Below are 121,896 nucleotides of genomic sequence, written 5' to 3'. Positions count from 1 at the left end.
ATTTGTCATAGACGCTTGCTAAAAACTTTAATGAGCAAGCCTTCCTTCATGAACTGGCCTCTGGAAAATGGTATAGAATCAGCTTGATCCCCTATGTCGAAGACGCTTGGACCTTCTTTTTTGATATTTTCAGTGGTATTGTTAACAAAAACGCCCCCATAAAGAAAATGAGAATTAAAAACAGGTTCAGCCCCTGGTTCAACCGTGATCTTGCAGAGTTACTCCACCTCAAGAATTGCATTTGGCGAAAGGCTCGGCACACGCATACTCAGGCTGACTGGCTTTCATTCAGGAAAATAAGAAATAAGTGCACTCAGGCTATCTGGAAGGCCAAAGTTAGTTACTTTAAGGAGCAGTTCTCGCTCTGTGGGTCTAACCCCAAGAAGTACTGGAAAACGGTTAAAGACCTGGAGAATAAATCCTCCTCCTCACAGCTACCCATGTCCGTTAATGTTGATGATGTGGTTGTTACTGACAAGAAGCACATGGCTGAGCTCTTTAATCACCACTTCATTAAGTCAGGATTCCTATTTGACTCAGCCGTCCAACATTTCCTCATCTCCCACCCCTTCTAATGCGACTATCCCCGATGCTTCTCCCTCTTTATCCCCTGCCCCGCTACAAAGTTTGTCCCTGCAGGCAGTCACTGAGTCTGAGGTGCTAAAGGAGCTGCTTAAACTAGACCCCCAAAAAACATCTGGGTCAGACGGTTTAGACCTTTTCTTCTTTAAGGTTGCTGCCCCTATCATCGCCAAGCCTATCTCCAACCTTTTTAACCTGTTTCTCCTTTCTGGGTAGGTTTCCATTGCTTGGAAGGCAGTGATGGTTCGTCCTTTATTTAAAGGGGGAGATCAAGCTGATTCTAACTGTTATAGGCCTATTTCTATTTTGCCCCTTTTATCAAAGGTGTTGGAAAAACCTGTCAATAATCAACTGACTGGCTTTCTTGATGTCTATAGTATTCTCTCGGGTATGCAATCTGGTTTCCGCTCAGGTTATGGATGTGTCACTGCAACCTTAAAGGTCCTCAATGATGTCACCATTGCCCTTGATTCTAAGCAATGTTGTTCTGCTATTTTTGTTGACTTGGCCAAAACTTTGATACGGTAGACCATTCCATTCTTGTGGGCCGGCTAAGGAGTATTGGTGTCTCTGAGGTATCTTTGGGCTGGTTTGCTAACTACCTCTCTCAAAGAGTGCAGTGTATAAAGTCAGAAAATCTGCTGTCAGCCACTGCCTGTAACCAAGGGAGTACCCCAAGGCTCGATCCTAGGCCCCACACACTTCTCAATTTACATCAACAACATAGCTCAGGCAGTAGGAAGCTCTCTCATCCCTTTATATGCTGATGATACAGTCTTATACTCAGCTGGCCCCTCAGTGGATTTTGTGTTAAATGCGCTACAACAAAGATTTCTTAGTGTCCAACAAGCTTTCTCTACCCTTAACCTTGTTCTCAACACCTTCAAAACAAATGTAATGTGGTTTGGTAAGAAGAATGCCCCTCCTCCCACAGGTGTTATTACTATCTCTGAGGACTTAGAGCTTGAGGTAGTCACCTCATACAAGTACTTGGGAATATGGCTAGACGGTGCACTGTCCTTCTCTCAGCACATATCAAAGCTGCAGGCTAAAGTTAAATCTAGACTTGGTTTCCTCTATCGTAATCCTTCCTCTTTCACCCCAGCTGCCAAACTAACCCTGATTCAGATGACTATCCTACCCAGGCTAGATTACGGAGACATGATTTATAGATTGGCAGGTAAGGGTGCTCTCGAGCGACTAGAAGTTCTTTACCATTCGGCCATCAGATTTGCCACCAATGCTCCTTATAGGACACATCACTGTACTCTATACTCCTCTGTAAACTGGTCATCTCTGTATACCCGTCGCAAGACCCACTGGTTGATGCGTATTTATAAAACCCTCTTAGGCCTCACTCCCCCCTATCTGAGATATCTACTGCAGCCCTCATCCTCCACATAATAATACCCATTCTGCCAGTCACATTCTGTTAAAGGTCCCCAAAGCACAAACATCCCTGGGTCGCTCCTCTTTTCAGTTCACTGCAGCTAGCGACTGGAACGAGCTGCAACAAACACTCAAACTGGACAGTTTTATCTCAAACTCTTCATTCAAAGACTCAATCATGGACACTCTTACTGTTGTGGCTGCTTGTGTGTTGTATTGTTGTCTCTACCTTCTTGCCCTTTGTGCTGTTGTCTGTGCCCAATAATGTTTATACCATGTTTTGTGCGACTACCATGTTGTGTTGCTACCATGTTATTGTTATGTTGTGTTGTTATGTGTTGCTGCCTTGCTATGTTGTTGTCTTAGGTTTCTCTTTATGTAGTGTTGTGTTGTCTCTCTTGTTGTGATGTGTGTTTTGTCCTATATTTATATTGCATTTTTTATTTTTATCCCAGGCCCCGTCCCTGCTGGAGGCCTTTTACATTTTGGTAGGTCGTCATTGTAAATGAGAATTTGTTCTTAACTGACTTGCCTAGTTAAATAAAGGTTAAATAAAAAATAAATGCATAGTGCCAACTGTAACGTTTGGTGGAGGAGGAATAATAGTCTGGGGCTGTTTTTCATGGTTCGGGTTAAGCCCCTTAGTTCCGGTGAAGGGAAATCTTAATGCTGCAATGACATTCTAGATAATTCTGTGCTTCCAACTTTGTGGCAACACTTTGGGGAAGACCCTTTCCTGTTTCAGCATGACAATGCCTCTTTGCAGAAAGCGAGGTCCATACAGAAATGGTTTGTCGAGATCGGTGTGGAATAACTTGACTGGTCTGCACAGAGCCCTGACCTCAACCCCATCGAACACCTTTGGGATTAATCGCCCAACATCAATCAATCAATCAATCAAATGTATTTAGAAATCCATTTTGACATCAGCAGATGTCACAAAGTGCTATACAGAAATTCAGCCTAAAACCCCAAACAGCAAGCAATGCAGATGTAGAAGCACGGTGACTAGGAAAAACTCCCTAAAAAGGCAAGAACCTAGGAAGAAACCTAGAAAGGAACAAGGCTCTGAGTGGTGGCCAGTCCTCTTCTGGCTGTGCCTGGTGGAGATAATGAGTACATGGCCATTTAAGGCCAGATTTTTATTCAAGATGTTCAAACGTTCATAGATGACCAGCAGGGTCAAATAATAATCACAGTGGTTGTAGAGGGTGCAACAGGTCAGTACCTCAGGAGTAAATGTCAGTTGGATTTTCATAGCCGAGCATTCAGAGGTCAAGACAGCAGGTGCGGTATAGAGAGAGAGGGAGAGTTGAAAACAGCAGGTCCGTGACAAGGTAACACGTCCGGTGAAGAGGTCAGGGTTCCCTAGCCGCAGCCATTGCAGCATAGATACTGGAGACTGAGACAGGAGTGGGTCTGGGGACACTGTGGCCCCGTCCGACGATACCCCCGGACAGGGTCAACCAGGCAGAATATAACCCCACCCACTTTGCCAAAGCACAGCCCCTACACCACTCGAGGTATATCAACAGACCACCAACTTACTACCCTGAGACATAGCCCACGAAGATCTCCTCCACCGCACGAGCCCAAGGGGGCGTAAAACTGGATAGAAAGATCACGTCTGTGACTCAACCCACTCAAGTGACGCACCCCTCCTAGGGACGGCATGGAAGAGCACGAGTAAGCCAGTGACTCAGCCCCCGTAATAGGGTCAGCGCACAACCTCACTAATGCTCTTGTGGCTGAATGGAAGCAAGTCACCACAGTAATGTCCGAACATCTAGTGTAAAGCCTTCCCAAAAGAGTGGAGGCTGTTATAGCAGCAAAGAGGGGACCAACTCCATATTAATGCCCATGATTTTGGAATGAGATGTTCGACGAGCAGGTGTCCACATACCTTTGGTAAAGTAGTATATATATATTTATCTCGGAAGAAACCTAGAGAGGAACCAGGCTCTGAGGGGTGGCCAGTCCTCTTAGGGGCTCGTAAGTAAGCATTTCACTGGAGACAAGGAGTATCAAAATGTATATTTATTAAATAAAGTAACTAATTAATTAACAATGGTGTGTGTAATCAGTAATCAGTAGTGTAAGTGAGTGTTTTGCATACCTGAATGTAATAATGCAGGGTGTTGAAAGGTGCCTAAGCAAATAACCAAAAAGCCACAAAACTACACAACCAAAATCAACAACGTGTCTGCGTGGAGAGAGTCTCCTCAATGAAAGTGGAAGAGGTGCCTTTATCCTGGGACACACCCGGACCCAGGTGTTTCCCATGTAGCTGACGACCCTCCCAGCTCCGCCCACCGGCATCCCAACAAGGAAACAAGAACAAAAAGAGAGAATACGGCAGACAGAGTGGGAGGGTCGTCACACTAATACAATTTGATTTGATTTGAACTAAATGTGTGCATAGAAGATGGCTTGATCTTTCATTTTCAAACATACAGTGCATTCGGAAAGTATTCAGACACCTTGACTTTTTCCACACTTTTTCCACATGTTACGTTGCAGTCTTATTCCAATATTGAATGAACATAAGTATTCAGACCCTTTGCTATGTGACTCGAAATTGAGCTCAGGTGTATCCTGTTTCCATTGATCATCCTTGAGATGTTTCTAAAATTTGATTGGAGTCCACCTGTGGTAAATTCAATTAATTGGACATGATTTGGAAGGCGCACACCTGTCTATAAAAGATCTGACAGTTTACAGTGCAAAAACCAAGTCATGAGGCGAAGGAATTGTCGTAGAGCTCCGAGACAGGATTGTGTTGAGGCACAGATCTGGGGAAGGGTACCAAAACATTTCTGCAGCATTGAAGGTTCCCAAGAACACAATGGCATCCATCATTCTTAAATGGAAGAAGTTTAGAACCACCAAGACTCTTCCTAAAGCTGGTCGCCCAGCCAAACTGAGCAATCGGGGGAGAAGGGCCTTGGTCAGGGAGGTGACTAAGAACCTGATGGTCACTCTGACAGAGCTCCAGAGTTAATCTGTGGCGATGGGAGAACCTTCCAGAAGGACAACCATCTCTGCAGAACTCCACCAATCAGGCCTTTATGGTAGAGTGGTCAGACAGAAGCCACTCCTCAGTAAAACGCACATGACAGCCCGCTTGGAGTTTGTCAAAAGGCACCTAAAGACTCTCAGACCATGAGAAACAAGATTCTCTGGTTTGATGAAACCAAGATTGAACTCTTTGGCCTGAATGCCAAGCGTTACGTCTGGAGGAAACCTAGCATCATTCCTACGGTGAAGCATGGTGGTGGCAGCATCATGTTGTGGGGATGTTTTTCAGCGGCAGGGACAGGGAGACTAGTCAGGATCGAAGGAAAGACGAACGGTGCAAAGTACAGAGAGATTCTTGATGAAAACCTGCTCCAGAGTGCTCAGGTCCTCAGACTGGGGCGAAGGTTCACCTTCCAACAGGACAACAACCCTAAGCACACAGCCAAAACAACGCAGGAGTGGCTTTGGCACAAGTCTCTGAATGTCCTTGTGAGGCACAGCCAGAGCCTGGACTTGAACCTGATTGAACATCTCTGGAGAGACCTGAAAATAGCTGGAGAGACCTGAAAATAGCTGTGCAGCAACACTCCCCATCCAACCTGACAGAGCTTGAGAGGATCTGTAGAGAAGAATGGGAGAAACTCCCCAAATACAGATGTGCCAAGCTTGTAGCGTCATACCCAAGAAGACTCAAGGCTGTAATCTCTGCCAAAGGTGCTTCAACAAAGTACTGAGTAAAAAGGTCTGAATACTTATGGAAATGTCATATTTCAGTTTTTTTGTTTTTTTGGTGTTGCTAAAATAAAAAATAAAACAGTTTTTGCTTTGTCATTATGTGGTATTGTGTGTAGTTTGATGAGGAAAAAAATCAGTTTGATCAATTCTAGAATAAGGCTGTATCGTAACAGAATGTGGAAAAAGTCAAGGGGTCTGAATACTTTCCGAATGCACTGTATAGCAACACTTTGGTGTCAGTATAAAAAAGACACAAACATTGAGCTTAGTAAAGATTTAGGACTTTTATTTTTCTAATACAACCCAATGCCAGTTGTAGAACTTAGTTTACTAAGAATTATGTATGTCCTTCAATCATCTATAATATGCATTATCATACAGCTTTCAGATTTTAATATCAGCATACACAAATCACTGTAAACGTGTGGTCTTTCCTGGTCAAAGGTAAATACTAATACTGCTAATTAAATCATTTTAAAGTAGTGACAGAGGCAGCCAAATGTGTCCCTGCCCACAACCACCTGCAAAAGTAGAAATAGCGTGTGATAGAAGTTCATTTATATTGAGCTCAAACCATTTAGGTTAGATTGTAAAATAATTAAGGGAATTGTATGTCTCTCTTTAAGGTATTGGTAACATTACACATTTCAGCTTGATGATTATAACATTGTGAGCGTCACCCTTTTATGTTAAATCAGTCAAATCAAAATTCAAAGTCATTTTGCACCAAAGTGGATTTTTCCATGAAGACAGGCACATTTCATTAAAAACGTTGCTGACATAATGCTTGACAGTTTTGAGAGTGGTAGGATGACATCACTGCACAACAACTTCCACATAATTGGCAGGGTAGAAGCCGTCATTCCCTCCGTCCAGCATCCCCCTGCACCACCCCTGGTCGTCCTCCTCCTCAACCTTCAGGAACACCTCACCTGGAATAATACAGGTATGGAAACAGGCATGATTCTGGATGACACACTTGAGACATTGCACTGGCAAAAGGAACTGTAGTCTTTCAATGCTTTAGACATAATGCTGAATTTAACTGTGTTTTAAACGGTCATGTCACCTGCTTTAAAGGACAGCTCATCACTTTCCTCTCCCACATAATTATACAGAGCTCGCACCTTCACTCCTCCAATCATCACACTAGAGGATGGAGGAATGATAGAATGAATAAGGGAGTTCATCTAGAAATGTATTACCATAAAACTTCAATTAATTGCCCAGGCATTTATTTCCTTAAATCAATAAACACAATAGGCTCTTATTAGAGGCATCAATTTGAGCCAGGCGTCTATTTCGCAGTGGTGTAAAGTACGCAAGTAAAAATACCTTAAAGTACTACTTAAGTATTTTTTTTGGGGGGGGGGGTATCTGTACTTTACTTTACTATTCATATATATTTTTTTACTTTTACTTTTTTTATTTAAAAAAAATTATTTCACCTTTATTTAACCAGGTAGGCAAGTTGAGAACAAGTTTTCATTTACAATTGCGACCTGGCCAAGATAAAGCAAGCAGTTTGACACATACAACAACACAGAGTTACACATGGAGTAAAACAAACATACAGTCAATAATATAGTAGAAAAATAAGTCTATATAAAAAGTGAGCAATTGAGGTGAGATAAGGGAGGTAAAGGCAAAAAAGGCCATGGTGGCAAAGTAAATACAATATAGCAAGTAAAACACTGGAATGGTAGATTTGCAGTGGAAGAAAGCCCAAAGTACAAATAGAAATAATGGGGTGCAAAGGAGCAAAATAAATAAATAAATACAGTTGGGGAAGAGGTAGTTGTTTGGGCTAAATTATAGATGGGCTATGTACAGGTGCAGTAATCTGTGAGCTGCTCTGACAGCTGGTGCTTAATTAAAGCTAGTGAGGGAGATAAGTGTTTCCAGTTTTAGAAATTTTTGTAGTTCGTTCCAGTCATTGGCAGCAGAGAACTGGAAGGAGAGGTGGCCGAAGGAGGAATTGGCTTTGGGGGTGACCAGAGAGCTATACCTGCTGGAGCCCGTGCTACAGGTGGGTGCTGCTATGGTGACCAGTGAGCTGAGATAAGGGGGAACTTTACTTTACTTCACTACATTCCTAAAGAAAATCATGTACTTTTTACTCCATACATTTTCCATGAATGCTTAGCAGGACAGGAAAATTGTCTAATTCACGAGCTTATCAAGAGAACTCCCTTGGTCATCCCTACTGCCTCTCATCTAGCGGACTTACTAAACACAAATGCTTCATTTGTAAATGATGTCTGAGTGTTGGCGTGTGCCCCTGGCTATCCGGGAAATATAAAAAACAAGAAGATTGTGCCATCTGGTTTGCTTAATGTAAGGAATTAGAAATTATTTACACTTTAGCTTTTATTTTTTATACTTAAGTATATTTTAGCAATTACATATACTTTTGATACTTAAGTATATTTATAACCAAATATTTGTAGACTTCTACTGAAGTAGGAAAAGTACACAATTGTCATACTTGAGTAAAAGTAAAGATACCTTAATAGAAAATGACTCAAGTAAAAGTGAAAGTCACCCAGTAAAATAGTACTTGAGTAAAAGTCTAAAAGTATTTGGTTTTAAATATACTTAAGTATCAAAAGTAAATGTAATTATTAAAACATGCTTAAGTATTAAAAGTAAAAGTATTAATCATTTCAAATACCTTATATTAAGAAAACCAGATGGCACTATTCTTGTTTTTTATTTATTTATGGGTAGCCAGGGGCACACTCCAACACTCAGACATCATTTACAAATTAAGCATTTGTGTTTAGTGAGTCCGCCAGATCAGGGGCAGTAGGGATGACCAGGGATGTTCTCTTGATAAGTGCGTGAATTGGACCATTTCTTGTCATGCTAAGCATTCAAAATGTAACGAGTACTTTTGGGTGTCAGGGAAAATGTATGGATTAAAGAGTACATTATATTCTTTAGGATTGTAGTGAAGTAAAAGTAAAAGTTGTCAAAAAGATAAATAGTAAGGTAAAGCACAGATACCCCCAAAAAACTACTTAATTAGTACTTTAAAGTATTTTTACTTAAGTACTTTACACCACTCGCTAGAAGTTCTGTTAGCAGCCAATGGCTAGCAGTTTCTTACTGGGGATGAAAAGGAATGCTTGCCATAATGTTTTCTAGTCTTTACTGAATTATTTTATTTAACAAATCAAACATTAAACCTTGTAAACAATTCATGGTAATTCATGGTAACTTTGTAAACAATTCATTTAGACCAAGCGTATATTTGTTGAAATGTATTTGAGACTGAACGTTTAATTGCCATTTTACAGTAATCAATTGTAATGGACATTGTAATATGTTGGATACAAATACACACACACACACACACACACACACACACACACACACACACACACACACACACACACACACACACACACACACACACACACACACAGCTTACGGTTTATCCTTCTGGCCTTTCTTGTCTCTTTTTTTATTCTTCGGCTTCTTTACAGGTGGGATCCATTCCTGATGATACAGATAAGCGTTGGTTCTTCCTTCTCATTAAACTCTCTCCATATCATTTGATTTCACACAACACATGGTATGTATACAGTAGTAATCAGAGCTCTCGCTCTATATGGCTGGTGGGAATATGCCTATCAACACTAGCAAAGTTCAAAGGTCAATATAATGAGTAACAGTTGTTTACCTCAATCGTTGGCCAGTCAGTGGGCATGCCTGGGCCGTGGTTGTTCTTCCACCACCTTAGATCGTCCGCCTCACTGATGGACGTGAGGGTGTGGTGGAGCTCACTGTACACGGTCTTCACACTGACAGACAGCGACAGACGGAACGGGAGAGGATGTTCGTATAATGAACACATAGATCATCACAGACCTTTCACACACACACACACACACACACACACACACACACACACACACACACACACACACACACACACACACACACACACACACATGACTCTATGCACACTCACACTGACACTCCAACACACACACAAACTCACACACTTCATTTGCTCACACACACACAAAACAAGCACACACATTCATGCTGACGCACGCACACACACTCACATACAATCATTATATATGCTGCTGCTACTCTGTTTATCATGTATATCCCGATGCATAGTCACCTTACCCCTATGCATATCTACCCCTACCACTCCAGTGTCCCTGAACATTGTAAATCTGGTATTGGTACTGATTCTGACTCTGTATATAGGTTACTTACTTTCTTGTGTTTAAAAAAATAAATAAATGTAATGCTGGGAAAGAGCTTGCAAGAAAAGCATTTCACTGTACTTGTGCATGTGACAATAAAACTAGAAATGCACGCACGCACCCATACGAGTGAGGAGAGAGACAGAAGGAGGAGGCTCCTGTACCTTTCATTGTTGGTGATGTCCAGGTGTCTGTGGATGGACAGGAAGGCCTGTTTGAGGAAGCTGATCCTCTTCCTCTCCTCCTCCTGCGATTGGTCAAAAATGGCCTCCATCTCCTCCATGTAGCGAGGCGCATAGGACGTTACATCCTCCAACACCTTCTCATATTTCTCGCGGATCTGTCACAACATCAGAGTAGTGATGTCATACCATCAAAACACATCTTGCCAACAAAGACTGTGTAAGCCTGACAACAAAGACTGTGTAAGCTTGCCAACAAAGACTGTGTAAGCCTGACAACAAAGACTGTGTAAGCTTGCCAACAAAGACTGTGTAAGCCTGACAACAAAGACTGTGTAAGCTTGCCAACAAAGACTGTGTAAGCCTGACAACAAAGACTGTGTAAGCTTGCCAACAAAGACTGTGTAAGCCTGACAACAAAGACTGTGTAAGCTTGCCAACAAAGACTGTGTAAGCTTGCCAACAAAGACTGTGTAAGCTTGCCACCAAAGATTGTGTAAGCTTGCCAACAAAGACTGTGTAAGCCTGACAACAAAGATTGTGTAAGCTTGCCACCAAAGACTGTGTAAGCTTGCCACCAAAGACTGTGTAAGCTTGCCACCAAAGACTGTGTAAGCTTGCCACCAAAGACTGTGTAAGCTTGCCACCAAAGACTGTGAAAGCTTGCCAACAAAGACAGTGTAAGCTTGCCAACAAAGACTGTGTAAGCTTGCCACCAAATACTGTGTAAGCTTGCCACCAAAGACAGTGTAAGCTTGCCAACAAAGACTGTAAGCTTGCCAACAAAGACTGTAAGCTTGCCACACACAGTCCCATTGTTTTTAACGTAATTTGTCAATGTATTGTGACGTGGAATCTATGTGGAAAAGACATTGGATTTGAAAAAAGTAAACAACTGTTGTTTTGAGGTTGACATTTCATCATGGATATCAAATTGCAATACAGATAAACCTTGTATGAAATATGTTGAATTTGTACATTTAAAACAACGTCAGATCTTCAAGGTTATATCCACTATCAGAAGAAAATAACAACAGGCTGGGCAGCATCTTCTACTGGATAATTGATCTATCTACAGCTACCCTTCGGTCTCTCATCCAAGGTTTTAACCAAGCCAAGCCCAGCCCATCTTCTACTGGATAATTGATCTATCTACAGCTACCCTTCGGTCTTTCATCCAAGGTTTTAACCAAGCCAAGCCCAGCCCATCTTCTACTGGATAATTGATCTATCTACAGCTACCCTTCGGTCTCTCATCCAAGGTTTTAACCAAGCCAAGCCCAGCCCATCTTCTACTGGATAATTGATCTATCTACAGCTACCCTTCGGTCTCTCATCCAAGGTTTTAACCAAGCCAAGCCCAGCCCATCTTCTACTGGATAATTGATCTATCTACAGCTACCCTTCGGTCTCTCATCCAAGGTTTTAACCAAGCCAAGCCCAGCCCTTCTGAGCTATGATATTTCTCACTGACTATTTCCAAAGTGCTTGTTGAGAGATCTCCACTTAAATTCTAAATATACTCACTGTTGCTATTGAAGTCATTCCAAAGGGTAGGTTTAACAGAGCAATTGAAATGTGACCATACTTTATCACTCATGTATCATCAATGCTGCTACTTAGGCCTATATAGCATTTGCAAAGTCATCAACAGCTATTGTTTCAATTCACCCCAGAATTGAACTAAAAATAGACAATACAATAGGCCTAGGTTTTCAAGCCCTGGTTGATTTCAAATTGAATGATATTTTGTGATATTGAATTGTGTTTGGATATCAACACAACCAAATATCAGTATTTGAAGGATATATATCTTCTGTTTGTATAGTTACATCTGTGCCAATGACTTAGTCTAGCTTTAATTCCAGTTTGTCTACAAATTCAGAATTTAATAAATAATTAATATGTTGTATTCGTGTCTCCATCTCAACCAGAAGTTAAAGTTAAAGAACAGTTTAAAGTGCATTTAAAGTTTGATTTGATTTAGTCCTATTCTTTAAATGAGATTTTTGGTTGAGATGGATACATCAATCCAACATATTAATTATTCATTTGTAAACAAACTGGAATTAAAGCCAGACTAAATCAGTGGCATAGATGGAACTATCCAAGTGGAAGATACATCTCCTTCAAATGCTGATATTTGGTTGCATTGGAAACCAAACACTCCTCAATATCACTTTTATCATACAATAAATAGCTTATTAACTTGTCGACAAGATAACAAATGATATGTTGGATTCACGTCTCCAACTCAACCAAAAATAAAAGTTAAAGAATGGCATTAAGCCAGTGGCTCAGATGAAACTATCCAGGCTATAGATACATCTCATTTAAATGTTGATATTGTCAACCAAGCACAATTCCATATTACTATGTAATACAGTAAACATTAAACGTTAAAATGAGTAACACATCCATGGCCACATTTCGAGGTTACTGAAACTATACATTTCTTCTTATGTAATGCTATATAAAGCGTGCATGTTCAAGATAGCAAGCAAGTGAATCAGGCTTTCATGGTCGAATTGCTGCAAAGAAAGCACTACTAAAGGACACCAATAAGAAGAAGAGACTTGCTGGGGCCAAGAAACACGAGCAATGGACATTAGACCGGTGGAAATCTGTCCTTTGGTCTGATGAGTCCAAATTTGAGATTTTTGGTTCCAACCACCATGTCTTTGTAAGATGCAGAGTAAGTGAATGGATTATCTCTGCATGTGTGGTTCCCACCATGAAGCATGGAGGAGGTGTGATGGTGTGGTGGTGCTTTGCTGGTGACACTGTCAGTGATTTATTTAGAATTCAAGGCACACTTAACCAGCATGGTTAACCACAGCATTCTGCAGCGATACACCATCCCATCTGGTTTGGGCTTAGTAGGACTATAATGACCCAAAACACACCTCCAGGCTGTGTAAGGGCTTTTTGACCAAGAAGGAGGGTGATGGAGTGCTGCATCAAATGACCTGGCCTCCACAATCACCCGACCTCAACCCAATTGAGATGGTTTGAGATGAGTTGGACTGCAGAGGGAAGGAAAAGCAGCCAACAAGTGCACAGCATATGTGGGAACTCCTTCAAGACTATTGGAAAAGCATTCCAGGTGAAGCTGGTTGAGAGAATGTCAACAAAGGCAAAGGGTGGCTACTTTGAAGAATCTCAAATATAAAATATATTTAGATTTGTTTAACACTTTTTTGGCTACTATATGATTCCATATGTGCTATTTCATAGTTTTTATGTCTTCACTATTATCCTACAATGTAGGAAATAGAAAAATAAAGAAAAACTCTTGAATGAATAGGTGTGTCCAAACTTTTGACTGGTACTGTATATGAATGTATATGAATGGGCCCTTCTGGTTTAGCCAGTGTCCCTATATACTGTACACTACATGAAAAAAAGTATGTGGACACCTGCTCGTTGAACATCTCATTCCAAAATAATGGGCATTAACATGGAGTTGGTCCCCCCTTTGCTGCAATAACAGCCTCCACTCTTCTGGGAAGGCTTTAAACTAAATGTTGGGCGATTACGCCTGGCTCACAGTCAGCGTCCCAATTCATCACAAAGGTGTTCGATGAGGTTGAGGTCAGGGCTCTGTGCAGGCAAGTCAAGTTCTTCCACACCGATCTTGACAAACCATTTCTTTATGGACATCGCTTTGTGGACTGGGGCATTGTCATGCCGAAACAGGAAAGGGCCTTCCCCAAACTGTTGCCACAAAGTTGGAAGCACAGAATCGTCTAGAATGTCATTGTATGCTGTGCTGTTAAGATTTATCTTCACTGGAACTAAGGGGCCTACCCGAACCATGAAAAACAGCCCCAGGCCATTATACCTCCTCCATCAAACTTTATGGTTGGCACTATGCATTGGGGCAGGTAATGTTCTCCTGGCATCCGCCAAACCCAGATTCTTCCGTCGGACTGATAGATGGTGAAGTGTGATTCATCACTCCAGAGAATGCGTTTCCACTGCTCCAGAGTCCAATGGCGGCAAGCTTTACACTACTCCAGTTGACGCTTGGCATTGTGATCTTAGACTTGCGTGTGAATGCTCGGCCATGCAAACCCATTTCATGAAGCTCCCGAAGAATGGTTATTGTGCTTATGTTGCTTCCAGAGGCAGTTTGAACTCGGTCGTGAGTGTTTCAACCAAGGACATTTTTATGCGCTACGCGCTTCAGCTCTCAGCAGTCCCGTTCTGTGAGCTTGTGTGACCTAACACTTTGCAGCTGAGCCGTTGTTGCTCCTAGATGTTTCCACTTCACAATAACAGCACTTACAGTTGACCGGGGCAGCTCTAGCAGGACAGAAATTTGACAAACTGACTTGTTGGAAAGGTGGCATTCTATGACTGTGTCATGTTGAAAGTCACTGAGCTCTTCAGTACCGGCCAATCTACTGCAAATGTTTGTCTATGGAGATTGCATGGCTGTGTGCTGTATTTTATACATCTGTCAGTAATGGGTATGGCTGAAATAGCCGAATCCACTCATTTGAAGGGGTGTCCACATACTTTTGTATATATAGTGTAAGTTAAAATAATTTACTGCTGGATAAACAAAGATGGTGCCTAACAATAACATGGAAGGTGGTTACTATGGTGGTTACAATAACACATTTTTGCCCCTGCCATAAAAGGAAACTGTATGTGGGAAAAATTCCTTAAAATAGTCTACCAGATGGGGGCATGGGCTAGGGAAGTGCAACATTTCCATATCTGGCTAGTTGAGCATCCCACACTCTCAGATTAATGAATATAAATTGAGCAGTTGTGAGTTAGTAGCCTTTCAGTTTTTCTCACTTTGTCTTTCTCCACACTGGCCTTCTCTCGAGCGTCTTGGATCTTTTTCAGTTTCTCAGGACTCAGCTCTGTGTTCTCCTTGGCCTGCGTCTCTCTGTCTATGGCTATCTGTTCCTTATGGCAAGCCTTATGGTATGCACCACGGGCTTTCTCCAGCTACGACATACGGGTAAAAATATGCAAAACAAAGTTAAAACATTGTATGCCCTGCTTCCATGAACATGCCACTCACTACTCATCAGATCTGGGTTCAAATACTACTTTAATCCTTTCAAATACTTTGAGTGTTTGCTTTAGCCTGCCTTGGAGTGCCAAGTAGTGGGTGGGGTTTGCACATTTGGGACTTTTTAATTGGTTTCAATGCAAAAGACTTCTCAATCAAGCACAGCTAAAGTATTTAATAAAAAAAGATTGTATTTGAACCCAGTTCTACTACACATGTCCTACTACTCGTAGGCTAAAATAACACCTCCCTTGGGAGTAATTCAATCACTATAATAGGGTGTGCCGCATACAGTAGGATACATAAAATATATTTTGAGGGTTCAGGAATTTATGACCTAGCTTCTAATCTTACCAGCAAAGGGTAAGCCTTGCATGCTACTAGCCTTGGAGATGTAAATATAATGGTGCCCAAACTTAGACTACCGTAAAACTAAAGTACTGTAGAGAAACAGTTAGGCATAAAGTTGACTTCCTCGTAATCAAGCAATAGGGATGTGAAGTACAATCCCCCCAACGCACACAAATGCGGGCCCATTTGGTCAGTTCATGAAGACACCTAACATATGGGTTTTGTAACCTTTCCCAGCCTCTTGGCCCAGGGTTTCTGAGCACGTGCAAACCCTGTCTCGTTTTCGTGGGTCTCACGGAATCCACAGAATATCTTCTTAGGGAAGGTATCCTTCTGCCAGCTCTTTACTCTGTCCCCCTCCTCTGTAACGAGGGACTGGGAGATAGAGGAATGGAGAATGGATAGACGCTCAGCGGAGGAGAAGAAACACTGCCACGCCCTCATGAGAGAGCCATAGAGCGGCCCTAGGGTGATAGAGAAGAGAAAGGGAAAGATAAAAAGAGAGATAAGACTTTTAACTGATTAGGGAATGATAACTAATTAGATTGATGCAACCTGGACTCAGGGGTAAATGTAACATAGCAAACAAAAATCCAGAGACACTCAATTTACTGTGATATGTTACGTTTGGTATGGTATGCATTCATTTGTGGAGGTCCATCAACCATTTCTTATGATATGTTACGAATTACAATTCGTATGATGTGTTACAAATTGCAATTTGTACAATATGTCATGCATTTGCTATACATATGATATGCTATGAATTTCAATTTGTTGTGACTAACATTAGCTAGGTTGCTAGGTCGCTAACGGTAATTTTAGCCAGGCTAGTGGTAAGGTTAATGTTAGGTTTAGGGTTAAGAGTTAGGTTAAAGGGTTAAGGTTAGGGTTAGGGTTAGGGTTAGCTAGCATGCTAAGTAGATGCAAAGTAGCTAAAAAGTAATAAGGAGTTGCAAAGTTGCTATTTATCTAAAATGCAAAAGTTGTTTGTGATGAGATTCGAACACAACCTTTAGATTGCTAGACGTTTGCGTTAGGAGTTACTGTAGGTTAAGGTTAGCATTAGGGGAAGGGCTAGCTAACATGCTAAGTAGTTGCAAAGTAGCTAAAAAGTAGTAAGTAGTTGCAAAGTTGCTAATTATCTAAAATGAAAAAGTTGTCTGTGATGAAATTTGAACACGCATCCTTTGGGTTGCTAGACATTTGTGTTATTTTGCAAACTTCTGTCTTATGTATCCATACCAAACGTACCATACTGTATATATATATTTTTTTTTTTACATTTTAGTCATTTTTAGCAGACGCTCTTATCCAGAGCGACTTACAGTAGTGAATGCATACATTTCATACAAATCATACATTTTTTTTCTGTGCTGGCCCCCCGTGGGAATCAAACCCACAACCCTGGTGTTGCAAACACCATGCTCTACCAACTGAGCTACAGGGAAGGCTACTGTATCATACTAATTTGAGTGTCCCGGATTTCGTTTAATATGTTACATCTAGTCTATGAGAACAGCCTGATTGATAATACAAAGACCAGGTGGGAGGATTTGGCATAGTGTATTTGTTCATAATTTTGACAGTTTATAATGAGTGCCATAGTATAGAAGTCCAGTCCTGAAGTCCTCCTTGGTTCTCCTTCACTTACGGGCGTCTACTATGGCCTTCCACTTGCTGCCCCACTCACTGAGCTGCTGGGCGTACTGCTTCTCTACTTTGGCCCTCTCATTGAAACAGGCCATGATATCTTTACATGCATGGAAGGACTGGTCAGTGCGTCGAACGGTTCGCTCATAGTTCCCTGGCTGGGGAGGAAGAGGGGGAGAGAGGGATGGCGGAGAGAAGAGTTGATCAGGATCAGGAGGAACTGCAGAAAGAGGCATTGCTATAGAATCGACTCTCCTGTTATAAGAACACAGAGAAAATCAGTTAATGGTAGTCATGAACTGTTGTAAAGGGTTCATGTTTATATTCATATCTGTAACTTCCTCCTCACCATCCAGAAGCTCTGCATCCTGGAGTCCTCATTGGGTTCTCTAGGGAGCGTCGACATTTTTGGGTATGTCTTTGAAGAGCAGAGGAAAAGATCATAAACAACCTTCAGTACTTTCACAGAGATTTCATCATTATATGAAGTACTGTGCCGTGTTACAATTCCAACCAAGTGGGTTAACCCTATTGGCGCGATGTGTAGGGTGTTTGCCATTCATACCAGCAACCCGGGTTTGCATCCCTGCACCGTAGTTCCATACATTGTTGTCAGAAGTGGGATGGCGGCCGTGGGCAGTAGTGTAAAGGTACTTAAAGTACTACTTAAGTAATTTTTTGGGCATTTGTAATTTACCTTATTATTTATATTTTGACAACTTTTACTTTTACTTCACTCCACTCCTGAAGAAAATAATGTACTTTTTACTCTATACATTTTCCATGACACCCAAAAGTACTCGTTACATGTTGACAGGAAAATAGTCAAATTCACGCACTTATCAAGAGAACACCCCTGGTCATCCCTACTGCCTCTGATCTGGCGGACTACCTAAACATAAATACTTAATTTGTAAATTAATGTCTGAGTGTTGGAGTGTGCCCCTGGCAATCTGTAAATAAAAAATATATATACAAATTGTGCCGTCTGGTTTGCATAATATATGGAATTTGAAATTATTAATACCTTCACTTTGATACTTAAGCATATTTTAGCAAGTCCATTTACTTTCTATACTTAAGTATATTTAAAACCAAATGCTTTTAGACTTTTACTCAAGTAGGATTTTACTGGGTGACTTTCACTTTTACTTGAGACATTTTCTATTAAGGTATCTTTACTTTTACTCATGTATGACAATTGGGTACTTTTTCCACCACGAGCCGTGGGGCCATCGGAACACACGGCCCGGGACATGTGAGGGGGCTGAGCAGTCGAAGCACGGGGATTTGCCTCTCTGTTAGGAAGGGGCAGTGCAGCTATATGAGCCACATTACAATTTTTACCAAGTGGGTTATACCTATTGGCTTGATGCGTAGGGTGTTTACCTTTTACGCCTGCAACCCGTGTTCGCTTCCCTGCCGTTCACTACAATATCAACAGATATACATCTATCTTTTAAATATAAGCATTTGGCTCTTGAATCTGAAATGTACATGCCAGTGATCAAACTTAATGGCTTGATGACAAAGAAATACAAGTAATATGATTATTGTGGCAGATGTTTGTGTTGATAGTACATTTATGTTTAGGTTTTCAATTTATCCCAAGCTGTTTCTGCGTATTGGTTTTGTACAGTTTAGTACAGATTTGTACAGAATCTACTCAAATTAAATATGAAATATGATATGATTTGGAATATACAGAATCTCATTGAAATCGATAATGCAACAAACAACGACAAACAACTCCTACACTGAGCCTTCGGAACTGGAACCAGCTGCAACATTCTATATACATTACATTGCTTACATCTATGATATACTAGCTGAACCAGAGGAGGCTGGTGGGAGGAGCTATAGGAGGACGGGCTCATTGTAATGGCTGGGATGGCATAAATGGAACGGTATCAAACACATCAAACGCATAGAAACCACGTGTTTGACTCCGTTCCATGAATTCCATTCCAGCCTTTACAATGAGCCCACCCTTCTATAGTGCCTCACATCAGCCTCCTCTGCTCTGAACCCATCGTGAGTAAGGGGAGTGTCATTCCGAGACTGGAATTTATAGACTGGAATCTAACAGCAGGAATAGAACACCCGCTCCGACATTCTTCCTGCTGCTGTCCCAAAATAAACAGGGAGGGAAAGGTCATATTTCCCTGGCTCTGACTAACGGCCTCCCTCACTATTAGCCGAGCCATCTTCTACTCTCACACGTCCCTTCCACGCTCATGGAAAACATGACAACAAAGTGCGAGGAGAGAGTTTGGGTTTAGCAAATCAGATAATATGCCTACTGTAGTTCTAAGTCAAAGCTTTGTTTGAAATAATTAACACAGCTTTGTTATAACCCAACTGAGGAAAAGATATGAGGCTGTGTCAGTATAGGAGGTACTTTGAACAGTACAAGATAAAAACAGATTCATGCACAAACACACAAGCACTCAGACACTTACAGGCTTATTTATCTCCCTAACACATTGGCACTTTGTTGGCTGAGTGATAATTTCCTCTGTGTGAAACTGACTAACCACACCTCATCACAAGACTAACGCAGAGGGAAGAGAAGAACCAAGGTTTTGTCTCTGAAAAGTTCTCCCCCTTGCTGCTGTGCTTATCTACCATCTCCCTCTTACAGCTGGTCTTCTATGACATGATATAACAGTACAGAAGGCCTACTGTTGATAAATGTCACAGGATTGTTGTTAGGTTTTAAATACAGTCCCACTATAGAAACTTTGTTTTATTACATGTCCGTCTCTACCCATCTCTTCTTCAGCATGCCGAGGTAAGGTGGGTAGGGGACTGGGGTTTTTAAGTATCAATTGGCTAGTTTGTATTGGCTCAGTTTCACAACACTGAACAGTATCATAGACTATAATTCAAATAAAAATAAATTCAAGTTGCAATCAATCATTACAAGGATCAAGTCCTCATTCAAACATGACAAAATAAAAACCATGCCGGGGAGAATCCATCACTTACATGTCTCCCTCTGAATCACCAGTGACTACTCAAGAGGCCACTTGCTAGTTCTAGGGCCGTTCCGACTTTCTCTCCCTTTCTCTCCGTCTCTCTTTTCTCTCCGAATGCCTCTCCCACAACACATGTTCCTCACTCCTCACTCACTGACCCAATTTTCCCTGGCACTTAAAGTTACACACACCAGTGTGATCTGAAAGACTGAGTCACCAAGGCAGATCCAACGAAAGTAAGACAGAGACAGTTCATTTGCATGAAAATCACATAATGATTGATGGGCAAGAGGAAAAAAACATTCTTACCTTTCTCTCCTCTTATGTTAGCAGGGCTGTTCCATCCTAATACTCATTCCACTGTTGGTCAAATTTCTCTTGCTCTTTTCTGCTGTTGCTATCCAAGTCTCCCCATCCCTTCTTTACTCTCCTCGTAGTTTCCTCAATACTCAATGTGTAAGAAGATTCGTTTCGCCTACCCCTTCTTGCTCGCTCATTATTTCCCTCTCTCTCTACAACTCTTACAACTCTTAGTCTATTAGAAAAACAGCTGGAAGAAACTTCATCCTCCTCCTCCTCTCCTTCCCTCCCTCCCTTACTCTCCTTCCCTCACCTCTCTCAATATGGTGCTAATGAATTGTAGAAGTTCATTTCGACCCTCTACTGGTCACAGCGTTGTGTCAATGTGGCACGGCATCATGGGAACTTATTAGTGTGTGAGTGAGGGTTTGGCCCCGTGAACTGTCACGTTCACCCTGTGCACTTTTGCAACACTCCATTCTCTGATGAGACTTGGGATTTGTCTGTTTTAAGAGACTATGCCGCCATACTCTCAGACCACATAGTGCACACGCTGCCACACTACTTGGGTGCAAAGTGGGAGTCGGAGTTCCCCTGATGCAGTGGGTCCTGGCAACCCACTGCAGAAGAACCCATCCAAGTGTGTCAGGGAACGACTTCTCGTTTACCCATATCGAGTTTCTCTCTTTTTCTCCTCTGACTACCCACTTCTTAAAGACCCACCCTACCTCCTACACTGTATGACCACAACAGATGAATCCAAGTACTTAATGTGGCCGCTTTTCCTCATTCCGCCAGATCTGAATTAATCCTGAACATAGGAACAATATGGCATAAGGCCCCTGGTGGGCTGGGAGAAGGAGACGCTGCTAAATGAGTCAATCATAACAGGCCAGTCTAGATTGGATCTTTATGTGAACCTAGAAACCTTGGATTCAGAGAGGGAAAGAATATCAATAGAGTTCAATAGTTTATTCAGCGTTTATTTCAACACCTTAGTTATAACTCTATCATATCGGTATATTTCTGTGTTTCATTTTGAACATAACTTCATAAATACCTCTTATCGCTGCATACATTTGCTCATACTGTAAATAGTCATCATGTGTATATATTACTAGTCCTAAAATACTCTTTAAATCATAGAACGTAATGCTTCCTACACTACCGCTCAATCCTTTCCGTCGGAAGGTTGTTGAAAGGCAACAACCCTAAAGAAGTAAAGGGTGTGTGTTGATGTGTAGGAGTTTCACTGGGAGGATGAAGTAGGTAATGGTAGAACAAGTCGAGCAGTATAGAAAGCATTTACCGGAAATAATACATAAAGAGAAAACAAAACAAGTAGCTTCAAATCATTTCTCACACTATTTGGAAGACAGCGATTCTGTAGTGTTATTTCTTTTTTTACATATACCTAATGATTAATATAATAATTGTTTTAAAATTATACTTGAATTGATGTTATTATTGTCGTCGTTATCATACTCGTCATTATCACTATATTATATAGGCCTATAAAGGATGTGTACAGGTTTTGAGTGTATTCCTCACCTTACAGTGCATTTCACTGAAGGCAAGAGCCAAAAGGAACCTAAAAGAGCCTGTGTGTGTATCTGTGTGTGTTTGAATGTGTTTTTCTGAAATATGTGGATCTGAAAAAGATTTCTCTTGAGATATTGGAGAGGAGTTTATGAAATAGGGCAAAGTTAGGATTGTCATCTGGTGCAAAATATACATCTCTACATTTTCGAACCATTAGAAAACTGGCGTTGAGTTGTGGAGAAGGCATATGAGAGAGGGACAGAGGGTGGGGAAAGGATCATGGGTAACCAGGCAAGCTGACAAACAGATCGACACAAACAGACACACACGCACAGAGGAAGAAGGCCTAGGGAACCATACATACCGTTTAGACTGACAGACGCACAGTAAAAGCCCTTTTTTTTGTTGATCGCTGCACCTGTGTGTGTGAAAGTCGACATGGGACAAAAGACGCTCACATCCCTGGTATGGTCGTAAACATCATCATCATGAATGAATGACAAACAGCTTTTGTAGTGTAAAATGACATGAGTTCATAGCAAACCCTGAGTCATGGCTGTGGACTCCAATACAGTCATGTCTCAGGGAAAAACAAACCAACATTTGAATCTCCTCTGCCCCTCTCCTACATACTCCGGACGGCCTTTCTAAAGATAATAACTATCATAGTAAAAATGACATATTACGACTATATGTTTTGAATATTTTTCGAGTATTCGTCGTTACACACAAATCTGGATGATTAAATATCAGTAATACTCTGACCCGTTTGAAATGAATGATTGCAATCAGCACTTGGTACGAAACAAATTCATGATTTGGATCTGTGAATCCATTTTTACATGTAAGCTATATTGTTACTCAGAGTTAGTAAAATACGTAGAAAGCTTGTTGGGAAATCACTAGGGAATTAGGGCATAAACTGACCTCAGTATAAAAAGTCCACTGTTTTACTTTTTTTTTGTTACTGTTTACTTTAACTTAAAATGTCATGTACTTTTCCATTTTTGGACCATATTCAAACTTTTAGACATTCCAACAAAAGCTTCCAATCCCATGCTCTAATGCGCGTCAGAGTTTGCGCATGAATTCCAGGATAAGAATATGGCCTGTATTGTTTATTAGAGGTACCCAACTACCACCTTTAGTATATCCATGGGCTTACCCTCTCTGTATGGGTAGCAGCATTACAATCTCAAGATTCTTGTTAGCATTTCTCCCAGTACTGCAACCGCCAGGCAGCAGATGGAGTGTGAGAATCACCAGTCAAATGTCTGTGTGTGTGTGTGTGTGTGTGTGTGTGTGTGTGTGTGTGTGTGTGTCTGTGTGTGTGTCTGTGTGTGTCCATGTGTTAATTAAAAGCCTATTTATCAGTAGTTGTACAGTGGGTGTAAATAGACAATTGTCCTCCACTCATAACAAATCTCTCCTGGTGTGATTAAGCCTTTTCCGTCGTGATCCTTTACACCATTTGTCCAGCTCACAGTCTGTGTCCAATGGTCTTCTATAGAACTCATCTCGGTCCGTGTGTTTCTCTGTCTTTCTCTGAGCCCTGAGTCACCTCATCTTTCACTCTCTGCCTGTGGCTCAGGGGAGGGGCTAGGGTCATGCATGGGAGAGAACAGCCTGAGGAAAGAGGGAGGGGGGTAAATCAAGAAATAAGAATAAATAGAAAATGAAAAGTAGTGAAGGTAGTCAATTAAATGATAGAGAGAAATACATGTAGAGAGAGAGAGAGAGAGAAAGGGGGAGAGAGGGAGAGAGAGAGGGGGAGAGAGAGGGAGAGAGAGGGGGGAGAGAGAGGGAGAGAGATGGAATAACTTAGCAAATGAACTCTAAGGATAAATGCTTAATGACTAAAAAGGGAAGGGGGATGGACTCATCTGGCTCGCAGGGAAGGAAAGAGGCACTTGTCTTTCCTTCTCCATTCGGTCCTTCCTTCTCCCTCTTTATTTCCACTTGCCCCCTGGCTGACATGTTGCCTCTGTCTGTGCATTGACTCTGCCGTTCTTCCCTCACCTGTCAGTCAGTTTCTTCAGCGCTCTCTCGATGTTCATGCGGTGGCCGACGCGCGTCACCCCCAGGTCCAGGAAGTCGTCCTTGGTGAGGGAAGGCAAGTGGGAGCCGTCGATCTCGTTATCCAGGAAACGTTCCCTGTGCTCCCCCAGGTTCAGGTAGGAAAGCCAGTCGGCCACGTCCCACTTGGTCCAGTAGGACAGGGGCTTGATGGCGAAGGGCTTGGCCGGGGGAGGAGGGGTGAGGTGGGGGTAGTTGAGGCAGGATGGAGAAGGGGGCAGGTGCATGGAGGGTGAGGATGCGCCGGAGAGGAACTGGGTGGGGGAGAGGGAGCGGGAGACCAGGAGGGCGCGGGGAGGTTGTGGGGATGTGGGAAAAAGAGGAGAGGTGGAGGGGTTGTAGGGGTCTCCTAGGGTGTGACCTGGGGATGAGGGAGTTAGGGGAACGGGGAACTCAAATGGGGTGTTGTAGACAGGGGTGCTGGGGAGGATGGGGAGGGAGGAGGGTCTGGGAGGGGCGGGGCTGGGGCGGTTTGTGGAGTAGATGAGGGGGCTGGGGGCGCGCCGGCGAGACATAGACGACCTCAGCTCTGGACCAGGGGTACACTGGAAGTCAAAAATCTTGGCTCCACGGTACTTAGTGCGATGTTTGGGGGATGTGGGATAGGGTGAGTACGTGGGGGATAGAGGAGGGTGGGATTGAGAGGGGGAGTAAGTGGGGGAGAGAGGAGGGTGGGAGGAGTGAGAGGGGGAGGTGGGCATCTGGGGAGAGGGGGAGTGGATCCAGTTAGGCTGGAGTGGGGGCTGGTGGGAGGGCGAGCCGGAGGGGGTGGCAGTGAGATTGGGGGTGAAGATTGACGGGCGATGCTGCGGGGAGGAGGTGGGTAAGGGGGAAGTGGAGTGGCCTGTGGGGGGGCTCTGAAACGAGGCAGAGAAATCCCCTGAATATCTGAAAGAGAAGAAAAAAGGGATTACTGTACTCAGTAGGCAGTGCCATGGAGTCACTGAGTGAAACCCTTAGAATTGACTAAACAACAACAGCCTCACCTTTGCATTGTGGGCGACCTCGGATTAATGGGACTCGGACCTCGCATCTCAGACTGACTCCAGTCCTCCGTGCTCTTATTGCTCATCTGTTGCAGCTTGGAGCTCAGCTCGTTGATGATGCTGGCCTTTACTCCCGATAGGGGTGAGTGCAGCCTGCGCCCCTCCACAGACATCCCACCCCCGCCTCGCTCAAGGCCTTGCCCCGGGTCAACCCCCTCGCTCCAGGACAAGGGTCTTGGCTCCAGGGTGTTGGGCCGCTCAAGACAGGCAGCCAAGGTGGAACCGAAGCTGTCCTCCATCTTGGGTCGACTCTGTCTGCGTTGTTTCCTCTCGTCCGCTGCTCCTTCCTCTCCTCTCCTGGCCTCCTCCTCTGGGTTGGCCTGTCTCTGGGGGTGTGGTGGGACACTCTGGCAGGGCGGATTGGTGCTTGCCTGTCGACGCAATGCTTCCCTTGTGTCCTTGATGCCCCCCTCTTTGTACTGCATCGTCTTTGGATACACAGGGGGGTTGGCCGTGTGTTTGGCATGGTGCGCTTCAAATGTTTGCCCACCTGAGTAAGTCAAGTAAGGATCCGGGTGCTCGCCACCCACTCTCTCCCCTTCCGCTCCTCCTCCTCCTCCTCTCTCTCCCCTCAGTCTGCTCACTCCCAGTGTTTCCAGATGGTGGTCACTGCTACTGTCCAGCTCCTCAATCCCAGAGTCCACCACCGTCTCTGTCTGCCAGTCTCCAGTCTTCATCCTGGAGGGTTGGTGGTCGCCTGCCTTGCCAACAGCACTGATGGCGGTTCTGGGGGCGGTCCCAGCTACATTGCAGTCTGAAGACGGCGCAGAGGCGGTGGTACTGGTGGCGGCGGCGGTCACTGTCATCGTGGTGGCGTAGGTCACAGTCGTAGTGAGGGTGGCCGTGCCTCGGTCCTGTGCTAAGGTCATCAGGGAAACAGGAGCCCCCATATTAGCGGGGTTAACCGGTACGCTGGGGCCACCGGAGAAGGGGTGTGCATGGGACACGGGCTGGGGTCTGTGGAGTGAGGGGGCGGGTAAAATGGAGCCGACTGTGGCGGCGGAGGAACGGGGGAATATTTGGGGCGAGGTGAGGGAGGGAGACAGAGCTGACTGGGTGAGGTTGGCCACCTCGCTGTCGTAGGACGTGAGGCTGGAGGCAGCAGAGTCCCCGATCTGGGGGGAAGGGAGGGGGGCGTTGGAGGCGAAGCCTCCTTGTGGAGGTACTTTAGGGGAGGGGAGGGGGGGCGGTGGGGGTGGCAAGGCGAGAGGGGCGCGTTGAGCTGAGTGTTGATGCTGTTGAGAGTATCCCCTCTGCAGTTCTCGCTGGCCTTGGCCGTTGGCGAACTGCAAGGGAGGGGGTAGGGGGTCAACAAAGACAAACTCATCATCTATGTCTATGGAGGGGGTGGGCGGTGGAAGCACCATGAGCCCCAGTCCCACTCCTCCTCCTCCCTCTCCCCCATCTTCATGTGGGTGGGCTGGGGCTGTGGGTAGGCGGTATTGGGGGATGTAGCTAGAGTTTGCACTGCTCTCCATCTGTAGGAACGAGGGTCTGCGGGGTGCAGGCTGAGGCGGTGGGCCAGGCAGCTGCATGGGCGGGCCAGGTGGCTCCCTGTCTCTAGGACTCTGTTGATAATACTGGGTCTGGTACTGGTTGGTTCTGTCCTCTGAAAAGCGAACTCTGAGGCCCTCTCTGGCTCCGGCTGCCTGGTCCCTCTCCACTCTCTCCCCTCCCACTTCACCTCCCAAGCGTAATATCCTGGGTGACAGCGGGCGGCTCAGAGAGGCAGGGGAGGTAGTGGCGGGGAACAGGGACGGCGTGGGGGACGGGAGAGAGGTAGGAAATGTCCCCACGCTGGACATCTGCCGGCCAAAGTGCCGCTCCTCCCGCCGGGTCCTCCGGTCGTCCTTGAGGGCCCTTTCCCGTGCAGCCAGCGCCAGGCCCAGGGGGGACGAGGGGTCAAGGACCTTCCCAGTCAGAGGGTGGATGAAGGTGGTGGCTGGAGAGCCTGGGCCATAGTTGGAGGGAGCGGACTTGGGCTGGCCGTCCTGGCCCATCACAGGGGAGTGGTACTCAGGCAGTCCGAAGGCAGGGGGCATGCTGCTGGCGTAGTGGACGTAATTGTCCCCAGAGAACATGCCCTCGTCGATGGACTTGGAGGGGCGGAGGCGGGGGGTGGGGGCATCCATCCCCATCCCCTGTAGAGGCTGGGTCCATACCCCTCCACCTCCCCCCGCCTCCCCTTGGACGTCCTCTTCGGAGGAGAGGAAGAAGGAAGCACTCTTCCTCCTCATGTCACGGAAACGTTCCCGGTCCCGGCGCGCTGCCCCGACGAAGGCCCCCCTGAACTGGTTGGTGAAGTCCAGATTCTCCAGGTTAGGGGGCAGCTGGGGGGCAACAGTCGAAGGGGGCATGGCGGAAGAGACAGGGGGCTGGGGTGGTAAGGGGGACACAGGAGAAGGCAGGCCGGGAGTGATGGGGGTGTCGGGGGAGGCGGATGGGGAGGTAGGGTCGTCTATGTCGGGAGGCGGATGCTCGGCATCTACGCTGCTGCCCTGGCTGCTGCGGCCACTGCCGCTGCTGGTGGAGGGGGCCTTGACGATGATGGTGGGGATGGGGATGGAGCTCTTCTCTTTGGCCCCTGAGCGCTTACCCCCCTGGCCTTGCCCCCCTCGGTGGTGCCTGCTGAGCCCACCTTCCACTGTGGTTTGCTTTACTAGAGGGCCCCTCCCACCCTTCCTGCCTCCCCCACCCCTGCCTGCCCCTCCGCCCCTCTCCCGGGTCGCCACTTGCTGCTGGGGCTGCTGCTGCTGGGGCTGCTGCTGCTGGGGCTGCTGTTGAGTTTTGGGAGCTGCGCTTGTGGGTGGAGTAGCACTACTGTAGCCCCTCCTCAACGGCCCCATTTTGCCCCCACCTCTCTTCATCCCCTCCGAGGGCTCCCCTGTGTATTGTCCTCCTCCTCTCCGGAGCGTCGGGGCCATGCCGTGCTGTTGATTGGCCCCGCCAGGGCCTCCCCTGTCCCAGCCTGCCTGGGTGGCGTGGGCTGCCTGCTGCTGGGTGAGGAGGGTCTGGGCCTGGGAGGACGGGGGCTGGGGGGCAGACTGCTCCCCCCTCCAAACAGTATGGGGGTCAGAAGATAAGGGGGGTTCTGGGGCGGATGTGTTGGGGGGAGGGGGGATGTCCTCTGACAGACTACGGGCCAGTTTCATGGCCGGGTTGTGGAGGTACTGCCTGTCCTCCTCCATCACACCTGAAACAGGGACACACAGAGATAAACAGACTATCTGATTGGAAAACAGTTAACAAACAGTCAGAATGTAGCTTTTTGACAGTCATAGCAATAATATCTGTAGGACTTACCAATAGATTTCTGTCGCAGCATTACTCCATGAGGCTGGCCGGGGGGATATTGACCCTGGCTGTAACCAAACCCAGGCGGCATCACACCAACCAACTGGTCATGACTTGGCTTTATGTGTTGCAAGACACACAATGGAGAAAGACGCACAGGGAGAGATGCCCGAGAACGGGAGGAAGTGATGCTGCATTAAAAGTGCATTGGCAGTAAAAGGGATATATAGTGCAATATGGAGGAAGCAATAAGTTCATATCCTGTTCTGTGAGGTTTCTTTCACATCCAGCGTTACAGACACAAGCTGAATTGAGGGTAAGATCGCCAGGGCCAGTAGGACCTGCAGGTACAGTCATGGTAGGGTAATGTCAAGAATGATGCACTACCTCATTGGGGGCGATGCTCTTGGTTCGGTCTCTCTTCCCTCCGTGACCCCGCTGTCCCTGTCCGTCTGATGTGATTGTGTGCTGAGCTGCCGCCAGGATCTCATCCAGTTTATCTGAAAGACGGAGGGCGATAGAGCGACAGAGCGAGGAGAGCGAGAGAAATAAAATATAGAAGAGAAGGAAGAGAGAGATCAAAAGCGTAAGACGATTGAAAGCGGCGGCACATTATTGTCACCCAGTTCAAAGATGGCCCTTTTTGGAAACACAAAGGGGGGGACAGGGGTCAGATCTTACTCAGTGCCATTTGATAGACTGTCCTCTTCTTATCAGGCACCTGGGAGGACTCGTACTCTGAAAAACAGAGGTGATGTATTCTTAGGACCCGAGCAGACTGATTTTGAATGGAGGCTTAAGGGCTGATTAAGGTAATGATAAGAGAGATATTCACCTGCTTTCTTTTTCCATGGAGAGGCAGCTGCAGCGTAATTAGAGAAAAGAAGGTTATCATATTATGCTATAACAGTATACTGAGACTGCTATTGTAGGCATCTCTGTAGTATCACAAAATAACATGAATAAAGTACAGTAGATTTTCTACATTAACACTGATGATGACTCTGATGACGTGATGGTGATAATGATGGTGAGGAGGAAGACGACGACCATGACAATGACGTCACACAACTCAACCTTTTCCCACCTTTCTCCACTGTTAGTCGTCCATTTGATTTAGCAGAAAAAGAAGACATTGAGCAGAGGTTAAGTGCATAACGTAGAGCTTCCACAATGTGAATGACTTCACTGTATCTACATCTTACCTAGTGTTTATACATTCACTTGAAAGAGGACATGTATCCCCACAGTCCTCCTCATTAAGCCATTGGTAATTAAAACATGAAATCTTACCTATACCCCGAAACATCCAAGCTTCCCTGCATCAACTCACTTAATATTTAATGGACTTTTTCAATTAACGTCGTTTTCTATGGGTCAGAATTCTAATGTGAACAATCCTTTTCTTCTCCTTTTCTCCCTGCATTTTATGCTTCCCAGACCCTTCTTCTTCCATTGTCTTACCCATGTCTTCCAGCTCTGATGTCATTGATTTAGAGCGCAGGGCAATGGCAGGAGGAGTCAGCCTCTTAGCCTGCTGGGGGACTGCCAAGGGACAAGGACCAAACAAACTTACTGCTTACTGCTGTATTATAAACATACAGAGTAGCTGTTACGGTATTGCGAACAAGCATTATTATTACAAAGTTATAAACATGAATTGTGTACATTACACAGAACAAGCTAAAAAGTATACCTTTCTTCCTGGGGTTGGTCTCCTCCATCTCCGGGTTGCGGGCCACCATGACAACCTTGACCATTAGAGCGTTGCCACCTTGTCTGATCATGTTGACCACCTGCCTGTGGCCCACCTTCACTACATTCTGACCATTAACCTACGCACACACGCACACACACACACGCACACACAACACACACACACACACACACACACACACACACACACACGCACACACACGCACACGCACACGCACACACACACGCACACACACACGCACACACACACACGCACACGCGCATGCGCACACACACTCATGCACACGCACAGAGAGATAACACTGGCTGTCAACAACACTAAACTGTCACACTGCACTCAACACGATACAAGTTCAAACTCTTAACAAATCAACAAATGTACAATTTGATAGTGATCACAAAAGTTGGACCCACGTTACCAGGCCTGCATAAACTGTCAGGGTGACAAGCTTTTCCAGGGATCCATACCTCAATAAGGAAGTCCCCCATCCTTAAACCAGCCCTCCAGGCCACCCCCCCCTCATCCACAGACTCCAGGTACTGCAGCGCGGGGAATGCTGGGGTCGGACTGAACTCCTCTATAGGAGTCTGGGCTGCGGAGAGAACAAGTCAAGAACAAGAGGATGAGGGGGAGAAGGGAGGCCGAGAGATACGATGGAAGAATTGGGTGAGAGAGGAAGTGCAAGGAGGGAAAGTGAAATAACAGAAGAGTAGAGGACTGCGGAAGCCGGAGATTGTAGACATCCAGGGGTATTTCGGGGGGGGGGGGGGGGGGGGGGAGAGGCTCGCACTCACCTTTGGCTCCCCGAAGCACAAAGCCAAAGCCCTCATTATCTTTCTTCTGCAGGAGCACTGTCTTCTCCTTAATGATGTAGTCACTGAGAGATAATAATAAGGGGGGGGGGGGGGTGAGAGAGCGCAAGCTACATGACTTCTTTAGCAGCAGAAAGTCTAATTGTCATGCAAATAAAGCTTTTCTGAATCTGGGAGACAGCTATACTGCATCGCATTATGAAATCACACTGCACCAAAAGATGGGAGGGGGGGTTGAGGCATGTCATACCAAGACCACCACCGTACGAAGACACCCGACAACCAGGGTAGAGTCGATGTCATGACGGGCAAGGATGAGTGCACTGGAGAGACCTCTACATAATCCAGCATAATCCTGACGAGCACCAGGAAGCACGTGGGAATGTACATGAAAAAGGGTGCCTAGACTCTTCACTGTTAATAATTAGAACTTATAAATGCACCTGTAATGCTGCACTAGCTTTCCTCAAGCGTTCACTGCACTAGATATCTTGGCTAGCACTCATCGCCACATGAGGATGTTTTTTTCTCTCAATTGATGATTGACATGGCCGTCTTGTTATGAGATGGTAGGAGTAGTGTTATGGCGCGGCAGCCAGAGTTGTCCATGCTGTTTCATTGCTCCATTACCATGTCTGGAACTCCTATTCATTGTCAGATTTACAGATGCATTACAGCAGTTTTGCCTCATGCAGAGAGCTCAATGTGTACTGTAGCCTCACACTCCACAGTACCCATATAATGTACTGTGCAATAACAACAGTGTCTCCAGTTCATTTGAGGTCGCCATCCTAGACAGCCCGGGCCGGGTCTCAATTCGCACTGTTTTCCGAGGTCAGCTCATACTGTAGACTCCGGCTTCACAGCTGTATACAACAACAGGGTCTCCATCTCCGTTCATTTAAGGTCTCAATTCTACGCAGCCGGCCTCAATTCACGCTGTTTTGTAGCTCCGTTAGGATGTCTGGCTCTTTGGTCGCTGTATGACCTGTGGTTGAATCCATTGGTTTGAAATCCCAGCAACTAATTCCGGGTTCTGCTTTTTTCTGCATTTAGCTGCTCGAATAAACTCAAACTGACGGCCGACCGACTACTGACTGTGCAAATCCACCCAGGTACAACGTGACTGGGGACGAGAGTCTTTGCTTTATTGGGAGTTGCTGAACTTGGTGTGAGCAGGCAGTGCCCGGAAGCCATTGCAAAGCTGAAGATTCAACTTTTAACTTCTCGTGCAAGAGGTCTACAGTTTGCACCGTCCCTTTTCATCCGTCGCTTGTGCTCTGTCATACTGTCAACGTTAGTGTTTCGCCAACGCAAAAAAAGCCGCCTTCCATCCATCTGCTGTTCACGCCTCATTCCTTTTTTCTCACCCTGACTCCTTCGCGCGTTCCCTCTCAAAGGATCAAATCTACATGCAGCAGTGTGTTCAAACGGCTGGTTGCAATCCACTACTGTCTGAGAACGGTATCGTTCTATCCCCGAGGCAATAGAGGTGTAGCTATGATGCTGTGGATCTTTGAAATAGTCCACCATTTAACCCTCTCGCTCCTGTTTGCTCTGTCCCTGCTGTTCAGGAAAGGATCTTAAATGTGCATGAGTGTTTTTATGTAACATGAATTCCCCATTGGCCAGTATGACACTCAGTGCTCACAGTAGGACACTCACATATTACAGTAGCCTAAAGTATTACAGTAGGCAACATTATTACAGTAGACTAGAGTATTACAGTAGTCTACATTATTACAGTAGCCTACAGTATTACAGTAGCCTACATTATTACAGTAGCCTACATTATTACAGTAGCCTATAGTATTACAGTAGCCTACATTATTACAGTAGCCTACAGTATTACAGTAGTCTACATTATTACAGTAGCCTACAGTATTACAGTAGCCTACATTATTACAGTAGCCTACATTATTACAGTAGCCTATAGTATTACAGGAGTCTACAGTATTACAGTAGCCTACATTATTACAGTAGGCAACATTATTACAGTAGCCTACATTATTACAGGAGTCTACAGTATTACAGGAGTCTACATTATTACAGGAGTCTACAGTATTACAGTAGCCTACATTATTACAGTAGCCTACAGTATTACAGTAGCCTACAGTATTACAGTAGCCTACAGTATTACAGTAGGCAACATTATTACAGTAGCCTAGAGTATTACAGAAGTCTACATTATTACAGTAGCCTACAGTATTACAGTAGCCTACAGTATTACAGTAGTCTACATTATTACAGTAGCCTACAGTATTACAGTAGGCAACATTATTACAGTAGCCTACAGTATTACAGTAGCCTACATTATTACAGTAGCCTACAGTATTACAGTAGTCTACATTATTACAGTAGCCTACAGTATTACAGAAGGCTACATTATTACAGGAGTCTACATTATTACAGTAGTCTACAATATTACAGGAGTCTACAGTATTACAGTAGCCTACATTATTACAGGAGTCTACAGTATTACAGGAGTCTACATTATTACAGGAGTCTACAGTATTACAGTAGCCTACATTATTACAGTAGCCTACAGTATTACAGTAGCCTACAGTATTACAGTAGGCAACATTATTACAGTAGCCTACAGTATTACAGTAACCTACAGTATTACAGTAGTCTACATTATTACAGTAGCCTACAGTATTACAGTAGCCTAAAGTGTTATCATGTACCCTCCCTCCTGACTCATCCTCTGTAGCCTCCACAATTATACAGACGAAGCAGCATGTTAGTCATACACACTCATCTTCTACCTTTACCACAGGAGGTTGGTGGCACCTTAATTGGGGAGGACGGGCTCATGGTAACTGCTGGAGCGAAATGAGTGGAACTGTATCAAATACAGCAAACACATGGTTTTCAGGTGTTTCATGCCATTCCATTCGCTCCATTCCAGCCATTATTATGAGCCGTCCTCCCCTCAGCAGCCTCCACTGACATTTCCATACATGCAATGAAACCACGAGACACAATGACACATACATGCAGCCACAACCCAGGGACAGAGACACAGATGAACTGGTCCCAAGACGACCCTCAACCACACTGTGACTACGCTCACACCAGTTTACACAGTCAAATGAAGGAAACCACAAACAAACCACTGTGTCCTCTGTCCCTTTCTATACAAGACTTTCATCCTATATGTCAGTGGTACCAACACAGATGCACATTTATGAAACACAAAATGAATGTCACACACAATACATGAGATATGGCAATATATACTGTAGCTATAAAAATCCACCTACCTAACCAGAATCAATGATGCCATGAACAAAATAAATCATTTGAAATGGTGATAGAAAATGAAACACACACCGGCTGACATTACAAGAAATGCATTTACAAAATGCTCTCAGATTACATTCAGAAATACATGAGAGGAGAGACAGAGATAAACACGCTGCAGTCAGAGCCTACAGTACATTCAATAGCCACTTCCATCACACACAAACGTTCTCACACACAGGAAAAAGACGATTCAACACACACACGCACATATATACACAAGCACACATGCACAAACGCAATACATAGCTCATTAATCTGCCTTTCAAATCCACGGCCTTTCTGTTGCATCTACCTCTCCCCTCTCTCCATTGTCCTCTCCTCACATCCATAGCCAGGCAATGAATGAGGAAACAGCCTCTACCTGTAAATGAACCACACGCTTCTGTTTCTGGGGCCCAGTGACGGCCACGAAGAAGAGAGGGAGAGAGAGCGAGACAGATCTCTCTCTCTGCATCCCCCCATTGCCCCCCCCCCCGCTTCTCTCCTCCACCCCCTCCTCTTCCCTCCGCCTCCCGGTCTTCCAGCGAGAGTACAGCCAGAGAGAGCCGCGAGAGTGGAGGAGAGGTGGAGAGAGAGATGGGAAGAGCGAGAGGAGAGAAAGAGAGCGAGTGAGTGCTGGCCTAGCATGTCTACACCCTGCCTGTTTGAGATAGAGCGAAAGAGGGGGAGAGAGAGAGAGGGTGGGAAAGAGGGAGGGTGAGTGAAAGGGAGAGCGACAGAGATGGTTCTCCGCGACAGGGAGAGACAGCGCAAGAGAGTGGAGGGAGTGAACTATAGATGTGAGAGTGGTGGTTTAGCATGAAAGAGAGAGAAAAGAGGTGATTTTGCAGTTGGGGGAAGTGGGGGGTGGATATAATGTGAGGGGAGATGGGGTAACAGGAAGCAGGGATGGTGTGTTTATTTGAACGTCCACTGATTCCCAAACAGCTGATTTCCGCTCCAGAGAGATTTCCTCATCGGCCAAAATACACAATACCCTATGAACAGAACAGCACTCACAACATTCACATTCAAACCAAACCCACTCAAAATTCTCATTGACATTATCCCAAGCACAGAAAATACAGTGGGTAGCAACGGCCATACATACATCTGCAGCTGGATCCGGCTCAAAATGCCACTGTATTACAATAGGCCACATAATCACTACCACTGTACTACACACATTCCTACATGCACTCTCCGTCTCCCTCTTCACACAGACGTCATTCATCGTCTGAGTCACTGGCCATTGTTCACATTGCCAAATAACAGTAAACCTTTATTAAGCTGATTGACTTTGTGACTGATAATGAGAGCTTCTTAGCGCGCGGCTAATGTCAGCTACACACTGTAAACCCAAAAACGCCGGGGGCGTGGAGTCCCTCCTCACACTTGCCGATGGACCGAACGAACGCTCATCACCTCCAAATCCCCATGACTCATCATCAGGACGTCGTGCCGCACGCTCACACGCGTAGAAACACACAGACAAACACACATACACACAGAGCACTGTTAGCTCTCATGATGTACAGCACAACTACAGCTTCCTAGGGCTGGGCTGCAGTTTGACGCTAGTGGAGTAGACAGATGCAATAGAAGGGTTGGCTGACAACGTCAAGAAAATTATGCGCGCGCATCAATGTGGCCAGAAGGCGTGCGTTGTAACAATTCTGAACGATCAAATTGCTAGCAACAAGCTGCCTTGTGGGGAATCGTAGTTGGTTCTTTTCAGCTCGTTGTATCTTGTTTTGAGGTGTTTTGACTGATGTCATGTCTATGCTAATATGGCAAACATTTGCTAGTTAACAACAAGTGCTCATTGTGCAAATTTATTAAAGTTTTAAAGAACATTTGGAGACAAAATTTAGTTTACATATTGTTAACAGTCTAAGCCAACCTCGTCTGTTTTGACTCATAGCTTTGCACGCGTCGGGTTTGTTGCTAAACAACTAACCCGTCTATGGGGGAGAAGGGAAACCATTGTCAACATTTCGCCATTATTTTTTACAGGAAAAATAAACAGGGGACTGGAAGGGCAAATTCGGAGGGGTGATGAGTCATGTGAGCGAGGACAACACAAGTTGGGCTCCTCGTGGCAAAGATGATCAAGGAAGTGTCAAGGAAGAGCCAGGGAAGGGTCGAGGGAGAGCCAAGGAAGAGTCTAGGGAGAGCCAAGGAAGAGTCTAGGGAGAGCCAAGGAAGGGCCAAGGAAGGGTCGAGGGAGAGCCAAGGAAGAGTCGAGGGAGAGCCAAGGAAGAGTCGAGGGAGAGCCCAGGAAGGGCCAAGGAAGGGTCGAGGGAGAGCCAAGGAGGGGTCGAGGGAGAGCCAAGGAGGAGTCGAGGGAGAGCCAAGGAAGCGCCAAGGAAGAGTTGAGGGAGAGCCAAGGAAGAGCTAAGGAAGAGTCGAGGGAGAGCCAAGGAAGGGCCAAGGAAGGGTCGAGGGAGAGCCAAGGAAAAGTCGAGGGAGAGCCAAGGAAGAGCCAAGGAAGAGTCAAGGGAGAGCCAAGGAAGAGTCGAGGGGGAGCCAAGGAAGAACCAAGGAAGAGTCGAGGGAGAGCCAAGGAAGAGTCGAGGGAGAGCCAAGGAAAAGTCGAGGAAGTGCCGAGCGAGAGCCAAGGAAGAGTCGATGGAGAGCCAAGGAAGAGTCGAAGGAGAGTCAAGCGACTGTCTGCTAGATCAGTGTTTCTCAACCTCAGTCCTCGAGTACCCCTAACAGCACACATTTTTGTTGTAGCCTCAGACAAGCACACCTGATTCAATCATCAAGCCCTCAATGAGTTAAATCAGGTGAGTTTGTCCAGGGCTACAACATAATGTGTGCTGCTGGGGGTACTAGAGGACTGAGGTTGAGAAACACTGATCTAGCAGACAGTCGCTTGACTCTCCTTCGACTCTTCCTGGAGTTGGGAAACACTGTGTTGGATGTACATATTACTGCACTGTTGGAGTTAGGCACACAAGCATTTTGCTACACCGCAATAACATCTGCTAAATATGTGTATGCGGCCAATAAAATTTGATTTAAAGAAATAGAATTGACCCGACGAGTTTAGTTCAGTGCCTTTAGCACTAGCATGTTCTAAATACAGCTGATACACGCACACAAACACACTCGCACACACTACACACTACACACACACACACACACACACACACACACACACACACACACACACACACACACACACACACACTCACACACATACACACACACACACACACACACTCACACACATCCTCGTCCAATTCTCAACCCAGAAACACACACCTCAGAAACACGAACAAATTAGCTGATTCCATCAACAACATTGTAGTTACTCCACAATACTAACCTAAATGACAGAGTGAAAAGATGAACGCCTGTACAGAATAAAACTATTCAAAGCATGTATCCTGTTTGCAACAAGGCACTAAAGTAAAACTGCAAATAATATGGCAAAGAAAGAAACTTTATGTCCTGTATAGAAAGCGTTATGTTTGGGGCAAATCCAACAACACATCAATGAGTACCACTCTTCATATTTTCAAGCATGGTGGAGGCTGCATCATGTTATGGGTATGCTTGTCATCGGCAAGGGCTATGGAGTTTTTTGGAGTTAAAAATAAATGGAATAGAGCTAAGTGCAGGCAAAATCTTAGAGGAAAACCTGGTTCAGTCTGCTTACAATCAGACACTGGGAGACAAATGTACCTTTCAGCAGGACAATAATCTAAAATACAAGGCCACATATACACTGGAGTTGCTTACCAAGACAACATTGAATGTTCCTGAGTGGCCTAGTTACATTTTTGACTTAAATCAGCTTGAAAATCTATGGCAAGACTTGAAAATGACTGTGTAGCAATGATCAACAACCAACTTGATCATTGAATTTTACAGCCGTAATTGCTGCCAAAGGTGATTCTAACATGTATTGACTCAGGGGTGTGAATACTTATGTTAAGGAGATATTTCTGTACTTAATTTTCAATAAATTAGCAAAAATTTCGAAAAACATGTTTTCACTTTGTCATTATGGGGTATTGTATGTAGATGGGTGAGATATATACTTTTTCTTTATCAATTTTGAAATTAGGCTGTAACACAACAAAATGTGGAATAAGTTAAGTGGTATGAATACTTTCTGAAGGCACTGTAACTTGGTGACCATGATGACCATGCTTCCCAGGGGTCAAAATGAGGTCATTCATCCCTACATCTAATCTTTGAGGAGCAACACATGACAAGCTTTTATCAATTCCAGTCTTACCTGGGGCCATCCACACCATCATATGCTCCCACGGTAACATTCCGAAACAGCTTCCTCTTGGCTTTCTCACTGCGCGTCTCTGGAACACAAAAAGTTAATGTGTCACAATTATATTCATGTGGGTTTTGTGTGTCTTTGTGTTCCACTATTTGTTTATTCCGGTTGTCTTTGTATACTTTGTATTCCAGTACATCTCTGAAGCACACTATGATCAAGTCGGTTGTGGTGGTGTCATAACTGTTACTGGGTGGGTGTGATACATGGCCTACTGCTTGTAGCATTGTGAGGACGTCCTGCAGTCGATAGAACGCTGGGAACTGAATGAAGGGAAAACGAGTCATTCAGTAAATGCGGGGCTAGCATCTGTAGATGGATTTTGGTTGGTGTTCGTCTGAGCTGATGTAATGCGAGTGGAGATAGTGACTTTGTCTGAACACACATATTATTTGGTTTCTATAAGGTTGGTAATGTTGTCTCACCTGATCGATTGTCCTTAATGGGAGGACCCACCTCCTCCACATAGTCTGAGGGGAACCAGCCTGTACGACCCTTCACTGTGCCCTCCCAAAACCCCCCCTCTCCCACACTCAACACTGAGGGAGAGTGAGAAAAGAGAAGAGAGGTGAATCAAAACTTTATAATCAACACAATGCATTCCAAAAAACCCACTCCTCTCTGAATCTCTCTTACCTTTGACTTTGTCTCCTTTGCTGATGCTAAGCTCTTTGTCTCCGTGGGCATTGTAGGCCCTCGTGGCCACGTACACTCGCCCTGGGACCGCACTGTACATACGCCTCATCTGACCCCCAGCTGACCCCCCACCACCACCCGTTGTTGAGGTCGCACTGCAAGAGGAAAGACAGAGCGGGACAGAGTAAGAATTTGTGTTAGTGTGTAGCGGAACAACACCTGGTGATACCAGTAGCCGAGAGGGAAATAAAATAGGCTTAGGAGTCATGCCAGTGGTTTACATTATTAAAATAAAGCGTTTTGAAGCTTCAAAGTTGGTAAAAGCCTATTTGCTGTAGACAACCGAGAAGGATGTAAAAACACAATATTTAGCATTTTCACATTATTTCATAAATACATTTACATACAGTTGAAGTCGGAAGTTTATATACACCTTAGCCAAATGCATTTAAACTCAGTTTTTCACAATTCCTGACATTTAATCCTAGTAAAGATTCCCTGTTTTAGGTCAGTTATTTTATCCCCACTTTATTTTAAGAATGTGAAATGTCAGAATAATAGTAGAGAGAATGATTTATTTCAGCTTTTATTTCTTTCATCACATTCCCAGTGGGTCAGAAGTTTACATACACTCAATTAGTACTTGATAGCATTTCATTTAAATTGTTTATCTTGGGTCAAACGCTTTGGGTAGCCTTCCCACAATAAGTTGGGTGAATATTGGCCCATTCCTCCTGACAGAGCTGGTGTAACTGAGTCAGGTTTGTAGGCCTCCTTGCTGACACGCGCTTTTTCAGTTCTGCCCACAAATTTTCTATAGGATTGAGGTCAGGGCTTTGTGATGGCCACTCCAATACCTTGACTTTGTTGTCCTTAAGCCATTTTGCCACAACTTTGGAAGTATGCTTGGGGTCATTGTCCATTTGGAAGAGGCATTTGCGACCAAGCTTTAACTTCCTGACTGATGTCTTGAGATGTTGCTTCAATATATCCACGTAATTTTCCTCCCTCATGATGCCATGTATTTTGTGAAGTGCACCAGTCCCTCCTGCAGCAAAGCACCCCCACAACATGATGCTGCCACCCCGTGCTTCACGGTTGGGATGGTGTTCTTCGGCTTGCAAGCCTCCCCCTTTTTCCTCCATATATAACAATGGTCATCATGGCCAAACAGTTCTATTTTTCTTTTATCAGACCAGAGGACATTTCTCCAAAAAGTACGATCTCTGTCCCCATGTGCAGTTGCAAACCGTTGTCTGTTTTTTTTTATGGCAGTTTTGGAGCAGTGGCTTCTTCCTTGCTGAGCGGTCTTTCAGGTTATGTCAATATAGGACTCGTTTTACTGTGGATATAGATACTTTTGTACCTGTTTCCTCCAGCATCTTCACAAGTCCTTTGCTGTTGTTCTGGGATTGATTTGCACTTTTCGCATCAAAGTACGTTCATCTCTAGGAGACAGAACGTGTCTCCTTCCTGAGCGGTATGATGGCTGCGTGGTCCCATGGTGTTTATACTTGCATATTATTGTTTGTACAGATGAATGTGGTACCTTCAGGCATTTGGAAATTGCTCCCAAGGATGAACCAGACTTGTGGAGGTCTACAATTATTTTCTGAGGTCTTGGCTGATTTCTTTTCATTTTCCCATGATGTCAAGCAAAGAGGCACTGAGTTTGAAGGTAGGCCTTGAAATACATCCACAGGTAAACCTCCAATTGACACAAATGATGTCAATTAGCCTATCAGAAGTTTCTAAAGCCATGACATAATTTTCTGGAATTTTCCAAGCTGTTTAAAGGCACAGTCAACTTAGTGTATGTAAACTTCTGAGCCACTGGAATTGTGATACAGTGAATTATAAATTAAATAATCTGTCTGTAAACAATTGTTGGAAAATTGCTTGTGTCATGCACAAAGTAGATGTCCTAACCGACTTGCCAAAACTATAGTTTGTTAACAAGAAATTTGTGGAGTGGTTGAAAAATGAGTTTTAATGACTCCAATCTAAGTGTATGTAAACTTCCCGACTTCAACTCTATGCACGGTCACTCCCTCCACTATGTCCTCACCCCTGTCTGCCGCGCTGTGGTTTGCTGTGATGTCTCTCCTCTGTGTCACTCTGTCCTCCTCCTCTTCCTCGTGATGGGGAGCGGGTACGGGCCCTGGGACTGCTGGAGCTCCTCACACCTACAGAGGCCCTGCGACCCTAGAGAGAGAGGGGAACAAACAAGTACACAAACATACACACTGATTATATAAATACATAGGCTGAATGATATAATTTTGTTGACACTTACACAAACCCAAACTCACAAATTGTTAACTAAAAGTAGCTTAAAGCATAGCTCCCCAATAAACATTTTCCCACTGCATCTCCATACTGTGCCTCTCAGTACCTGTCCAGGGATGGGATTGGATCTAGCAGCCTTGTTGGGCAGGGCCATGGTATCAGGCAGGGTCATGCTGTTATCACTGTTAGCACGCAGGAGGGGGTGGGGGTGAGCCATGAGGAGAGGGAGCGTGCGTGCACTCTCTCCTCTTTTGGGAGCATACTTTGGGAATTCCAGAAAGGGCACTGAGAAAAGAGAGTGACAGGTAGGTGGGAGAGCAGTAAGGTTAGTGCAAGAGGGGGAGAGAAAGAAGGAGGGAATATTGTGAGAGTGTGAACGATTATCAACCAGACCCAAGTGATTCGGATGGAAAGACAATACACAAGCAACACCGATGGACTTGAACACCACACACACAACCCTGAAACTGGGCAAGCAATCATCAAAAGGATAACTTGAGGTAAAAGGGATACTTCGGGATTTTGGCAATGAAGCCCTTTATGTACTTCCCCTCAGTCAGATGAGCTCATGGCTATCGTTTTTTTTTTCTCTGCATCCATTATGAAGGAAGTTAGAGGTAGTTTTGCGGGCCAATGCTAACTAGTACAATAACTGGAAGTCTATAGTCTATGGTAACAGCTAGCTGTTGGGGCAGCAGGTGGTTAGAGCGTTGGGCCAGTAACTGAAAGGCTGCTAGATCGAATCCCCAAGCTGACAAGTTAAAAATCTGACGTTCTGCCTCTGAACAAGGCAGTTAACCCAATGTTCAATGGTAGGCTGTCATTGTAAATAAGAATTTATTCTTAACTGACATGCCAAGTTAAAAAAAAAAAAAAACTGTTACCATAGACTCCCAGTCATTCAGCTAACGCCAGTTAGCAACTTCCTTTGAAACTGCACATAAATGGTATCCACAAGTTCAGGCCACCTCTGAACCAACACAGTGCTTTCAGAAACAAAATAGTTTGCAAAATGTCTAGGGATTAGCCTCTACTCTGATCCAATGCACCACATCAAATACTATCTATCAGTGTGATCAAACAACTTAATAAGATGACAAAAGACAGCATATATTGTGAGTCAAAGGTTGATTGATGAAGCAGAACATTCATTCCAAATGATGCACTGAAAGGTGTTTTATAGCAGACAGAACAAAATAAATATAGTAGACACTCGTGCATCAAAACACACTATCAATCACTCCCGAATCTGAAGAATACCCAAGTGGAGGACCAAAACTTACCTACATCTGCATCTCTGTGGTTTTTGATGATTTCCCCGATTTCAAAATGGCCTGACATTACTGCTACCTTCAAAACACAAACACACGTAGACACACAATTACATGCAACTGTGCAACACTCCCCCTAATACATGCACCAGGTACAGGAACAATTCTACAAAAACACAGAATTTAATAAATGCTTTGCAAATAATACATTTAAAACAAGCAACTGATTTTTAACTCAATGGTTTATTTACCTATTTATTTTATTTTTTAATTTCACCTTTATTTAACCAGGTAGGCCAGTTGAGAACAAGTTCTCATTTACAACTGCGACCTGGCCAAGATAAAGCAAAGCAGTGCGACACAAACAACAACACAGAGTTGCACACGGAATAAACAAACATCCAGTCAATAACACAATAGAAGAAGTCTATATACAGTGTGTGCAAATGGCGTAAGGAGGTAAAGGCAATAAATAGAGCGTCTGCTAAATTACTAAAATGTAAATGTAAATGTAAATAGGCCATAGTAGCGAAGTAATTACAATTTAGCAAATTAACACTGGATTGATAGATGTGCAGATGATGATGTGCAAGTAGAAATGCTTGTGTTTAATTAAAAGAGCAAAAAAGTAAAAAAAACAATATGGGGATGAGGTAGATAGTTGGATGGGCTATATACAGATGGGCTGCGTACAGCTGCAGCGATCGGTAAGCTGCTCAGCGATCGGTAAGCTGCTCAGATGCTTAAAGATAGTGAGGGAGATATGTCTCCAACTTCAGCGATTTTTGCAATTCGTTCCAGTCATTGGCAGCAGAGAACTGGAAGGAAAGGCGGCCAAAGCAGGTGTTGGATTTGGGGATGACCAGTGAGATATACCTGCTGGAGCGCGTGCTACGGGTGGGTGTTGTTATGGTGACCAGTGAGCTGAGATAAGGCGGAGCTTTACCTAGCACTTATAGATGACCTGGAGCCAGTGGGTCTGGCAACGAATATGTAGTGAGGGCCAGCTGACGAGAGCATACAGGTCGCAGTGGTGGGTGGTATTTGGTGCTTTGGTGACAAAACAGATGGCACTGTGATAGACTGCATTCAGTTTGCTGAGTAGAGTGTTGGAGGCTATTTTGTAAATGACATCGCCGAAGTCGAGGATCGGTAGAATAGTCAGTTATACGAGGGTATGTTTGGCAGCGTGAGGGAAGGTGGCTTTGTTGCGATATAGGAAGCCGATTGTAGATTTAATTTTGGATTGGAGATGTTTAATATGAGTCTGGAAGGAGAGTTTACAGTCTGCCAGACACATAGGTATTTGTAGTTGTCCACATATTCTAAGTCAGAACCGTCCAGAGTAGTGATGCCAGTCGGGCGGGAGGGTGCGGGCAGCGATCGGTTGAAAAGCATGCATTTAGTTTTACTTGCATTTAAGAGCAGTTGGAGTCCACGGAAGGAGTGTTGTATGGCATTGAAGCTCGTTTGGAGGTTTGTGAAAACAGTGTCCAAAGAAGGGGCAGATGTATACAGAATGGTGTCGTCTGCGTAGAGGTGGATCAAGGAATCACCAGCAGCAAGAGCGACATCGTTGATATATACAGAGAAAAGAGTCGGCCCGAGAATTGAACCCTGTGGCACACCCATAGAGACTGCCAGAGGTCCGGACAACAGGCCCTCGGATTTGACACACTGAACTCTATCTGAGAAGTAGTTGGTGATCAAGGCTAGGCAGTCATTTGAGAAACCAAGGCTGTTGAGTCTGCCGATAAGAATACGGTGATTGACAGAGTTGAAAGCCTTGGCAAGGTCAATGAAGATGGCTGCACAGTGCTGTCTTTTAGCGATGGCAGTCATGATATCGTTTAGTACCTTGAGCGTGGCCCAGGTGCACCCGTGACCAGCTCTGAAACCGGATTGCACAGCGGAGAAGGTACGGTGGGATTCGAAATGGTCAGTGATCTGTTTGTTAACTTGGCTTTCGAAGACTTTAGAAAGGCAGGGCAGGATGGATATAGGTCTGTAACAGTTTGGGTCTAGAGTGTCACCCCCTTTGAAGAGGGGGGTGACACAGGAGGAAAGCATGGCCAGCCGTAGAGAAATGCTTATTGAAATTCTCAATTATCGTGGATTTATCGGTGGTGACAGTGTTTCCTAGCCTCAGTGCAGTGGGCAGCTGGGAGGAGGTGCTCTTATTCTCCATGGACTTTACCGTGTCCCAAAACCTTTTGGAGTTAGAGCTACAGGATGCAAATTTCTGTTCTGTCCTGACTTCCCTGAAAAGTTGCATATCACGGGGACTATTCGATGCTAGTGCAGTCCGCCACAGGATGTTTTTGTGCTGGTCTGGAGAGAACCAAGGGCTATATATGTTCTTAGTTCTACATTTTTTGAAAGGGGCATGCTTATTTAAGATGGTGAGGAAATTACTTTTAAAGAATGACCAGGCATCCTCTATTGATGGGATGAGGTCAATATCCTTCCAGGATACCCGGGCCAGGTCAATTAGAAAGGCTTGCTCGCAGAAGTGTTTTAGGGAGCGTTTGACAGTGATGAGGGGTGGTTGTTTGACCGCGGACCCATAGCGGATGCAGGCAATGAGGCAGTGATCGATGAGATCCTGATTGAAAGAGCAGAGGTGTATTTGGAGGGCAAGTTGTTCATGATAATATCTATGAGGGTGCCCATGTTTACAGATTTAGGGTTGTACCTGGTGGGTTCTTTGATAATTTGTGTGAGATTGCGGGCATCTAGCTTAGACTGTAGGACTGCTGGGGTGTTAAGCATATCCCAGTTTAGGTCACCTAACAGAACAAACTCTGAAGATAGATGGGGGGCAATCAATTCACATATGGTGTCCAGTGTATAGCTGGGAGCTGAGGGGGGTCTATAACAGGTGGCAACAGTGAGAAACTTAATTCTGGAGAGATTAATTTTTAAAATTAGAAGCTCGAAATGTTTGGGCATAGACCTGAAAGGTATGACAGAACTTTGCAGGCTATCTCTGCAGTAGATTGCAACTCCTCCCCCTTTGGCAGTTCTATCTTGACGGAAAATGTTGTAGTTGGGGGTGGAAATCTCCGAATTTTTGGTGGCCTTCCTAAACCAGGATTCAGACACGGAAAGGACATAAGGGTTGGCGGAGTGTGCTAAAGCAGTGAGTAAAACAAACTTAGGGAGGAGGCTTCTGATGTTAACATGCATGAAACCAAGGCTTTTACGCTTACAGAAGTCAACAAATGAGAGCGCCTGGGGACACACAGGGCCTGGGTTAACCTCTACATCACCGTGGCACAGAGGAGGCGTAGGATGAGGGTACGGCTAAAGGATATCAAAACTGGTCGTCTAGTACCGTCTAGTACCTATAACAACCCTGAAACCATGACGTTGTTATTGATACCTGAAAGGGGGTTTGTCCATGCTTGTTCTTCATTTCCTTATTGGCACCTCTGTAGAGCAGAACACGAACACAGCTTTCCTGATAGGCCAGAAAGAAAGTCACTGTTTTAAGGCCCAGTGCAGTCAAAAATGTAATTTCCTGTGTTTTATTTCTATTTCCACACTTTGAGGTTGGAATAATTCTGTGAAATTGTGAAAGTGATGATAATGCCCTTTTAGTTTAAGAGATGTTTTTAAAGGCCTTAAATTTCAGCCTGTTTTTGGTGGGAGGGAGTTTAGGTAAATTAGTTAATAGACCAATAAGAAAGAGATTTACAAGCCTCTCTGCCAATAACAGCAAATGTAATGTTTTCCCCTCCACTCAAACCACTCCCAGACAGTTCGAGCAACATACTTGCTTGAGAAATTGCTCTTTGCTAAGAAACGATTTGTTTATTTTTTTACCATTTTAATTGTAAAGGTACTTCATTGTTATCCAGAAATGATTTGAATTTCGGGTGAAAATGGCTGCATTGGACCTTAACTTGATTCAGGACTAAAGTATCATACAGTAGTTTTGGAACTCACATACCAGTTTCTTTAAGTTCAACTTTGAATGGACACACACACAAACTCTTTATTGCGTATTTTAAATTATACTTACCTTATTATACAGGGCACAAATGTGAAGTGCAGTGTTCCCTGAGGCATTCTGAGAAGTGGTATCTGCCCCATAGAACAGAAGGTGCTCCAGGTGCTGGGCAAAACCATTCTGGCAGGCCTTGGGGGAGGGTGTGTAAAGAAAGTATAAATCTAAATATCTAAATATGACAATTATTAGCAACAGAAAATCTCAGGGGTTGTAGAAGGATCATCACGTCACAATCAATTTCAAACAAATGAAATATACTGTATGTAGCAACATTTGTGACAACATGAAAGATAAACAGAATAGAAAGATATAGAGTTGATGAATACCTGAACCATTGCAAAATAAAATTATATAAATAAGCTTTGACTTCCCCTTCTGCTTAAAGGTTTTCTCTTTCTTTTTTGCACTTGAAATAACACAAGAAACCAAATTAAAGAAGTACCACAGGACACTACACAAGCTAATGTGGAGAAAAGTAAAATAGCATGACACCACACTGGTGAACAGCACAGCACAGAAAAATTGAGGAAATGATGCAGAGATAGAAGATGTCAGCACGAGATGGTATCTAATGTCTATTCGCATTGGACTCAACAGTTACATTAAATGAATGTACGGATTTGGCACTTGGGAAGGATCACTGTTTCAGGAAGAAATGACCAAATCTCCTCTTTCTTTCTTTCTTTCTTTCTTTCTTTCTTTCTTTCTTTCTTTCTTTCTTTCTTTCTTTCTTTCTTTCTTTCTTTCTTTCTTTCTTTCTATCTTTCTATCTTTCTTTCTATCTTTCTTTCTTTCTTTCTATCTTTCTTTCTTTCTTTCTTTCTTTCTTTCTATCTTTCTTTCTTTCTTTCTTTCTTTCTTTCTTTCTTTCTATCTTTCTATCTTTCTTTCTATCTTTCTTTCTTTCTTTCTTTCTTTCTTAACCACTTTGAGACCATGGAAGGTCATGTAAGGTCATGACACTAAGTGTTACTCTTCCCCCAACTTCATGACTTAAATCGAAGTATTAATGGATTACATGATGAGTACCTTGTGTATTTCTTGCATTCCAAATTCCTCTTCATCCCTGAGCTGTGGAGAGAAAGGAAGAGCGGAGGAAAGGGAATGAATGGAAAGAGATGAGTGAGAGTGTTTCTCAATGGAGGAGAAAGGAGAGTAGAGAAAGAGGGATGAAATGTTTAAGACATGGACAGGACAGGAGACTGAAAGTAAAGTAAAACCTAATGTACGTATGATAATACACAGAAGACAAAAATATGAATAGACAAAAAAACAACAGTATACATGTCACCTTCCACAAATGATCCAGTTATTGTGTGTGACTAACAAATTTCAGTTCATTACTATAGCTACCGCCTTGGTCCAGTCAGTGTAATTTTGTAGATATCATATCTCTATGGCAAGACACATCCCTCAGACAATTTTTGTCAAAATAGGGCCAGTGCTGTCTGAGACATTGTTTGTGACAATCATACGGATGGAGACGATTCTTTTTTTATTTTTTAGGGAAATTGATCTGCTTTAGACAGCCAGACGGATACCTGGTGAGATTCCTCCCAGCCGTTTTCATCTCTCACTCCCAGTCTGGCCCTGTAGTAGAGTAGGGTCTCGCAGCAGGAGGTGTCACCACCTATCAGCACTGAATGGTACAGCGGGGTCAGGCAACATCTGTCTTTGTAATCAGGAGACGCTCCCATGGACAGTAGAGCCTTGCAAGGATGGAGAAAATATATGCTTATTAAACCCATGATGTGTGTGTGTGTGTGTGTGTGTGTGTGTGTGTGTGTGTGTGTGTGTGTGTGTGTGTGTGTGTGTGTAGTCCTAGTTACCAGCAGCGCAACATGATTGTGTGCCCTGACAGCCTTGTGTACAGCTGTCAGTCCATCTCTGGTTCTGAAGTCGACATGGGCCCCACCTTGAACGAGCGCCCTGATCCCCTCCACTGTCATACCAGATTGCACCGCCACAGACAGGGGAGACTCTGAAGAGGAGGGAGCGAGAGAAAGGAGGGAGGGGGAAATGGAGGATCAAGAAGAGAGGGAGGAGCAGGGAAAGAGTTTGAGATTAAGGGGGTTGTTAATATCGGTAATGATCATTTGACATTTGACTGAAAACAGTGTCAGAGTCATGCAGTAGTAACCCTATCAAGCTAGTTTTCAACTCACCTCCATTGTCAGGGTCATGGTAGTTTGGGTCGAGACCTTTGTCCAGGACCTTTGATATCTTATCTAATGATCCACTCACAATGTAATCCATGAACTTTTTCAGACTCGCCTGCAATGGAAGATGTTGACTGGACATTAAAAATATTGGTCTGCCATAAACTTTCATTTCCATAGCTGTACAAATATGTTTCACCTAAAAAAAGGGACATAGGAAGTACCTTGGTGTGCAGTTTAGTAAGTAGTTTTTCATCCAGGTTTGTTTGTTTGTATACCCTGGTCTTGTACCTAAACTGTGGAACAGAAAATATTTTAAGTAGAATCAAATCTTTAAAACCATCTGAAGGATGAAAACACGTTATTTTCATACCCCTGGCTTCAACCTTGCCTAATCTAAACACTGTAGTCCTTCTGGAACCAACTCTAGCCCTGACCTCTTACATATTTGGAACCTCACCCAGGTCATAAACACCCGCAACAGACACACCACCAGAGGGCATCATAATATCAGTGCATGGGTATCACTGTACTGTGTATTGCTTTCACAATAAGTGGAGCTCCGCAGTGAAAAATCGAAGCACTGCAAACCCACTAAAAAACAAATGTATATAAATACATCTATCCAAATCTGTTTTGACCTACAAGCTGGTTGTGTTTAAGGTTGAGGTCAAATCAATGCATATCAAGTCAGTTAAAGAAAATGCAATGAAAATCTGACTTGGGGGCAGCCCGTTAGTCTTAGTGAGTTTTTAAATGCACTCCCTGAAAAATCTCAAGCTAAATAGCATACAAATACACTACCGTTCAAAAGTTTGGGGTCACTTAGAAATGTCCTTGTTTTTGAAAGAAAATAAAAAAAATGTCCATTAAAATAACATAAAATTAATCAGAAATACAGTGAAGACATTGTTAATGTTGTAAATGACTATTGTAGCTGGAAACGGCTGATTTTTAATGGAATATCTACAGTTGAAGCCAGAAGTTTACATACACCTTAGCGAAGTACATTTAAACTCAGTTTTTCACAATTCCTGACATTTAATCCTAGTAAAAATTCCCTGTCTTAGGTCAGTTAGGATCACCACTTTATTTTAAGAATGTGAAATGTCAGAATAATAGGAGAGAATGATTTATTTCAACTTTTATTTCTTTCACCACATTCCCAGTGGGTCAGAAGTTTACATACACTCAATTAGTATTGGGTAGCATTGCCTTTAAATTGTTTAACTTGGGTCAAATGTTTTGAGTAGCCTTCCACAAGCTTCCCACAATAAGTTGGGTGAATTTTGGCACATTCTTCCTGACAGAGCTGGTATAACTGAGTCAGGTTTGTAATCTGTCTGTAAACAATTGTTGGAAAAATTACTTGTGTCATGCACAAAGTAGATGTCCTAACCGACTTGCCAAAACTATAGTTTGTTAACAAGACATTTGTGGAGTGGTTGAAAAATGAGTTTTAATGACTCCAACCTAAGTGTATGTAAACTTCCGACTTCAACTGTACATAGGCGTACAGAGGCCCATTATCAGCAACCATCACTCCAGTGTTCCAATGGCACGTTGTGTTAGCTAATCCAAGTTTATTATTTTGAAAGGCTAATTGATCATTAGAAAACCTTTTGCAATTATTTTAGCCAGCTGCTAGCACAGTTAGCACACATAGTACCTGCAAAACACCAGTCTCAACGTCAACAGTGAAGAGGCGACACCGAGATGCTGGCCTTCTAGGCAGAGTTCTCCTGTCCAGTGTCTGTGTTCTTTTGCCCATCTTAATCTTTTATTTTTATTGGCCAGTCTGAGATATGGCTTTTTTTTTGGTCGTTGAGACTGGTGTTTGCGGGTACTATTTAGTGAAGCTGCCAGTTAAGGACTTGTGAGGCGTCTGTTTCTCAAACTAGACACTCTAATGTACTTGTCCTCTTGCTCAGTTGTGCACCGGGGCCTCCCACTCCTCTTTCTATTCTGGTTAGAGCCTGTTTGCGCTGTTCTGTGAAGGGAGTAGTACACAGCGTTGTACGAAATCTTCAGTTTCTTGGCAATTTCTCGCATGGAATAGCCTTCATTTCTCAGAACAAGAATAGACTGACGAGTTTCAGAAGAAAGTACTTTGTTTCTGGCCATTTTGAGCCTGTAATCGAACCCATACATGCTGATGCTCCAGATACTCAATTAGTCTAAAGAAGGTCAGTTTTATTGCTTATTTCATTCAGAACAACAGTTTTCAACTGTGCTAACAATTGCGAAAGGGTTTTCTAATGATAAATTAGCCTTTTAAAATGATAAACTTGGATTAGCTAACACAACGTGGCATTGGAACACAGGAGTGATGGTTGCTGATAATGGGCCTCTGTAAGCCTATGTAGATATTCCATTAAAAAAATCAGCCATTTCCAGCTACAAGAGTCATTTACAACATTAACAATGTCTACACTGTATTTCAGATCAATTTGATGTTATTTAATGGACAAAAAAAGTAGCTTTTCTTTAAAAAACAAGGACATTTCTAAGTGACCCCAAACTTTTGAACGGTAGTGTATTATTATTGCATCACTCTCTAACATCCAGTGTCTCCCATCAAAATACCTCCAGGTAAGGCACCCCTTTCTCAAAGGACTGTGGGTAGTCTCGGAGGCAGCGCTCCTCCTCCAGGAACATGGCATCTCGTCCCTCTCCGGCGGGTTGGAAGAGGCCATAGTTGTAGATGTCCCACAGTGGCTCGCTCAGCGAACAGACGACCTGCTGCTTGGCACTCCACACCGTGAAGTCAGGGTCAAACTGCAGACACCTCTGACAGAGGGAGGAGATGAGAGACGAGAAAGCACAGTGGACAGTTAATAGGTATGAAAATCATGAGTGTATTATTTTCAAGGTGGTGTGTGTGTGTGTGCGTGCATGCGTGTGTGAGTGTTGGGTGGAAGCAAGGATTGGGGCAAAGGTGAGTTCTACATTTTAAATGCCATTTGATTTGACTGGAAGGTGTATAATTAGCTTGACATACAATTTGTGATCCAAATCTAAAGCATCATGGCAGTTAATTATTTATAACATGGTGACATTTTAGCGACAAGGCTGTATTATCGGCTCGTGATTGACAAGAGTTTGTTTTAAAAGTAGACATAGAAAGTACTTTATGGAAATTAGTTTCACCTTTCTATCATTGGCCTTTTACTGGTCTCATTGAAAACTGACAATAATCATGTTTACTCTACTTGAAATAAACAAATAATCTAACTAATCTAGCATACTAACTATTGAGCGTCAACTGTGCTCATTCGCTGCAAAGCTACTGATTCGGCTATCCCCATTCTGACTCATTTGAATACAAATGAAATGTGTGTAAATTATTAATCAGTTGCCATGTCTATTAACTATCTAACAAGACTCAAGACACACAATGAGACTCAATAATTACAAGGACCCAGAGTACAACACTCACTCTGTGAACTAAACCAGTTATCTGCCTTAGCCATAACCTTAGACCTGCATTGCAATCAATGGAAGACAGAGATTTTCTTCATAGACTTCTTTGGAGGATAAAGCGCTTTCCCCCCACGTATGTCTGTGTTTGATACACTAGAGGCTTTCTGGTCACAATGGACAATGCCTTTGATGTTTTTATATGCATCTGGTAACTTTGCATTAATATAATTTTATGCTGATGTTTATGGAGTATATTTCCATATTATTGTTTTATTTTTAGGGGGACAACATTTTCAATAGTTTTCTCCCCCTCTGTCTATCCGTTTGATACTGTAGCCAACAACACATGGCGAGATCATTAGAGGAGCAATGTACCCGTTGCCATAGCAATGCCGTCCCTTGGAGGAAATACCTGAGTGTGTATGTGTGTGTGTGTGTGTGTGTGTGTGTGTGTGTGTGTGTGTGTGTGTGTGTGTGTGTGTGTGTGTGTGTGTGTGTGTGTGTGTCTGTGCGTCTGTGTGTGAGAGAGACGTGTGTATGCAAGACGTATGGTGTGTGTGTTTGTGTGTGATTCCTGGGAGAGAGCGGAACTTCAGAAAGTACTCACACCCCTTGACTTTTTCCAAATGTTGTTGTGTTACAGCCTGGATTTCAAATGGATCAAATTGAGATGTTTTGTCACTGGCTTACACACAATACCACATAATGTCAAAGTGGAATTACTGTTATTCAAAATGTTTACGAATTAATTCAAAACGAAAAGCTAAATTGTCAATAAGTATTCAAGCCCACTGTTATGGCAAGCCTACATCATTTCAGGAGTAAAAATATGCTTAACAAGTCACATAATAAATTGCATGCACTCACTCCGTGTGCAATGACAGTGTGTACCCTCTTAAAGGGGGACGGGGACGGGGACAGGGGGAAGGGGTGGAGGGTGGGGAGGGGATGCATTGAATAACACATTCATTAATGGCATAACAAGACAGTCCAACAATACATCATAAGGAATAAGGTTTTGAAGTGTCTGTCCTGTATCTAATGTAGTAGATATAGACTACCAGTCAAAAGTTTGGACACACCCTACTCAAGGGGTTTTCTTTATTTTTACTATTTTCTACATTGTACAATAATAGTAGAGACATCAAAACTATGAAATAACACATATGGAATCATGTAGTAACCAAACAAGTGTTAAACAAATCAACATATATGTTATATTTCAGATTCTTCAAAATAGCCACCCTTTGCCTTGATGACAGCTTTGCACACTCTTGGCATGCTCTCAACCAGCTTCATGAGGAATACTTGTCACGACTACTGCCGAGGGCGGTTCCTCTCCTTGTTCGGGTGGCGCTCGGCGGTTGTCGTCACCGGCCTACTAGCTGCCATCGATCCCTTTTTCGTTTTTCTGTTAGTTATGTCTTTATGAGTTACACCTGTTTCCCATTAGTAATTCGTTTTATTATTTAAGCCCGCCTCTCCACCTTTTCTGTATGCGGGCTTGTTACGTGTCGTCACTTTGTATGTTTTGTGGTACATGTATTTTGGACTTCGGGGTTATTGTTTCGCCCTGTTGTGTTTGGACATATTTCCTCGGTTTTCAGTACTTATTAAATTACATATTGTACCAAACATTTTCCTGCTTCCTGCGCCTGACTCCACACCCACGAAGCCCAAAGTGCACGAAAGCCCGCACCATAGAAATGGAGTCAGCAGAAGCAGCCACCACCCCTCTACCATCGATGGAGGAACGGGTCCTCCATCACACCACCGTTCTCCATCGGATTGGGTCAGCCATGGACCAGATGATGGAGAGAATGGATCGATGGGAGAGGAGTGGTCTCCTCCCTTCACCTCCGGTTCACCCGACGAGCTCACCTCCTCCACTCCCTTCCCCGTCTGGATCTGGGGCACTACGTCTTATGCCTCCGAGGGAGTATGATGGAGCAGCGGCAAGGTGCCAGGGATTCCTATTACAACTTGAATTATACCTGTCGACCATGAGGCCGACTCCCTCGGGGGAGGAGAGCGTGAGCCTCCTCATCTCCTGCTTGACGGGCCGAGCATTGGAGTGGGCCAACGCTGTGTGGAATGGACCCGATTCCGCACGAAACAACTACCCTGAGTTCACCCGCCGTTTCAGGGCCATCTTCGATCATCCCCCGGAAGGAAGAGTGGTGGGTGAATGACTGTTTCACCTTAGGCAGGAGATGAGGAGCGCGCAAGATTTTGCCCTAGAATTCCGGACTTTGGCGGCTGGAGCTGGGTGGAACGACAGGGCCCTAATAGATCACTACCGGTGTAGCCTCAGGGAGGACGTCCGCAGGGAGCTAGCGTGTCGGGACTCTACACTCTCCCTAGATGAACTGATCGACATGTCTATACGACTGGACAATCTGCTGGCTGCCCGCGAGCGTTCAGAGAGGGTCCTGTCAGTTCCAGCTCCTAGCCTGCCTGCACCCATTCCTATGGAGCTCGGGGGAACTGCGTCAAGGGGAACCGGAGGAGGGCGCCCCTCCTGCACCAATTGTGGTTGACGAGGACACACGGCCGACGGTGCTGGGGGGGTCCCTCTGGGAGTCGAGAGGGCAGGCAGAACACTCCTCGTTCATCCCAGGTGAGTCAGCACCACACTCACCCAGAATCCTCTGTTGGTCACGTGTTTGTCTTAATTTTTTTCCTTGATTTTGCTCCCTTTTCCCAGCATAAGGCGCTAGTTGATTCAGGCGCAGCTGGGAACTTTATGGATAGCGGACTAGCCCTTAAGTTGGGAATTCCGCTGGTACCGTTAGATTTCCCTTTCCCCGTGCACTCCTTAGATAGCCGACCATTAGGGTCAGGGCTGATCAGGGAGACCACTGTGCCACTGGACATGGTAACGCAGGGGAATCATAAGGAACAAATTAGTTTCTTTATTATCGACTCACCTGCGTTTCCAGTGGTGCTGGGGGTGCCCTGGTTAGCTAGTCACAATCCTAAGATTTTGTGGAAACAGGGGATTCTCCAGGGATGGTCAGAGGAGTGTTCAGGTAGATGTCTAGGTGTTTCCATTGGTGCCACGTTGGTGGAGAGTTCAGACCAGGTTTCCACTGTGCGCATTCCCCCTGAGTATGCCGATTTGGCTCTCGCCTTCTGTAAAAAGAAGGCGGCTAAATTACCACCTCATCGACCGGGGGATTGTGCAATAGACCTCCAGGATAACGCTGCGCTTCCTAAGAATCACGTGAACCCATTGTCCCAGGAGGAGACGTTGGCTATGGAGACATATGTCACGGAAGCTCTGGGGCAAGGGTACATTCAGCCCTCCATTTCACCTGTCTCCTCGAGTTTCTTTTTTGTGAAAAAAAGGGGGGAGGTTTGCGTCCGTGCATTGATTATAGAGGTCTCAATTCTATCACAGTGGGGTTCAGTTACCCGCTACCTCTCATTGCTACCGCAGTGGAATCATTTAACGGGAGCGCCATTTTTTCACGAAACTGGATCTCAGGAGCGCTGATAATCTGGTGCGTATTCGGAAGGGAGACGAGTGAAAAAACGCATTTAGTACCACATCGGGCCACTATGAGTACCTCGTCATGCCATATGGGTTGAAGAATGCTCCAGCCGTCTTTCAATCTTTTGTGGATGAGATTCTTAGGGACCTGCAGAGGCAGGGAGTGATTGTGTATATCGATGATATCCTTATTTACTCCTCCATACGCACCGAGCATGTGTCTCTAGTGCGCAAAGTGCTTGGTAGACTGCTGAAGCATGATCTATACGTCAAGGCTGAGAAATGTGAGTTCTTCAAAAAAGCCGTTTCCTTCCTGGGTTTCCACCTCAGGGATGGTCATGGAGTGCGATCGTGTTAATGCCGTGCGTAATTGGCCGACTCCCACCACGGTGAAGGAGGTGCAGCGGTTTTTTGGTTTTGCCAATTACTACCGGAGGTTTATCCGGGGTTTTGGCCAAGTTGCGGCTCCCGTTACCTCACTTTTGTAGGGGGGACCGGTGCGTTTGCGGTGGTCAGCTGAAGCGGACAGAGCCTTCAACCAGTTGAAGGCGCTGTTCACTGATGCGCCCGTGTTGGCGCACCCGGACCCCTCTTTGCCGTTCATAGTGGAAGTGGATGCATCCGAGGCTGGGGTGGGTGCCGTTCTATCACAGCGCTCGGGTGCGCCACCAAAACTCCACCCCTGCGCTTTCTTTTCTAAGAAGCTCAGTCCGGCGGAGCGTAACTATGATGTGGGGGACCATGAGTTGTTAGCTGTGGTTAAGGCTCTGACTGTGTGGAGACATTGGCTTGAGGGGGCTAGACACCCTTTTCTCATCTGGACTGACAACCGGAACCTGGAGTATATCCGGGCAGCCCGGAGACTGAATCCGCGTCAGGCAAGGTGGGCCATGTTTTTCACCCGAATTCAGTTCAGGATGTCATATAGACCAGGCTCTATGAACACTAAGGCTGACGCGCTGTCCCGCCTCTATGACACTGAGGATAGGCCCATCGATCCTACTCCCATCCTTCCAGCCTCTAAGCTGGTAGCACCAGTAGTATGGGAGGTGGACGGGGACATTGAGTGGGCGTTGCAAATGGAGCCTGCGCCTTCAAATTGTCCTACCGGTCGTAAATACGTTCCGCTTGGTGTTCGTGATCGATTGATTCGATGCGCTCATACGCTACCTTTGTCGGGTCATCCTGGGGTGGCGAGGACAGTGCAAGGCCTTAGGGGGAAGTACTGGTGGCCCACCTTAGCTAAGGACGTGAAGTTTTATGTCTCTTCCTGTTCGGTATGCGCCCAGAGCAAGGCTCCTAGGCACCTTCCTAGAGGGAAGTTACAACCCCTCCCCGTTCCACAACGGCCGTGGTCTCACCTGTCGGTGGACTTTCTTACCGATCTTCCCCCGTCTCAGGGGAATACCACGGTTCTGGTAGTTGTGGATCGGTTTTCTAAGTCCTGCCGTCTCCTCCCGTTGCCCGGTCTCCCTACGGCCCTACAGACTGCGGAGGCTCTATTCACCCATGTCTTCCGGCATTACGGGGTGCCAGAGGACATCGTCTCTGATCGGGGTCCCCAGGTCACGTCCCATGTATGGAGGGCGTTATTGGAGCGTCTGGGGGTCTCGGTTAGCTTGACCTCCGATTATCACCCCGAGAGCAATGGGCAGGTGGAGAGAGTGAACCAGGAGGTGGGTAGGTTTCTGCGGTCGTACTGCCAGGACCGGCCAGGTGAGTGGTCAAGGTATTTACCCTGGGCTGAGGTGTCGCAAAATTCACTCCGCCACTCATCCACTAACATGTCGCCTTTCCAGTGTGTGTTAGGCTACCAGCCGGTCCTGGCACCATGGCATCAGAGTCAGACCGAGGCTCCTGCGGTGGAGGATTGGGTACAGCGCTCCAAGGACACCTGGAGAGCTGTGGAGGAATCCCTTAAACAAGCAGGAGAAAGGCAAAAGAGGAGCGCTGACCTCCACCGCAGTGAGGCTCCCATATTCGCACCGGGAGACAGGGTCTGGCTCTCGACCCGAAACCTGCCCCTCCGCTTGCCCTGCCGGAAGCTGGGTCCGCAGCGTGTAGGGCCCTTCAAAGTCCTGAGGAGAATAAACGAGGTGTGTTATAGTGTCACGACTGCTGCCGAGGGCGGTTCCTCTCCTTGTTCGGGTGGCGCTCGGCGGTCGTCGTCACTGGCCTACTAGCTGCTAGTACTTATTTCCCTCATTAAAATGCAAATCATTTTATAAAATTTTTGACATGCGTTTTTCTGGATTTTTTTGTTGTTATTCTGTCTCTCACTGTTCAAATAAACCTACCATTAAAATTATAGACTGATCATTTCTTTGTAAGTGGGCAAACGTACAAAATCAGCAGGGGATCAAATACTTTTTCCCCCCACTGTATATACCTCCTTCTGCACCCAGCTGTGCCCTCAATACCATATGTGAATTGATTGCCCCCATCTATCTTCTGAGCTCGGGACATGCTTAACACCCCGGCCATCCTACAATCTAAGCTTGATGCCCTCAATCTCACACAAATTATCAATGAGCCTACCAGGTACAACCCCAAATCTGTAAACACGGGCACCCTCATAGATGTCACCCTAACTAACTCGCCCTCCAAATACACCTCTGCTGTTTTCAATCAAGATCTCAGCGATCACTGCCTCATTGCCTGCATCCGTAATGGGTCTGCGACCAAATGACCACCCCTCATCACTGTCAAACGCTCCCTAAAACACTTCTGCGAGCAGGCCTTTCTAATCGACCTGGCCGGGGTATCCTGGAATGACATTAACCTCATCCCGTCAGTAGATGATGCCTGGCTATTCTTTAAAAGTGCCTTCCTCACCATCTTAAATAAGCATGTCCCACTCAAAAAATTTAGAACTAGGAATAGATATAGTCCTTGGTTCACTCCAGACCTGTCTGCCCTTGACCAGCACAAAAACATCCTGTGGCGTTCTGCATTAGCATCGAATAGCCCCCGTGATATGCAACTTTTCAGGGAAGTTAGGAAAAAAATATACACAGGCAGTCAGAAAAGCTAAGGCTAGCTTTTTCAAACAGAAATTTGCATCCTGTAGTACTAACTCAAAAAAGTTCTGGGACACTGTAAAGTCCATGGAGAATAAGAGCACGTCCTCCCAGCTGCCCAATGCTAGGAAACACTGTTACCACTGATAAATCCACTCTAATTAAGAATTTCAATAAGCATTTCTCTACGGCTGGCCATCCTTTCCACCTGGCTACCCCTACCCCGGTCAACTGCCCGGCACCCTCCCCAGCAATCCGCCAATGCCCCCACCATTTCTCCTTCACCCAAATCCAGATAGCTGATGTTCTGAAAGAGCTGCAAAATCTGGACCCATACAAATCAGCCGGGCTAGACAATCTGGATCCTCTCTTTCTAAAATTATCTGCCGAAATTGTTGCAACCCCTATTACTAGCCTGTTCAACCTCTCTTTTGTATCGTCTGAGATTCCCAAAGATTGGAACGCCGCTGCGGTCATCCCCCTCTTCAAAGGGGGTGACACTCTAGACCCAAACTGCTACAGACCTATATCTATCCTACCCTGTCTTTCTAAGGTCTTCGAAAGCCAAGTTAACAAACAGATTACCGACCATTTCGAATCCCACCGTACCTTCTCCGCTATGCAATCTGGTTTCAGAGCTGGTCACGGGTGCACCTCAGCCACGCTCAAGGTCCTAAACGTCATCATAACCGCCATCGATAAGAGACATTACTGTGCAGCCGTATTCATCGACCTGGCCAAGGCTTTCGACTCTGTCAATCACCACATTCTTATTGGCAGACTCGACAGCCTTGGTTTCTCAAATGATTGCCTCGCCCGGTTTACCAACTACTTCTCTGATAGAGTTCAGTGTGTCAAATCGGAGGGCCTGTTGTCCGGACCTCTGGCAGTCTCTATGGGTGTGCCACAGGGTTCAATTCTCGGGTCGACTCTCTTCTCTGTATACATCAATGATGTTGCTCTTGCTGCTGGTGATTCCTTGATCCACCTCTACGCAGACGACACCATTCTGTATACTTCTGGCCCTTCTTTGGACGAGCTTCAATGCCATACAACACTCCTTCCGTGGACTCCAACTGCTCTTAAACGCAAGTAAAACTAAATGCATGCTATTCAATCGATCACTGCCCGCACCTGCTCGTCCGTCCAGCATCACTACTCTGGACGACTCTGACTTAGAATACGTGGACAACTACAAATACCTGGGTGTCTGGTTAGACTGTAAACTCTCCTTCCAGACTCACATTAAGCATCTCCAATCCAAAATTAAATCTAGAATAGGCTTCCTATATCGCAACAAAGCATCCTTCACTCATGCTGCCAAACATACCCTCGTAAAACTGACTATCCTACCGATCCTTGTCTTCGGTGATGTCATCAATAAAATAGCCTCCAACACTCTACTCAACAAACTGGATGCAGTCTATCACAGTGCCATCTGTTTTGTCACCAAAGCCCCATACACTACCCACCATTGCGACCTGTACACTCTCGTTGGTTGCAGGTCACTTCATACTCGTCACCAAACCCACTGGCTACAGGTTATCTACAAGTCTCTGCTAGGTCAAGTCCCGCCTTATCTCAGCTCACTGGTCACCATAGCAGCACCCAGTCGTAGCACGTGCTCCAGCAGGTATATTTCACTGGTCACCCACAAAGCCAATTCCTACTTTGGTCGTCTTTCCTTCCAGTTCTCTGCTGCCAATGACTGGAACGAACTGCAAAAATCTCTGAAGCTGGAGACTCATATCTCCCTCACTAGCTTTAAGCACCAGCTATCAAAGCAGCACACAGATCCCTGCACCTGTACATAGCCCATCTGTAAACAGCCCATCTATCTACCTACCTCATCCCCATACTGTATTTATTTATTTATCTTGCTCCTTTGCACCCTAGTATCTCTACTTGCACATTCATCTTCTGCACATCTACCATTCCAGTGTTTAATTGCTATTGTGTAATCACTTCGCTACCATGGCCTATTTATTGTCTTAACTTACCTCATTTGCCCTCACTGTATATAGACTTTTTGTTTTCTTTTGTTCTACTGTATTATTGACTGTATGTTTTGTTTATTCCATGTGTAACTCTGTGTTGTTGTATGTGTCGAAGTTGCTATGCTTTATCTTAGCCAGGTCGCAGTTGCAAATGAGAACTTGTTCTCAACTAGCATACCTGGTTTAATAAAGGTGAAATAAAAATATATATTTTTTAATTGATAAAAGACCAAGTCCATATTATGTCAAGAACAGCACAAATAAGCAAAGAGAAACGACAGTCCATCATTACTTTAAGACATTAAGGTCAGTCAATACGGAACGTTTCAAGAACTTTGAAAGCTTCTTCAAGTGCAGTCGCAAAAACCATCAAGTGCTATGATGAAACTGGTACTTATGAGGAACGCCAAAGGAATGGAAGACCCAGAGTTACCTCTGCTGCAGAGGATAAATTCATTAGAGTTACCAGCCTCAGAAATTGCAGCCCAAATAAGTGCTTCACAGAGTTCAAGTAACAGACACATCTAAACATCAACTGTTCAGAGGAAACTGTGTGAATCCGGCATTCATGGTCGAATTGGTGCAAAGAAACCACTACTAAAGGACACCAATAAGAAGAACAGACTTGGTTAGGCCAAGAAACACGAGCAATGGACATTAGACCGGTGGAAATTTGTCCTTTGGTCTGCAGACAAAATTGGAGATGTTTGGTTCCAACCGCTGTGTGCTTGTGAGATGCGGTGTGGGTGAACGGATGATCTCCGCATGTGTATTTCCCACCGTAAAGCATGGAGGAGGAGGTTTTATGGTGTGGGGGTGCTTTGCTGGTGACAGTGCCAGTGATTTATTTAGAATTCAAGGCACACTTAACCAGCATGGCTACCACAGCATTCTGCAGTGATACGCCATCCCATCTGGATTGGGCTTAAATGGGAAATTCATTTGTTTTTCAACAGGACAATGACCCAACACAACTCCAGGCTGTGTAAGGGCTATTTTACCAAGGAGAGTGATGGAGTGCTGCATCAGATGACCTGGCCTCCACAATCCCCCGACCTCAACCAAATTGAGATGGCTTGGGATGAGTTGGACCACAGAGTGAAGGAAAAGCAGCCAGCAAGTGCTCAGCATATGTGGGAACTCCTTCAAGACTGTTGGAAAAGCATTCCAGGTGAAGCTGGTTGAGAGAATGCCAAGATTGTGCAACGCTGTTATCAAGGCAAAAGGTGGCTATTTTGAAGAATCTGAAATATAAAATATATTTGGATTTGTTTAACACTTTTTTTGGTTACTACATGATTCCATATGTGTTATTTCATAGTTTTAATGTCTTCACTATTATTCTACAATGTAGAAAATAGTAAAATAAAGAAACCCCCTTGAATGAGTAGGTGTTCTAAAACTTTTGACAGGTAGTGTATATTTAATCCTTTTTAAATGCAGACTTTAGCACAACAAAATGTAGAATAAGTCAAGGGGTATGAATACTTTCTGAAGGCACTGTAATACAGTGCCTTCAGAAAGTATTCAGACCCTTTCCCATTTTCCAAATTTTGTTACGTTAAAGCCTTATTCTAAAACAGATTAAATTAATTATTTTCCTCATCAATCTACACACAATACCCCATATTGACAAAGCAAAAACAGGTTTTTTGAAACTTTGCTAATGTATTAAAAATAAAAAACAGAAATACCTTATTTACTTAAGTATTCAGACCCTTTGCTATGAGACTCGAAATTGAGCTCAGGTGCATCCTGTTTCCATTGATCATCCTTGATATGTTTCTACAACTTTGATTGGAGTCCACCTGTGGTAAATTCAATTGATTGGACATGAATTGGAAAGGCACACACCGGTCTATATAAGGTCCCACAGTGGACAGTGTATGTCAGAGCAAAATCAAGCCATGCGGTCGAAGGAATTGTCCATAGAGCTCCGAGACAGGATTCGGTCGATGCACAGATCAGGGGAAGGATACCAAAACATTTCTGCAGTATTGAAGGTCCCCAAGAACACAGTGGCCTCCATCATTCTTAAATGAAAAAAGGTTGGATCCACCAAGACTCTTCTTAGAGCTGGCCGCCCGGCTAAACTGAGCAATCGGAGGAGAAGGGCCATGGTCAGGGTGACCAAGAATCTGATGGTCACTCTGACAGAGCTCCAGAGTTCCTCTGTGGAGATGGGAGAACCTTCCAGAAGGACAACCATCTCTGCAGCACCCCACCAATCAGGTCTTTATGGTAGAGTGGCCAGACGGAAGCCACTTCTCAGTAAAAGCCGTGACAGCTCGTTTGTAGTTTGTCAAAAGGCACCTAAAGGACTCTCAGACAATGAGAAACAAGATTCTCTGGTCTGATGAAACCAATACTGAACTCTTTGGACTGAAGGGCAAGTGTCACATCTGGAGGGAACCTGGCACCATCCCTACAGTGAAGCATGGTGGTGGCAGAATCATGCTGTGGGGATGTTTTTCAGCGGCAGGGACTGGGAGACTACTCAGGATCGAGGGAAAGATGAACGGAGAAAAGCACAACGAGATCCTTGATGAAAACCTGTTCCAGGGTGCTCAGGATTCACCTTCCAACAGGACAATGACCCTAAGCACACAGCCAAGACAATGCAGGAATGGCTTCGGGACAAGTCTCTGAATGTCCTTGAGTGGTTCAGCCAGAGCCCGGACTTGAACCCAATCGTACATCTCTGGAGACACCTGGAAATAGCTGTGCAGCAACGCTCCCCATCCAACCTGACAGACATTGAGAGGATCTGCAGAGAAGAATGGGAGAAACTCCCCAAATACAGGTCTGCCAAGCTTGTAGCGTCATACCCAAGAAGAATCGAGGCTGTAATCGCTGCCAAAGGTGCTTCAACATAGTACTGAGTAAAAAGTCTGAATACTTATGTAAATGTGATATTTGAGTTTCAAATATGTTATACATTTGCAAACATTACTAAAAACCTGTTTTGGGGGTATTGTGTGTTGATTGAAGAGGGGAAAAAACGATTTAATCAATTTTAGAATTAGGCTGTAACGTAACAAAATGTGAAAAAAGTGAAGGGGTCTGAATACTTTCTGAATGCACTTTATATATCAGTGTGACACTTCCACCCTATCATTCTGTTGTTTCTGACAGGGTTCTTCTTGGATGCTCTCAGCAGCTATCCTCATTGCATTAAATATAGCATTGTTCAGACATTAACTACTGAGAGATTTATCAATGTACAGAGATGCATGTTGTAGTGTTGGGGGACAAAATCGATACAGTTACATATTGGGATATTATTTTTGATGATATATCACAATATTATTGTTCACAATATCGCAATAATATTTTTGCGCTAGTCGGCTGTACCTGCACCAAAACTCCAGTATTTTCTGTTCATAGCTTGTTCTCCATCTTCTTTTTAAGTAGTGAGGGGAGCCAATTTGTTTTCAGCACCTTTATTTCCATGACAGATCAAAACAAATGTTCTCATGGGCTCACTCTTGTCCCTCTGCAGCAGACATATGGTGAGCAATATGTTTGGAACATCGAATTGCAATAAAATCGCAGTATCGAATCGCAACACATGTCATATCGGCGCCAAAGTATCGTGATAATATCGTAACGTGAGGTTCCTGGGAATTCTCAGCCCAAGTATGTTGTTTGTGACCTTGATCCCCCTCTTTTTACCTATTCATACCTCTTTTTGTCTCCCTTTCTAACATCTTGCGCTTCTCTCTCTCTCTCTCTTTCTCTTTCTCTCTCCTCTCTCCTTCTCTTTCTCTCTTTCAGCCTCCACTCCACTTCATTTCCTCATTCTCTCCATCTAATTTTGAACAATTATATTTCCTGTGCGAGGTACTTTAAGCTGTTTGTTGGGGTGGGTAGTGGGTAGTCTAGGATGCCCCGTGGGTGACAGTGCTTTAAGACCAAGACACCAAATGCCCTCTTTTGTGTTCACGCCCTCCTCAAACTCATTAAAACTCTATTAGATAATTAGCAATTACTGTTATATTGAGGGCAGATCAGCTGACATGTAGAACAGTTGGGAATGTTCTGGGAATTGGAGTACGGAGAAGAATCATAACGGGGGAGGGGTTAACAAAGGGTATCCATTCTCACCTGAAATGCCGCTACAGTATGGAGCAAGGGGGTTGGCCAACTCTCACCCACAATCACACCTATCTATGCAGCACTGAGAAAGCATCTATCGCTTCAAATCATTGATAACTTTATTGAGAAGTGAGAACACTGTCAATTACTTTGGATTATTAAGTGAGCCGTGTTTAGCACTTGCATGTAGCCTAACCTGAGTCAAGTCTCTGTTCTTCATAGATTCATAACCCATGTGAGAGAGATGGTTGTTCTGAATGTAGTATGGTTCCCCTCAGGATTGATCTCTGGCCTGGGCTTGGCTGTTACACTGTATGTATCCAATGATAGTAATGTGAGAAGAATATAATAACAGCTTGACATAATTGTACTTAGTAGTACCATGAAACATGCACCTACTGTCTGTTTGATGTCAGGGATTCCAATGCGGAACACCATCATGGTCAGGTGAGTGTCCTCTATGGGCGCCACTGTGGTCATACTGCGCTCCATGTGAGCGCGTCTCTTCTGGGTCTGAGTGGACGGGGCCGGGTGATACTGCTGCTGATTGGCTGGAATGAGATGGTGTTGCTGCTTTTGGGGGGCCTGATTGGATGTATAGGGGATGCCTCTATTTCTTGGATTGGCTGGCCTCAGTGTCCGGTCTCCTCTCTGTCTTCCAACCACAATGGCTGAGGGTTTACCTCCCTCCCATTTACCTTCGCGTGATTGTCTGCCTCCCTTTATCTCCATCTCCTCGAGCCCTTCTATCCCTCCATTCTCCTTCTCTCTACTCTCCCCCTTTCTGTTCTCTCGTCCCTGCTCCTCTTCCTCTTCCTCATCCTCCCCATACTTGTCGTCCTCCCCGGGATAATAGTGTTTGCTATTTCCCAGCATCCTTTGCTGTGCAGGGTCACTGCAGAGAGGGCCAGGTGACATTGCTGTCGTGGCAACGTGACATGGCTGTCCCGTGCGACATTGTCTTCACCCCCAAAAACATGCTGTGGAGGAGAGAGGGACGTAAAGGGTTAAACAAATGGCTAATTAACACATTGACTGACAACACTCAAATCAACACACTTCTCAAACTGTGAGAAAATAAATGAACGCATAAAATGTAAAGCATTTGGTATTAACAGTAGCGTAGGCATATGCAATAGAAGTAATAACTCATTGGTGACATTGGTTTCTCACATAGCCTAGGTGAATGAGTGCTGGTCCACATTTTCCATTTTGCTGTCGAGAATACATGGGGGAATAGGGCTGATGAAAGACGGCCTATATATAAACTCTATGAATATTTGCAGGTTCATTGCAGGAGAGAGAGGACAGGCAGTTTAGTATTGAAAATGGTCAAGAGCTTTGTGCTTCATTTTTTTTCATGGTATAGTCCTATTGTTTTCTCTAGTGAAACTAACAGCAAGTTGCCCAGTAATAATGTTGTCCTTTCATGAGCATTTGGCTGGGAAAGCCCTCCATATGCTTTGTACTGGTTTCACTATGAGGCGTAGTCTGGCTACAGGGCCTGCCATCATGCAGAGTTGGATCTTGTCCAAAAAACGTCTTAACGATGGTGGATGAAGTTGGGATTCCCCACTGCCCTATTGGCAGTTTTGAGGTCGGAATTGAAAATGAAGGCGGTGAGCCCCACATACTGTAGATGTGAATCTGTAGACTCAAATGGACAGACGGAGCTCAATAAAACATCACATGACGCCACAGGGAAAGCATTCATTTTAGACTAGTAGCAGGCAAACTAACACAGAAGGGCCGCTTCTGGAAAGCTCATGATGCTTTAAGAATTACAGACATGGAAAAAAAGCACAGACACATCACTCACATAGGTTTACATGGCAAACATGCTAGATAGGTTTTGGTGTTTTCAACCAGTGTTTGTGTTAGCACCACTGAATGACAGTATGCTGGAGGTATGTTTGATGCATGCAGATCAATAGGGTCTGTTCATGTCTCAGTACACATAAGGCAAACAGGAAGCATACTCATTGAATAGCTGCTGTGTAAAGAGGATGTGGAACCGAGGATTGAGCAAGGTGGGAAAGGGATCCCCAAGGAGCCAGTGAGTGACGGGCTCCAAAGGAGGCTGGCAGGACAGAGAGATGAGCCGGCCAACTGGAGAATGGTGAAGAAGGAAATGTGTCTCTAACCACTTCAGTTAACACACATACTATACATTATAGAGGGGGCTCAATAAAAATCGCTTAGAAACAATCCATCAACACATGTAAAAGGAACTGCAGGAAACCACCTATGAAATGGACAACGCTACCGTTCATCCTACACTCTAGTTGTTGTTGGCGGCATTAGATTCGACATTCCCGAACCACGCCTCACATTGATGGTGAGGGCGTCTATAATTAACATGTTGCTAAACCGCAGCATGTTAATGCTTCGGAAATTTTTGGAGGTTACCACCGTCATGAAATGAACAAGGAGGGACGGAGATAGGCTGATTTATGTACATTGTCTCATTAAATATTGAAGAACTTGGGAGTCTGCACTGGAGGAGAGAAGAGAAGAGAAAGACAGACAGACAGAAGGTAGACAGGCCAATGGAGCGTCAAAGAGCTAACTTATTGGGGAGGGAAAGAGAGAGAGTGAGATGTATTCTGCATAAAGCAGAGTAATCAGATTGAGGGAGAAATACAGAGTGAGAACAATTGGGCGGTTGGAAGGGTGATGAGAGAAAGTTGAAGAGAGCGTTGAGAGGAAAAGTAGGATATAAGCGAAAGTGACTGGATGAGGAGCGATGAGAGGACGAACTCATTGGCAAACAAGGAGTGTAAGAGATGGTACTGGAAATAGGCCTACATCACATGTTTGAGCAACATTTACAATCACAATAGGTACTGAAGCCTCATGAACCTCCCAATAAAAGGATAAAACTCTTATGATTTCAAAAACTGAATACATCACACTTGTTGGCTTGCTCTGCATGACCAATTGTACATGGAGGGCCCCCACTGAATTGAAAACAGTAAGAGCTCAGCACCATCTGACGACTGTGTTTTTGAAAGGCTGCTGAAGTTGGCGAGAGGGGCTGCCAAGGGGAAAATTGAATGATCTGAAAATTAGGGCCTAAACTCACAGGTCGGAACTCTGATTAGCACCATAAACCCTGGTGGAAACCTGGAGAAAGGGTTTGGTGCTCAAACAGGGTCTTTAACAGGGATATGGGGAACAGAACGTATGGGTTCACTGAGGTGTGTAGCCAAGGGGAGGGAGAAGGAGTTGAAAATAAGAGGAGGCTCAGAGGAGGATTAATCATGATAACGAGGAATAAGATGAATTGCCCTCCTTCAGGGCCCAGGAAGCAAAGATGACTGGATGGATTTGGGGAAAGGTTCCATAATATATTTTTCTTCAATCTTTCTTTTCATCTTCACGTTGGAACATAGTATCTAGAGCTCATCACTTGTGCATCTTGCAACAAAGTCACAATGACTTTGGGCTGGCATTGACGTCTCACCACCCTCAGTAGCTGTGTAAACAATCAAGACATGATACTGCTAAATGACGAAAATGTAAATGTAAATGTATTCAGGCCCCTTTTTGTTACGTTACAGCCTTATTCTAAAATGGATTAAATATTTTTTTCCCTCATCAATCTGCACACCATACCCCATACTGACAAAGCAAAAACTGTTTTTTAGAATTTTTGCAAATGTATTATAAATCAAAAGCTGAAATAATACATTTACATAAATGTTGACACCCTTCACTCAGTACTTTGTTGAAGCACCTTTGACAGGCATTACAGCCTCAATTCATCTTGGATAAAACTCTACAAGCTTGGCACACCTCTATTTGGGGAGTTTATCCCATTCTTCTCTGCAAATCCTCTCAATGTCTGTCAGGTTGGATGGGGAGCGTCGCTGCACAGCTATTTCCAGGTGTCTCCAGAAATGTTAGATCAGGTTCAAGTCCGGACGCTGGCTGGACCACTCAAGGACATTGAGAGACTTGTCCCGAAGCCACTCCTGCGTTGCCTTGACTGTGTGCTTAGGGTCATTGTCCTGTTGGAGGGTGAACCTTCACCCCAGTCCGAGGTCCTGAGCTCTCTGGAGCAGGTTTTCATCAAGGATCTCTCTGTACTTTGCTCCGTTAATCTTTTCTTTGATACTGACTAGTCTCCCAGTACCTGCCGCTGAAAAACATCTCCACAGCATGATGCTGCCACAAACCATGCTTCACCATAGGGATAGTGCCAGGTTTCCTCCAGACGTGACGCTTGGCATTCAGGCCAAGAGTTCAATCTTGGTTTCATCAGACCAGAGAATCTTGTTTCTCATGGTCTGAGAGTCCTTTAGGTGACTTTTGTCATGTGCCTTTTAGTGAGGAGTGGCTGATTGGTGGATTGGTGGAGTGCTGCAGAGATGGTTGTCCTTCTGGACGGTTCTACCATCGCCACAGAGGAACTTGGGAGCTCTGTCAGTGTGACCATCGGGTTCTTGGTCACCTCCCTGACCAAGGACCTTCTCCCCAGATTGCTCAGTTTGGTTGGGCAGCCAGCTTCAGGAAGAGTCTTGGTGGTTCCAAACTTCTTCCATTTAAGAATGATAGGGGCCACTGTGTTCTTGGGGACCTTAAATGCTGCAGACATTTTTTGGTACACTTCCACAGATCTGTGCCTAGGACACAATCCTGTCATAGAGCTCTATGGACAATTTCTTCGACCTCATAGCTTGGTTTTTACTCTGATGTGCACTGTCAACTGTGGGACCATATATAGACAGGTGTGTGCCTTTCCAATTCATGTCCAATCAATTGAATTTACCACAAGTGGACTCCAATCATGTTGTAGAAAAATCTCAAGGATGATCAATGGAAACAGGATGCACCTGAGCTCAATTTCGAGTCTCATAGCAAAGGGTTTGAATACTTATGTAAATAAGGTAAATAACTTGTTGTTTTTAAAAAAAAAAATTCGTTATATCCATTTGGTAGTTATGATCTTGTCCCATCGCTTCAACTCCTGTATGGACTCAGGAGAGGCAAAGGTCAAGAGCCCTGCGCCCTCTGAAACATAACCCAGCCAAGCCGCACTGCTTCTTGACACAATGCATGCTTAACCCGGAAGCCAGCCGCACCAATGTGTCGGAGAAAGCACAGTACACCTGGCGACTGTGTCAGCGTGCATGAGCCCGCCCCGCCACAGGAGTCGCTAGAGCGCGATGGGACAAGGAAATCCCGGCCGGCCAAACCCTCCCCTAACCCGGACGACGCTGGGCCAATTGTGCGTCACCTCGTGGGTCTCCAGGTTGCGGCCGGCTGAGACACAGCCCGGTATCGAACCAGGATTTGTAGTAACACAGTGAAGAGGCAACTCCGGGATGCTGGCCTTCTAGGCAGAGTTCCTCTGTCCAGTGTCTGTGTTCTTTTGCCCATCTTAATCTTTTATTTTTATTGGCCAGTCTGAGATATGGCTTTTTCTTCGCAACTCTACCTAAAAGGCCAGCATCCCGGAGTCACCTCTTCACTGTTGACGTTGAGACTGGTGTTTTGCGGGTACTATTTAATTAAGCTGCCAGTTGAGGACATGTGAGGTGTCTGTTTCTCAAAATAGATACTCTAATGTCATTGTCCTCTTGCTCAGTTGTGCATCGGGGCCTCCACTCCTCTTTCTATTCTGGTTAGAGACAGTTTGCGCTGTTCTGTGAACGGAGTAGTACACAGTATTGCACGAGAACAAGAATAGACTGACGAGTTTCGGAAGAAAGGTCTTTGTTTCTGGCCATTTTGAGCCTGTAATCGACCCCACAAATGCTGATGCTCCAGATACTCAACTAGTCTAAAGAAGGTCAGCTTTATTGCTTCTTCAATCAGGACAACAGTTTTCAGCTGTGCTAACATACTTGAAAAAGGGTTTTCTAATGATCAATTATCCTTTTAAAATGATAAACTTGGATTAGCTAACACAACGTGCCATTGGAACACAGGAGTGATTGTTGCTGATAATGGGCCTCTGTACGCCTATGTAGATATTCCATTAAAAATCAACCATTTCCAGCTACAATAGTCATTTACAACATTAAGAATGTATTTCTGATCAATTTGATGTTATTTTAATGGACAATTTGTTTTATTTTCTTTCAAAAACAAGGACAGTTCTAAGTGACCCCAAACTTTTGAATGGTAGTGTACCTAAATATACAGTTGAAGTCGGAAGTTTGCATACGGAAAAACTTAACCAAATACATTTAAACTCAGTTTCACAATTCCTGACATTTAATCCTAGTAAATATTCACTGTCTTAGGTCAGTTAGGATCACCACTTTTAAGAATGTGAAATGTCAGAATAATAGTAGAGAGAATTATTTATTTCAGCTTTTATTTCTTTCATCACATTCCCAGTGGGTCAGAAGTTCACATACACTCAATTAGTATTTGGTAGCATTGCCTTTAAATTGCATAACTTGGGTCAAACGTGTTGGGTAGCCTTCCACAAGCTTCCCACAATAAGTTGGGTGAATATTGGCCCATTCCTCCTGACAGAGCTGGTGTAACTGAGTCAGGTTTGTAGGCCCCCTTGCTCGCACATGCCTTTTCAGTTCTGCCCACAAATGTTCTATAGGATTGAAGTTAGGGCTTTGTGATGGCCACTCCAATACCTTGACTTTGTTGTCCTTAAACCATTTTTTCCACAACTTTGGAAGTATGCTTGGGGTCATTGTCCATTTGGAAAACCCATTTTCTAGCAAGCATCAACTTCCTGACTTATGTCTTGAGATGTTGCTTCAATATATCCACATAATTGTTTTCCCTCATGATGCCGTCTATTTTGTGAAGTGCACCAGTCCCTCCTGCAGCAAAGCACCCCCACGACATGATGCTGCCACCCCCGTGATTCACAGTTGGGATGGTGTTCTTCGTCTTGCCAGCCTCCCCCTTTTTCCTCCAAACATAACGATGGTCATTATGGCCAAACAGTTCTATTTTTGTTTCATCAGACCAAAGGATATTTCTCCAAAAAGTACGATCTTTGTCCCCATGTGCAGTTGCAAACCGTAGTCTGTTTTTTGGAGCAGTGGCTTCTTCCTTGCTGAGCGGTCTTTCAGGTTGTGTTGATATAGGACTTGTTTTACTGTGGATATCGATACTTTTGTACCTGTTTCCTCCAGCATCTTCACAAGGTCCTTTGCTGTTGTTCTGGGATTGATTTGTACTTTCGCACCAAAGTACGTTCATCTCTAGGAGACAGAATGTGTCTCATTCCTGAGAGGTACGACGGCTGTGTGGTCCCATGGTGTTTATACTTGCGTACTATTGTTTGTATAGATGAACGTGGTACCTTCAGGCATTTGGAAATTGCTCCCAAGGATGAACCAGACTTGTGGAGGTCTACAATTATTTTTCTGAGGTCTTGGCTGATTTATTTTGATTTTGCCATGATGTCAAGCAAAGAGGCACTGAGTTTGAAGGTAGGCCTTGAAATACATGCACAGGTACACCTCCAATTGACTCAAATGATGTCAATAAGCCTATCAGAAGCTTCTAAAGCCATGACATCATTTTCTGGAATTTTCCAAGCTGTTTAAAGGCACAGTCAACTTAGTGTATGTAAACGTCTGACCCACTGGAATTGTGATACAGTGAATTATAAGTGAAATAATCTGTCTATAAACAATTGTTGGAAAAATTACTTGTGTCATGCACAAAGTAGAAATCCCAACCGACTTGCCAAAACTATAGTTTGTTAACAAGAAATTTGTGGAGTGGTTGAAAAAGGAGTTTTAATGACTCCAACATATGTGTATGTAAACTTCCGACTTCAAGTGTATGCTGGCAAAATACATCCCTGACCGTTCTCACTGCAAAAAAGCTGCAGATTAGCAGCAGCGAACGGAGAGGTCGGTGTCTGTGTCAACTTGCAGCAGGCAGCCAAGTCTGCTGTCACTTAGTCAGAACGTGCATTAGTTTAATCTACCCTTGCCCCATGTATTAAATATTATGCACATTGATAGCAAACATCCTCCCCATGTGATTTATCATAGTAGCCGGCAGCAGCAATCTAAATGATCAGACCAAAAACATGCAAGGAAAAGTGATTGGGTGAAATGATGAAGCGAGTGGATGGAGAAATACAGCTTCACTCTATCCAATCAGAGCAGCAGGATCAACGTACAGCCCACCCTTCTCTTTACAGACAGGCAAACTAGCCAGTTGAGTTATTTAGACCACATATGACTGACTTGAAGACAGTACAGAATGGTTTAGAAACTCTGTGACTGACTGACATGAGAAATATGCTTGCTGGCACCTGAAAATAACTTTTTTTCACGGATAATTACAGAACATACTCGGAACATAATCGTATCCAGAAAATTGCCCATATCCGTTACAATACTTGTTTTGTCCGACTACTCGGCACACCCCTATATGAAAGTTAACTGTGATCAGTTGTGGATTCAATCCCCCGATTCTGTTGAAAAATGTTTCTTAAACGGAAGAAAATGGAACGAAGCGAGAATAAACATAACTGAATTTGTCCAATAGGAACTCTCGTTTGCAACTGTTGGACTAAGGATTACACCTTAGATCAGCTAGATGCAGGCAAGATTGTGCAAGGCTGTATTGAATGTGTCAATGTCTGTCGCCTTGATTACTCAAATTTCTCTCGACCAGTAAACTTTCATTCATAGGTTAGGTTGTAGCAACCTCATGATGGGTATAGGGAAAATGTGAGTATCATCTAGTTGCCTAAACCTATCAATGTTACATTGAGCTGGGGGAATGGAATATGAATGACAGTTATCCAATATGCTGTAAGAGAAGAAAAAAAATTGTCTCCCTCATCTTAAACAGCACCAAACGCTACTGTGCAAAATGCTGCATCATATGATGCAAAATGCATCATACAAGCTGAATTTCTATATTTTGAAAGTTCTATATATTGAAAACTTGATAGGTGACATGCAAAACATTTTGGGACTATATCAATGATGGACTAATAAAACAAATACCAAAAGATCGTTTTGGGGTGGAATTTTCCTTTAAAGGCACAGCATTCCACTCTCTTTCACACTCACTCTCTCCTCTCCCTCGCTCTCTATGTAGGACAGAGCATGAGTATAGATATATTTTCAGTGTATTGGTCCCCAGAAACTAGAATAGGAGAGTATCCAAGGAACAGATTGTCCCACTTTTACGTCCTGTGAAAGTAGAGCGGCCAAGTTCTGTCCTCCATATCTCTCTCTTTCACTGGGTCTCCGTCCTTCTACCGCTTTCACGCTGCTAGTCCCCTCTATTTAGATATGGGACAGTTAGGGATGTGCTGTAGCCTAGGTCTATTTCAAAAATAGAGAGACTGACGGAATAAACACATTTAATGAGACAGGGGGCGTTGATAAGTTATATGGGAGGTACTGTACCTACGAGTGGGTCATTGGTCATCGAAGTGGGGAGTGGTCAGAGTTATCAGAGCTCTGACGTAGATAGTTACTCCCATGAGAGAAGATGAGGAAGAAGAGCTACAGTCGCTTCTGAAAGTCTACACACCTCTTGCACAGTCCTCACATTTTGCGGCGTTATATTTTTTTTATCTCAAAACGGAATAAATTGGATCTTTTTCCTACCGATCTACACAAACTACTGAACATTTTCAAAGTTAAAGAAAATGATAGATAATTTTCCAAATGAATAACAAACTTTAAAAAAACATGTCTACACACCCCAGAGTTAATACTTGGTGGAAGCACATTTGGCAGCCATTACAGCTGTGAATAATTTTGAATAATATTCTACCAACTTTGCAAAACTCTTAGGGCAATATTTATCCATTGTTTTGGTCAAAATTGCTCAAGCTCAGTAAATTTGGTTGGGAGTTCATTGATGGGCAACCATATTCAAACCGTCTCAGATTTCAAGCAAATTTAAGTCAGGACTGTGGCTGGAACACTCAGGAAAACTCAACACCTCTTGGAAAAGCCATTTGACATTAAATTGTGTAATTGTCCCAGTGATAAATTAAAACTCTATCCCAGGGTTTTCAGAAGACTGAGGCGGGTTTTCCTCTAACGTTTTACCAGGGCTTTGCTCCTTTCATATTTATTTTGATCCTGACAAACTCCCCAGTCCCTGCAGGTGACAAGCATACCTGTAGCATGATGCGCCACCACAATAGTTGTTTTACATTTAATTTTAAAACAGAAAAATATAAAGATTGTGCAAGGGGTGTGTAGACTTTCACTAGGCACTGTAAGCTTCAGTGGATAATTTCTGAAGGGCGGCTGCAGTACTCAATACAGGCCACAAACACTCAATACAGGCCATGTTGTATGCTAGCTACGTTTCTAACTACTGTTTTATAACAAACTGAGGCAGCACTTGATGCAAAAATTCAATGTGAGACAGTCAACTATCTAAAATGTATACATTTTCAGATTTTGCAGGTAAATACAATTAAATGTCTGTCAAAAATAAATGTCTGGTGCCTTAAAAATGTATTTTAAATCAGATAAAAACAAATAATAGTATAATTCAGCATCCTCAACAGTGATTATCTTACCCTAAATTCATGGGGAAATGAAATTCAAACAGTTATTCAAACAGACATTATGTCTAATAATTAATTAAGTGCTTGATTAAAATAATTACCCCGAGCCTACACTATTTGGTAAACATTTCCCAACTCTTTGATCTACACATAAGCCTCCCCATCCAACAACCTCACTTCACAAAGGGTCATCCTTTTTCTGGAAACATCTAGCCATCCCCCAAGGTTACAGATAGGCTGACAAGGTTTCAAACAGACAGCTTGGAATCACACTCATAGACAGCTATCACACTCATCTGTGCTGAGTCTCGCTAGAAAGCAGCTAAGGTGACAGACCACTCAATCCGGGCTAGGCTGGCGGTGGTCTAGTGCATATCAAAAGTGGGCTCTCTTTCCCCACCAGACTGGGTGTAAATGGGTCAGGTGGAATGTGTGTTGAGGGCCTTGCCTGCCTGGGATAGGCTAAACTTGGTGGGGAGGGTGGGGAGCCTACTGTGCAGAGCACATTTTAGCTCTAATGTCCCCAATGCTATTTTTGAAAGCTCCCTTTCTACCGGAATGTAATTCTTTGGTTTTCAAGCTGATAAATGTATTACATTTACAATTAACTTTTAAATCTTTCTACACTGAACAAAAATATAAATGCAACATGTAAAGTGTTGGTCCCATGTTTCATGACCTATTTCTCTCTAATTTTGTGCACAAATTAGTTTACATCCCTGTAAGTGAACATTTCTCCTTTGCCAAGATAATCCATCCACCTGACAGGTGTGGCATTTCAAGAAGCTGATTAAACAGCATGATCATTACACAGGTGCATCTTCAGCTGGGGACAATAAAAGTCCACTTTAAAATGTGCAGTTTTGTCACACAACACAATACCACAGATGTCTCAAGTTTTTAGGGAGTGTGCAATTGGCATGCTGACTGCAGGAATATCCACCAGAGCTGTTACCAGATAATTTAATGCTAATTTCACTACTATAAGCCACCTCCAACGTCCTTTTAGAGAACTTGGCAGTACGTCCAACCAGCTTCACAACCGCAGACCACGTGTAACCATGCCAGCCCAGGACCTCCACATCCGGGTTCTTCACCTGCGGGATCTTCTGAGACCAGCCACCCAGACTGCTGTTGAAACTGAGGAGTATTTCTGTCTGTAATAAAGCCCTTTTGTGGGGAAAAACTCATTCTGATTGGCTGGGCCTGGCTCCCCAGTGAGTAGGCCTGGCTCCCAAGTGGGTGGGCCTATGCCCTCCCAGGCCCACCCATGATTGCGTTTATATTTTTGTTCAGTATAGTAACATTGTGCAGACTGCAGACTCTGTATGAGCTAGACTTATGCAGATCGTATTACCAACACAATCCCGTCATCAAATGTTTCCTCAAGAATTTAGATTAATGACTCAATATCTGGGGCTTTCCATTTGGAATAATCCATTACTTTCCAATGAACTTAATGTATTGTGGGGGGGCAGTATATGGGGGATTCAGGGCAATAACAAACATGCTGTTAAATTAATATAGTACAAATTCATTGTTTTAACACCTATTTCCAATGTGAGGTGGCTGTCCCAAACCCTGACTCCTAAACTTCATGTTTGAAAATTAAGCAATTCATTATTTTACACATATTTTAACAGTATTATTTTAATAGAACATCTTGAGTTGTTCATTTATAACATTAAAATGTACTCATCTAAATAGTAGTTTTGTTCATTTTAAAACATCTTTCAAAAAAAAAAGTGTGCCCACCTTCTGATGTCACTACCGAATCACACACATTAAAAGAGTGTAGAATGTGTGCCTTATGCCGTATCCCTAAAAATATCACCAGGTGATGGGAAAGCACCCCTCTCCAGCATGGCCACATGGAGTAGTCTGTCTGCAAACATTTTGGAGAAAATGAGTGAGCAAGTCTGTAAATGATGTATTTTTAAAAAGTGTCACAACTGAACATCTAATATACGGTTTTGGGACTAAAATATGTTTGCTTGGACGTACACTACCGTTCAAAAGTTTGGGGTCACTTAGAAATGTCCTTGTTTTTGAAAGAAAAGCAAATTTTTTGTCCATTAAAATAACATCAAATTGATCGGAAATACAGTGTAGACGTTATTAATGTTGTAAATCATGGCTTCTGGTTGGGATATGTATGTGCGGTCATTGTGGGGATGACGTTGTCAATACACTTACAGTGCCTTCAGAAAGTATTCAAACCCCTTGGCTTATTCCACTTTTTGTTGTGTTACAACCTGAATTCAAAATGGATAATAAAATAATATAACAATATTTACCCATCTCCAATACTCCATAATGAGCCCATAATGACAAAGTGAAAACATCTTTGGAAATGTATTGAACATTTTAGACAGAAATATCTCATTTCCATAAGTATTCACACCCCAATACATGTCAGAAACATCTTTGACATATACAGCTGTGAGAGTTTCTGGGTAAATCTATTAGAACCTTGCATACCAGGATTGTACAATATTTGATGTTATTCTTTTTAAATTCTTCAAGCTCTGTAAAGTTGGTTGTTGATCATTGCTAGACAGCCATTTTCAAGTCTTGCCATAGATTTTCAAGCCAATTTAAGTCAAAACTGTAACTAGGTCATTCAGAAATATTCAACATCGTCTTGGTAAGAATCTCCAGTATATATTTGGCTTTGTGTTTTAAGTTATTGTCCTGTTGAAAAGTGAATTTGTCTCCTCGTGTCTGTTGGAAAGTAGACCTTTTTCTTCTAGGATGTTACCTGCGCTTAGCTCTATTCCGTTTTTTTTACTCCCTTAGTCCTTGCCGATGACAAGCTACCCATAACAGGATGCAGCCACCACCACGCTTGAAACAAAGCCGTAATGACCCTCGTTATGTTTGGAGGAAAAAGGGGGAGGCTTGCAAGCCAAAGAACACCATCCCAACCGTGAAGCACAGGGGTGGCAGCATCATGTTGTCGGGGTGCTTTGCTGCAGGAGGGACTGGTGCACTTCACAAAATAGATGGCATCATGAGGAAGGAAAATTATGTGGATATATTGAAGCAACATAAAGACATCAGTCAGGAAGTTAAAGCTTGGTCACAAATGGGTCTTCCAAATGGACAATGACCCCAAGCATACTTCCAAAGTTGTGGCAATTGTCCGTAGAGCTCCGAGACAGGATTGTGTCGAGGCACAGGGTAGCAAAACATTTCTGCAGCATTGAAAGTCCCCAAGAACACAGTTGCCACCATCATTCTTAAATGGAAGAAGTTTGGAACCACCTATACTCGTCCTAGAGCTGGTCGCCCGGCCAAACTAAGCAATCGGGGGAGAAGGGCCTTGGTCAGGGAGGTGACCAAGAACCCAATGGGAGAACCTTCCAGAAAGACAACCTTTTCTGCAGCACTCCACCAATTAGGCCTTTATGGTAGAGTGGCCAGACAGAAGCCACTCCTCAGTAAAAGGCACATGACAGCCCGCTTGGAGTTTGCCAAAAGGCACCCAAAGGACTCTCAGACCAAGAGAAAGAAGATTCTCTGGTCTGATGTAACCAAGATTGAAGTCTTTGGCCTGAAAACCAAGTGTCACGTCTGGAGGAAACCAGGCACCGCACATCACCTGGCCAATACCATCCCTACACTGAAGGATGGTGGAGGCAGCATCATGCTGTGGGGATGTTTTTCAGAGGCTCACCTTCCAACAGGACAACGATCCTAAGCACACAGCCAAAACAACACAGGAGTGGCTTCGGGACAGCTGTCTGAATGTCCTTGAGTGGCCTAACAAGAGCCCGGACTTGAACCCAATCAAACATCTCTGTAGAGACTAAAAATAGCTGTGCAGCGATGCTCCCCAACCAACCTGACAGAGCTTGAGAGGATCTGCAGAGAAGAATGGGAGAAACTCCCCACATACAGGTGTGCCAAGCTTGTAGCGTCATACCCAAAAAGACTCAAGTCTGTAATCGCTGCCAAAGGTCCTTCAACAAAGTACTGAGTATAGGGTCTGAATACTTATGTACATGTGATATTTCAGTTTTTTATTTTTAATACAATTGCAAAAAATTTAAAAAATAGGTTTTGCTTAGTCATTATGGGTTATTGTGTGTAGATTAATGAGGAAACAAATCAATTTAATACATTTTATAATAAGGCTGTAACGTAACAAAATGTGGAAAAAGTGAAGGGGTTTGAATACTTTCCCGAATGCACTGTACGTCTGTCCACCTGACAATGTATGTTGTAAGAAGTGTGCTGAAAGTTTGGGGAAAATAGGTTATACATTTGAAAAAAAAAGTGGTTACCCCCAATTTGCACAACTTCTGTAGAATGACCCTTAAACAGTAGCGTAATATGCACACGAGGCAGCACACTTTCTCCCCAGCTCCCTCCTCTCATGGCTGGCACGGTTTCACCGAGTGCATTAAAATGCCATGAAAAGAGCGACTGAACATTAAAGGGATCTCTGCTGCAGGTATCTTACTGTTTCACAACCACAGCAGAAAGACAGAAACACATAGGGCCAGTGGGAATATATATATCAGGTTGAGAGAAAGGAAAGAGAAGAACCTGTCTCTGGGTCATTTCAATGGCCCAATATTCCACTGTAATCTGAGTGAGACTCACTTAATATGTATGCCTGTTAGTACAAATGGTTCTGGTTGCAATTGTGAGGAACAGAAGCATACAAGATCCTAATAAACGCTGTCAGATATGGCTGACAACTGGGGACTATGATGTCAGGTCTTGTTAAGGTTTGTTCTGTAACTCATTACTGTAGTGCGATTAGTTTTGGAGACTGTACTTATTGACTATTAGGCACTTATTTGAGGGATGGAGTATAGGCCACTGATGATTGCTCTTCATCTGGCTCTGTGTTGGACTAGTTCTTAGAGCCTGTTATTACAGTGGAATCATTAGCTAGGAATTGTGGTGTTTCAGCAGAAGGGGAATGAAATTACTAGAGTATAATTCTGTCGTTAAACCTACATTATGGTTTTGTTATTGGAATATAAGAGCAACTGACAATGTACGATTAGATTATTTAAACATTTTTTTTTTTTTTTACAGTGCTCTATTATGATGGCTATGTAGCAGTTTACCAGCTCCAGCTTTGCTGGCTTGTCCTCTAGTCTACATATTTACCCTAGGGACTGTCCTATGTAATATGAAAGGATTGCAGAGTCAGGTGGAACAGCTATTTTGTTGTGTTGCACCATCTTATTGAGTGTTGCTCTGGCAGGCTGTTACGCCAGTTACAGTAAACAACAATCGAATGCTCGTTAAAAGGATATATCTGAGGATAGCTTTCTGAAGGCCTTTAATTGATGGCACTTAAGCAACAGAGCATATAGGACGTTTGACTTGAGTAGTCCTACGTTTTTGACACAAATAATATGTTGATCTAGTTGTGAGTGTGTGTGTGTGTGTGTGTGTGTGTGTGTGTGTGTGTGTGTGTGTGTGTGTGTGTGTGTGTGTGTGTGTGTGTGTGTGTGTGTGTGTGTGTGTGTTTGTCCCATCTGCTGCACTCCAGTTGTGATTTCCCCATGGGAGTGAATTAAGCTATGTTGTATTGTAAATTCTGCATCTTACTGTGCAGTAGCTCGGAATTCACCCTCTTTATTCCTTGTAGGAGTCTCGCTGCCACAAAAACATGGTCAACATGTCTCCCTCTTGTCTTCCCCACTCTCCATAATAAACCCTTGAGAGATACTGCAGCAAACACCAGAGTTAAATCTCCTACACAGTGACCTGTCCATTGCTCTCCTTTATTCAGAAATTATAGTAGGGGTACAAAGGGAAATTTCCCATTTCTGTCAAGTGGAAAAGCGCCCAATGAGACTAAGAGCATTGTGGTATACATTCATGCTTTCTTTCATTGTTGTGCTTTCCATGAACCCCATTTTCTTTCGGTTAATTTGATCTCATTACGCTTTGAATGTAATTTCACCATCTTTGTGGAATTAAACTGCAGTTCTGTGTATTTTCTCCTCTCTGTAAATGAATTCCCAGTTTCCCATAGAAAATATAAGTGTCTGTAGTAAGACTGGTATAATGTACACTAAGTCCAGAGAGAGGCAGGCATAGCCAATTACTTTCTGTATCTATAAGATCAAAGTCTCCTTGAGTTGCAGCTCATGCGCATGTCTTACACCATTGACGCATAGCACATTCCATTCATATAACAAGCTAATATGACTGTTTTTTTATGCCAGGCCATGACCCCAGAGATACAACTAAAATGGTGTGTGGCTGTCTTCAAGTACACTGTTACTTAGTGCTCTCGGCAAAGCCTGAACCCATGAATAGAGAGATCAGGTAATGGTATCTATTTTGTTGACAAGCATCAGAAAAGGAAGTGTGTGAAATTGGGTGTTGATGAGTTCTGCGATGATTCTCCTCACCTTTCCATTTCCTCATTCTACCCCTCTGAACTCCCACAGCAAGATGCAATGCATTTTATAACTCTAATAGTTTATGCACCCATTGGATCAATATTGCCTTTCCAAAATTGTAGTACATAGGATGTAGGGTTGCAAAGGGAGGGTATATTACTGGAAACTTTCTAAGTTTACCAGTAAACTACCGGAATCTGGGTAACTTTAAATTCTTGGGTGGAATTTTATCAGATGACATTTAGTGGCGTTCTTGGGTACCTCCGATTATCACAGGTGTCTAATTATCTCTAATCTCTGGCCCTCTGTGTGGCATTATCACATGTAAAATATATTAAAATAATCAAATAAAATTATTTTAAAATAATATATAGAATGACGAAGCTGTAAAACATTATCATAAATATAAACCATCAACTTAGCGAATAGCATTGGTGTTTAATATGAAATGAAATATCATTTTCATTTGACTATGTCCATATGTCTTTGTTGTAAATGTTTTGGCAACAAACTTGTTGCAGTTGTGAAAAAAAGTCAATATTTGGAAGAGTTGCAGAGTTCATTGAAAATAATACCATTGTTGATTAGATGCTTTTTTCATTAATTAGGCTATTTTCGCTTGAACCATATGGTTTATCCACTAGAAATTCATGGATAGTATTGTCACAGATGTAAAAAAATATACAATATAAATACATTTGTAAAAAGTTATTCAAGCATAAATTACCTAAATTACCATAGATTACCAAAATTACAGAAGATTGCGGTAAATTACCGGTAGCTTTGCAACCTTACTCATTCTTCGGCTCTAGTTTGTACATACCTAACCATTTCCCAATCCTGGTCCAAGTGGGGCACTACCGTACGTATTAAGGAATCATTCACACTAAGAAAACTCAATTTAAATGGATAAGTGATGGAGTTATATTAATCTACTCTTAAATTGCTACTTCAGGATTTTGGCAATGAAGCCCTTTATTTACTTCCTCGGAGTCCGATGAACTCATGGATACCATTTTTATGTCTCTGCGTGATGTTTGAAGGAAGTTTCTAACAAGCGTTAGCATAATTGCTAACTAGCGTTAGTGCAATGTCTGGAAGGCTATAGTAACTGCTAGCATGCTAGTAGATACATAGACTTCCAGTCATAGCACTAATGCTAGTTAGCATTGGCTTGCAAAACTTTCTCTAACTTCCTTCATACTGAATCCAGATATATGCAAATTATATTCATGAGTTCATCTGACTCTGGGGAAGTAGATAAAGGGCCAAAATCCCGAAGTATCCCTTTAAGTGATATGCCCGATACACGAGTGTTGGCTTTGAAGAACCCCCGTGATCATGTAATCCCTGTACTGTCCCACTTTGTATTCATACCCATTGACTTATTCTACATTTTGTTGTGTTACAGCCTGAATTCAAAATTGATTAAATATGTTTTCACTCACCCACTCACCCATCTCACCCATGACAAAGTGAAAACATGTTTTTTGACATTTTTGCAAATTGATTGAAAATAAAATACAAAAGGATCTAATTTACATAAGTATTCACACCCCCTGAGTCAATACATGTTAGAATAACCTTTGGCAGTGATTATAGCTGTGAGTCTTTCTGGGTAAGTCTCTAAGAGCTTTGCACACCTGGATAGTACAATACTTACATAATTATTAAAAACATCTTCAAGCTCTGTCAAGTTGGTTGTTGATCATAGCTAGATTGCCATAGATTTTAAAGCTGATGTTGCCCTTTCCTGCAGTCAATGACCAAAAGAGCCCTCTTTGGCCTCATGGGTGGAATGTTATTAATATTTTTTTAGAATCTCATCATTAATTAAAAAAAAAAAGTAAACTGGTGTTTCCGTGTCAAACATTTGTGTTATATTTCAGTCTTCTGTATATAAAGTGTAACATTGGGATGCAAACTCAAAATGTAATACATTTCAACTCTATATCTATTTTAAAGTTGACATGTTTAAGACTACCAAGAATCACTGTGTGACCCTGATTTAGCCCACTGCAGTAAAATGTTAAGTCCAAACTGTAACTAGGCCACTCAGAAACATTCAATGTAATCTTGGTAAGAAAATCCAGTGTATATTTGGCTTTGTGTTTTAGATTATTGTCCTGCTGAAAGGTTCATTTGTCTTCCAGTGTCTTTAGGAAAGCAGACTGAGCCAGGTTTTCCTCTAGGATTTTGCCTCTGCTTAGCTCTATTCAGTTTATTTTTATCCAAAAAACTGACAAGCATACCCATAACATGATGTAGCCACCACCATGCTTGAAAATATGAAGAGTTGTACTCAGTGATGTGTTGTATCTGCCCCAAACACACTTTTTATTTAGGACACGTTTTGCAGTTTTTCTTTATTGTCTTATTGCAAACAAGATGTATGTTTTAGAATATTTGTATTCTGTACAGGCTTCCTTCTTTTCACTTTGTCATTTAGGTTAGTATTGATTGTGGAGTAACTACAATGTTGTTGATCCATCCTCCGTTTTCTCCTATTACAGTCATTCAACTCTGTAACTGTTTTAAAATCACCATTGGCCTCATGGTGAAAACCCTGAGCAGTTTCCTTCTTCTCCGGCAACTCAGTTAGGAAGGACACCTGTATCTTTGTAGTGACTGGGTGGATTGATATACCATCCAAAGTGTGATTAACACCATGCTCAAAGAGATATTCATTGTCTGCCTTTAAAATGTTGACCCAGTTACCAATAGGTACCCTTCTTTGTGAGGCATTGGAAAACCTCCTTGGTCTTGGTGGTTGAATATGTGTTTCAAATTCACTCCTCGACTGAGGACCTTTATAGATAATTGTATGTATGGGGTACAGACATGAGGTAGTCATTCAAAAATCATGTTAACCACTATTAGTCCATTCAACTTCTTATGTGACTTGTTAAGAAAATGTTTACTGCTGAACTTATTTAGGCTTACCATAACAAAGGGGTTGAATACTTATTGACTCAAGACATTTCAGCTTCCTATTTTTTATTCATTTGCAAAAAGTCCTATTTGACATTATGGGGTATTGTGTGCAGGCCAGTGACACAGAATCTCAGTCAAGGGGTGTGAATACTTTCTGTATAATGCATAAAACTTTATAGATTATATTAGACCTCTTCACCACCATCATTCTGTAGTACACCCCCCCCCCCCCCCGCTTTCTCAACACAGACTCCAGCTCTGCGCTCACTTCCCTCTCTAAAGAACACAGCGCCTTTCCAGCTCACACTCCTCTCTGTTCAAATCATGCATCGCTGAGACTATGCCACAAACCTCTTGCGTATATCCAAGCTTGCTTCTAAGCGTCTTACCTTTCTCTTTTTGCACAGTGGATCTCTGTCATCAAACCATCGCCCCTATCCTATTACTCGCTGTGCCTTCGCCTTCCTGACACTTCTCCTGTCACCTATCTCGGTCGGTCCCCAATCACCAAAACCTGCTCTACATTGCTGTGGCTCTCATGATTTACCTACTAATGTTACTCTAGTAATTATTCTTTAAGACAATACATCAGCATATAACTAAAAAGAAACCTGAAGCATAAATACCTTTTACTGGACTGTGTTCTGTTTCTTTGTATCCGCAGTGACCTCCTTTATACACCCACAAAGAGAGCAAGGAGGACCAGTGGAGATGAGTAAAGATCCAGAAGGACAAATAAGGAAAGATAAAAAAATAGCAAATGTTTTTCCCTCCATTCAAAATGACATTTTCAGCTCTTCCCACTCTATAAATGAGTATCAATGGGACCCAGAGCAACTGCACTGAGCAGCAGCCTCTACTTCGAGGGGGATCTGACAACCTCTTTCTCACACACATACACACACCCTTTCACCTGCCCTACCCCCTCTATAGCGCTGTCTCCATCTCTCCCTCGCACACACACTCACACACTCTCCCTCTCCAATGTGGCTCATTCAAACAGCCCTTCTCTCTCTCTCTCTCTCTCTCTCTCTCTCTCTCTCTCTCTCTCTGTGTGTCTCTCTCTGTCTCTGTCTCTCTCTGTCTCTTTCTCTCTCCCTCTGTCTCTGTCTCTCCCTCTTTCTCTCTCCCTCTCTCTCTGTCTCTCTCTCTCTGTCTCGCTGTCTCTCTCCCTCTCTCTCTCTCCCTCTCTCCCTCTCCCTCTCTCCCTCTCTCTCTCTCCCTCTCTCTCTCGTAGGTGGATCTCACTCATTCACTTTCCTCCCTCTCCCTTTACCTCAATTTTCCACTCACTCACTCACTCTAGCTGCTCTTGTTACTCTCTATTCTGACTTTCTATCCCTCTCTCTCCCTCTCATCCTACCCCTCTCGCTCGCTCTCTCTCACAAACACACACTTTCATATTCCCTCTTGTCCCCCAATATTCAACCTCCCTCTCACACACTGTCCTTCTCCTTGTCCCTTGCTATTCTCTCTCCCTGCCTCCAACCTTCTCTCACATACATTCTCCCTTCTCTCATGATTTTATGCCCCCCCCCCCCCCCGGTGTACATCTACCACTGAACCTGCCGTCTCCAGCCTCTGTAGTACTGTTTCAGTACATATACGGTAAGGGCCCTCATAAGGGCTTTCTGCTTCCCCGTTCTCTGAGCCTGAGGTGGCGTGCCTGTTCTATTTAACACACTACACTCCAGTCCTACATTGGCTCTCTATCTGGTTTTGCTGTCCTATGTCCTGATTCTGAGAAACAAGCTTTCCTCTTGCCTTCTGAGTTAACCCTTCGCATGCCAATGGGAAGGAGAAGAAGTGGGTCATGGGCAGGCAGAGGAGAGAGCAGGGATTGTGTGGATATCTGTGGTGTGTATGTGTGTAAAGGGAGAGGAGAAAAATGATTTAATGATTAGGATGAAAGGAAGGGTGAGCTTATATACTGTTGTATGAATAGCTCATGCAAAGAAATGTAAAAATTAGCTTTCATTACACAGGGAGAATACATAGTAAGTTCTAATATAAAAGTAATTTTGGCTATCTATCAATTCAATACAAACAAAGGCCATGACCTAGTGAGATATACATGGCGGAGGCTCAATCAAGCTAGTTGTCTTGAATACTTTCGTATGTGTTCCTCACTTGTACCAAAAGTTTTAAAAAGTGTTGAGGGGACAGAATAATTGGCATGAACATTACTCTTATAGAATTTCCACGTGGGCGAGGATAATGGAAATTAATCAAAGCCTGTTGGATGATAACTTGTTTTTAACTAGGTCAGAATAATTTATAACTGACTTTTTCCAACATAACATACAGTTGAAGTCGGAAGTTTACATACACCTTAGTCAAATACATTTAAACTCAGTTTTTCACAATTCCTGACATTTAATCCTAGTAAACATTGTCCTAGGTCAGTTAGGATCACCACTTTATTTTAAGAATGTGACATGTCAGAATAATAGTGGAGAGAATTATTTATTTCAGCCTTTATTTCTTTTATCACATTCCCAGTGGGTCAGAAGTTTACATACACTCAATTAGTATTTGGTAGCATTGCCTTTAAATTGTTTAACTTGGGTCAAACGTTTCGGGTAGCCTTCCACAAGCTTCCCACAATAAGTTGGGTGAATTTTGGCCCATTCCTCCTGACAGAGCTGGTGTAACTGAGTAAGGTTTGTAGGCCCCCTTGCTCGCACACGCTTTTCCAGTTCTGCCCACACATTTTCTATGGGATTGAGGTCAGGGCTTTGTGATGGCCACTCCAATACCTTGACTTTGTTGTCCTTAAACCATTTTGCCACAACTTTGGAAGTATGCTTGGGGTCATTGTCCATTTGGAAGACCCATTTGCGACCAAGCTTTAACTTCCTGACTGATGTCTTGAGATGTTGCTTAAATATATCCACATAATTTTCCTCCCTCATGATGCCATCTATTTTGTGAAGTGCACCAGTCCCTCCTGCAGCAAAGCACCCCCACAATAAGATGCTGCCACCCCCGTGCTTCACGGCTAGCAAGCGTCCCCCTTTTTCCTCCAAATATAATGATGGTCATTATGCCCAAACAGTTCTATTTTTGTTTCATCAGACCAGAGGATATTTCTCCAAAAAGTACAATCTTTGTCCCCATGTGCAGTTGCAAACTGTAGTCTGGCTTTTTTTATGGTGGTTTTGGAGCAGTGTCTTCTTCCTTGCTGAGTGGCCTTTCAGGTTATGTCAATATAGAACTCGTTTTACTGTGGATATACAGTCGTGGCCAAAAGTTTTGAGAATGACACAAATATTAATTTTCACAAAGTCTGCTGCCTCAGTTTGTATGATGTCAATTTGCATATACTCCAGAATGTTATGAAGAGTGATCAGATGCATTGCAATTAAATGCAAAGTCCCTCTTTGCCATGCAAATGAACTGAATCTGAGGACAAGGCTGGATATCACTCTGTCATGCTGATTGAGTTTGAATAACAGACTGGAAGCTTCAAAAGGAGGGTGGTGCTTGGAATCATTGTTCTTCCTCTGTCATCCATGGTTACCTGCAAGGAAACACGTGCCGTCATCCTTGTTTGCACAAAAAGGGCTTCACAGGCAAGGATATTGCCGCCAGTATGATTGCACCTAAATCAACCATTTATCGGATCCTCAAGAACTTCAAGGAGAGTGGTTCAATTGTTGTGAAGAAGGCTTCAGGCGCCCAAGAAAGTCCAGCAAGCTCCAGGACCGTCTCCTAAAGTTGATTCAGCTACAGGATCGGGGCACCACCAGTACAGAGCTTGCTTAGGAATGGCAGCAGGCAGGTGTGAGTGCATCTGAATGCACAGTGAGGCGAAGACTTTTGGACCCGTCCCCCCCCCAACGGTGCAGACCCCGAATGCACCTTAAACAAATACCCCACAGAACAACCCCAAACTTAAAGGGAGGGAAGGGAGGGTGGCCACCGTCAACAACGGTCCCTGTGCTATACCCCCCCCCCTCCCAATCCTCCCACTACGGAGGTGGCTCTGGCTCTGGGCGTAGCTCCCGTTCCGTAGACTCCAGGCTGGGGAGCGTCGCTGGAGACTCCTGGCTGGGGAGCGTCGCTGGCGGCTCAGGGCTGAGGAGCGTCGCTGTCGGCTCAGGGCTGAGGAGCGTCTCTGTCGGTTCCGGACTGTAGGCCGTCTCTGTCGGTTCCGGACTGTAGGCCGTCTCTGTCGGTTCCGGACTGTAGGCGGTCTCTGTCGGTTCCAGACTGTAGGACGTCGCCGGAAGCACTGGACGGGGAACTGTCGCCGGAAGCTCTGGACGGGGAACTGTCGCCGGAAGCTCTGGACGGGGACTGCGCACTGGAGGCCTGATGCGTGGGGCTGGCTTAGGAGGCGACAGACTAGTAACCCGCACCACAGGGCTAGTGTGAGGAGCAGGAATAGGACGTACTGGGCTGGGCAGGCGCACTAGAGGCCTGATGCGTGGGGCTGGCTTTGGAGGTGCCAGAACAGTAACGCGCACCACAGGGCTAGTGCGAGGAGCAGGAACAGGACGTACCGGACTGGGCAGACGCACTGGAGGCCAGATGCGTGGGGCTGGCTTTGGAGGTGCCAGAACAGTAACCCGTACCACAGGCCTTGTGCGAGGAGCAGGAACAGGACGTACCGCACTGGAGGCCTGATGCGTGGGGCTGGCTTTGGAGGCGCCAGACTAGTAACACGCACCTCAAGGCTAGTGCGGAGAGCAGGAACAGGACGTACTGGACTGGGCTGACGCACTGGAGGAAGAGTACGAGGAGCAGGAACAGGATACACTGGGCCATGAACCCTCACCGGCGGTCTGATGCTTGCAACTTGCATCACCGGTCCTGGCTCGATGCTGGCTCTAGCATGACACCTGTGAGGAGCTTTCACCAAGCGCACCGGGCTGTAGCTGCGCACTGGCGATACCGTGCATATCTCCGCATAACATGGTGCTTGCTTGATCTGTCGCTCCCCATAGTAAGCACAGGTGCTCCTTCGTGCCCTTTCCGCCAGTACCTCTCTCCGGAATCTCGCGTCAAGCTCCTCGCTTGATTCCTTGACTGGCTCCTTTTTGCTCCACGGCTCTCTCCTGTACGCCCGGGAAGTTAGGTCAGGGCTCCCCCTGATTTAGCCCAACTCCCCGTATGCCCCCCCAAAAATATTTTGGGGGCTGCCTCCTCACCTCCTGAAATGGAGGATATAATGCCTCATACCTCCGTCATTCCCTCTTAGCTTCCTCCAGCTCCTCCTTCGGGCGCTGGTACTCCCCAGCCTGGCTCCATGGACCCTTACCATCGAGGATCTCCTCCCATGTCCATGACTCCAAATAGCTCTCCTGCTGCTCCTTCCTCCGCTGCTTGGTCCTTCTTTGGTGGGTGGTTCTGTCACAAGGGTCGTAAGGAGTGGACCAAAATGCAGCGGGTAAAGTGCTCATCTTCTTTCTTTATTAAAGGAAACACTTAATCAAAATAAACAAACGACGAAAACAGTCCAGTAGGGTGCACAGACTATACTAGAAACAACCACCCACAAACACAAGTGAAAAACACCACAACTAAATATGACCTCCAATTAGAGACAACAACAACCAGCTGCCTCTAATTGGAGGTCATTGCCAAAACTCACATAGAAATAGAAAATCTAGATTTAAACATAGATATAAGAAAACTAGAACCTAAACTCACAATACCCAAACACACAAAACAAACACCCCCTTGCCACGCCCTGACCAACTATAATGACAAATAACCCCTTTACTGGTCAGGACGTGACACCCATGGTGTTTATACTTGTGTACTATTGTTTGTACAGATGAACGTGGTACCTTCAGGCATTTGGAAATTGCTCCCGAGGATGAACCAGACATGTGGAGGTCTACAATTATTTTTCTGAGGTCTTGGCTGATTTCTTTTGATTTTGCCATGATGTCAAGCAAAGAGGCACTGAGTTTGAAGGTGGGCCTTGAAATGCATCCACAGGTACACCTCCAATTGACTCAAATGATGTCAATTAGCCTATCAAAAGTTTCTAAAGCTATGACATAATTTTCTGGAATTTTCCAAGCTGTTTAAAGGCACAGTCAACTTAGTGTATGTAAACTTCTGGCCCACTGGAATTGTGATACAGTGAATTATAAGTGAAATAATCTGTCTGTAAACAATTGTTGGAAAAATGTACTTGTGTCATGCACAAAGTAGATGTCCTAACCGACTTGCCAAAACTATAGTTTGTTAACAAGAAATTTGTGGAGTGGTTGAAAAAGGAGTTTTAATGACTCCAACCTAAGTGTATGTAAACTTCTGACTTCAACTGTAGGTACAGCAGATCCCCTTATCGTATGGGACTCTTTTAAATGTGCCTTTAGATGCCATGCAATTCAGTACTCATCTCTAAAACAAAAGCAATTTAGGCCCAAACACTCTGTATTAACAAAGGAAATGGAAGGACTAACAGTACAGATAGATAGCAATAAAAACTGTACCATAGAGGCACAGAATATATTAGATGAAAAATGGAAATGGAGGAACTGTAATATGTGTAGTATATTATAAAAAGAAAGAGAACTGGATAGAATATGGGGGAAAATGCACCAAATTATATTTTAAATCTTCAAAATAACTTTTTACAAATAGTGGAGTCACCCTTGATTAACCAAACTATATTTTGAAAGAGGAAGCAAAGTACTTTAAGCATATGTTTTAGTTTCAGTCTCCTCCATCTCCACTAGCCAAATTTAATTGTATGGATTTTACATGGATTTTACAACTTTTACATTACCGTGTAGTTTACCAATAAAATGGTCTGATGGGGATGTGGACATACTCTGTATACATATACCGAGAGAAAGAAATGATGTCACTACAATACATTTTAATAGAAAGTTAGCAAAAATAGATAAGATCATGCTACCATGGAAAGGAAAATACCTATCTATTTGTGAAAAAATCACCCTGATTAACCTGTTGTGGATAGGGGGCAGTATTTTCACGGCCGGATGAAAAAAATGTACCTGAGTTAATCTGGTTACTACTCTTGCCCAGAAACTAGAATATGCACATTATTAGTATATTTGGATAGAAAACACTCTGAAGTTTCTAAAACTGTTTGAATGGTGTCTGTGAGTATAACAGAACTCATATGGCAGGCAAAAACCTGAGAAGGTTCCAAGCAGGAAGTGGCCTGTCTGAGAATTTGTAGTTCTTCTTTCTAGTCCCTTTCAAAACTACAGTATCTGTGGGGTTACGTAGCACTTTCTAAGGCTTCCATTGGCTCTCTAAAGCCTTCAGAAAGCGGATTGAGGCGTCTTCTGTCTCTGGGCAGAGTATAGTAGCTCAGTTTGTCAGTGGTCTGCCTGGTGAAAAAGAGATTGGATATGCGCATTCACGCGACCATGCTGTTTTTTCTTTTCCTCCTTGAATGAATACACTATTGTCCGGTTGGAATATTATCGCTATTTTACGAGAAAAATACCATAAAAATTGATTTTAAACAGCGTTTGACATGCTTCTAAGTACGGTAATGGAACATTCTGAATTTTTTGGTCTCGAAATGCGCTCGCGCTTACCCTTTGGATAGTGACCTGAACGCACGAACAAAGCGGAGGTATTTGGACATAACTATGGATTATTTGGAACAAAAACAACATTTCTTGTGGAAGTAGCAGTCCTGGGAGTGCATTCTGATGAAGATCAGCAAAGGTAATACCATTTTTTCCAATACTAATTCTGAGTTTAGTGAGCCCCGAACTTGGCGGGTGTCAAAATAGCTAGCCATGATGGCTGAGCTACGTACTCAGAATATTGCAAAATGTGCTTTCGCCGAAAAGTTATTTTAAAATCTGACATAGCGATTGCATAAAGGAGTTCTGTATCTATAATTCTTAAAAGAATTGTTATGTATTTTGTCAATGTTTATCATGAGTAATTTAGTAAATTCACCGGACGTTTTGGGTGGGAATGCATGTTCTGAACATCACATGCCAATGTAAAAAGCTGTTTTTGGATATAAATATGAACTTGTGTCACGTCCTGACCAGCAGAGGGAGTAGTGGTGTAGTATTTTGGTCAGGATGTGGCAGAAGAAGTCTGTATGTGTTGTCTAGTATGTCTGTTTCTGTGTTGGTCTTGTGACTCCTGATCAGGAACAGCTGGGGATCGTTGTTCCTGATTGGGAGTCATATATTTAGGAGTATGTTTGTCACTTGGGTTTGTGGGTGGTTGTGCTAACACTGCTAGTCTTTTGCTTTGTACGTAGCCTGTTAGCCTGTCGTTATTGTTTATTCCGTGTATGCTTTATTCTAAAGTAATTAAAAGATGAGTATCCACATTCCGTCTGCAGTTTGGTCCATACAACACGGCTTCAACTAATGTGACAGAACTACCCACCACAACAAGACCAAGCAGCGGAAAAAGGAGCAGGACGCTGAATATATGGACTATTCTGAGGAAATAGACTTTGACATGGACACTCGTGAGAAATGGACTTGGGACCAAATTCTGGCCGGAGAGGGCCCGTGGAGAAAGACTGGTGAGGACCGGGAACGCTACCGGGGTACACAACTGGCGAGGAAGCCGGAGAGGCACCCCCAATATTTTTTTTTGGGGGGGGCACACGGGTAGTTTGGCTAGGCCAAGGAAGAGCCATAAGCCAGCTACCTGTGAGTACATGGAGGTGCGTATGGAGTGGAGGGCGCCGTGTTTTGCTGAGGTGCGCACTATCTCACCCATACGCACGCACAGTCCGGTGCCCACCATTCCAGCCCCTCGCAGATGCCGTGCTAGAGTGGGCATCCTGCCTGGTAGGAGGATGCCTGCGCAGCGCATCTGGTCGCCAGTACGCCTCCTAGGACCAGGCTACCCTACTCCCGCTCTACGCATGGCAACCATCAGGCCCCTGCACAACCCAGTTCGCCCTGTACCAGCACCCCGCTCGTACAGGGCTGCTAGTTCCATCCAGCCAGGACGGGTTGTGCAGGCGGTGCGGTCAAGGCCACCTGTGCGCCTCCATGGCCCAGTCTTTCCGGTTCCCGCCTCTCGTGCTATCCCGGAAGTGAGTACCTCCAGTATGGGACGACCAGTACCAGCAACCCGGACCAAGCTTCCCATGAGTCGGCCTAGTCCTATTCAGCCTGTTCCCGCTCCTCGCACTAGCCCTAGGGTGCGTGTCTTCAGCGTGGTACCACCTCTACCAGCCCCACGCACCAGGCTTCCAGTGCGTCGGCCCAGCCTCAAGAGCCCGGCAACAGTGTGCGGTCCAGAGTATCCGGCACCAGTGTGCGGTCCAGAGTATCCGGCACCAGTGTGCGGTCCAGAGTATCCGGCACCAGTGTGCGGTCCAGAGTATCCGGCACCAGTGTGCGGTCCAGAGTATCCGGCACCAGTGTTCGGTCCAGAGTATCCGGCAACAGTGTGCGGTCTAGAGTATCCGGCAACAGTGTCTAGTCCGGAACCGAGGGAGTCTGCCTGCGACCCGGAACCGAGGGAGTCTGCCTGCGACCCTGAACCGGGTGAGTCTGCTTGTGACCCGGAACCAAAGGAGTCTGCTTGTGACCCGGAACCGAGGGAGTCTGCCTGCGACCCGGAACCGAGGGAGTCTACCTACGACTCAGAACTGAAATTTACTAACTGTGTTGTAAATGAGTCTGCCAGCATGGAGATGATGGAACCTGCCCACGAGCCACAACAACTTGAGTCTGTCTACAACCCGGACCCCAATGAGTCTGCCTACAACCTGGAGGGCAGGAGGCCGGAACCAGAGCCACCTCCAGGATAGGTGGGTTGGGGAGGGAGGGTGTAGCACAGTGCCGTCGTTGACGGCAGCCACCCTCCCTTCCCTCCCTTTTTTGTTTAGGGAATATTATTTTTTGTTGTGTTATTGGGGATTTGTGTTTTCTTTTAAGGTGCATCCCGGGGTCTGCACCTTTAGGGGGGGGGTACTGTCACGTCCTGACCAGCAGAGGGAGTAGTGGTGTAGTATTTTGGTCAGGACGTGGCAGAAGAAGTCTGTATGTGTTGTCTAGTATGTCTGTTTCTGTGTTGGTCTTGTGACTCCTGATCAGGAACAGCTGGGGATCGTTGTTCCTGATTGGGAGTCAAATATTTAGGAGTATGTTTGTCACTGGGGTTTGTGGGTGGTTGTGCTAACACTGCTAGTCTTTTGTTTTGTTCGTAGCCTGTTAGCCTGTCGTTATTGTTTATTGTTTTTCCCGTGTATGCTTTATTCTAAAGTAATTAAAAGATGAGTATCCACATTCCGTCTGCAGTTTGGTCCATACAACACGGCTTCAACTAATGTGACAACTTGATTGAACAAAACATGCATGTATTGTATAACATAATGTCCTAGGAGTGTCATCTGAAGATCATCAAAGGTTAGTGCTTCATTTAGCTGTGTTTTGGGCTTTTGTGACATATATGCTTGCTTGGAAAATGGCTGTGTGATTGTTTTTGGCTATGTACTCTCCTAACATAATCTAATGTTTTGCTTTCGCTGTAAAGCCTTTTTGAAATCGGTCAATGTGGTTAGATTAACGAGAGTCTTGTCTTGAAAATGGTGTAAAATAGTCGTATGTTTGAAAAATTGAAATTATTGCATTTTTGAGGTTTTTGTATTTTGCGCCATGTTCTTCCATTGGATATTGGCGAGGCGTTCCGCTAGCGGAACGTCTGTCAAAATACAACTTTTACATTACCGTGTAGTTTACCAATAAAATGGTCTGACGGGGATGTGGACATACTCTATATACATATCCCGAGAGAAAGAAGTTATGTCTCTACAATACATTTTAATAGAAAGTTAGCAAAAATAGATAAGATCTTGCTACCATGGAAAGGAAAATACCTATCTATTTGTGGAAAAATCACCCTGATTAACTCTTGCTCCCACGAGCCTTGCGAGCATGCTGAGACATGGGAGCCTGATGATCTGGCTAAGGCTTAAAATCCTGACGATCCAGCTGAGGCATGACATGGGATGGGAGCCTGCCGAGCCAACCGGGGCAAGGAAACCTCTCGAGCCAGCTAGTGCGTGGAAGCCCGATGAGCCAGCTGAGGCACCCCCCTGGTTCCATTCGCGGTGGCCCGACGTCACCACCAAGACCAAAAAGCCAGCACTCCCTGATGCTTCAAATGGTGGCTTCAGCATTCTGTAAGAACCGACGCTGGAGATGAGAAGCAGGTACAGGGAGTGAACATTTAATAAATGGACAAGTGACAGAACAGGAACAGCGTCAGAACAGGGGGAACAAAACGACATGACAACAATTAATGCTGAAGCCGGGAACAGAGTTGGGGAACAGACAGATATAGGGAAGGTAATAACACAGGTGATTGAGTCCAGGAGAGTCTAATGAATTGCTGATGCGCGTGACCAGGGAAGCAGGTGTGCGTAATGATGGTGGCAGGAGTCCGTAGTGCTGGGCAGCCTGGCACCCTCGGGCACCAGAGAGGGAGAGCGGGAGCAGGCGTGACACCTAGCGACCTGTTTTTTTTATTATATGAGCAAAAGATGTTCCATTTTATTTGGAACGGCAAGCCAGACAAAATGAATATGAATTCAGAGGGCAGAAACGATTAAATATTAAAGCATTAGACCTCTCACTAAAGGCATCAGTCATACAAAAGTTATACTTAAATGTGAAGAGATTTTTGATGTATCAATTCCATGGCACATTGATCTATAACTGATACACAAAATAACGCTGGATTCAAAACTTCAAATTTTTCAATTTACATCATTATACAAAATTCTTGCAACCGGTAGGCCGTCATTGTAAATTAAGGTTAAATAAAAATACAATTAAAAATAGAATGTTATATATATGGTAGATACAACAATCCCAGCTCTGCAGATTTTCTTGCGAAGAGACAATCATTAGATAATTTGTTTTGGTACTGTCCATATGTAGCTTGTTTTTGGTTGCAGGTCCAGGAATGGCTGAAGAATTGCAACATTTACCTGCAGCTATGAAAAGTCAGTCAATCAATCAATAATATAATAATACTTTTAGAAAAAATAAGTATTTAATTTACAATCTGTAGAAACTATGAGAATAGAAAGTTTCAGAACTTTTGTGAAACATCACAGCACAGTTCAAAAATATATGGCAAATAGAAATCCAATACAGATGGTGTTAAGAGATAGATGGGAGAGGTTGAGTGGAGTTGAAGGGTGGGACTAATAACAAGATAACTAATGTAAAATATACAGAGCCCGTAAAATGTATATAGGTCCGGAACTTCTGTGAAACAGCACAGTTAAAAATACGTGGCAAATAGAAATCTTCAGAAATAGATGGGAGTGGTTGAGTGTAGCAGAAGGATAGGAGTAAAAACAAACAAAATACAACTATTGTAAAATAGATTGTGTCCGTAAAATGTATATAGTATGTATAAGCTGGAAGTAGAAGCCTAAGTGTTGTTGTTCATTATTTTGCTCCAATTAGGGGAGGGCTGGTAGAATTAGAAGAAAATAATAAAGGAAAATATATATAAAATTACAAAAAATGCCATGAAAGCAATTGCCACCATACGGTTTAAGGGCATTTCTGCAGTGACTAAAGAGTGCAAAAAAGATATCAGTCCAGAAAGATCATTGCTACACTCAACTTTGACCTCATATCACAAAGCCATCTGGTTTATCTAAGAATGTAGGCTTAGGATACAATTTATTTAATGAAAAACAACACAGTGGTGAACTCTAGTGGCGTTTATTAGTAACTGAAAGAAGATAAGCTGCCTGTGGCCAATACACTGATAAGGGTTTCCCTAACTCAGTCCTTTGGTTTTTGCCCTAGCACTATACAGCTGATTCAAATAATAAACTAATCACCAAGCTTTGATCAGCTGTGTGGTGTTAGGACAAAAACCAAAACGTGCACCTCTTGGGGTTCCGAGGACCGAGTTTGGTAAACGCTGCACTGAGTGTAGAAAACATTAGGAACACCTTAATATTCAAATCAAATCAAATCAAATCAAATTTATTTATATAGCCCTTCGTATATCAGCTGAAATCTCAAAGTGCTGTACAGAAACCCAGCCTAAAACCCCAAACAGCAAGCAATGCATGTGAAAGAGGCACGGTGGCTAGGAAAAACTCCCTAGGAAAAACTCCCTAGAAAGGCCAAAAACCTAGGAAGAAACCTAGAGAGGAACCAGGCTATGAGGGGTGGCCAGTCCTCTTCTGGCTGTGCCGGGTGGATATTATAACAGAACATGGTCAAGATGTTAAAATGTTCATAAATGACCAGCATGGTCAAATAATAATAATCATTGTAGTTGTCGAGGGTGCAACAAGCACGTCCGGTGAACAGGTCAGGGTTCCGTAGCCGCAGGCAGAACAGTTGAAACTGGAGCAGCAGCATGGCCAGGTGGACTGGGGACAGCAAGGAGTCATCATGCCAGGTAGTCCCGAGGCATGGTCCTAGGGCTCAGGTCCTCCGAGAGAAAGAAAGAAAGAGAGAAAGAGAGAATTAGAGAGAGCATATTTAAATTCACACAGGACACCGGATAAGACAAGAGAATACTCCAGATGAAACAGACTGACCCTAGCCCCCCGGCACATAAACTACTGCAGCATAAATACTGGAGGCTGAGACAGGAGGGATCAGAAGACACTGTGGCCCCATCCGATGATACCCCCGGAGGGGCCAAACAGGCAGGATATTGAGTTGCATCCCCTTAGAACAGCTTCAATTTGTCGGGGCATGGACTCTACAAGGTGTCGAAAGAATTCCACAGGGATGCTGGCCCATGTTGACCTCCAATGCTTCCCACAGTTGTGTCAAGTTGGCTGGATGTCCTTTGGGTGGTGGACCATTCTGCTTTGCAGTTCTTGACACACTCAAACCGGTGCACCAGGCACCTACTTCCATACCCCGTTATAAAAGGCACTTACATCTTTTGTCTTGCCCATTCACCCTATGAGTGGCACACATACACAATCAAATAAAAAAATGTAAAAATTATAAAGCCCTTTTTACATAAGTAGATGTCACAAAGAGCTTATACAGAAACCCAGCCTAAAAGGCCAAACAGCAAGCAATGCAGATGTAGAAGCACAGTGGCTAGGAAAAACTCCATGTCTCCATGTCTCAATTGTCTCAAGGCTTAAAAATCCTTCTTTAACCTGTCTCCTCCCGAGTGACGCAGCGGTCTAAGGTACTGCATCTCAGTGCTAGAGGTGTTACTACAGACCCTGGTTTGATTCCAGGCTGTATCACAACCGGCCGTGATTGGGAGTCCCATAGGGCGGTGCACAATTGGCCCAGCGTCGTCCGGGTTAGGGTTTGGCTGGGGTAGGCTGTCATTGTAAATAAGAATTTGTTCTTAACTGACTTGCCTAGTGAAATAAAGGTTAAATGAAATTAATCTACACTGATCGAGGTGGATTTAGCAGACAGACATCAATAAGGGATCATAGCTTTCACCTGGTCAGTCTATGTCATGAAAAGAGCTTTGTTCCTAATGTTTTGTAGACTGGGGTAATAAGTCATACAGACTGTATTACAGGAAACTCTTGCTAACAGGCACTTACTGTAAGTCACTCAATTCTGGTTGTCTGCAGTACAGTGGTAAACACTTTTCAGTGGAAGTGGACAACGGACCTGACACCAGCAGAGTTTGGCCTCTGGTTCCGCTTTCATTATGAATGCATAGCTATTTCTACACAGTACTCAAAATCTCACGGGAAGCTAAAAGCTATTTACTGTCAATTCTAATCAACACATTGAAACCACATCTCCTCAGCCTCTCTGGTCGGCCATCAATCAAAATCTATGGCCTGTCTGTAACAGAAGACCAGAACAAGTGTCCCCTTTAGTGTAAAGTCTATCAGACTTTGTTGTTGCAAAGCTCACAGATGCAATCATGGATTTATTAAAGATTAGATGAAAAAGTCAACCTTAGCCCAAAATTATTTCAGTTAAAAGTTAAGTTAGACCTGTTGGTTGTATACCTAATCCCCTGTTCTCACAGGAAGTCTTGTTTCTTCTTTCATGGGACGTTATTACATTCTACAAATGTTGAGACAAAGCATCTGTTGTTTGCTGACCTTCCTTGCACGTCTGCTCCAGCATTTTGCAGATTGTACAAATGGTAATTGTTGGGTCGTTCCACGAAAAGAGTGCCTTTGCCTCCCTTTGATATTTTAAGTAGAAATTGTGCAACAATATTGAATTTTAAAAGTCTGTTACAATAAATGAAATGTCCTTTAATATAGACCACATGGAGAATTCAATCAATCATATTTTGGATATGAATAAAGGCCTGGTAGTGCCAAAATTCTGCATTTTGACGTATCCCCCCCATCAACTCTGCGTCACTTTGAGAAAGATTTTCAACCCACTTAATTCCCAAAATGTTTTTTATGAAGTAGAACATGTGCTCTTTATGACAGAATTTTCAAATTAGGTGAAATGAAATGTTTTTTGTTGTTTTTTTACCAAGTTACACCTCTCAAAAGGCACTGAGTCAGTGGAATGACCCGGTTATCTGACTACAATTAATTTCTCCCTAACTCGCTTTGAATTTTGCATATTTCTCTATACACGATTAGCCATCAGTTCACAGACAATATGACATGTCAGAACAGCTGAAACTTGCTACAGAATTTTGGTTCAGTGGTGATCCTACTGTTTCACATCCACAGAGAAAAGAAAGAAACACAGAGGGTCAATGGACATATATATATCTGTCTACGCAACAGTTCATCCCTGTGTACCCATTATGACGTGCATATTCCAAGGGCACGTTTTGCTTTTCAGATCTTGTCTCAGAGCTCTTCACTAAAGACCCGTGGCCTGAAGCCCTAGAAAAGCAGGCCATGGACAATAGCAGCATAAAAAAAACTCCCTCAGGTTGAGAGAAAGGAAAGAACCATTCTCTGGGTCATTTTGATTATGGATCATCATGGCCCAATATTCCACTGAATCTGACTGACATACTCACTTGATAATCTTTTACTGCAGTGGGCTAAATCCGGGTCACACAGAGTGTTTCTTGGTAGTTTTAAACCAATCTACTTTGAAAAAAAAGTATACACCTCACACCTGTATCATGTCAGATATAGAGTTGAAATGTATTCAATTTTGAGTTTGCATCCCAATATTATACTTTTTATACATCACAGAAGAATGAAATATAACAAAATAATTTGACATAGAAACACTGTATTATTTGGCGTGTAAAACATGTGTTTATTAATTATGAAAAATATTAATAACATTCCACCCATGAGGCCACAAGAGGGTGATTTGGTCATTTGACTGCAGAAAAAGAATACTATGTATTCCTGTATGTATTTGTCACGTCCTGACCATAGAGTGCTCTTACTTTCTATGGTAGAGTAGGTCAGGGCGTGACTGGGGGGTTTTATCTAGTTTAGTTTAGTTTTTCTATGTTGTGTTCTAGTTTCTTTTTTCTATGTTAGGGTTTTGTATGATTCCCAATTAGAGGCAGCTGGTCATCGTTGTCTCTAATTGGGGATCATATTTAAGTAGTTGTTTTTCCCACCTGTGTTTGTGGGAGATTATTTTGAGTTAGTGCATGTGGCACCGCTGTCGTTACGGTTTGTGTTTTCTTTATAGTTCGTTTTGGCTAAGTTTCACAATATAATAAAGATGTGGAAAGATACTCACGCTGTGCCTTGGTCCCATTCTTCAGACGAACGTGACAGTATTCCTGTAATATTTCTGTAATATGTATTCCTGTAATATATATTCCAAAGGGTTCTGGTTGCATTTGTGAGTTTCAGAAGCATACAAGATCCTAATAAACGCTGTCAGATATGGCTGACAACAGGGGGATGATGCCTGAGATGATGATGCCTGAGATGATGATGCCTGAGATTAGAAGTGTGAGTGGAAGTGACTGTCGGGTCTTGTTAAGGTTTGTTCTGTAACTCATTACTGTAGTGCGATTAGTTTTGGAGACGGACATTTCTGTGCTTACTGACAATTAGGCACTTCTGAAGGATGGAGTATAGGCCACTGATGATTGCTCTTCATCTGGCTCTGTGTTGGACTAGTTTTTAAAGGCTGTTATTACAGTGGAATCATTTGACCAGCTCCAGCTTTGCTGGCTTGTCTTCTAGTCTACATCTTTACTCTAGGACAGGCGTTTGCAACAGGCAACCCGTGGGCCAAAACTGTCCCACAAAATAGTTTTCAGTGTTTGGTAAAAAAAAATACTAAAATCACCAGGAATTCACCAAAAACAATGTTTAATTTAGGAAAACTGTTCCCATGTTTCCCCACAATTTGATCATGTCTAAATGTAATCAAGGTACGACATGATAGTTATTTTCCAATACAATCTATTTTTGGGCTTAGTTGTGGTCAATTTGCAGTGTACAAATTATTATTATTATTTTCTGTCCACGGTTGAATCTAGTTGCCTACCCCTGCTCTAGGGACTGTCCTATGTAATATGAAAGGATTGCAGAGTCAGGTGGAACAGCTATTTTGTTGTGTTGCACCATCTTATTGAGTGTTGCTCTGGCAGGCTGTTACGCCAGTTACAGTAAACAACAATCGAACGCTCGTTAAAAGGATATATCTGAGGATAGCTTTCTCAAGGCCTTTAATTGATGGCACTTAAGCAACAGAGCATATAGGACGTTTGACTTGAGTAGTCCTACGTTTTTCACTCTAATGTGTTTCTTTAGATATGTACGCAACTACTGTGTGTGTTGTGTGTGTATGTGGCCCATCTGCTGCAGCCCAGTTGTGATTTCCCCATGGGAGTGAATTAAGCTATATTGTATTGTACATTCTGCATCAATATTCTACCTCCCTCTCACACACTCTCCTTCTCCTTGTCCCTTGCTATTCTCTCTCCTTGCCTCCAACCCTCTCTCACACACATTCTCTCATGACAGTATGCCCCCCCCCCCCCCCCCCCCCGGTGTACATCTACCACTGAACCTGCCGTCTCCAGCCTCTGTAGTACTGTTTCAGTACATATACGGTAAGGGCCCTCATAAGGGCTTTCTGCTTCCCCGTTCTCTGAGCCTGAGGTGGCGTGCCTGTTCTATTTAACACACTACACTCCAGTCCTACATTGGCTCTCTATCTGGTTTTGCTGTCCTATGTCCTGATTCTGAGAAACAAGCTTTCCTCTTGCCTTCTGAGTTAACCCTTCGCATGCTAACGGGAAGGAGAAGAAGTGGGTCATGGGCAGGCAGAGGAGAGAGCAGGGATTGTGTGGATATCTGTGGTGTGTATGTGTGTAGGGAGAGGAGAAAAATTATTTAATGATTAGGATGAAAAGAAGGGTGAGCTTTTATACTGTTGTATGAATAGCTCATCCAAAGAAATGTTTTTTTTAAAATGCTTTCATTACACAGGGAGAATACAAAGCCAAATGCACTTGTATATTATAACTTACTATCCATTCATTGCAAACAAACGCTATGGAAGCAATTGCCACCATACGGTTTAATGGCATTTCTGCAGTGACAAAGGAGCGCAAAAAAGATATATCAGTCCAGTTTAATAATTTCTACACTCAACTTTGACCTCAAATCACAAAGCCATCTGGTGTATGTAATGTAGGCTAAGTATACAACATATTTAGTGAAGAAAAACACAGTGGTAAACACTAGTGGCGGTTATGAGTAATTGAAAGAAGATAAGCTGCCTGTGATCAAATAGGCTGGAGTAATATGTCATAAAACTTACAGGCACTTACTGTAAGTCACTCAATTCCTGATATCTGCAGTACAGTGGTAAACACTTGTCAGTGTAAGTGGACTAAGGGCCGGACACCTGTAGGGTTTCAGAGCTCGACATTAAAGCTTGTCCACTTGTCTGGGGCAAGTAAAACAAATCGTTGGACAAGCAGATTGTAGATTTAAGTTGTCCGAATGCAAATGGACAAGTAAAAATAATACCGCAAGAATCACAATATCAAACAATAAAGCTACCGTAATTTCCGGACTATAAGCCGCTACTTTTTTCCCACACTTTGAACCTCGCGGCTTAAACAATGACGCGGCTAATATATGGATTTTTCCCACTTTCACATTTAAAAAAAAAAAAACACATTCTGTGACATGCTCAGTTTTTTGGCGGCATGAAGCTTTCATTAGACCAATGAAATTGCCAAACGGGTTAAGGTCAAACAACTTTTTTGTTTACTGTTTAGATTAAATCGAGCGCGCTCAAACTTCCCATCATTCTGATTACGGTAGTCATTTTGTCACCCTCATCATGGCAAAGACACGGAGAAATGCATATGATGCAGCTCTCAAGTTGAAGGCGATTGATCTGGCTGTTGGAAAAGGAAATAGAGCTGCTGCACGGGAGCTTGGTCTGGAGCAATGACTTTCTTGGTAGGCTACTGTTTACTGCAAATTTTTTATTTTTTGTTACAAGCCGTGTTTCGTTAAAGCCTATTTATTTTTGTTACAAGCCGTGTTTCGTTAAAGCCTGTGTAAATTTGTTTCAATGTACCGCTAGGCACCTGCGGCTTATAGACATGTGCGGCTTATTTATGTTCAAAATAATATAGATTTTTTAAATTCGGTGGGTGCGGCTTATATTCATGTGCGCTCAATAGTCCGGAAATTACGGTACTCAATCAGAGTTGGATCAAAGTGTCCTCTGGATGCGATCTGTTGCGCACACTGAGGTGAAATGCTAACCTCCCTTATTATTGTAATGGTGAGAGGTTAGCCTGTCTTGGGGGTATGATATTTGTGTGTCTATAGCATTTTCACTCATCATTATTCATGATTCATTCAGGATTATCTGTAATCATGGTTGCATTCACATTAATGTAGAAGTGTTTAGAAAATTATTATATTCTTATTTACAATAAAAGTAAAATGGCAATACATTATTTATCATTCATTTATATTGGCCACAAAATATTCTGAAACACAACCAAAACACACAACAAATGCATCCAACAAAGTTGTAGAGTCCCAAGCTAGAGGTTGCCAAAACCCCCCGAAAATTGTCACTGTCCCAATACTTTTGGAGCTCACTGTATTTAGCTATTAACATGTCTTAATTTCATTGTCATATCCAATGTCCTAAAAAAACTTTCCACTGGCACTCGTGTATAACTGCAAACGGACTCAAAATGGCCGACACGCAGTTGATGGGGTGCGCAGTTGATGAAACCAATGCTGCATACTCTGGTTGTAAAACCGTCTCTCAAGCTCTCAAAATTGGGTGTTGAGAAATTATTCTGACACCTGACAAGTAACACCTACGCTGCCAAGATCTCCCCTGAAAACGGAATATTTCAGCCGTACAAACATAATTACAAATAATTTGTAGCGTCCAAATTGACCACAAGAAGCCCAAACAGATATAATGTTTGACTAAAACAGTCATTTTAAACCTTGCTCTCATTTGTATTCGATCACATCTCACTATTATGTGTGAGAATATTTGGGAACCGATTTTTTTAAATTAAAATCACTTGGATCCGTTTTCACAATCTTTTTTTAATTGAATTTTGATTTATTTAGCTTAGAAAGCTTGGGGGCCCTGCTCTACAGAATAAGACTTGTCTAAGCCGCAGGAGGGGGGGGTTCTACTAAGCTATATGGAATTGTTTTAAGAAGGTCATACCAAGGACCATTTGCTATTTGTTTTTGAATTTTAAGACTCCTTGAAGTATCCCAAAAAATATAACAAAATGTCATGACAATTTTTATTTGACCTTACTGCTATTTGCCCATACAGACACACTGAATAACAGATTCACTACATGGAACAACAGACAGTACCCCCAAAAAATCTAAAGGAAGTTTGTTCTGAAGTGTCTGTCATATATCTGAGAGATATAAGAAAGATCAGGAAACATGTAAAAAAAAAAAATGTATTTAACCCCTTATTTTCAGGAACTAAACAGTCTCCATATACAGTGGGGAGAACAAGTATTTGATACACTGCCGATTTTGCAGGTTTTCCTACTTACAAAGCATGTAGAGGTCTGTAATTTTTATCATAGGTACACTTCAACTGTGAGAGACGGAATCTAAAACAAAAATCCAGAAAATCACGTTGTATGATTTTTAAGTAATGAATTTGCATTTTATTGCATGACATAAGTATTTGATACATCAGAAAAGCAGACCTTAATATTTGGTACAGAAACCTTTGTTTGCAATTACAGAGATCATACGTTTCCTGTAGTTCTTGACCAGGTTTGCACACACTGCAGCAGGGATTTTGGCCCACTCCTCCATACAGACCTTCTACAGATCCTTCAGGTTTCGGGGCTGTCGCTGGGCAATACGGACTTTCAGCAGCCTCCAAAGATTTTATTTTGGGTTCAGGTCTGGAGACTGGCTAGGCCACTCCAGGACCTTGAGATGCTTCTTACGGAGCCACTCCTTAGTTGCCCTGGCTGTGTGTTTCGGGTCGTTGTCATGCTGGAAGACCCAGCCACGACCCATCTTCAATGCTCTTACTGAGGGAAGGAGGTTGTTGGCCAAGATCTCGCGATACATGGCCCCATCCATCCTCCCCTCAATACGGTGCAGTCATCCTGTCCCCTTTGCAGAAAAGCATCCCAAAGAATGATGTTTCCATCTCCATGCTTCACGGTTGGGATGGTGTTCTTGGGGTTGTACTCATCCTTCTTCTTCCTCTAAACACGGCGAGTGGAGTTTAGACCAAAAAGCTATATTTTTGTCTCATCAAACCACATGACCTTCTCCCATTCCTCCTCTGGATCATCGAGATGGTCATTGGCAAACTTCAGACGGCCCTGGACATGCGCTGGCTTGAGCAGGGGGACCTTGCGTGCGCTGCAGGATTTTAATCCATGACGGCGTAGTGTGTTACTAATGGTTTTCTTTGAGACTATGGTCCCAGCTCTCTTCAGGTCATTGACCAGGTCCTGCCGTGTAGTTCTGGGCTGATCCCTCACCTTCCTCATGATCATTGATGCCCCACGAGGTGAGATCTTGCATGGAGCCTCAGACTGAGGGTGATTGACCGTCATCTTGAACTTCTTCCATTTTCTAATAATTGCGCCAACAGTTGTTGCCTTCTCACCAAGCTGCTTGCCTATTGTCCTGTAGCTCAGCCTTGTGCAGGTCTACAATTTTATCCCTGATGTCCTTACACAGCTCTCTGGTCTTGGCCATTGTGGAGAGGTTGGAGTCTGTTTGATTGAGTGTGTGGACAGGTGTCTTTTATACAGGTAACGAGTTCAAACAGGTGCAGTTAATACAGGTAATGAGTGGAGAACAGGGGGGCTTCTTAAAGAAAAACTAACAGGTCCGTGAGAGCTGGAATTCTTACTGGTTGGTAGGTGATCAAATACTTATGTCATGCAATGAAATGCAAATTCATTACTTAAAAATCATACAACGTGATTTTCTGGATTTTTGTTTTAGATTCCGTCTCTCACAGTTGAAGTGTACCTATGATAAAAATTACAGACCTCTACATGCTTTGTAAGTAGGAAAACCTGCAAAATCAGCAGTGTATCAAATACTTGTTCTCCCCACTGTATACTTCCATTTATTTTTGTAACTGGTAGCGGGGGACTTTCAGACGAGTCTTGTGAGGCCTGTAGGCATCCTTGAGCAAAACACCTTTCCACAGAGGGGTCATATTAGTGTGAAGCTCAAACTGCTTGGACGCTACAGACAGAAGTTGTTAGATCGGTTGTACCTACGAGTCCCAAGATTCTTGTAGGGGTCATAGAGCAAAACGGAGTACACCGTCGTTTGCAAAATTGGCATATGCGGTGGATTGAGATGCATCCAATGCAAAAAAAAATATATTTCTTGCTTAAACTGACAGATATTTATGGAGATGTTTTTATTATCCTAATTTGATTTCCTTGAAGGTTAATGTCAAGCTCGAGGTTTGGCAACTGTTTCGCTATTTCTCTACAGGACATCAGCTTCACACTTTCGCAATGAATTTTAAAAAATGATGTACTTCTCAGAAATTTACAGGAAGCGAAAAGCTATTTACTGTTAATTTTAGTCACCACATTGAAAACACATCTCAGCCTCTCTGGTTGACCATCAGACAAAATCTATTGCCTATCTGTGACGGATGACAATAGCAAGTGTTTCACTTTTAGTAAAATGACTACCACTCTTTGGTGTTGCAAAGCTCATGGAAGCAATCATGAACTATAACTGGTTTGCCTCCCAGGCCCATGTTGCCCAGGGTTAAAAACATAAATTATAGGTTAATAATAATACATTGTATTGTATTACAGCCCCTGAACTTATTCCACAGACCCCTTGTCCAAAATGTGTTTAATCTATTGTTAGTAATATTCATTTAAAAAAAGAATATATCAAAAACAAAAAGTATTAAAAATAAATGTTGAGATCTGTCTGCTGACCGCCTGCAGTACCTTGGACTTCACTTTGAGAACCCCTGGGTTAGACTGTAACGGCCGTCTGAAGGAGTAGACCAAGGTGCAGCGTGGTTAGTGCTCATCATAATATACTGCTCAAAAAAATAAAGGGAACACTTAAACAACACATCCTAGATCTGAATGAAAGAAATAATCTTATTAAATACTTTTTTCTTTACATAGTTGAATGTGCTGACAACAAAATCACACAAAAATAATCAATGGAAATCCAATTTATCAACCCATGGAGGTCTGGATTTGGAGTCACACTCAAAATTAAAGTGGAAAACCACACTACAGGCTGATCCAACTTTGATGTAATGTCCTTAAAACAAGTCAAAATGAGGCTCAGTAGTGTGTGTGGCCTCCACGTGCCTGTATGACCTCCCTACAATGCCTGGGCATGCTCCTGATGAGGTGGCGGATGGTCTCCTGAGGGATCTCCTCCCAGACCTGGTCTAAAGCATCCGCCAACTCCTGGACAGTCTGTGGTGCAACGTGGCGTTGGTGGATGGAGCGAGACATGATGTCCCAGATGTGCTCAATTGGATTCAGGTCTGGGGAACGGGCGGGCCAGTCCATAGCATCAATGCCTTCCTCTTGCAGGAACTGCTGACACACTCCAGCCACATGAGGTCTAGCATTGTCTTGCATTAGGAAGAACCCAGGGCCAACCGCACCAGCATATGGTCTCACAAGGGGTCTGAGGATCTCATCTCGGTACCTAATGGCAGTCAGGCTACCTCTGGCGAGCACATGGAGGGCTGTGTGGCCCCCCAAAGAAATGCCACCCCACACCATGACTGACCCACCGCCAAACCGGTCATGCTGGAGGATGTTGCAGGCAGCAGAACATTCTCCACGGCGTCTCCAGACTCTGTCATGTCTGTCACGTGCTCAGTGTGAACCTGCTTTCATCTGTGAAGAGCACAGGGCGCCAGTGGCGAATTTGCCAATCTTGGTGTTCTCTGGCAAATGCCAAACGTCCTGCACGGTGTTGGGCTGTAAGCACAACCCCCACCTGTGGACGTCGGGCCCTCATACCACCCTCATGGAGTCTGTTTCTGACCGTTTGAGCAGACACATGCACATTTGTGGCCTGCTGGAGGTCATTTTGCAGGGCTCTGGCAGTGCTCCTCCTGCTCCTCCTTGCACAAAGGCGGAGGTAGCGGTCCTGCTGCTGGGTTGTTGCCCTCCTACGACCTCCTCCACGTCTCCTGATGTACTGGCCTGTCTCCTGGTAGTGCCTCCATGCTCTGGACACTACGCTGACAGACACAGCAAACCTTCTTGCCACAGCTCGCATTGATGTGCCATCCTGGATGAGCTGCACTACCTGAGCCACTTGTGTGGGTTGTAGACTCCGTCTCATGCTACCACTAGAGTGAAAGCATCGCCAGCATTCAAAAGTGACCAAAACATCAGCCAGGAAGCATAGGAACTGAGAAGGGGTCTGTGGTTACCACCTGCAGAACCACTCCTTTATTGGGGGTGTCTTGCTAATTGCCTATAATTTCCACCTGTTGTCTATTCCATTTGCACAACAGCATGTGAAATGTATTGTCAATCAGTGTTGCTTCCTAAGTGGACAGTTTGATTTCACAGAAGTGTGATTGACTTGGAGTTACATTGTGTTGTTTAAGTGTTCCCTTTATTTTTTTGAGCAGTGTATTTTAATGGAACACTTTAAATAAAACAAGAAACGAACGACAGCCAAAACAGTTCTGTCAGGTAACAACACTAAACAGAAATTAACCACCCACAAAACCCAAAGGAAAACAGGCTACCTAAGTATGGCTCCCAATCAGCGACAACGAAGTACAGCTGTCCCTGATTTAGAGCCATACCAGGCCAAAACAAAGAAATAGAATATAACCCCAAAACACACAGAAAAACACCCCCTGCCACGCCCTGACCAAACTACAATAACAAGTAACCCCTTTTACTGGTCAGGACGTGACATAGACAGACAAAAGTCTATTACATCCTGTTGACATCGACAAATGTTGGCGGAGACAAATCCCCTGTATGCTGACCTTTTGCTCCAGCATTTGACCAATTTTTCAAATGGTCATTACTATCTCTTAAACTGAATATAATTAATTATTCCTTAACTCGATTTGAATTTTGTCTCTTTCGCTCTACATGATTAGTCATCAGTTCACAGATAATAGGATGTGTCAGGACAGCAATGCTTGCTGCACATTTCTGTTTCTGTGGTGATGGCTAGGCATGGCTTTGTGGTTGTGTGCTTAGTGTGAAACTTGCTAAAGAGGGGAAGTACAGCTTCAAAATAATACCACATGTCATGTTGCAACCCACTGATAATGAAGTAACTTAACACTAAGATAAACAGAGACACATTCCATAGATAGAATAAATTACTGCGCAACAAGAAATGCATAAACATGAAATGTTTTAACCAGCTCTATATTGAACTATATTACCAAAATCCTCACTATCCTAAATAACTATCACTACAGTAATTTACCACTATTGATATAAGTATCTCTGGCTGAACCAGAGAAATCCTCACATCACTTGAGCAGTACAGGGCTACAACTGAACCCAATTTATACTGAGCAGGGCTGAGTATGTCTCTACGATACAACACAAGTCAGTTTGGTGCAGTCCAGTTGTATAAACAGAGGTTTTGACAAAAACCTCATGACCTAAACTTTGTTTGAATGGGGTAATCTGCAGTTCAAAAAACAAGTTTAAGTTATTTGCATAACCCCGGTTCTCTGATAATATGAGTGCGTAATCTCACATATGGGACATGGACCTTCAAGAAGGGGACCACAGGAAGCTCCTATCACACGTCTTTCGTAGACAGACAAAAAGTGTGTTGGACCACGTCGACAAGATAATAGTGTCCTGTAAAACAGGATGAATTATGAGGCTGGAAATTAGGTGTCTGGTAGGTGGACAGCTTAGCTCAGAATTTTGTTTTGGTATCAAAAATGATAATTTCATACTGTTAGGTTCTACTTTCTCAGAGTAAATAACTCACGGACACTAGAGAAGCTTAACCAAGTTTAATTCTTCCCAAAGGGTCGACACAGCTGTATTCAGACAAAATGTTTCCACCATCACAAATATATACTCCACTTTAGGCACTCCTCTCCAATCCTTACATCTTAAGGTTCGACAGGAAGAGGGTAATAGGATTATAAACCATAATTTCTCCCTTCAGGGGATCTGACCTGACCTGCTGACCTCAACCCCTCCTTCGCCTAATCCACAGATGTCCATCTGCTTCCCTTATAGCAATCTGGTGACTTCTTCCTGTCCACCCAACACATTCCAAAGCCATCTGTCTTTCTACAGTGAACCACTAACTTCTGACATAAAACCCAGTCTCTTTCACTCCTTTGTATACTATGCTTCTGATCTATCATGCCTTTAGTATCTCAATGTTCAAAGTTTACCCCGAATCCAACAACACAAAAAGCAATCAGTCACATATACAATTGATGTCGGAAGTTTACATACACCTTAGCCAATTACATTTAAACTCAGTTTTTCACAATTTCTGACATTTAATGCTAGTAACAATTCCCTGTTTTAGGTCAGTTGGGATCACCACTTTATTTTAACAATGTGAAATGCCAGAATAATAGTAGAGAGAATGATTTATTTCAGCTTTTATTTCTTTCATCACATTCCCAGTGGGTTAGCAGTTTACATACACTCAATTAGTATTTGGTAGCATTGACTTTAAATTGTTTAACTTGGGTCAAATGTTTCGGGTAGCCTTCCACAAGCCTCCCACAATAAATTGGGTGAATTTTGGCCAATTCCTCCTGACAGAGCTGATGAAACTGAGTTAGGTTCGTAGGCTCCCTTGCTCGCACATGTTTTTTCAGTTCTGACCACAAATGTTCTATAGGATTGAGGTTAGGTCTTTGCGATGGCCACTCCAATACCTTGACTTTGTTGTCCTTAAACCATTTTGCCACAACTTTGGAAGTATGCTTGGGGTCATTGTCCATTTGAAAGACCCATTTGTGACCAAGCTTTAACTTCCTGACTGATGTCTTGAGATGTTGCTTCAATATATCCACATAATTTTCCTCCCTCATGATGCCATCTATTTTGTGAAGTGCACCAGTCCCTCCTGCAGCAAAGCACCCCCACGACATGATGCTGCCACCCCTATGCTTCATGGTTGGGAGGGTGTTCTTCGGCTTGGAAGCCTCCCCCTTTTTCCTCCAAACATAACGATGGTCATTATGGCCAAACAGTTCTATTTTTGTTTCATCAGACCAGAGGACATTTCACCAAAAAGTATGATCTTTGCCCCCATGTGCAGTTGCAAACTGTAGTCTGACTTTTTATGGCGGTTTTGGAGCAGTGACTTCTTCCTTGCTGAGTGGCCTTTCATGTTATGTCGATATAGGACTCGTCATCCTGTGGATATAGATACTTTTGTACCTGTTTCTTCCAGCATCTTCAAAAGGTCCTTTGATGTTGTTCTGGGATTGATTTGCACTTTTCACACCAAAGTACGTTCATCTCTAGGAGACAGAACGCGTCTCCTTCCTGAGCGCTATGACGGCTGCGCGGTCCCATGGTGTTTATACTTGCGTACTATTGTTTGTACAGATGAAAGTGGTACCTTCAGGCATTTGGAAATTGCTCCCAAGGATGAACCAGACTTGTGGAGGTCTACAATTTTTTTTCTGAGGTCTTGGCTGATTTATTTTGATCTTCCCATGATGGCATGCAAAGAGGCACTGAGTTTGAAGGTAGGCCTTGAAATACATCCACAGGTACACCTCCAATTGACTCAAATGTTGTCAATTAGCCTATCAGAAGCTTCTAAAGCCATGACATCATTTTCTGGAATTTTCCAAGCTGTTTAAAGGCACAGTCAACTTAGTGTATGTAAATGTCTGACCCACTGGAATTGTGACACAGTGAATTATAAGTGAAATAATCTGTCTGTAAACAATTGTTGGAAAAATTACTTGTGTTATGCACAAAGTAGATGTCCTAACTGTCTTGCCAAAACTATAGTTTGTTAACAAGAAATTTGTGGAGTGGTTGAAAAACTATTTTTAATGACGCCAACCTAAGTGTATGTAAACTTCCGACTTCAACTGTACATCATCAATCACAAACGTGGAAATACAGGGCATTAGGAAAGTATTCAGACCCCTTGACTTTTTCCAACGTTTTTTATGTTACAGCCTTATTCAAAAATGTATAAAATACATTTTTCCTTCATCAATCTACACACAATACCCCTTAATGACAAAGGAAAAACAGGTTTTTAGAAATAAAAAAATTATTACAAATATAAAATAAAATCTGAAATACTACATTTATATATATATATTACTTGAGGTTTGGGCCGATTCCAGTGTGAGTTATCTGGCCCAAATGTATTACTTGGGGCTCGGGCCCATTCCGGTGGCAGTTATCTGGCCCAAATATACTGCTCAAAAAAATAAAGGGAACACTTAAACAACACAATGTAACTCCAAGTCAATCACACTTCTGTGAAATCAAACTGTCCACTTAGGAAGCAACACTGATTGACAATAAATGTCACATGCTGTTGTGCAAATGGAATAGACAACAGGTGGGAATTATAGGCAATTAGCAAGACACCCCCAATAAAGGAGTGGTTCTGCAGGTGGTAACCACAGACCACTTCTCAGTTCCTATGCTTCCTGGCTGATGTTTTGGTCACTTTTGAATGCTGGCGGTGCTTTCACTCTAGTGGTAGCATGAGATGGAGTCTACAACCCACACAAGTGGCTCAGCTAGTGCAGCTAGCAGGATGGCACATCAATGCGAGCTGTGGCAAGAAGGTTTGCTGTGTCTGTCAGCGTAGTGTCCAGAGCATGGAGGCGCTACCAGGAGACAGGCCAGTACATCAGGAGATGTGGAGGAGGCCGTAGGAGGGCAACAACCCAGCAGCAGGACCGCTAACTCCGCCTTTGTGCAAGGAGGAGCACTGCCAGAGCCTGCAAAATGACCTCCAGCAGGCCAAAAATTTGCATGTGTCTGCTCAAACGGTCAGAAACAGACTCCATGAGGGTGGTATGAGGGCCCGACGTCCACAGGTGGGGGTTGTGCTTACAGCCCAACACCATGCAGGACATTTGGCATTTGCAAGAGAACACCAAGATTGGCAAATTCGCCACTGGCGCCCTGTGCTCTTCACAGATGAAAGCAGGTTCACACTGAGCACATGTGACAGACGTGACAGAGTCTGGAGACGCCGTGGAGAACGTTCTGCTGCCTGTAACATCCTCCAGCATGACCGGTTTGGCGGTGGGTCAGTCATGATGTGGGGTGGCATTTCTTTGGAGGGCCGCACAGCCCTCCATGTGCTCGCCAGAGGTAGCCTGACTGCCATTAGGTACCGAGATGAGATCCTCAGACCCCTTGTGAGACCATATGCTGGTGCGGTTGGCCCTGGGTTCCTCCTAATGCAAGACAATGCTAGACCTCATGTGGCTGGAGTGTGTCAGCAGTTCCTGCAAGAGGAAGGCATTGATGCTATGGACTGGCCCGCCCGTTCCCCAGACCTGAATCCAATTGAGCACATCTGGGACATCATGTCTCGCTCCATCCACCAACGCCACGTTGCACCACAGACTGTCCAGGAGTTGGCGGATGCTTTAGTCCAGGTCTGGGAGGAGATCCCTCAGGAGACCATCCGCCACCTCATCAGGAGCATGCCCAGGCATTGTAGGGAGGTCATACAGGCACGTGGAGGCCCCACACACTACTGAGCCTCATTTTGACTAGTTTTAAGGACATTACATCAAAGTTGGATCAGCCTGTAGTGTGGTTTTCCACTTTAATTTTGAGTGTGACTCCAAATCCAGACCACCATGGGTTGATAAATTGGATTTCCATTGATTATTTTTGTGTGATTTTGTTGTCAGCACATTCAACGATGTAAACAAAAAAGTATTTAATAAGATTATTTCATTCATTCAGATCTAGGATGTGTTATTTTAGTGTTCCCTTTATTTTTTGGAGCAGTGTATATTAATTTGGGCTCGGGCCATTTGGTGCTACTCTCTGGCAGATGATTACATTTCATTATTTATTTTTCCATATTTTCTCATTGTTTCTGTGATCATAAAATACAATTAACATTTCAATGAAATTCTTTAAGAGTCCTGTGTAGTATTTTAGTATTTTGATACTTCGTGCAAGGCAATTGATAAGCATTAAAATCTTTTTTGATGGAGCCTCCCAATTGGTGCAATGGTCTATGACAATGCAAATCATTTTTTAACATTTTTGACATGCGTTTTTCTGGATTTTTTTGTTGTTATTCTGTCTCTCACTGTTCAAATAAACCTACCATTAAAATTATAGACTGATCATGTCAACGATTGCTAGGAGTGGTGGTAGGAGTCAGGCGCAGAGAGCAGAGGTAAGGAAAAATGTGTTTATTCCTTAAAATACGAAAAAACGGTCGACGCCAACACAACCGGCGGGAATAGCGAAGTGCCCAAATACAACGGGTCCACAGTACGCATACAAAACAACACATGCAGATCGCCAGCACATCCAACAAAAAAAGCACTCTGACGAAAATAATCCCGCACAAACCTGGGCGGGCTAAACAGGCTTAAATAACCATAAATCAAGAGACACAAATAAGGAACAGGTGCAAACAATAAGACATACCAAACGAAAAGGAAAAAGGGATTAGTTAGTAGACCGGCGACGACGACCGCCGAGCGCCGCCCGAGCAGGCAGGGGAGTCACCTTCGGTGGGATTCGTGACAGATCATTTCTTTGTCAGTGGGCAAACGTAGAAAATCAGCAGGGGATCAAATACTTTTTTCCCCTCACTGTACGTGGGGAGGGAGATCGCCCAGGGTTTCACAAAATGGTCTACTAAGGTAGACAGCATTCTCTGTCAGAGATCCATTATTACTCACAATGGGCCTGCCTGGTATAGGTGATGTCATGCTCTTGTGAATTTTGGGTAGAGCGTACAGTATATGACTATCAGGCGCCACGGTCCCGCTCTCTGACACTCTCAAGCATATGTTTTTTTCCTTACGCTTATAGCGAGAAGGGGAATGCGGTGAGATACCTCACTCATATTATCAGAGAATTACGCAAGTATACTTAAGTTCTCTTTCAAAGAATTGTTTCGGTATCTCACATATGGGATATAGCAAATTCCCGTATCGCTCATATGCGCTCCAGATTGTCCTGACAGACTCATCCCTCAGAGAGCCCAATCTAAGGATTGTATGCGCCGAGCAGGTGCAAAGATATCCGTACGTTAAAAGCCTCGTAACCTATGAGGTGTAGCTAAAGTACAGCATTACAAATCTCCTGACAGAGATGCCACAAGTGATGCCATTGAGTGGCCATGACCACAATAGCAAAGGGACCCTCAAGACTCACCGGGGTAGCATACACGTGCCAACATAATGAACCTCCGCTATCCCACGGGGACAGACATTTGATGAGAGAGGGGACCTGCCCCCCTACCCAAACTAGGGAGGCACCCCTTTCTTTGGGACCCACGTACCCTGAATGGGACAACGTCCTGTCGGTACCAGGCACAAGGTAGGGTTCCGTTCTGGAAGAAAGCCCGGGCAAGCTGCCGGCAATAGCAGAATTTGCTCTGCAGATGTAAAGGTCATGGTAAAGCACTGGAACCTTGGATTATGTAAAGACAGTGCTAGGGCTGTAGTAACAGAACTCCCTCCGACACTGGCCAACCCTCAGGGTCAGTGTGTATGGATGGGGGTGGAGGGTGTCTCCATTTGTGAGTCAATGGCTGGTTGTGAGAGACCGTAGACAACTTCCATGACCAACGACGCCCGGCCTATAGCTGTTGATTGCAGAAGGGAGGGTGCCTGCTGTGTCTAACAGTCTGTGTAGATGCGAGGAGCAAGTGCGCCCTAGCGGATGAGGACCGTCAGTGCAGTTATGTCCCCTGGTGTACGACAGAGTGGACATGATGCTGCAGGAAAGTTAACCAAGAGGATGGAAAACATAGTGACCAGCCCGAGATGCCTGTATGAGCCAAGCGGATCCTTGGGAGGACCGGTATGGCTCGATCCTCCTGGGCTGTGCCCCACCTCTGAGGTGTTGAACACTTCCCCCTCGATCCTCTATTGGCATCCCAAAAATGGTGTCAGCTGGGAGAGACATGAGACAGCACTGATGGAGGAGCCCCGAGAGAGCATGTACACCGCTACCCTGTAAAGGAAGTGACACAAAGTGATATAAACGTGGGCTATGGCCAGACTGCCTCATTCTCAGTGACCTAACGGGGATGTAACCTAAGCGGAGGTGAATACGGAGTGTCACCGCATGTCCCCTGTGGGGGAGAAATGCACCGGAGGGATGAAGCGATTATCCGTCCGATAGGGCAACCTGAAAAGGAAAAAGGAAGACACTGGAATCCAGACTTCCTATTCCTGGATAGGAGAACAGCTATACGTATCTGGTCAGCTTTGGCCCGTCTCCTGTGGGGGAGGGGCTGCAAGAGCTGCTGTGTCCCTCACTGCTTGTCCCTGTGAAGGGGAGCAGAGAGGGTAGCAGCCCTAGTGCGTGAACCAAACACAGGATTGAAAAGAAGGGGACAGTAAGGTGTGAGAGCACTGTGGACTTGTGAAATACCAGATAGCCGTCCGCCCACCACCGTCTTTTGGGAACAGTAAGTATAGTGGGTGTCCACCGTACTGACTGTTCCCTAGTTCTAGTTCAATAGACAGCTGGAAAGAATAATTATTTAATCTGAGACCCAGATATTATTTTATTTGCATGGGCACTGAACAGCTTTGTCAGGATGATCTTGAACCCCAGTTCTATGAGAAAAGCTACAAGAGCTGCTATGTCTCGTACCACTTGCTGTTATGTGTCTCCCCCCCTTTTCTCTGGGGAACAGGAAGAACTGGGAGTAGGGCCTGTAGGCTCTTTCCTCATAGTACTATTCTGATTGCCCCTTTGGGTAGTAGAGAGGAGATAACGTCCTCTTCTATCTGAGCTGAGTCGCCGTTAGTGAAACATAAAAAACCCTTTGGTTGCTTCATAGCAAACTGAAGCCTGTATACCCACTGTGCTCAGTACCCAGGGATGAACTGCTCATTTACGCCAGTTCTCCATTTGGAACTGGCTGAGGACTCACACTCACCAAGGGTGGAATGAAGAAGGATTGCCTTCCTTACTGAAATTACAGTGCTCTGTGTTCTTGCAACACCTTGCCTCCTCTTTGACCGTATTACCTTGCGGTGTAACCGGTCAGCTTAGCCGACAAAAATGAATGAACATGAGGCGTACTAAACGAGAGAAGCAAGCCAGTAATGGGCGTCGTCCAACAGTCCCCCCGCCCACTTCACTTCCCTCCATTGAAAATGAATGGGCTCCGTTATTTCATCGCCCCCATGTTATGTGGAAATGCATTGTCAGATGGCAGGACCGGGGCGCCTGATAAAAAGTGGGGTTACCCACTAGTCGCCACACTTATGTGACTGGAGCTTCATGTGGTCCCCTCGCCGGTTGGGCATGTCCCATACGTGAGATACTGAAACTATTATTTGAAAGAGAAAAGCGTGGGCTCCCCAACACTGTTTTGGTGAAAGGCTAAGGGATAGGGAAAAAGAAATGTAACCAGTCTCAAATTCATAGCCAGAGCTCTGGATGCAAGCACTGACCATCCATGATATCAAAATTATAGTTTTAACCACGGTTCGAGTACATACAGTGTTTGTTTACATTTATGTTGTTTACAAACATTGAAGTAGAACAAGCTTATATTTTGGGTTCTGGTGGGGTTTGACAGTTGAATTAAGTTCATGAGGCATTTATATGTTACATTTAAGCGATAAGGCACGAGGGGGGGGGGGTGGTATATGGCCAATATACCACAGCTAAGGGCTGTTTTTAGGCAACACGCATCGTGGAGTGCCTGAACACAGCCCTTAGCCGTAGTATATTGGCCATATACCAAAAACCCCCGAGGTGCCTAATTGCTATTATAAACTGGCTACCAACGTAATTAGAGCAGTAAAAATAAATGTTTTATTATACCTGTGTTATACGGTCTGATACACCACGGCAGTCAGCCAATCAGCATTCAGGGCTCAAACCACCCAGTATATAATCTTCAATAATCAATGGGTGTAAATAATTAATTTCAAAGTGTATATAATTAATTGTGTAGTGCATCAGCAGTTTCTCTTGTCATGTCAGTAATTGCAGACCTTAGAGCTATTTATAACTCAGAAATGTCCAGATCAACCAGTTCACGTCAGCTAATGTTTTTTAGCTATTTGTTTTTCAGCCCATTGATTTTGTTGTAATGTTTGAGTCACTCAAATATCACATGAACACATGTTCTCTCCGCCAACAAGAGGGGTGTGAACAGTTTGTTCATGAGACAATGCTCGTGTCCCTAGAAATAGAAGTGGCGCAGGGGGGCGCAGGATGTTCCCCAATGCTGGAAGGGGGGCCTGAGTGAAAAAGTTTGGAACCCCTGCTTTAAGAGACTCATGAAAATACTGTGGAACAAACAAGAAAGCCAGCATGGAGAAGTATGTACTGGAGTGTTCTACTAAAATAACCCAAGACCAAAATATTTTGGATGTCTTCCAAGTCTCAACTTCCTCAACATTGTGTCTGTAGCGCAGCCCCCATATGTATTCTCCATTCACTTACCTCTCATTGTTAGTCACCCAGTAATTTCTCTGATGTGCAGATCTTGAGTAGGCATACTGAACAGAGATGGGTATGACATACCTTTTCCTGATATTGGCAGGTAAGCCCCCCCATCTCCACCAATTAATGGTGCTACCAGTCTTCTGCTCTGTTTAACTCTGCATACAATTGTTTTTCTGTTATATTATGACCAAAAAAAATGTTATATTATGGCTAAATATATACTATATAACTGAAATTGTGAATTGCGTGCACTTTTTCTGTGGATTTGTAGATTCCTTGGGTTGAATTCAGTATTATGATCAAATGTAAAGATTAAATAATGATAACTTTAAATGACAGAGGGTGAATGACAGTCGCCTATTCAAAGGTATTTAAGGGTGTTTTTTGCGGTTTTTGAGAAAATAACTAATTTAGATGCAAAATGGATATGAGTCAGTAACAAGGTTTCCATCCAACCATTTAATTCAGTTATGACAGGCAATTTTCTCGTTATTGGATCAGTTTGGGTCTGTAAAATGTATTATGCGAATATTGGTGGTGGAAAAGCCTTAACGCACAAATATTGATACAATAACCATCATATGAAAGTAAACTTGGAGTGACGGAGGATATGCTGTGTGGTCCTACCACTACTACTCAGGAAAGCATGCACTTTATTAGGGTATTATTCTGATGACATGATGATTGATAGAAAAACCATCATGTAGCAGTAAGCTTGGAATCACACGATGATGTTGTAGCCTACCACGACATGGAAAAGCACGCAGAGTTTATAGGCAGATGGAATAAGTTATGAACTTAATAACTTATTTCATAACTTATGGTGATTATGTGCATGGTGATGAGCTTCATGCAAATGTTCAATAAATATCGAGGGTAGGCTATCATGTGAATGATGCTGTTGATATGATGATCGGTTTTTGGCTGGTAATTTTTTTTTAAGGATTTTTATTTTATTCATATCTCATCGTTTAACCTCCCCTGTCCACTGTCAGCTAACTGTTGTCTATGGAGCATGCGCCAAAACCAGATTGTGCATGTATGCTTTTTATCGCAACAGTTTTAGTGGAAAAAACATCCATAGAGTTGAAAATGCAATGGAAACACATTAAACTTCAGTTACTATTCCATTTAACCCATCTGAACAATACAGTTCTCTTGACAGGCATATTTGAAGTCCACATCTTTTGACTCGAATTCGTATAGCGCCTCATAATCATCACATCTTTCCCAAATATTCGGCTACTGTTACAGCCCTCCCTTCTATTAATTTTCAACTCTACATTTCACAGCTTTTCTCTTATTGAATTAAAATCCGACATTTTTTGCCTCAGTGGATCGACGTTAACTTTTTCTGCCCAAGTTCCCAAAAGCATTTAGTCAATTGGCGTGTATTTGACGCACGTAGTTAGGCCCTAAAGCTTAGGTTTATGCACTAAAGGCAGATACAAATGAAAGAAAACACTCAATGTAGCCTATAGATATTAATTGCACAAGAATTATACATTTATGGATTTTTGATGCATTGTTTTCTCTTAATTCAACCCGCCCGACCCTACCCGCTCGTCATCCACACAAGATTTAATTACCCTTAACCCTCCCCATGGATATAACCACGGGGACCGCGGGTTATGAGGCGGATTTATGAGTGAACCCGCGTATCACTAGCAGAGGGAAGATAAATTACTTACACCAATGATGAAAGGACTCATATCTCCCACTTCCACTCTATAAAGTGCCTTTAAAATTGATCTTTAAAATGACCTCGTAATTACTTCTGGAGTTGATTCTACATTTAGTATTAATTTCTAGGCCCTGAATTTCTCATTCCATTTAAAAAAGGTAGTCTGCCGTTTGGACAAGAAACATTCTATCACGCTGCATGTGTCCACAGTTGCACATTTTAGTACAAGACGGATACGGTATATTTTCCAAACTCTATAAGATAGAACATTATCAATTTATAAATCTGTTGAATAAGATATGATAATGGCTTTACAAAAGGATAAAGAAGGGTGCATCATTAATATGGGTAGCTATAAGATAAATTAAACTATAACAAGCGCTACAATATTTATTAGAATCATTATCACCTTTATTTGCCAAATACATTTACAGTGCCCATCATAAGCATTTACCCCCTTGGATTTATTTAGTATTT

The 121,896-nt window shown here is 43.7% G+C and overlaps 3 protein-coding genes across 5 annotated transcripts in view; 1 reads left to right on the top strand and 2 right to left on the bottom strand.

Annotated features, from left to right (window-relative positions):
• Positions 1-5,989: 5,989 nt before the first annotated feature.
• LOC115159445 (protein kinase C and casein kinase substrate in neurons protein 2) lies at positions 5,990-20,743 on the bottom strand. 3 transcript variants are annotated; one of them, XM_029709166.1, is made up of 10 exons: positions 20,465-20,743; positions 17,524-17,592; positions 17,176-17,332; positions 15,750-15,985; positions 14,948-15,103; positions 10,118-10,293; positions 9,413-9,533; positions 9,161-9,228; positions 6,794-6,873; positions 5,990-6,656 (listed from the first exon to the last, which is right to left on the bottom strand). In XM_029709166.1, exons 2-10 carry the CDS (start codon positions 17,578-17,580, stop codon positions 6,541-6,543), a joined length of 1,167 nt encoding a protein of 388 aa, XP_029565026.1. In that variant the 5' UTR covers positions 17,581-17,592; positions 20,465-20,743; the 3' UTR covers positions 5,990-6,540. The 3 variants fall into 3 exon arrangements, with proteins under 3 accessions (XP_029565026.1, XP_029565033.1, XP_029565040.1); XM_029709173.1 differs by lacking the exon at positions 20,465-20,743 and adding an exon at positions 20,166-20,313; XM_029709180.1 differs by lacking the exon at positions 6,794-6,873.
• A 671-nt stretch (positions 20,744-21,414) lies between these two features.
• On the bottom strand, positions 21,415-85,725 carry LOC115163289 (SH3 and multiple ankyrin repeat domains protein 1). The gene is made up of 29 exons (XM_029715051.1): positions 85,376-85,725; positions 65,343-65,923; positions 51,496-51,699; positions 49,134-49,205; positions 48,916-49,024; positions 48,580-48,731; positions 48,292-48,459; positions 47,780-47,821; positions 46,763-46,879; positions 46,514-46,530; positions 46,121-46,331; positions 42,748-42,814; positions 41,571-41,749; positions 41,244-41,380; positions 39,176-39,330; positions 38,965-39,078; positions 38,486-38,564; positions 30,925-31,007; positions 30,598-30,722; positions 30,110-30,248; positions 29,878-29,958; positions 29,501-29,509; positions 29,249-29,275; positions 29,095-29,151; positions 28,801-28,913; positions 28,423-28,531; positions 25,060-28,312; positions 24,017-24,961; positions 21,415-23,623 (listed from the first exon to the last, which is right to left on the bottom strand). The coding sequence occupies exons 2-29, from the start codon at positions 65,859-65,861 to the stop codon at positions 23,560-23,562; spliced, it is 7,347 nt and encodes a 2,448-aa protein (XP_029570911.1). The 5' UTR covers positions 65,862-65,923; positions 85,376-85,725; the 3' UTR covers positions 21,415-23,559.
• Positions 85,726-119,725: 34,000 nt separating this feature from the next.
• Positions 119,726-121,896, top strand: part of LOC115159432 (uncharacterized) — a 14,660-nt gene continuing 12,489 nt past the window's right edge. Inside the window, exon 1 of the mRNA XM_029709146.1 lies at positions 119,726-119,832. Within this exon, the coding sequence (XP_029565006.1) occupies positions 119,799-119,832 (34 nt within the window). The 5' untranslated portion in view covers positions 119,726-119,798. The remainder of the gene's footprint in view (positions 119,833-121,896) is intronic.

This window comes from Salmo trutta, chromosome 2, assembly GCF_901001165.1.
Source record: "Salmo trutta chromosome 2, fSalTru1.1, whole genome shotgun sequence".
Classification (NCBI taxonomy): domain Eukaryota; kingdom Metazoa; phylum Chordata; class Actinopteri; order Salmoniformes; family Salmonidae; genus Salmo; species Salmo trutta.
Note: the sequence above shows the minus strand (reverse complement) of the source record. Positions and strands in the feature narration are given on the sequence as shown.

Coding starts and splice junctions, on each gene's coding strand:
- LOC115159445 (XM_029709166.1), bottom strand. CDS start 17,580: ATGTCGACGCTCCCTAGAGAACCCAATGAGGACTCCAGGATGCAGAGC. Junction 10,294..14,947: donor CCAGTGTGGAGAAAGACAAA/GTGAGAAAAACT, acceptor ATGTTGTGACAG/ATCCGCGAGAAATATGAGAA. Junction 9,229..9,412: donor CTGACTGGCCAACGATTGAG/GTAAACAACTGT, acceptor CTGTATCATCAG/GAATGGATCCCACCTGTAAA.
- LOC115163289 (XM_029715051.1), bottom strand. CDS start 65,861: ATGTCACCTGGCCCTCTCTGCAGTGACCCTGCACAGCAAAGGATGCTG. Junction 48,460..48,579: donor ACAATCATGTTGCGCTGCTG/GTAACTAGGACT, acceptor CATCCTTGCAAG/GCTCTACTGTCCATGGGAGC. Junction 38,565..38,964: donor CATTAAGGACAATCGATCAG/GTGAGACAACAT, acceptor TTTGTGTTCCAG/AGACGCGCAGTGAGAAAGCC.